At 36.8% G+C, this 116,436-nt stretch overlaps 6 protein-coding genes and 1 non-coding gene across 9 annotated transcripts; 5 read left to right on the forward strand and 2 right to left on the reverse strand.

Moving 5' to 3' along the window:
* The first annotated feature begins 8,491 nt into the window (after positions 1–8,491).
* Positions 8,492–16,313, forward strand: LOC140166078 (uncharacterized). Of its 2 annotated transcripts, none has more exons than XM_072189460.1 (4): positions 8,492–8,591; positions 12,069–12,191; positions 12,796–12,884; positions 13,735–16,313. In XM_072189460.1, the coding sequence occupies exons 3-4, from the start codon at positions 12,880–12,882 to the stop codon at positions 15,110–15,112; spliced, it is 1,383 nt and encodes a 460-aa protein (XP_072045561.1). In that variant the 5' UTR covers positions 8,492–8,591; positions 12,069–12,191; positions 12,796–12,879; the 3' UTR covers positions 15,113–16,313. The 2 variants fall into 2 exon arrangements, with proteins under 2 accessions (XP_072045561.1, XP_072045560.1); XM_072189459.1 differs by lacking the exon at positions 8,492–8,591 and adding an exon at positions 10,537–11,038.
* Positions 16,314–17,792: 1,479 nt separating this feature from the next.
* LOC140166077 (uncharacterized) lies at positions 17,793–25,957 on the forward strand. Its single transcript, XM_072189458.1, has 4 exons — positions 17,793–17,970; positions 18,520–18,712; positions 21,654–21,741; positions 22,587–25,957. Exons 2-4 carry the CDS (start codon positions 18,637–18,639, stop codon positions 24,550–24,552), a joined length of 2,130 nt encoding a protein of 709 aa, XP_072045559.1. The 5' UTR covers positions 17,793–17,970; positions 18,520–18,636; the 3' UTR covers positions 24,553–25,957.
* Trnas-aga (transfer RNA serine (anticodon AGA)) lies at positions 21,290–21,363 on the forward strand. Its single transcript has one exon. It is a non-coding gene; the product is annotated as a tRNA-Ser (tRNA).
* Positions 25,958–30,761: 4,804 nt separating the features above from the next.
* Positions 30,762–80,571, forward strand: LOC140166759 (uncharacterized). The gene is made up of 6 exons (XM_072190253.1): positions 30,762–30,935; positions 63,049–63,390; positions 68,042–68,404; positions 68,593–68,631; positions 77,194–77,301; positions 80,450–80,571. The coding sequence occupies exons 1-6, from the start codon at positions 30,869–30,871 to the stop codon at positions 80,569–80,571; spliced, it is 1,041 nt and encodes a 346-aa protein (XP_072046354.1). The 5' UTR covers positions 30,762–30,868.
* Positions 80,572–82,882: 2,311 nt separating this feature from the next.
* On the forward strand, positions 82,883–97,469 carry LOC140166087 (uncharacterized). Of its 2 annotated transcripts, XR_011860812.1 has the most exons (4): positions 82,883–83,023; positions 88,085–88,169; positions 91,479–91,529; positions 96,819–97,469. XR_011860812.1 is itself a non-coding variant. In XM_072189473.1 (3 exons), the coding sequence occupies exons 1-3, from the start codon at positions 82,933–82,935 to the stop codon at positions 97,018–97,020; spliced, it is 384 nt and encodes a 127-aa protein (XP_072045574.1). In that variant the 5' UTR covers positions 82,883–82,932; the 3' UTR covers positions 97,021–97,469. The 2 variants fall into 2 exon arrangements, 1 of the variants encoding a protein (XP_072045574.1); XM_072189473.1 differs by lacking the exon at positions 91,479–91,529 and having other exon boundaries at positions 88,079–88,169.
* Positions 97,470–99,339: 1,870 nt separating this feature from the next.
* LOC140166083 (uncharacterized) lies at positions 99,340–105,041 on the reverse strand. The gene is made up of 2 exons (XM_072189467.1): positions 101,882–105,041; positions 99,340–100,790 (listed from the first exon to the last, which is right to left on the reverse strand). The coding sequence occupies exons 1-2, from the start codon at positions 102,883–102,885 to the stop codon at positions 100,679–100,681; spliced, it is 1,116 nt and encodes a 371-aa protein (XP_072045568.1). The 5' UTR covers positions 102,886–105,041; the 3' UTR covers positions 99,340–100,678.
* Positions 105,042–107,911: 2,870 nt separating this feature from the next.
* LOC140166085 (uncharacterized) lies at positions 107,912–112,385 on the reverse strand. The gene is made up of 2 exons (XM_072189471.1): positions 111,100–112,385; positions 107,912–108,085 (listed from the first exon to the last, which is right to left on the reverse strand). The coding sequence occupies exons 1-2, from the start codon at positions 111,645–111,647 to the stop codon at positions 107,974–107,976; spliced, it is 660 nt and encodes a 219-aa protein (XP_072045572.1). The 5' UTR covers positions 111,648–112,385; the 3' UTR covers positions 107,912–107,973.
* Between the last annotated feature and the right edge of the window lie 4,051 nt (positions 112,386–116,436).

Raw genomic sequence — 116,436 nt, forward strand, 5'->3', positions numbered from 1 at the left:
ATAACCCGACATTTAAACGTTTTCTGTAAAAAAATTTGTGTTTGCTGGGCAGATTTTATCAAAAAATGTTATGAAAACATTTTATACCCTTAATACACCCTTTATACATGTATAACCCGACATTTAAACGTTTTCTGACAACCTTTTATAACCTTTTGCGAATGATGTCGAAAACGTTTTGTGTTTGCTGGGTTGTTAATGAATAATGCTAAAAGTGACGAAAATTGTATGTTTCCATAAGTTCACATACCGACAGTATTTGCCGAAATTTTTGCCCTCCCCGCGCGCTTACAGTCTTTAAAATTTGCCATACCAACACTCTACTTAAATGACTTACATGCCATAGTTGCTATTACATTATTTTTGCCTTAGAAAAGTATAATGAACCATTTGAATTGCCATGCTTACAAATTGTAATGTTTACATAATTACATTACAGGTGCTGATAAGAGCTAACATGTCGGAAAGAGCCGGTAACGAGTCAAAAATGGGAATAGGCGTTAACAACATAGCAGTCAGTGAGTAGCATACCATTTTCGATCAAGACTTAAAAGAATGCATGTGTATTCAAGTTTAAACATAAATTAATTGGCATATGCTCTCCGCACATCGTCATCATCCCTATATCTTCGTGTCAAAAATTGCAGGGATAGTACAGCGAATCCTCTCGTTTTTCAACAGCTACGCATGGCGATTTTGTTCGAGATAGGCCGAGCGACTCAGGCTAAGCATACAATTTACACCATATGACTATCATATGAGATACCACAGAGTTTCTATATTCTACACATTATTACGATTTGTGCATGCTCTAGTACCCCATATGATGTTGCTATTACAAGAAAAATCGATTTGTTTTCAGGTAAAACCCAGGTTTTGTTTCCAGTACATAACTTTAACTTACACTATAACTTGAAATGCAATACACTAATTAGCGGCGACTGCTGTTTGTTGTGTATATATTTTACTGCATTTTGTCTAGGTATAAAGGAATATAGGTATAAAGGAACACGTTTAGCCCATTCAGTTAAGATCCAGGTGCAAGTCCTATAACACAATTCATATGTAAACTTTCTTTATCTGTGTCAATAATAGAATATTGATTTCAACGGAGTATGGAGCTGTATGGAAAAATATTTATAATACAGGGTGTTGACACTGTGCTCCGTGGATTCAGGGGATGATGGGTTATCATTTATTACGTTTGTACATTTTCCATAAAGGTAATTAATATAATTATTTCTGACAGGTAATATTATTCCGTCGACGCAAATACCGCCCTCACCGATGACATCAAATCTAGCAAGCAGCCAATCACCCTCACCGATGATATCAAGTAGCCAATCACCAACATCAAAGAATCACTTGCCATCAACAGCACCAGTTACGCCAAGTCCAACAAACGTACTCGGTAAAATAATTTTTAAGTGTTTATATTTGGATATTTTGTGTAGGCCTATTGATAAATATGATGAGGATGATGATGATGTTGTTGATGATGGTGACGACGATGACGATGATAATAACGATCATTGGTTAATTTGCGTCACGAAAATTTAATTAATTATTGGGGCTTTTCTGTGTACCATCATATTAATCGTTTTCAAATGTACGATCCAACATGTCTGTAATAAAATATATAAAAAGTGATTTAACTTTCAGCATAAAATTGTAAAATATAGGCATACTATAATCTTTTATTTTCGACGAACGTATGCCTACACTTTTGCGACCTAAACTCCTCAAATCAAAAAAGTCCGCAGTTATGCAACCTGTTCTCCATCAAAATCTGATCTTGTTAAGGCATGGAGTATGGGCGAACTTGAAGTACAGGTATCTGGAGAGGGGAAGCAACTAGTTCACAGCGACATGTAATAACTGGGCCGCCAAGTGCGAATATGTATTTATTTTGGAAGGTTCGTGTTTGTTTTAAATTTTGGGGCGTTTTTCCAATGATATTTTTGGTGATATTTCAAAAAAGCGATATGCCAAAGACAACTCTTTGGGCACATACTTTGTTATTGCTATTGCACCTCTTTTCCACATACCTACACTACTCCAAGAAATTAGAGGAACAAACCTATATTTCATGTTTTCATCAAAGATAAAACTTAAATACATTGAAAAATTGGTTCAACTTCATTGCAGACAAATTCCATTGTTTGCTAGACATAATGACTAATGAAAAAATGTGTTTCTCCAATCAGCTGGCCCTCAGAGTATCTGAGTGTCCAATTGAATACATGAATACAAAACCCACCCAAGTCCATGGGAAGTGATTTTGAGAGAAAAACCTGTGTATCATTTTAATTCCTTAAGTTACATTTACCTGGTCAATATGGTAAGTTATACGTGCAAATGGGTGTGTTAAACTGTATAAAGTATGACGATTAGCATTTCAGGGACTTTGTAGGGTTCATTTTAAATTTTGGACTTGGGTGGTTTTTGAATCATATACAAAGACAACAACGTTGGAATGAGATTACCACTAGTAAGATAATACAAAATAAAGCACACAGGTATGTATAATGTTGATAAGCATTCTGCCATGTAATATAAATCACACACGTTCCTTTATTAAACCAATTTTTTTTTCAAAAGTCACTCTCCAGCAATGAATGTGTTACAAGTGGACTTTTATACATACTGGATTTCAATCAATGTGTTACAAGACTCAAATCACGGAATTGGGTGGTTCTTTCATACATGCTATTTCTCACATGCTCAATAGACACAGATGACGAATTTGAGTTGTTCATTCATACATATGACAGGCCTATGTATAGCAACAATTTCCCATGCTTAACTCCATTTGGCCAACGTATGGACTTGGGTGGGTTTTGTATTCATATATTCAATTGTCAAATTTTGGCATTATTTTTGCTTACAAAAGGTTCTCCTAACCTAAACAGTTTTGAAATCAAAATCTTCACAAATCATTCTTAAATGGTGCCTAGTAATGGGTATGACCTCCTCGGGCTGCTATACACTCTTCACAACGTCGAGGTATGCTCTGGATCAGGGTGCGGAGAGAGTCCTGAGGAATGTTCATCCACTCTTCAATCAGAGCATCTCTTAGTGACTGGACATTGTCTGGAACTTGTTGCCGTTGTCTTACCCGTCTACCAAGCATGTCACAAGCATGTTCTATTGGATTCAGGTCAGGTGACCTTGCAGGCCAGTCCAGAGTCTCAATTCCCTCATTGTCCAGGAAGTTCATCACAACACGAGCGATATGTGGACGGGCGTTATCCTGCATAATAATGAAATGTTGACCAATTGCACCAGCAATGGGGACAACAACAGGTCTCAGTACCTCATCTCTGTATCTTACACCCGTCAGTGAGCCTCGGTCTATCACAATAAGGTCCGTACGTCCGTTCAAACAGATCCCTGCCCAGACCATGACGGACCCACCTCCAAAATGATCAACTTCAACAATATTACAGTTAGCATATCGTTCTCCTTGACGTCTCCATACCCTCACACGCCTATCATTGGTGGAAACAGTGAATCTGCTCTCATTTGTGAACAGTACAGGGGTCCAATCACCATCTTGCCAATGTTGGTGATTTCTGGCAAAGTCAAATCTGGCTCTGCGGTGCCGTGGGATCAAAATGGGACCTGTTGCAGGTCTTCTAGCGTTCATTCCGTCTTCATACAAACGACTACTTTCCGTTTCATTGCTCATATACGCACACCAGCCCCTCTGCGGAAGTCCATATTTATGGATCTTGCTGTACTCTGGCGGTTCCGACGAGCAAGCAACTGGAGATAACGGTCTTGCCGGGGGTTGTGATACGTCTGCGGCCTTGGCCTGGTCTTCTGCCATACAGACCATCTTCCAGGTAGCGATGATATGCACGATTAATGACACTGGGGGATACCCCAAGCTGCTCAGCTGCATAACGCTGTGCGTGACCTGATGCAAGCATCTGTACAACCCTAGCAACCTCAACCTCGGTCAATTCGCCATTAACAACATCCCACATGCTCAGAAGACTGAGCGGTACCAGTAGAAATTGGATTAACATGTTGGAATGAAGAAATCTGAGAAAAGCTTATGGAGTCTGCTTTACATAAAATCAGTGCTTTGAGTGAACACATGGATGTCCAAGGCCGTAAGTCCTTGAAGACATGCATGATTTCACATTTGACTGTCCAGTATTGCTAAGATTACAATAGGCTACACCTGGTATACAAATGACATGTCCTTGATGCTTTCTGTTGATGCAATACCCAGTTAAAGTTATTACATAATCTTGTTCCTCTAATTTCTTGGAGTAGTTACCATTCGCTTTGGTGATTTACTAATATTATATATTTTGTGACTGCAATTTGGCGTTTTCAATGCATTTTAAGGGATCTGGAATGAGCGTTTTGAGCGTTTCGACAGTATTTTTTATGGAACATGAGAGCACCTCAGACGTATCGAATTGCATTTTGAATACGAAGCATGTCTTTCTGATATCAAATAATTTACATTTTTTGAAAATCACGATATAATACAAATTTTGACCTTTCATATTGAAGATATGGATTTTTTTTCCCAAAAAGACCTAATTTTTGTTGGTGTTTTGGGTACAAATCCATATCTTCAATACGAAAGGTCAAAATTTTCAATTGATCGTCGGCTTTTCATCCCACCTACATACACGTTAAGTATAAATCATCAGATTTATAAAGTTTACTTCGAGTACTGTTAAATATCAAAAATATCAATTTTTAATGATTTGCAAAAAATGTGTATTACATTGCGAATTTCAAAAATCAAAATTATTTGATATCAGAATGACATTCTTCGTATTCAGAATGCAATTCGATATGTCTGATGTGCTCTAATGTCCCACAATAAATACTGTCCAAACGTTCATACCCTTCCCTTAAGCTTATCATGAAATTAAGAAAAATATCTGGTCACGCTCCTTTTAGAATTTTTATTTACCTGATCGTCGGCTTTTGAAGGCAGCAGAATGCAGATTGGCTCACGATAGATGTCGTATTCTATTCAATTTAGAGTGTTTGGTAGCAAATTTGGTAGCAAATTAGAGCTAACAATTCTGCACACAACCCTGTCAATCAAATTGCCATAACAAGATCAGGTTTGGTGTAGGACGGGTTACAAAAATGCGGACTTTTTTATTTGAGGTGTTTATATGGGTGCATTATTAGGTATGTCCGTCACAACATCACAAGTACTAATAATATAATCAAATTAAGCCATAATGTACGATCTTATGATATCAAGTGTTTTTTTTTCAAACCTTACACCCAAATGGAATCAACCAAATGTGTTGTGTTTGTAGTTCAACAGACATTAAGTCCCCATAGAACTTGGAGTTAAACGGCCAAAATAGCCACTGAGGTTTCTTTCAATCTAACTTTTCCTGACAGTTTTTACTAAATATTATTTCAGTATTTTGGACAAAATCTATTAGGTGGTATAACCCCCCCCCCTGGTGCGACCATAATTAACTTACATTGTCTGTTCATCTTCCAAAAATATTTAAATTCAAGAATTGTTTGTATTAACGAGAATGTTTCGTTATGTAAGTAACATCCCGTAACAGGTCCAAGAAGTGCATTTTCAATTCTGTCGTTAAAGCTTGTTTAAATCACCTTCTGAATTATTATCATTATTAATATTATTATTATTTTTATTGTTATAGTAATTTCGCTACCATTAATAGGGGCAGTGATTCTTGCAGTTTTTATATTTGCATTAATCGGATACAACAACAGACGGTAAGTTGCAAAATGAGAGTGGATTTTGAACATCTATTTTTTTTACTCTAAAGTCCAGAGGTTTCGGTTAAGCAAGTTTATATGCGACACGACCTTGTACCAACTCGTCTGCTTTATCAATATTTTAGAACTTACCGTTTTCTTTACATAAATCTTTTACATGCATCGTTTTTCAGGAAAAACACCAATAGGGGCTACAAGAGAGAATCCGCCGCTGAGAAAAACGATCAAAAGAGAGATCCCGAAAAGACACTTTCGGTTATATATGCAATGCCAGAGAAGAATGAAGGGAATGGTACCGACAATCAGGCGTTTATTCATTCAGAAGAACCGACTAGCAAGATTGAAATGCAAAATGATAGCAAGCAGAAAAGGGACCCTGAAAAGACAATATCGGTCGTTTATGCAATGCCAGAGAAGACGAAAAGAGAAGAAAAGGATGGTGTTGACAACAAGGCCTTTGTTCATTCTGAGTCGACGGATAATGCCTCGGAAGAATACGAGAGCGTGCAAGCAAACGCTGCATCTTCTGTTTCACTCCATAAATCTCAAAAAAGTACCGATAATTTGTCAGAAAAAGAGATGGCTCCTGAATATGCCTACGCTTCAGTGTCCGAAGATTCTCGCGTCGATGAAGATGCCGCTGTTCTTTATGAAGATGTAAAACAAGCTTCTGCACAAAATGCTGATTCGCGAGTCACATCTCAACCACGACCGGCTGATGATGGCCAGTCGGGATGGGTTGAAAACTCAATTTATTCAAGCAAATGACAGATTCCTATACGTGCCAGTGCTACAAAACGGATTTTGCAAAACGTTTTACTACCGGGTTAAGACCCAGTATACAGTACAATTATTATAGTTTTGTTTTTCGTTGCCACAGAAGTTGCGTATTCGGAACTCCATAGCGAGTTTCTTATTTTCCCCAGCGATTTTCGGTCTTGTCTGCAGATTTCCCCTCAAATAATTAGGTCAATTTGTTACGGAGCTTTGTTCTGCTTCTCGGCGTTTGTCGCTGTGATAATTGCTGCGGCAACAATTACACAAAACATCACACTATATTTTGGCCTTTAATGACGGTAGTACATATCTTCTACACGTACGCCAATTGAATCAATTCAAAATCACTAAACTGTAACTGTCACAATTGACGTACTCTTTAGAAGTTAGTGTTGGCGTAAAAGTCGCAATTACTCAACAGTCACTGGTGTACCTTGGTTTGTGTTATGCTTTTAATGTAAAAAAAACCCTTAGTTGTATTATGTAATTATATGTTTGATATGTCGTTGAGGGGTTTTGTGGGGAGGGGTGTGCCATGTGTATTGGCTTTAGGTGATTTAAGTTTTGTGGGTATGGGGTGTGTATTTATAGGTAGGATTAGGGTGAGTGCATGGGATGTATGTAGGGGTGGTGTTGTGTGTGGGGTATATGTGTATCGTGTTTGTGTGGGGTGTTGACAGTTGGGTTTAGTGGGTATATATGTGCTATGTGTATGGTGTGGTGGGGTGTAGGTGTGTGGTATGTGGGGCGTTGAGGTGTTTGTGGGTATATGTGGTGTGTGTGTGCTGTTATGTGCGTTCTTACTTTCCTCCAGAGTGCGTAGTTATTAATATTATATAAATGTACTTGCTGCTACTTACTTAATTGTCTTTCTAAAACTTTGTTAATAATATACTCCTAATACAATCTGTATCAAAACGATCTGTATACATTTCCTGTGAATAATGGCACGACTAGACTGCCGTATCTTAATTTAATGTTAGATACACTTTAACAACTTATCACTTCTTCTTACCCTCTATGTATTTTACACGAAATTAGGGTTAGGTGTCAGGTTAGGATTAGGGTTAGTTTATGGTTAGGGTTAGGATTAGGGTTCGGATTAGATTATGGTTAGGGTTATGATTAGCTTACACGAAATAATTACATGAAGAATCCACCCGACTTCCAGACAACCGATCATGTTGATACATTTCGTATGCAATGTTCAGCTTTTTAATAATAATTAATGAAACAACTATAAAAAAAAAAACCCATTAGATTCAAACCTAATAATATCGGTTATCTGAGTATTGAAAGTATTTTAATACTTTCAATAGGCCTATATACTTTCAATACCCAGATAACCGATATTATTAGGTCGCACGTAATAAGATATCTTTTCTATTTATTTTTATATTGTGTTACATTATTTTGAGAAATTTTAGATTATAAGGAAAAATGTACATAATATTATTGGCTTTCTATACAAAGTACTGTTTTATTTTAATATCATTAATCATTAAATAAACATGTTAAAACGACCATTCTAAACATATTTATAAATCGAATCTATTGGAAATTGAAAAAGAAAACCTTTGAATTCTCACTTCCCTGGCTAACAAGCATAAGTGTTTCAATAATGTTAAGGGCTCGGTCACCCACCTTTGCACAGTAATTTTTTGTGGTACCTGAGAGCACATCAGACACACCAAAATGCATACGAGGAATACGAAGGTCACAGAGCGGGAGAGCCCTTAAACATAAAAGAAAAAGTATGTTTAAGGGAATTCCCCTTTTTCTTTATGTTACCAATATGAAACCAGGAAGTGACTCTATTAATTGCAATCAACCTTGTCATTAAAACTAGGCATCGGTTTCTATGATTGTTAGCGGTTATATCTTTAAGAATAAATAATTGTATCTAGGGTTATATTTTAAAACTAGTGTCTTATTTGTGTGATATAGACTGAAATGCGATAGCTTATTTACTGGAATAATATTATTTGCATTTGTATGCTGTACTCTTCTCAACTGGATTAATTTCGGTTTTTCAGGACAAATATTGCAACATTCACGGTGAGCTGGTAAGTATCATTCTGTTGTCAATGTATTGTGTTTGAAGTGTACTGTTGATTCTTTTTAAAGTGTGTGAGATGAAGAATCGTTTTCATTAAAGATTTTGTGATATTGTCAGGAATTGCAACTGTCAGTGTGTCTTTTATTATGAATCATTGTAAAATGACTCATAATCATCACTTCAAGATAAATATAATTTTTTGATCATCATCATCAAGATCACGACAAATCTCACCATACAAGATGGGTTGTCAAATCTTTGATTAGGTCTAAGAAAAAAATGATTTGTATTGCTCTTTTCGACCGACCCTAAATTCTGAAAAAATAGAGTCGCATTTTTTTGTATATTATTTGTTTGTTTGTTTTTTGGGTTTTTTTTTAGAATGTGAGAAGTGAGGGGGGGTATACTGTGTGGGCCGGGTAAAGGGGATGTGCGGCTCAGTAGGCATGGTAGGATAGAGATCATGTTCTCAAGTCCAGCAAAGGGTTGCAAACAGCGTTTAATTGTTTAAGAGCCCTAATGGGTTACATTATGATTTAGCTGGTATGTTTTGTACCTTTCTAGGGGCGTAAATCCTTCTTGAAAAGTGGGCGACACAGATTTGTTGAAAGTGGACTTTAGCGCATCATGCAACACGTCGCAGAGTGTGTGAGGAGCCTATCTAACAGTGGCGACGCCAGGAATTTTTCCGGGGGCATTGTGGGGCCAACGTGAATTTCAGGGGGGCAAAATCAACCAATTTTGCGCAAAATTACCGCAAAAAGGTGAAATTTTCGTAATGTTTGGTTTTTACTGGGGGGGGCATGAGTTCTGACTGGGGCATTTTCCCCTCATGCCCCCCCGTAGCGCCGCCACTGCTATCTAAGACTTTGGATTTTTTAAATGAAGCCCAAATTTAAAGCCATTTGGTGTACAAAGTACATTTAAACACTATTATTGGATAAAGTAGACACAAACCTCAAAACATGACAGTCTACTAGACTTGTGTATGGAGGGGTTCCTTATGTGGGATGGGGGGAGCTCCCCCTCAATTTTTTTGTTGAAAATGAAGCCATATGATATTTACACTATTATTTTATAGTACCACATACCTCAACAAACTTGTGTCGTGCCCCCTCAGTTTTTAGAACAAAATGAAGTTCCAATTGAAGCCACTTGGTGCATATTTTTACACATAAACCTTTAACCATGTTAACATATAAACGAACAGGGGTGTGCTTGTGACTATTAATAACCACCCCTGTCCCCAGGATTGACACCCTTTTACATAGGCGTAGATCCGGGGGATGGGGGATTTATCCCCCAATATTTTGCCAGGGGATGCTCCATACAATCATCCCCCCCAATGTTGATGCCTGAATATAAGTTTCTGACCAAATTAACCTCATATTTGCCCATTTTAGCCCCAAAAGTACAAATTTTCGCGCGCTTCGCGCACATTTATTCCACTTTTGCACCATATTTCATCAGTTTAGCTTAAAAATAGCAAAATTTTTCACGCGCTTCGCGCGCATTTGTACCATTAACTTATTCTGTCGTCAAAAGGTGCTGCTTTCACTATACTTCAAGAATTTTTTCCAACCCCATCCCCCCCCCCAATGTCAAAAAGAAATCTACGCCACTGCCCTTTTAACATATAAAACCCATTGTGGTTGTGATGTTTTGCGTATGCTCCGTTTTTACTTTGAGAAATTGAAACTCGTAATTATTTCCATACTTGGGGAGAGGATTGTTTTGGAAAGAGTATATAGCCTACCAATGTCATCACATGAGATGACAAGCTGTTAGCTTAGGACCGTTCAATATATACGCCAGAGGAGGGGAATTGGAATTTTAATGGGGGAATCCGAAATTTGTTTGGGGTCCTAAGGGAGAATCTGATTTTTTTATTTGAACCAAGAGCTTAGTTTTATCAGGAAAGTTGAGAAAGTTTATATTTTTCGTTTCTCTAAAACAAAATATCAAATGGTGAAATATTTGGAAATAATGAATACTTTTTTGACCGGCAATTATCCAGGACCAGGGCGGGTAACGGGAAACTGAGAATCGACTTTCATTAGCCTAACCGAGTTAAACAAATAAACAAACATAACATCCCATAAAAGTTAAAATCTCAGAATATGCGGGTACTACGTTTATATTTGGTAGGGCAGACGGTTGACCTTTGCCCTGTCACGCACCACTAAGCAAATAAATGTTGGTTCATATGACGCTCAGTAGGGTAACTGTACTGATCCCAATAAACTTCACAAATTTATGTATTGGGTGTTTTTATGTATACATATCACAAGGAAGTACAAAGTTTACTTCATGAAATTCATTATCACAACGGCTGTTTGTTTCCCAGGCAATTCAGTGTACTAAACTTCTGTACAACAATTAAAGGTCATAATATGTGTTGCAGTTCACCCAGTATGTAGCTGACAATTAATTCGTGGTATTTGTACCTCCAAGGTAGGTGGTTTGATATTTATATTTATTTAAATCTTACTGAGGTATTCAGAAGCAGAAAATCACCATGTAGAGTATTTTTGATCAAAATTGTTAGTGCTGCATCTTCATGTAAACATCGCTACTGCTTCATGTGCTAGGTTTAATAAATAATATAACAGACGAAGACGTCTTCATTACATCAATCTTAACACACCTGTCACGTCATGCTATTGGTTTTCACTTTTGGTCAATTATTATTTACGAAAGAATAACTATAAAACTATAGTGAGTGTTTACGAGGTGCAGAAATGTTTTTCACTCTCTAATCCAGGATGAAATCCGGGATGCAACCAAGGCAATGTCATCCGCTGATCCGAATTTCTCACTAATATAAACATAACATAGGTCCTGGATATTTAGACCAATTCGATCAAGACAGTAAACAGTTGCGGTGATATGATGTTGCCTTGTCTCACTCCTACGCTATTATAGTCGTAGTTCAGATATGTGCGCGATGACTTCTGAGATTGACTTGCACTAAACATTGCGAGGTTTTGAAAATGGATTTAAGGAGTCTGATTATCAGAGTTTCAGTGCAGTGCCAGAGCTCAGGTTCCAGCAATTATATTTGTTTTTCCAAAATCAAAACATGGATTATTTATCTATTACGTTGATTTTGGTAGGTAATCACTTTGCATTGGCTAACCGTTGCGTTTACGTTGGATTGTGAATTTGGTTAATTTCTCTCTTGATACTGTTTAGCTTCCCATTGTATTGAAAATTCTGAACACGTTGCAGGAATTGACACTGACACGATATTAATTATTTATTTTGCTGTCCATCTTGTAAATTTTGCGACCATGTGCAATTTCCTACGTCAATACTGCACAGATAGACCCGGGAAGCTCCGGGAGCTAGACGATTACCATGTTTTCACCATGTCAGATAATCCCATCCACACAAAACGTGTTGTGGACCCTTATTAATATTATTTTGTTATACTTTCTATCATTTTGTTATTATTTCTCGTTCTTACTTCTTTTGCATTTAGGTTCAGCACAAACTCAAAATAATTTAACACATTTAGCAGTTCAGCTAGTTGGACCAGTTTAAAGCAGAAACTTCAAATGGAATTCATACCACGAGCTGAATATCCAAGGTATACTAACGGACTGTAAGTTTTCATTTTTTGTCATACTGATCCTATACTCCTCCTTCTCTTGCTCCTCCTCCTCATCATTCATCATCATCATCATTATCGTCATCATCATCGTCGTCATCGTCCGATCATCATCATCGTCATCGTCATGCATCACAATTCATCATCATCATTTTTCCTACGGCATATAAACAATCAAACAAACGTGCGTATTACCCCCAAACGACTTAAGCTTATCGTAGAGCCATAATTTGCTTGTGTTAGTGACACAATTGGTATCCCAGCACCGTATGCCGCCCATCAAAATGACCACGGAGGTTGATTTTGCGAGGACACGCTCACATTATAACGTCATAGCGATATTATGTTCGGATGTTTGTTCTTTTTTTGGTATCACTGGATAGAGAAGACGCATAGCTATACATTAGGCGAAAATTGGCCGAATGTCCAACTTACAGTTTTCGTCTAATTCTTCGATGTTACAATACTTTTGTGTGTGCTTTACCATTGTTTGAGCTTCGTCACATCAGGACTCAAGCGTATCTCCCCACGTAGGCAGTAGCCATGGCTTAAACAAACGAACAAATAACAGTAGACTACTATTTTGTATTTTTCTCAGAACTTGAGGACGACTGTCCGATACTTCAATCTTGGAGTTCGCCAATGATCACAGTCCAGTCAAATTACTTCTCACATATTCAATATGGGGTAAGTACTTCAGCAATTACTTCTTCCAAGAAAATAACTTATTTCTGATATCTCAATAATTGTATGATAAAACATTATATCTAATTGATCCGTTTATCTGATGTTCAATGTATTTACCTTTAGGTTTTGTACTGTAATGTGATATGAAAGAAGATTGTATTCCTTTTGATTTATTGCTTTTGAAACGGTTTATACGACATTTTGATTTTTTGATATTCTAAAAGTAGCAACTTGATTTTAGGTCAATATTCAAGGGTGCCGTTTTTATCGTTTTATTATAAATATTATTTTATTATTATTCGGATTTTTTAAATTTCCACAGTTCTATTGCATTCTGCTCAGGGAAGGTCAATTGCAAGCTATTGCAAGTAGAATTGCATTATGCGTTTTGCTAGTTCTTCTCATACCGTACAAGTCCATCTACAAGCATTATACCTCTAAATAAGTGTCTTTTGTAACTAAAGAGACGAAAGGCAGACACCCTCCACAAAAACATTACAATAGATTGGTATTACCCAACATACATGTGTGTACAGCCATTTGCATCAGTGATATAGTTGCTCAAACTCCAAAAATGTTTTTGGAGCATGTCTGCCTTTTTGTCTCATTCGTCAATTTTTTTTAAATCATATAGAGGCATGTAATATTCTTGTAGATGAATACTGTATTCCAGGACAATTTAATCTTGTTGCAATACTGATCCGTGATGTGTTTTGTGTTAAACATTCGAACTGCATTGTTTTAATAGGAGTACATATATCCATTATAGCACCTTTTAAGGAGAATCATAGAGCTGTTAACAAAGTATTAAAACTGAATGGGTCTTTTTGCTTTGTAATTTAATTTTTAGGTGCCGACAGTCTAACACAAAAGAAGATGTAGATACTGAAAAAGGTGAAGAGAAAATCAACGAACACAATCATGGGCAAACTCCAGACGTCCCAACGGGAAACATGGAAAAAGACACCCAACGTGATGAAAACAAAAACCAGCCTAGTCCAGACGACAAAACTATTTCTGAAACGGACACAAAACATGAAAAAGACAATTCAACTAGCGAAACGGCAAAGCAGAATGGATATGTGCCACCAGAAAGCATGGAGATGACCATCGAACTTGAAGAAGAGAGATTATCGGCGCTTTACGCAAAGCCTGACAAGAAATTAAAAGCAAATCATAAACCAAACGCAGATGATAATGAAATGAACCTAAACGATCACAATTCATCTAAGAGATCACATATGAACGCAGATGACGCGGAGACAAACGCAGTTGACGCGGAGAGAATACCAATGACTGGCAATCAGTCCGAAGACGAAAGTTCCGATGCAGTGCCTGAAGGACTATATGCGAAACCAAATAAAAAAGCAGATAAGACAATTGAGGAATATGTGCCGAGTAGTCAAGCTGACGAACCTGAAGATGACTACGCTACAATTCGTGACACGCAAAAACCCAGTGAACAAAATGCAACAGATGAAAAGTTTGAAAGAGATGCAGATTACGAAGATGTCAATCTTCGGGATGTTGCTCCTCCTCCTGTATCAAACGATGCGCCTCCGCGTCTTCCAACTGATAGCCTCACTAGACCTCCACGTAAGCCGATTTCGGAAGACGATGATATGGAGCCACCTTATGCGGAGAGTACCGTATTTGACACGAGAGGTCTACCAGATGAGAAATCAGATGCCAGTAAATCTGCATCTATTGACGAGGACACCGCACCCTATGCGCAAACTCAAATTGTACCGCTATCGGGGTCTTCGAGAAAACGCTTTAATTCTCATGAAGACGAGGAACCAATAGTAGAGCTGGGAAGCCCTGGTGTAAAAAAACCATCCATCCGGATGGCCGGATCAAAGCCTACTGAAATTGATATACCTGATTCGGATTACGAAAAAGTAGTATTGAATACTGAAAATGGCAAAGGAGGCCCTGATCTGTCAAAGACTACCAAGAGTGGTGACACAAATGACCAGTCGGGATGGGCACAGAACCCTATGTATAGTAGCGTGGATGACCCGACAAGAGATTCAAATTTTTACATGTCACAGGAGTTGTCTCCAGAAAGAGTTGCTAAGGCAAATCAAGGTAGTGGTCTTGCGACTGAAGAAGACGATTATGAAGAAATACGACGATCACTATTTGCAAATACTGATACCATGAACATATCACAGACTGAAACGCATACTATTGACGGTAAAGAAGTACCGGTCACCGAACTTTGAGGATTTGTCAATTTGCTAGCATAATACTTTTCATTATTTGTTCTAATGGTAAAAAACTAAAATAGCTTTTATCTGTCTACGATGAATGATAATCACGTTGTAAACCTTTGGATAATACCAAATTTCAGTACAAAGTGCAATTATATGGCTCGATATATGTCCTAGTTACTGAGTTAGATGTATATCTAAGTATATAGCGACTGCTCAGTGCCAGAAGTGGGTAAGTGCAATAGCTACCCCGGGTAGCTACCCTAGTACCCTGTGAACATTGTACTCATCTACACAAGGCAGCTATTGCACTTACCCACTTCTGGCACTGAACAGTCGAGAGATAACATAAGTTCCATGACATAATATGGCGTAGGGCACGTATCGCGGATCGATACAATGAAAGTATACCACAATCAATTTTCCGTCAAGTGATATACCTGTAAATACGCGAAACTTAAAAGGAGGGGGTATCAAAGACAATAAGGGATGTCATTCATAAATAGCAGTCCGTTCTGCAAAAAAGAAGGGTCATTAAGTTACGAAAATCAAGATTATATTTTAGATTAGATTAGATTATAATTTCGCAGCAATTTGCGTCAAAAGGAGTGCGTATGGGAAAGATGATTAGAGGCCAATGTCGTTGTGAGATTTGTTTTTTAAAAGGGGGTTATTTATTTGGCATGCATATGACGTCTGCTTTAACATGAAGGGTGTTTGCTTTTGCGGGTTGGAGTGGGTATGACCTGTCAAATGGGACATTTTTCCCTTCCTACCCCAAGAGGGCGCAAATAACGTAAACATGTATTTAAAAGTAAGTTCTCCATCAAAACAAAATCCCAAAAACAAACCCAAAATACGTTTAAAATGGTGATTCCTCTATCGGCATAGAGTTAGTCCACGTTTGACTGGGCGTTAACTGATTTGGTCCACAGTTAATTTCGTGTCCTCGTTTTCGGTCCTCAGTCTGTCAGCATGTTTTACCAGAAAGTGTGTATTTTGGGGCGATGTGATTATGTGAAGGTGTGTGTGAGGAGGGACGGTGTCAAGGGGTGTGTGGAGTGGGGTGGGTGAGTTGTTTGGAGGGGGGTTGTGTTTGTTTTTCCTCCCGGTTTATCTGGATAAAGACAGCTCGAGCACGTATATAACTCAGTCGTATTCTGAAATAAAAGTGAAAGACTTTTTCAAATTAAACAAATTTGAAATAAAACAATTTAGTTGCGGCATGCAACTTTAAATATCACGTGCACTTCTTGTGTGTTATCTTAACTATGATCTATGGAAAGTGAAGGAATATTGAGATACCGGTATGGAGTAGTCAAATACAAACCGCAAAAGAATTAAGGTACCCGTTATTTTCACCTTGTATATCCTAAACAAAGACAGAGTATGTCATAATTAGAACCAGCAGCAAAAAGCTGCATGTTTTAGCTCGGATTTAAGGCCTTGTTCATTAAAATCGGTCAAGAAATAAAAACATGGTGATCCAGAATCCCAAAGAAGATGCAAATTCAAAAGTTGCCGCTTGCTCCACTACTTGCCCTATTGATTTATACACAAAGCGTTCTTGCTTTCCATAGATTAGAACATTAAAATGCATCTTTTGATTTCGTTCCTTAATTGGATTTTAGATCACCGTTTCTTGAATTCTCAACCGATTGCAAGAAATGGGTTCTTAAACTAAAAGAACTAAAAGGTACTTAATTTTGGCTTAATTTTGGCTTAATTGGCTTAATTTTGTCATATTTGTCGTTGTGTACACTCATAGAAATGACTTGTTCGCCTTGTTGGCGCAATTCAAAAGGAGTAAGTTTGGACAACTCAAAAATAGTGTAAAAGTTACCAAAACAAAATTCATTTTAGTTATCCGAACTTAAAAAATGCTGAAAAAGCTCAAAAAGTTCCGTCAACTAATCAACTTTGTTGGCATTACTTAAAAAGTTGATGTAAGTCGTTGCGTCAACTTTTTAAGTAATGCCAACTTCTGAATTCAAGTTCAGGGAACTTGAACAAGGTTCAAAGAACCAATTAGTTGAGTTATTGTAACTCAACATGTAAGTTGATGTAACTCGTTCATATTAAGTTACTGGTACTTATTGTTTTGCGTTATTCCAATTTGGTACTTTGTTACTTAATTCACGTAATTGGATCATTTTCTGCACAATTAGCAGTATTCAAATATTTATTTTTGTAATCAGTGCAAAATTTTGTATACTATAGCACACCTCTAGAAAATTATGCTAACCTAGTTTCATTTTCTTAGTTGTAACAATTCAATAAAGTAAGTGCAAATGAGTGCGACCATCATGATGATATCGAGTCAGCGTTACTCAAAATTGTACGCGTTGGCATTACTCGGAAAGTTGACGCAACGACTTACATCAACTTACTGAGTATAAATGCAAACGAACAATTTCTATGAGTGTAGGATAATACAGGGTGAATATAACTGGTACCTCAATTCTGTTGCGGTCGGTATTCATATCATTGAATACTTTCATTTCCTGATTGAAATTAATACTTTATAGAATAGATCACAAGATAATGTTTTAAAGGCATCAATAGTTTTGTGTGACAATAAAGTAAAAATAAAGATCAAACGATATAATAACGCACATTATAATAATCCTTTTTAGAAAGTAACAATCAAAACTTCAAATAGAAACAAGTTTTTATTTTGTCTTTATAGAACGTTAGAATTGGTTGTTCTTTGGCATTTGTGATCTAATACTTCTGATAATAGGTCGTTAATTGTGGTTACTGTCTTACGCTTTTGTAAGTTTTCAAATAAATTGGCGTGAAGCAGATAATCAAAGGACAATAGCTCATATTGGATTCGTCAAGAAGATCAAGGTCAAAGATCAAGAAAGGTTGGTATCTGACATGTTTAATATTTCAGTATTTATGTATTGCTATTACACAGTTCTATATTACAAAAAAAATTAATTTAATTTAAAAACCTGGGTTTTCTTTTTTAAGTAATTTGGTGTAATTTTGTTTATAGTTCACGTTCTTCTTTGACAAATTAAAAACAAAACAGTCATAATTTATCATCCTCGTTTATACGACAAACAACCATGTTGCATTGTTAAAAATGTCCGTTTTTTACATTTTCCGTTTTTTTCATGTAGCAGCTTGCCGTTTTTGAATTTTACAGATATTTGACAGGAATGCTCTAAACTAAAAAACAACAGAAACATTGTAAAAACAAAACAAGAAAAAAAAGAAATATTATAGGAAAAAACGCAATTGTTTTTTTGTTTTGTTTTTTGTTTGTTTACGGTTTGTTTTGGCGGGGTATAAAAAAATTAATTAATTAATTAATTAATTAATAATTAATTTTTTTAAAACAGTGTGTCCATTTTTTTAACGGAAATATTTGTAATAATGTACCTATTTTTGTTATTTTATATGAACAGAAGTGCTAGAAAATAAGACTGAATGATGAAGTTTGGATCAGACTGACGGATTTTTAAGAGTTCTCTTTACCCAGTTACGATAAAATCACACGTAATAAAGTTGTCAACATAGTCAATATGGCAGATAGCACCACGGCAACCATGTGTACCTGTAGCTGTCCAGTGCCACAATGTCCATCAATAGGCATGATAGGTAAATATCACAAGCATTATCTTTCTACGTATGATATCAGTTATCTATAGGCTATACTATACATACCAATATATTCCTGGAAGTAATGCGGAACGAAGGATTCTATAATTTAACAAAACGGTCCTGTTAGTGTTATTGTAGGATTACAAAGGATTTCTTTGAATAAGGCCTGGGATATTTTCTTTCGTTCCTACTTTATGTACTCCCCATAGTTCAGAACATCCCCGGAGAACATCGACATCCTGTTATTGTATAAAACATTATGAGTACGCGTTATTTCTTTAGGGTCTGGAATGTCCTCTTTCGTTCCTTTTATTTTATCATTTATCGTTATGTCAATACTCCATGTATTCCAGAAACTTAAACGGAATTAAGGATTGGCTCCATGTATTCCAGAAACTTAAACGGATCTAAAGATTAACTTGATGGTCCTTTTGTTTGTATTTTAGAAATCGTGCACGGTGGCCGGGCGCGGAAGGGGCTCCGACTCATAATCGGAAGATTGTGAGTTCGAGCCCCGGCGACGCCATTGTGTTGTCCCTTGAGTACTCGATTACTCCTCTCCACCTAGGTGTATAAATGGGTATCGGCTTTCTTAAATGCTGGCAAGGTAACAGGCTCGCTCTGAAGGAGGTGTGACGACCACCCCCACCCCACCCACCCAACAAGTCTAGGCTAATCGCTAACGAAAATGAGATTTTTTTAGCAAGCAATCGTTCCCCATTGTGTTTATTTGTTCTTGTGCAGGATGCGTATCCCCATTACCTACTCTACACCAGGCATAAAAGAAACTCGTCAGTTATAGTCATCTTTGCTGTTCAACAACCTGATAATTTTGGATTATTCTGAAATATACATTTTATTAATTGGACTTTGCTTTCTCATTTGACACCCTGTTCGCAACTTTTCATTTTGGGGTTTGAGTGTTTGGAGGCGCATATCTTGGTCAATTCTTGCTCGATTTTCACGAACAGGGTGTCACGAACAGGAAAGCAAAGTCGAATTAACAAAATGTATATTTCAGAATAATCCAAACTTACCAGGTTGTTGAACAGCAAGGATGACTATACCTGACGAGTTTCTTTTTGTGCCTGGTGTACTTATATTATACTGGGGAAACGAGTAAGCATCAGTAAGGATCTCCTTCACTTGTGTACCTGTGTAATATTTGTTTGTATGTATTTTGTATACCACGACTGCTAACATTAGACCCAGTTTTAACCACCGTTTATCAGTAGGAGCTGGTAGCCTAATGGATAAGGCGTCCGTCTAGAGATCGGAAGGTCGTGGGTTCGAGTCCCTTGCTTTTTTTATCAAGTTGGGTTGTGTGCCGGTCGGGATTTGTGTTTATTTGTTGTCATGTTTAATATTGTAACACTTTGGGCTGATAAACTGTTCATTCTTTCTTATATATTCTGTTTCGTCTTGTAGCGAGCAACCGTTCCCCATTGTGTTCATTTGTTCTTAGCAGGATGCGTATCCCCATTACCTACTCTACTTATAATACTGAAAAGAGTAAGCATCAGTAATGATCTCCTTCACTTGTGTACTTGCGTAATATTTGTTTGTGTGTATTGTATACCACGATTGCTAACATTAGACCCAGTTTTAACCACCGTTTATCAGTGCATGGAAGAAAGAGATAAGAAAGAACCACAACGAACGCATTCACTTTGTTCACTCCCTTTACCGACATTTAATTCACATTGTTATTCATGAGGATTTACTTTGATCAATATCCATTAGTTTGGTATTGTACTCCATGCATTTGCATGTCTCCTGGAGCGTGTCTAGATGATGATTTGAACTAATGACCTTCCGTTCAAGCACACTGCATGATTTTCTCTGGTGACATGATCATCGGTCATTTTCGGTAATTTCCGTGCGTGATCGAATCGATTCGGCGACACCGTAATTTTCCGAAAAAACACTCTTGTTGCATGCTGGGAAGGTTTGACTTGACAACAAGATGGCGCCCTTCATCTCTATCTTCCATTTTGCCCAATTTTCCCGAACTTTGATGACTTTTTTCTCAGAGTTGGCAGTCTTTGGCACTGAAACGAGTTAGCTAGTTACGATTATACACATGTAAGCTATTAAATTCATCAGGTTTCATGTACCGGACTCAACCAGAACATTTTGAATTATTTAAGAACATTACATATATTTTTTCATCGAAAATTTACGCAATGAAGTCACCAAAATCTTACCTTATTTGATCAAGATGAAACTCGGCAAAAAACGGCCGATTTTGATGAACTTTTCGATGTATTAAAGTACATTTTCTACACAACACGATCGAGAAAACAGTTTGACTGTAAACCCCGAAATAAAGCTACTATGCATGCTCAAAGCATCAGGGAAATTCCAGAATCTTACTTCCGGTAGCGTCTGTTGTTCGTGGATGGGTTTATTATATATTTTTTTTCAGTAATGATATCGCCAAGCAGCGATCGCGGTAAATGGACTATGCATGAAAGGAAGTACCATTGATAGCGTCAATAGATAAGCGGATTAAAACTTGGCCGATCGAAGTCGTTGTGGTTCCTTCTTATCTCTTTCTTCCATGATCAGTGGGAGCTGGTAGCCTAATGGATAAGGCGTCCGTCTAGAGATCGGAAGGTCGTGGGTTCGATTCCCATGCCAGCACATTCCCTTGCTTTTTTGTCAAGTTGGGTGGTACCGGTCGGGATTTGTATTTATATATTTGTTGTCATGTTTAAATGTAACACTTTAGGTTGGTAAACTGTTCGTTCTTTCTGATTATTACGTAGTCAATTCCCCGGGGTCAATTCACCACAAACAGGTGAATGGGAGATGTCCCCTAACTTTTTCTAATGGCCTTGTCCACTAAATATTGGTTATCCTTAATCTGTGGTCAGTGGTCTTTGTAGACTATCGTCCATTATTAATCATTATTTCATGATTTCTTCAAATATAGGACCTGGTGGAGCCGCAGCTCTTACGGCTGTCATTGTAATATTCATCTGGGTAGTGGTTTACGTAGCAAAACGCTTGCGCAAGAGAAGGTAAGAAAGCCTACACCATATGCACTCAATGCATTATACTTTTTGAATACTTAATGTTTGTAGCTTTTACCTCGACGCTAACATTCGAACAAGATTCGTCAAAAGACATAAGAACTCTCTTTGAAAAAGATTGTTCGTGGTATGTTACAAAGGACCTTGGCTATATATGGGTATATATGACCTTGACCAATACAAAAAAAATGTAGATATTTATATAGCGCTTTATGCCGTAAACGGCCTCAAAGCGCTTTACATTTATTCCCGCCGTCATTGGAATATGTCAAAACCACGCTTGCTGCCTGCAAATGGCGCAGAGTTCATCAGTACAACGACTGTGACTACCCCTAACAGCTTCCCATTGCACCTGGGCGAGCGAAGCAAAGCGACTTGCCCAAGTGCACAACACGGTGGTGAGACAGGGACTCGAACCCACGCACGTCGAACAAGCTCTTAGATTATGAGTCCAATGCCGTCATGATGCATGATTTAAATCATTTTACTTTAAAATGACCGTCAGAAACATGTTTTTGTCCTGTCATGTGTTAGTAATAATATGCCCCTGTTCTGTCTGTTTTGGATGGACGATTGGCATACAGGTATCCATATTGTCATTATTCAAAAAGAAAATCTCTCTCGTGTTTTATCTGGCTTGTAATTAAATGGTACAGTGATAAAAATTTTGAGACTTTACGTATAATAAATTAAGTGGCCATTTTGAGTGACGAGTCGGCCGGGCGAGTCGGCTGCGTAAATTGCGTCAAATATGCACCACGCGCGCGCAAAAGCACATCCCGTATCACTATAATATTACTTAACAGTCTCTGCTTTTTTGTAATTGTATACAGGCAGCATGATCATCATACTCGGCCTAATTATGAAACGGTTGTCGCGGAAATGGAACGACAGAGTAAGCGATTCACGACCAGTTTAAGCAACACACAATTAACACGTAACAGCAATTCCAGTACGGCGTTAAATTTCTTTGTTCAAGAACAGGGAAGTAATATGACCGAAACGCCCAACACTGAGATACCGAAACGAGCATCCAATAATACACGAAGGTCGACAGAAACGCAAGCTTGTGAAAGTGATAGACCCTCCCATTCTATGAATACGCGAGCTACATCAGAAACATCATCTGTAATATGTACACAACCGGAAAAGAAATCAAAGAGAAAGCATTCATATGAGAAATGTGAGCTTAACCCGATTATCGAAAAGGGAATATCGGTGGAAGTTACGTCAAATGCGCATGCGTCACCGGATTTAAGTTGCCAAACCAAAGAGGTAATATATGCGATGCCGGAGAAGAAACAAAGCGATTTTACAGGAAACGAGGAAGACAGTGATGAGCATCCGATTACCAGAAATGACAAGGTTGTATCTATTGAGATACAAAACTCCACAAATCCTAGAGCAAACTCCTTACATTATGCCAGTAGTAATGTTCATAAAAAGAAAGCGCCCTCTATTATAGAAAGCATTGAAAGAGGATTCGATAAAGTTCAAGCCGTTGTTTCCCCCCAGCCTCAAAAGAAGTCAACCAGTGTTAGAGATACTCGTGGTCATAGTGATTCTGCGAACAAAAGTCCCGACGTCAACAAGAGCCTATCATTGGATGGTTATGCATTACGTAATAATAGACCATCCTCAGACAACCAGAAATTCGCACGAGGGGCATCATCAGAATACGAAGATGTAGCAATAGGTGAACAGCAACACTTGGATACCAACGGACCCCGGTTTTCTCCTGAAGTAAGCAATCGTTCATCTTCACCATGCGACCACACTAAAGCTACCAGTGGCTTCAAACGATACCGCCCCGACCAAATCGATAACGACGAAGGCCCTCTTTACACTCAATCAATGAAGAAAGTATCTGGGTGTAAAACGCTCAATACGTTAAGCAGCGAGGAGCAAGAAAATGACAAAGCAGTGCAAGATGGCGGTTTTCTTATACCAGAAGGAGCCAAGTGTGAGGACAACAAGAGTACATCAGGCTATGAAGAAATCCAACTTGGTGGTATTTCTCCACCACAACGTGAGGAGAAGCCGCGAATGCCACCAGGCGCCTTTGACAACCCGTTACTTGTGGTAATCATGGAAAAGCGAGCACCTGATATGATGGAAAACTCGCTGCATGGAGAAAAGATTGACCATACACATGAAGACGTCACCGGAAGACAAGAAGATGAATTGCACTATGTAGCAGAGGATTGTTCGGTGTATGCAAGATCGACAAAAAGTATCAGCAAAGAAGCTGTGTCTTTTGGTGGTGCTCATGACTGCACAACGGCGATGGACACTGATCAGACATCGGGAACATCTGGATACGAAGACATTCGACTCGGCGAAATTAGTATGCCATCTCGACCTCAGAATGAAACACAGTCGAGTTCTACTGATACCAACCTTCCTAGTGACACTAGCGACATCTCACAACTAAAAGCAAGGACCACCGAATCGTCAAAGGGACGCAACCCAAGTTTATCACAATCCACAGGGATGAAGTCTGCAACGTGTGAAGATGAAAGCAGCGGACCAGCTTACGCTATTTCAGCCAAGTTTAGTTTACCTATCAAGTTACCTGAGCGTTCGCAATCGTTTACGAGACCAAAAAGTGGGCCATATGATAAGGAGCTACGACCCAAACGAAAGACTGTCCGCGATGTTGCACATCGCGACAAGAGCGGCAAAGAAGATGTAATTATGGTGACTCTTGGTACACCTGGAATTAAGAAACCATCAATCCAGAGGCCTGGAGAGTGTCCCACTTCCATTGATATCCCAACAAAATCGTTTAAGAAGTAGCTGGATCAATCATTATTGCATGCCATCATCATCGTCATCATCTTCCTTATCAACATCGTCTTCGTCAACATCGCCGTCCTGGTAATCTTCATCGTGAGCGTCTTCGCCGTCTTCTTATCAGCATCAATATTACTATAACAAGCCAACTAGAATCAGACAGGAAAGGTGTATCTGGTTTCTTTTTCATTTTTATTTCTTGTACTGTGCGAAGAAGGTACGGGGATATGATACATGATATATTTATGGTGGGCACAAAAACCATGGCGCTGCACAAAGTGGGCAAATTCTTTTGAATTTGCGAATTTGCCGGGTTTTTACCCAGATGGAATACTGCCCTCTATTCCATACTTCAAAAGGCTATTTTGAGATTCACCGGATACGAAGAAAAAACAGGCTCACCAGTACATTGTACAATAATATAACACGGGGGTGACGGTGGTGAAGATCTTGGAGGCTAGCTGGTGGTTTATTACACTAGTGAATGCGTTCCGAAGTCTTATTATTATCTTTATTAATCTTTGATGTAGTAGCCAAACCTCATCCGTGGACAGAGTGAAAAACGGGTACACTTCTTTAAAACGGCATATCTTCAAAAGTTGTGAGCCGATTGAAATAATTGTTTTGGTTTATTAAAGCTAAATAATAAAGGTTTCTTTTAATACAAATCAAAATATATTTGTTGAACTTTTCAAAAATAGGAGAAAAAGAAGGCGCAATACGGGTTCTGATTTTTTGGGGGGGACCATATCACATCGCGATTCGCACATCGTTACTGCTGCTGCTGGTTACTGCGCAGTTCATGTGCGCACTGACGATTTCGCATCGATTGCAATGCATTATGGGATACACCAAAAATCTCGAAAATCAGATCAGACCGTGTTCGAAAGAAAGAAAGAGACAAATTGACGACGGGGAAAGATATTAATCCTCCCAATTATGGACAATTATTTTCCCATTAAAGCTGTTCTGAAACAATGAGTAATTAGTGTTTAATCAAATAGCCTGAATAAATAGATAGTAATCTTCAACCAACACACCAGTATATCCTTGTTTGGTTTCTGGTTGAAGTTCGATGATTTAATCATTGTTTGTGCTATCAGTTGAAATTAAACTCTAGAAATGACATATCTGTCAAAAGGAACTATAACCGGATTGTATAATAATAGCACAGACATGAAGTTTTTTGCATACTTAGTATATACCTAATAAGGTAGGCCTAATTATACACAGCGCTGAGTAGAAAAAAAAAAAAGAATCATTATTCGATAATTCGAACATAATAATAATTTTGTTACTGCTTTAATTGAATTTTTATGGAAATTAAAGTCCAAAGCAGCGTTGTTTTTGTTATTGTTGTTATTATCAGAAATATTTTTAATACAAGCCTCCACATAAATGACAGCTATAGCTGGTGAAAAAAATCACTGACCTTCCAGGATTTGAACCTAGGACGCTAGGACGTTCGGATCACTGGACCAATGCTCTATACCCGGGCTCTATACAACTGAGCTGAATGAATCAGATGGAGTGATGTTATTATTTATCATGTCTGTAGGTCTTCAGTTCAAAATTGTTGTGTTGTTGTTTATGGCATGCTGTTGTTTATTGCTATTGCTGTTGTCATTAATTAGTATTATTATTCATCTTCTTTCCATAATTTACATCATATCATAAACATAACATGACAATAAAAACAAATATTGTAGAGGAAAGCCTAGATGACCGTGTGTATATTTGTATTTTTCGTACTATGTGACACGATCTGGTCCATGGGGGCCAAAGGAGGCATTTTTGAAAATTGAGTTACTGTAATTATTACATTATACATAGGCCTATATACAATATGCTATCATTTACTGAAAACACCAAAGGTCTAGCATGCTGTTTCTAAAGTTATGAAGTTATTTGATGTCGATTTTCTTATGTATTTTATTGTTTTTTACTCCATATTTTTACCTTTATCTCAGTTTCAAATTTGCCGCCTTTGGCCCCCATGAACCAGATCTTGTCAAATATATTTTTAGAGCATGAGGATACATTACAAATTGGAGTCTTACCAACCAAACGTGCAGTTTAACTGTCAAAAAACAACGCAATGGGAATCGTCAACTCAATAGAAATATCTCCGTGCATTCTTTTTAGCACCTGAAATGCTGAAATAATAAATGTAATAAAATTACAAAATTTCGGTCAGAATGTTACATAATTATCCCAAGAACCACAAACCAGCTGAACAAGGATGGAATATCAATACAAGTACCTCTCTGAATAATAACTTTCATGCACGGCACTAATATTATTTTGCAATTTTTTATACGTCTGACAATTTTATAAGAAGAAATGGTCTGACAAATTGTTCTGTATAAACCCTTCTGTGAACTATTCAAATTTCGAATCGTAATTATAAATTTGACAGGAGCCACCTACGACGTATACTCTGAATTGGAACTGAATAATTTTGCGAGGGCGTCCTGTGATATGAATTGTGGGCAACATTCCAAGCGGCTGCGGATCCGTTTCATTAGTTTATGTTTGCATGTTCTAAATAAAGATATCGATAATAATCATTTTTATACTAATCATCATCATCATCATCATCATCATCATCATCATCATGATCATCATCGTCGTCGTCGTCGTCGTCGTCATCATCGTCATCCTCCTCATCATCATTGTCATCGTCGTCATGATGATGATCCTACTCAGTTCCTCATCATCACTATCATCATCATCATCTTCGTCGTCGTCATCATCGTCATCATTGTCGTCATCGTCATCCTCCGCCTCCTCCTCCTCATCGTTATCATCATCAGCAGCATCGTCGTCGTCATCGTCATCATCGTCATATTCCTCTTCCTCATCATCACCATCATCATCATCGCCATCATCATCATCGTCATCAGCGTCCTCATCGTCATCCTCCTCCTCATCATTATCATCATCGTCTTCGTCGCCATCACCGTCCTCGTCATCCCCTTATCTTATTCATCACCAAACACCCACGCCACCCACCACCCTCTCCATTACACACCCACACCTCCACACACACCCCTGCTTGCCTGTAAAATTGCATTTTTATGTTTGAGACTGATTATTGATCATATGGATATTGTGTTACGAGTGTCCGTCCTATAACGTAGACTTTCCTTATCCCGGAACGCCATACAAAATCACTATAGCCTTACAAATTGTTCTGTATAAACCCTTCTGTGAACTATTCAAATTTCGAATCGTAATTATAAATTTGACAGGAGCCACCTACGACGTATACTCTGAATTGGAACTGAATAATTTTGCGAGGGCGTCCTGTGATATGAATTGTGGGCAACATTCCAAGCGGCTGCGGATCCGTTTCATTAGTTTATGTTTGCATGTTCTAAATAAAGATATCGATAATAATCATTTTTATACTAATCATCATCATCATCATCATCATCATCATCATCATCATCGTCGTCGTCGTCGTCGTCGTCGTCATCATCGTCATCCTCCTCATCATCATTGTCATCAAGCTTATTGTCATCGTCGTCATGATGATGATCCTACTCAGTTCCTCATCATCACTATCATCATCAGCATCTTCGTCGTCGTCATCATCGTCATCATTGTCGTCATCGTCATCCTCCGCCTCCTCCTCCTCATCGTTATCATCATCAGCAGCATCATCAGCATCGTCGTCGTCATCGTCATCATATTCCTCTTCCTCATCATCATCATCATCATCGCCATCATCATCATCGTCATCAGCGTCCTCATCGTCATCCTCCTCCTCATCATTATCATCATCGTCTTCGTCGCCATCATCGTCCTCGTCATCCCCTTATCTTATTCATCACCAAACACCCACGCCACCACCACCCTCTCCATTACACACCCACACCTCCACACACACCCCGCTTGCCTGTAAAATTGCATTTTCGCCAGCCCATTCGGGGCTGGTACCTGTTTCAGGTTTGGGGTCAGTTTACTCAAGAGATTATATTTTAGTGGTATTGGAATGATTTTTTTTTTTTACTTTTGTGGTTAAATTTTTTAAAATATTTTAATTCGATTTGTTAGGAAAAGTAAGTATGTTTTGCCGTTTCAACGAACGAAAACGAGTGAGTATTACCAAAGTTATGTTTGAACTAATTAATTATGACTTTAAAAGTTTAAAGGCCTAAATGTAACAATAATAGTTAATATATATAGCATCATATGGTCAGGAGAAAAAAAACTGACATCACCTATGATGTCATATCAGTGTCCTTGACCGGGGGTCCTTACTCCTTGACCACTGAACAGCGTGATATCATGTTGATAACAGATCTATAGAATCAAAATCTTCATCATATCCCCGGATCATATCACAGATTCTCAACAATCTGTGATCATATGGACCATATTGATGTGAAAGTAGTTATCTATCATATCCTGTGTCGTTTTATGGATAAAAATGACTCAAAATGTTATTGATGAAATGGTTGCTATCATAAACATCAGTTTTGTCTTTTCAACGGAAAAAAATCCGATGCAAAATAAAGTTTTTAGGGCCTAGCTATAATATGGGCATAATTTATGCATATAGTATTGAACAATGTACCCCATTTGACATGCACTTATAGATAAATAAATTGTCTTACTTTATTAATTTAATAACTTCTTTATTATAAATAAAATGACACATAACTATTTGATTCATAAAATTACATTCAACAAAATGATTGAAGAGAAAACACACAAGGCACTAGGCAGACTGTTATAGAATGGAGTATGTAAGATGCCATGTCCATAGCTTCGCAGGAGTTTCCGACTAGCAATCAACATGATCAGCACATTCAGAAAAACACAGTTTAAGAGTGAAGATTGTAGTGAGTAACCATCCTTTATAAATGTGCTGGCCACTATCTATTATAATATAGTAGGCTTAAACTATACATTGCGAATTAATTAAGTTATTTTAAAATAAAATGTACATGTAAGTTAACTCAAACCGGCAGTGTATATATCGAAAGCAGTGAAATCGGACATTCCTAAGCGAAGATATTGAGTTCGTAAGTTCTGGTATTACAAAATTGGAAATTGAGATATCGTGGGTAAAAAGCTGAAAAGACAAAAAACCAACGACAACAACAACAACAACAACAACAAAACAAACAGACCAGAACAATTTGGAGTACATGTAATGAATTAAAAGAGTTGACATGAGATTAGGAATTAATGTTTTCTGCTGTTTCAGTGTGCATGTTCTCATCGTTGATGGTTTGGTGGACTGTCATGTAGATGTAAGCGTGATCCTAAAATGCCTTTCACATTGACCAAAACTAATTACAAGACCTCTTCTACATTGAGGCTGGCTTTCCCTTTTAAAGGAATTTTTATTATGTTTGAGACTGATTAAAATGATCATATGGATATTGTGTTACGAGTGTCCGTCCTATAACGTAGACTTTCCTTATCCCGGAACGCCATACAAAATCACTATAGCCTTACACAATTTCGACCAAGAGAACATGGAAATGGGAAAAATCAAATGCTTTCTAAAACCTTATACACAAGCGGCTCACCAACCCCCACCCATACGTGTATGACCTGTCAACTGGGAACCAACAAAAGGGAAGACGGGGACAGAAAATATAAAACCATGGACACAATCAGTTTACCGTCAACAGTGGATTAACTCTATACCTACTAGTATAGAGGACTCACTTTTAAACGCATTTGAAGGCTTTTTGCAATTACAAGATAGGTAGTAGATCGTGGACGTCCACGGTTTATCAGCAGCAGCGTGTAACGGGAAAACTCCATGTGATTATATTAAATAGGCTTGTTCTATAGGCCTATGCATGGTAGAAATTAACAATTTTGATATAGGCATTCCCGGGAATTAATCATCCTCCTTCCAACGATAATTAATTATTATGTAAATACTACAGACTATGCCCACTTGTTTATATTATTGCTTAATTACGTTATTCATCAACAAGCAAATACGCATTTTGAATGTATTGTGGAATTTAGCTTTCATCTGTCAAAAACATTAACGAGGGCACGTGCCATGTACGTTACTAATTTCTAGAAACACCGTATTCCATTAATCAAATTGTCCATTTAAGCAGACGATTTTTCATTTTCGGCATCAGTAACCAATCCACGCGTATTCACAAAAAACGATACTTAATTTAACAACAGAGTATTTTTACTAATATTTATCTGTGATTATCATACGTCACTTTTTGTAAGAACAACATTTTTTGATAAGACCAGCAGTTGCAGGAGTACATTGACAGGGTTCTGACAAGTAAAATCTTCAAGTTTCAACTTTTGCTTCGTCCAAATGGCAAAAAGAATACTTCAATTGTTTATTATTGCAACTTTAATAAATGCAGTGTTCAATATACCGGGTGAGTAATGTTTATTATTTTCTTATCTTGATGATGTTTCTTTATATGTTTAAAAAAAAAAAAGAACTTTGAAAATCTGCAACATTTACCATTTGCGCGTGTGTCGGAGTGTTACTAATATCCAAGCACTATAAAGGTCAGTTTACCAAAGAGGATAAATTAATTGATACGTCAAACACATCTAATGTGCTTTTATTATTATCAATTTTATCATTTTCTTTCTAGCTTTACATTTTACTAAAATAAATGGATTGTAAATAGTTACACATGATTACATAATTATTTTTGTAATTGTATATAAATTTTGCCCGTTTTATATAAAGTACAACGACGGACTAGAATATGGACTAGAAAATGAACTTTTAATTTGTGTTACAATGGTTACTTCAACAAGTTTTTAATTCCATTTTGTGTATACTGTACTTATCCACTGTAAAATCAACTATTTTGTTTTCCATATCATTGATCTTTGACAGACCATATTCGAACTGATTTTCAGTATCTCCAATAGCACGTTTTTGACTGATTTTCAATATTTTTTAAATACACAATTATCAAAAATACCCCTTTGAGTCTTAAATAATCATGTTTGAGCAAATTGCCATATCTTCTTCTTTTTGGCAATTACAATTCATTGTGCGACATTTTTTTGTTACTGGCAGTTTTATAGTTATTTTCAATATCGTGTCTTTATAAATTTAGAAAAAATAAGTCCGATTTGTTTAGATTAATTATGTACAGCTCATACTGTTCATATGACGTCTTGAAGAACGGTTTGGTTTTTGCTAATCAATCAGATAACAAATTAATCATACATAATGATTTGTTTACATATATTATTGAACTTGACTGGTAATTGATATATGATACGGTGATACTTTGGTGATATATCGATAATCTCTTACACGCACATACCTTGGAACAATTTAATTAATATGAACGTAAAAACTTGGACTTCAAAATGTTAAATAAACATTATTTTTTACCAGGTTCGCCGTCGCAAATAATAAAGGAGACAAGCAGAAAAAGTGATCCCGCCTGGGAATCAAACCCAGGACCTCAGTTTTACGAGACCTGTGCCTTAACCACTCATACCACTGCTTTCCGTGTTCAAAAAGTTAGCTTCCCAATTTGGAGATTCATGTTGAACACATGTTGAAAGGACCAGTTAAAAATAATATTTCGAATTATTCAGATTATACCTAAATTTTGTTCAACACACATAATTCTGGTATCTTCATACATGTAAATTTTCCATTATTAACATGCGTGCTCTTTAATCGCTGACAATTCACTGAATACGGTCTCATATCTAATACCGAAAATGCGCAATGTGCAGATGTGCAAGAAAATGTCGGTCATCTTTGAACTAGGGTAAAACTAATAAATATGATCTTCAACTGATCAAGTTCAAGACTTACATCAAATGTCATTTGCAAAATCTAGTCACTTTTTTATTCAAGAAGCTACACTGTTAAAAATGCAAGATTTTTTTTTAATAAAACGCAGAAACATTCTGAACTCGCGTTCTGTAAAGAAAGAACAATTATTGCATGGCAACCCAGCTGTCACAGACGTTATTTCTCCGTTTTAAAACAGAAATGTTTACGGAACTATTTCTAACGAATTTGGTGAAAATACTTGTAATATACTTTTTAATATGAGCAAAATATTCTATATTTAGCTCCTTTCCTTTCAATTAATTTTGTTTCATTATAGTATTCATAGTCATTTTTGTTATCCCGCATCCCAAAAGGTCCTTGAAATGTTTGTACCGGCAGACATCTTCTTCAGGCATCCGACATCGGCTTTTATTTTCGTCATCATTATTGGTTACTATATTGTATTTTAATTTACTTGTCTATTAGCATTATATACCAAGCTCTTGCCTAAAATTGTCTCTGTTTTATGAGAATGAATCACGCTTTCTTTGCACCAACTTAAACATTATTGACATGCAAAGAGGAGTAGACGCAAAAGAAATTGTGACCAGCAAAATATCCCAAACCCTTTGTTCCTGCTACATGCGCTTATCAATATTTGATTTTGCGTACAAGACGCACATTACCCAGATGTTCCTGGTTTCCTAAATGTATTATTTCAACACCAATGGTCTTGCTTTTTCATTTATTATGCAAGAAAACCAAAAAAGACGCTTTTAAAGTATTAATGAGATCCTGTGTTAGCTTTCCACTTCATTACCTCCATAAATCTAATTCTTTTTGTGTCGCTTTGTTGACGCACAACAATAAAGTAAGTGAAATTGTACAAATTCGCCATATTATTCGCTCAAGTGAAACTACAACTGCCTCTTTACAAATGAATGCACTTTAGCAGTGACCTATCTTTTCATCAAATAAATTACTGTTATCGATATTGGGGAATGTAATATGGGAGATGGTGTTTGTTTTACATAAAATGGATAGATTTCAAGATTGCGAGTATTTATTTTCTATTTGGATAAAATACTGTTTGCATTATGTGTTCATCATGTTCACATCGTTTAATTTTTTTTTTTAATTTTCCAATCCTTTTCTGGTTACAATGTCACTTTACGATCGAAATCTCATGTACCGTGCTGACTCAAATCATCCCGCATGATCAACGAACCAATGTAACATTAGCTAATTAATATTTTTTCAATTATTATTCATATGCAATTAAAATAATTCAACAAAATTTTAACAAAGCAATTATACTTTCCGTTTACTAAGTTTTTAATTAAAAAAAAACATATTATTCAAAGTGTAACAATTGATAATCCAAATATTTTGGTATAAATGTAGATATTTTTCTTAGTGACTGAAAAATTAATGCGCTTCCCATTTAATAATCAAAGTTGTTGTTTTTGTAATTAAAAAATAGTATAATTCAAATTATAAACATTGTTGACATTACGTGAAAATTTTGGTATTATAAATGTCGATTTTTTTTTCTTAATAATTTACCCAGATACGATATACATTGTAAATACGCAACACTCTTGTATAGAGCGTGACATTATCCCCTATCTTTTACATTATCCTTTGCATGTTACGAATTTGCGTACGCTTGAAATAATCTGAATGGACAAATTCAAGCAGAAAATCATTACCGACTTTTTAGCTGATTTGAATTATTGGTATCCAGGTCAACGAAACGATTTGTTCTTGAACTTGATGTTTGGTTGGATTAGGTCAGAATACAGCACAATATTTTTAGGATTGTTATTATACCGTTTTGCCAAATGACACATGGCTCAATCCTAATCCTAACTGCCAATTCAAGTCATATTTGGTCAATTTTTGGAAATATGGGCCAAAAACATGTGTTTTAGGGTGTTTTTGTATGCTGTGACAATCAAGCCGTAAGACTTGTACAAAGGCTTTTTTCAAATTATTCATTCTAATTTTTGTAAAACACATTGTCTAATCTATTTTATCATCAATTATCAAAATTAACATAAGATCCTCATAATTTGAGTGCTTAGACTTGTTTCAAGTGTTTGAATTTTGTGACTGCAATATTGTAAGAAAACATGCACCATTGCATGTTTTTGGTGCAATTCAACTCAAATTGCAAAAATACTAACATTTTACATTTGGATTAAGATTTAGCTTATGTTTCATTTGACAATATTTTTTGAATCGTAAAACATTAATGTTGTATTTTTCAGGAGTCGGGAATAAATATATACCTTCCTTTACATGCATTATACATGTATTTTAAATTTGCAAAAAAATAATGTGACAAATATAATTTTACATACTGCCAATAATATATAGTGCGCCTGAAGTTGCAACCATGATACAGGCTTGCAGTTTATACTATAGTACGAATTTAGATTGTGTCTTGGAGATATACTAAAATAAAACAATCAAACAAACAAATAAATACAACAATTATTAGTAAAAGAACTTTTATAAATAGAATGTCCCACAAAATTAAAATAAAGCTAGTACGTATTCACATAGATTGACAGTAAAATGAACATGCAAAGTTAATTCTCTAACATTATTAAATATCAAGCAAGTGTTAATACGAGTTTCAATCTTGGCGTGCTAAATTGGTACGCCTTAGGGGCCGTCCATAATTTTCGCCAATTTCACTTACGTACAAAGCGTACGTAAGAGGGAGGGGGGGGGTAAAATCCTGGGCATGTGTACGTAAGAAAAATGGCGATTTGTTTTAGCAATAAAAAAATGAAAGTGAAAAATTATGGTATTTTCCATTATTTTATTCATAAGTTATAACCAATTGACCTAAAATTGTTCAATTCGTTCTATAACAATTTCTATAATATGCCATGCAAACAATGATTTTCTCTTTATTTTAGAGTCTATGCACAGTGGTCCTTTTTTACATTATGCTTAATTTTATTTCATACCAAAATACATTAAGAAAATATTTCTATCTGCGATAGGATCAATGGCAGCAGAGGCTCAAGTGTGGATTGTCACTGTTGCGACAAAAGACATGAAACGCATATAGTCTAAATTGCAAGAATATACACCAAATATGCCAAAAGGAAGTCCCCCTGGTTCCCCTATATATGATGTGATCCCGGGGGTTCTTAGTGGAAAAGAGAGTATTGGGGTGTTCGGTAGAGTTTGGGGTGCATTGGTCTTTTAGTTAAGATTCGGGCTGCATTTTAAGCTATATTTTAATTTATTGATGGCTCTCGTTTTCATGAAAATATGGTATAAAAGGAAGGGTTTTTTTTAGCATTTCTTAACTTATCTGTAAAAATATTAATCCAGAACCAACTGTTCTCCTGGAACACTAGCCCTAACCCTAATCAAACCGTAACCTAAACTCTAACCAAAACCCCAACCCAACATCTCAATTTTGCTATAAGTAGTACTCGAAACACTTCGCCATTTTATTTGTAGGCCCTACGTAACTCGAGGGAGGGAGGGGGGGGGGGTAAAAAAGTTACGTAAGTGAAAATGGCGAAAATTATGGACAGCCCCTTAAACATGATGAAGTGTTGCCAATTGATCATTAAAGTGTTGTAATCATGGTTGTGCAACTAAACACCAATCTTAAACGTTTTCAACTTTTAAATTTAAATTTAGCATACTAAGCGTGTGAATATACCCCAGCAAACACAGTACAATTTTTAAACGTTATAAACGTTTTATAAGCATTAAATATAAAGGTCATGAAAACATTTTTAAACGTTTTATATGAAAAAAAAAAAAAAAACAGCAACATTTGAAAAATGTCGTCAAAATGTTATTGTAAAATATTTTAAGCAAACATTTTTGCACAATAAATTGCCAACACTGAAAATAACATTGTATTTGTATGTTTTGTAGCAATTTTTCAAAAATGTTTTTTTCGGAATGTTATTAAAAAGTTTTACACCTTACCCTTTATATAACCCGACATTCAAACGTTTTCTGTCAGACATTTTGTGTTTGCTGGGGGTATATAGCTACAACAGAAATCACTATTGTATTTATGATATAAAAATACGTTTTCAAACATTTTCTTAATGCAAATGGCTCATCGCATCGATTTCATTAGTATGAACATATCAGAGTAGTGAAAGAACAAAACATTATTTTCAGTTGTATCATCTCTAATTGCTGGCATATTTGTGACAATACAATGTCATAATAGATATTCATCATCCTGTTTATTTCTATTTGCTGATCAGATTAATTATGATGCTGTCATTATTATACCACATTGCAATTTGAATACTCAAGCACAAATGACTCACGAATCATATTAAAATAAAAATGACATTTTATTATTATCTATAATTAAGCCGATTTAAAATGTCATGTTTATTTTGTTTATTACGGCTTGTTATTTAATCATAAGACATACACATTTTGGGCCAACAACATAAACTTTGTTCTTTGTTGCTTGATCTCGTTATTTAAATAAAAATTGATATTCTATGATTTGGGTTATTCCTTCGTGTAATTATACACGACATTAGGGTTAGGGTTAGTTTAGGGTTAGGATTAGGGTTAGGATTAGGGTTAGGGTTAGGGTTAGGGTTAGGATTAGCTTACACGAAATAATTACATGAAGGATCGACCATGATTTGGCTTACTTATACTGTTTGTTTATAGTTTTAAAATAGTGTGTCTCATTTTTACATAATACCTACATCAGTGACGTCATTTGGTATTTTTATCTGAGGGCGATAGGGAAATGGGGAGAAGAATCGAAACATTTGTTTAAAATTTGGCATCTTCTTCATCTTCTTTAGCCCACTTCGCTCCATGAGGGAAGCCTCCTCACCAACTTTCCAATCAAATTCTATCTTGAGGCCCGGCAGTATGCCGTTTTGTGCTGTTAACTCATCCCTCCATCTCGTGTTTTGTCATATTTTGCCCCAAATAGTGTGATTTTTGGTGATTTCTTGTTCTGACTGACTTGTAACATACACACTGACATACATTTTACTTAACGCATTTTGCTTCATTTCAACATTGAATAATTATGAATAATTAAGGTTTAGAAAAGAGCTGTTCCTGATAATTGTGCACAAATTGGTACAGGAAAGATTAGATTTGATTATGTCGATCACGTTTCATGGTTTTCTTTCATATAACCTTCGTCACATTTAAAGCATGAAATCGTAGCGCATATAGAATCAACATGTTAAATTATTTGGCTAGTATGCGTCCCAGGTATGCGGATCTACGGAAGCATATTAGTGCCAAAAAAAAAAAAAAAAAAAAAATTAGAAATATTATTGCGAATATTCGCAATAATTATTGCGAATATTCGCAATGTTATTGCGAATATTCGCAATAACATTGCGAATATTCGCAATAATTAGTGCAAATATTCGCAATAATTATTGCGAATATTCGCAATGTTATTGCGAATATTCGCAATGTTATTGCGAATATTCGCAATGTTATTGCGAATATTCGCAATAATTATTGCGAATATTCGCAATAATTATTGCGAATATTCGCAATAATTATTGCGAATATTCGCAATAATAATTGAGTATAAAACTATCGACAGTAGATAGCTGGTGCAAAGTGTGAACATAAGCCTATCTAGAGTAGATAGTGTGTGAGTAAAACCTTTCTAAAGTAGATAGCAAAGTGTGAATAAAACTATCAACAGTAGATATCAGGTTATGAGTATGACGGTAGGCCTATTTATAGCAGATATCAGTGTGTGGGAATAAAAGTATCTTCAGTAGATAGTAGGTGTGATTATAAAACTATCTAGAGTAGATAGCAAAGTGTGAGTATAAAAGTATATTCAGAAGATAGCAGGGTATGAGTGTAAAACGAGCTAAAGTAGATGGCAGGGTGTGCGTATAAAAGAATCTTAAGTAGATGACAAGGTGTCCGTGCAAATATATCTACAGTAGACAGCAAATCATGAGTATAAAAATATGTAGAGTAGATAGCAGGGTGTGAGTACAAAACGTTCTAAAGTAGATTTCAAAGGGTGAATAAAAAAAAAAACAAGTAAAAATCGGGGTGTGAGTATTTATAGTAGATATTAGAGTTTGAGAATAAAAGTATCTTCAGTAGTAGGCTGTGAGTATAAAAGTATCTTCAGTAGATTAGAGGGCGTAATTATAAAACTATCTAGAGTAGATAGCAAAGTTTGAGTATAAATGTATCTTCAGTAGATAGCAGGGTATGAGTGTAAAACGAGCTAAAGTATAGATGACAGGGTATGCGTATTAAAGAATCTGATGTAGATGACATATCTAGAGTAGATATCAGGGTTTGAGAATAAAAGTATCTTCAGTAGATTGCAACATGCAAGTATAAAACTATCTTCAGTAGGTAATAAAGTGTGAGTATCAAACTATCTATAAAGTTATAGAACCGTGACGCCGAAGCATGAAACACCGATTGCATTAATAAGTAGGCCTACATAATCAAACTGGTGGTGTGATTATTGCGAATATTCGCAATAATTATTGCGAATATTCGCAATGTTATTGCGAATATTCGCAATAATTATTGCGAATATTCGCAATATTATTGCGAATATTCGCAATGTTATTGCGAATATTCAACCAGCTATCTACTGTTGATAGTTTTATACTCAATTATTATTGCGAATATTCGCAATAATTATTGCGAATATTCGCAATAATTATTGCGAATATTCGCAATAACATTGCGAATATTCGCAATGTTATTGCGAATATTCGCAATGTTATTGCGAATATTCGCAATATTATTGCGAATATTCGCAATAATTATTGCGAATATTCGCAATGTTATTGCGAATATTCGCAATGTTATTGCGAATATTCGCAATAATTATTGCGAATATTCGCAATAATAATTGAGTATAAAACTATCAACAGTAGATAGCTGGTGCAAAGTGTGAACATAAGACTATCTAGAGTAGATAGTGTGTGAGTAAAAACCTTTCTAAAGTAATAATTATTGCGAATATTCGTATGTTATTGCGAATATTCGCAATGTTATTGCGAATATTCGCAATTATTGTGAATATTCGCAATAATTATTGCGAATATTCGCAATAATTATTGCGAATATTCGCAATAATAATTGAGTATAAAACTATCGACAGTAGATAGCTGGTGCAAAGTGTGAACATAAGACTATCTAGAGTAGATAGTGTGTGAGTAAAAACCTTTCTAAAGTAGATAGCAAAGTGTGAATAAAACTATCAACAGTAGATATCAGGTTATGAGTATGACGGTAGGCCTATTTATAGCAGATATCAGTGTGTGGGAATAAAAGTATCTTCAGTAGATAGTAGGTGTGATTATAAAACTATCTAGAGTAGATAGCAAAGTGTGAGTATAAAAGTATATTCAGAAGATAGCAGGGTATGAGTGTAAAACGAGCTAAAGTAGATGGCAGGGTGTGCGTATAAAAGAATCTTAAGTAGATGACAAGGTGTCCGTGCAAATATATCTACAGTAGACAGCAAATCATGAGTATAAAAATATGTAGAGTAGATAGCAGGGTGTGAGTACAAAACGTTCTAAAGTAGATTTCAAAGGGTGAATAAAACTCCCAACAAGTAAAAATCGGGGTGTGAGTATTTATAGTAGATATTAGAGTTTGAGAATAAAAGTATCTTCAGTAGTAGGCTGTGAGTATAAAAGTATCTTCAGTAGATTAGAGGGCGTAATTATAAAACTATCTAGAGTAGATAGCAAAGTTTGAGTATAAATGTATCTTCAGTAGATAGCAGGGTATGAGTGTAAAACGAGCTAAAGTATAGATGACAGGGTATGCGTATTAAAGAATCTGATGTAGATGACATATCTAGAGTAGATATCAGGGTTTGAGAATAAAAGTATCTTCAGTAGATTGCAACATGCAAGTATAAAACTATCTTCAGTAGGTAATAAAGTGTGAGTATCAAACTATCTATAAAGTTATAGAACCGTGACGCCGAAGCATGAAACACCGATTGCATTAATAAGTAGGCCTACATAATCAAACTGGTGGTGTGATTATTGCGAATATTCGCAATAATTATTGCGAATATTCGCAATGTTATTGCGAATATTCGCAATAATTATTGCGAATATTCGCAATATTATTGCGAATATTCGCAATGTTATTGCGAATATTCAACCAGCTATCTACTGTTGATAGTTTTATACTCAATTATTATTGCGAATATTCGCAATAATTATTGCGAATATTCGCAATAATTATTGCGAATATTCGCAATACATTGCGAATATTCGCAATAACATTGCGAATATTCGCAATAATTATTGCGAATATTCGCAATAATTATTGCGAATATTCGCAATGTTATTGCGAATATTCGCAATATTATTGCGAATATTCGCAATAATTATTGCGAATATTCGCAATGTTATTGCGAATATTCGCCATGTTATTGCGAATATTCGCAATAATTATTGCGAATATTCGCAATAATAATTGAGTATAAAACTATCAACAGTAGATAGCTGGTGCAAAGTGTGAACATAAGACTATCTAGAGTAGATAGTGTGTGAGTAAAAACCTTTCTAAAGTAGATAGCAAAGTGTGAATAAAACTATCAACAGTAGATATCAGGTTATGAGTATGACGGTAGGCCTATATATAGCAGATATCAGTGTGTGGGAATAAAAGTATCTTCAGTAGATAGTAGGTGTGATTATAAAACTATCTAGAGTAGATAGCAAAGTGTGAGTATAAAAGTATATTCAGAAGATAGCAGGGTATGAGTGTAAAACGAGCTAAAGTAGATGGCAGGGTGTGCGTATAAAAGAATCTTAAGTAGATGACAAGGTGTCCGTGTAAATATATCTACAGTAGACAGCAAATCATGAGTATAAAAATATGTAGAGTAGATAGCAGGGTGTGAGTACAAAACGTTCTAAAGTAGATTTCAAAGGGTGAATAAAACTCCCAACAAGTAAAAATCGGGGTGTGAGTATTTATAGTAGATATTAGAGTTTGAGAATAAAAGTATCTTCAGTAGTAGGCTGTGAGTATAAAAGTATCTTCAGTAGATTAGAGGGCGTAATTATAAAACTATCTAGAGTAGATAGCAAAGTTTGAGTATAAATGTATCTTCAGTAGATAGCAGGGTATGAGTGTAAAACGAGCTAAAGTATAGATGACAGGGTATGCGTATTAAAGAATCTGATGTAGATGACATATCTAGAGTAGATATCAGGGTTTGAGAATAAAAGTATCTTCAGTAGATTGCAACATGCAAGTATAAAACTATCTTCAGTAGGTAATAAAGTGTGAGTATCAAACTATCTATAAAGTTATAGAACCGTGACGCCGAAGCATGAAACACCGATTGCATTAATAAGTAGGCCTACATAATCAAACTGGTGGTGTGATTATTGCGAATATTCGCAATGTTATTGCGAATATTCGCAATAATTATTGCAAATATTCGCAATGTTATTGTGAATATTCGCAATGTTATTGCGAATATTCGCAATGTTATTTGCGAATATTCGCAATGTTATTGCGAATATTCGCAATAATTATTGCGAATATTCGCAATAATTATTGAGTATGAAACTATCGACAGTAGATAGCTGGTGCAAAAGTGTGAACATAAAACTATCTACAGTAGATAGTGTGTGAGTAAAAACCTTTCTAAAGTAGATAGCAAAGTGTGAATAAAACTATCAACAGTAGATATCAGGTTATGAGTATGACGGTAGGCCTATATATAGCAGATATCAGTGTGTGGGAATAAAAGTATCTTCAGTAGATTGCAACATGCAAGTATAAAACTATCTTCAGTAGGTAATAAAGTGTGAGTATCAAACTATCTATAAAGTTATAGAACCGTGACGCCGAAGCATGAAACACCGATTGCATTAATAAGTAGGCCTACATAATCAAACTGGTGGTGTGATTTTGCGAATATTCGCAATAATTATTGCGAATATTCGCAATGTTATTGCGAATATTCGCAACAATTATTGCGAATATTCGCAATAATAATTGAGTATAAAACTATCGACAGTAGATAGCTGGTGCAAAGTGTGAACATAAGACTATCTAGAGTAGATAGTGTGTGAGTAAAAACCTTTCTAAAGTAGATAGCAAAGTGTGAATAAAACTATCAACAGTAGATATCAGGTTATGAGTATGACGGTAGGCCTATATATAGCAGATATCAGTGTGTGGGAATAAAAGTATCTTCAGTAGATAGTAGGTGTGATTATAAAACTATCTAGAGTAGATAGCAAAGTGTGAGTATAAAAGTATATTCAGAAGATAGCAGGGTATGAGTGTAAAACGAGCTAAAGTAGATGGCAGGGTGTGCGTATAAAAGAATCTTAAGTAGATGACAAGGTGTCCGTGTAAATATATCTACAGTAGACAGCAAATCATGAGTATAAAAATATGTAGAGTAGATAGCAGGGTGTGAGTACAAAACGTTCTAAAGTAGATTTCAAAGGGTGAATAAAACTCCCAACAAGTAACAATCGGGGTGTGAGTATTTATAGTAGATATTAGAGTTTGAGAATAAAAGTATCTTCAGTAGTAGGCTGTGAGTATAAAAGTATCTTCAGTAGATTAGAGGGCGTAATTATAAAACTATCTAGAGTAGATAGCAAAGTTTGAGTATAAATGTATCTTCAGTAGATAGCAGGGTATGAGTGTAAAACGAGCTAAAGTATAGATGACAGGGTATGCGTATTAAAGAATCTGATGTAGATGACATATCTAGAGTAGATATCAGGGTTTGAGAATAAAAGTATCTTCAGTAGATTGCAACATGCAAGTATAAAACTATCTTCAGTAGGTAATAAAGTGTGAGTATCAAACTATCTATAAAGTTATAGAACCGTGACGCCGAAGCATGAAACACCGATTGCATTAATAAGTAGGCCTACATAATCAAACTGGTGGTGTGATTATTGCGAATATTCGCAATAATTATTGCGAATATTCACAATATTATTGCGAATATTCGCAATGTTATTGCGAATATTCGCAATATTATTGCGAATATTCGCAATGTTATTCCGAATATTCGCAATGTTATTGCGAATATTCGCAATGTTATTGCGAATATTCGCAATGTTATTGCGAATATTCGCAATAATTATTGCGAATATTCGCAATGTTATTGCGAATATTCGCAATATTATTGCGAATATTCGCAATAATTATTGCGAATATTCGCAATGTTATTGCGAATATTCGCAATAGTTATTGCGAATATTCGCAATAATTATTGCGAATATTCGCAATAATTATTGCGAATATTCGCAATAATAATTGAGTATAAAACTATCGACAGTAGATAGCTGGTGCAAAGTGTGAACATAAGACTATCTAGAGTAGATAGTGTGTGAGTAAAAACCTTTCTAAAGTAGATAGCAAAGTGTGAATAAAACTATCAACAGTAGATATCAGGTTATGAGTATGACGGTAGGCCTATATATAGCAGATATCAGTGTGGGAATAAAAGTATCTTCAGTAGATTGCAACATGCAAGTATAAAACTATCTTCAGTAGGTAATAAAGTGTGAGTATCAAACTATCTATAAAGTTATAGAACCGTGACGCCGAAGCATGAAACACCGATTGCATTAATAAGTAGGCCTACATAATCAAACTGGTGGTGTGATTATTGCGAATATTCGCAATAATTATTGCGAATATTCGCAATAATTATTGCGAATATTCGCAATATTATTGCGAATATTCGCAATGTTATTGCGAATATTCGCAATAATTATTGCGAATATTCGCAATGTTATTGCGAATATTCGCAATATTATTGCGAATATTCGCAATAATTATTGCGAATATTCGCAATGTTATTGCGATTATTCGCAATGTTATTGCGAATAGTCGCAATAATTATTGCGAATATTCGCAATATTATTGCGAATATTCGCAATAATTATTGCGAATATTCGCAATGTTATTGCGAATATTCGCAATGTTATTGCGAATATTCGCAATATTATTGCGAATATTCGCAATAATAATTGAGTATAAAACTATCGACAGTAGATAGCTGGTGCAAAGTGTGAACATAAGACTATCTAGAGTAGATATTGTGTGAGTAAAACCTTTCTAAAGTAGATAGCAAAGTGTGAATAAAACTATCAACAGTAGATATCAGGTTATGAGTATGACGGTAGGCCTATATATAGCAGATATCAGTGTGTGGGAATAAAAGTATCTTCAGTAGATAGTAGGTGTGATTATAAAACTATCTAGAGTAGATAGCAAAGTGTGAGTATAAAAGTATATTCAGAAGATAGCAGGGTATGAGTGTAAAACGAGCTAAAGTAGATGGCAGGGTGTGCGTATAAAAGAATCTTAAGTAGATGACAAGGTGTCCGTGTAAATATATCTACAGTAGACAGCAAATCATGAGTATAAAAATATGTAGAGTAGATAGCAGGGTGTGAGTACAAAACGTTCTAAAGTAGATTTCAAAGGGTGAATAAAACTCCCAACAAGTAACAATCGGGGTGTGAGTATTTATAGTAGATATTAGAGTTTGAGAATAAAAGTATCTTCAGTAGTAGGCTGTGAGTATAAAAGTATCTTCAGTAGATTAGAGGGCGTAATTATAAAACTATCTAGAGTAGATAGCAAAGTTTGAGTATAAATGTATCTTCAGTAGATAGCAGGGTATGAGTGTAAAACGAGCTAAAGTATAGATGACAGGGTATGCGTATTAAAGAATCTGATGTAGATGACATATATAGAGTAGATATCAGGGTTTGAGAATAAAAGTATCTTCAGTAGATTGCAACATGCAAGTATAAAACTATCTTCAGTAGGTAATAAAGTGTGAGTATCAAACTATCTATAAAGTTATAGAACCGTGACGCCGAAGCATGAAACACCGATTGCATTAATAAGTAGGCCTACATAATCAAACTGGTGGTGTGATTATTGCGAATATTCGCAATGTTATTGCGAATATTTCGCAATAATTATTGCAAATATTCGCAATGTTATTGCGAATATTCGCAATGTTATTGCGAATATTCGCAATGTTATTGCGAATATTCGCAATGTTATTGCGAATATTCGCAATACAATTATTGCGAATATTCGCAATAATTATTGAGTATAAAACTATCGACAGTAGATAGCTGGTGCAAAAGTGTGAACATAAAACTATCTACAGTAGATAGTGTGTGAGTAAAAACCTTTCTAAAGTAGATAGCAAAGTGTGAATAAAACTATCAACAGTAGATATCAGGTTATGAGTATGATAGTAGGCCTATATAGCAGATATCAGTGTGTGGGAATAAAAGTATCTTCAGTAGATAGGAGGGTGCGATTATAAAATTATCTAGAGTAGATAGCAAAGTGTGAGTATAAAAGTATATTCAGAAGATAGCAGGGTATGAGTGTAAAACGAGCTTAAGTAGATCAGGGATGAGTAGATGCATGGCAGGGTGTGCGTATATAAAAGAATCTTAAGTAGATGACAAGGTGTTAGTGTAAATATATCTACAGTAGACAGCAAAGCGTGCGTATAAAAATATGTAGAGTAGATAGCAGGGTATGAGTACAAAACGTTCTAAAGTAGATTTCAAAGGGCGAATAAAAACTACCAACAAGTAAAAATCGGGGTGTGAGTATTTATAGTAGATATTAGAGTTTGAAAATAAAAGTATCTTCAGTAGATAGCAGGCTGTGAGTATAAGCGAAGTTTGAATAAAACTATTTTCAAGTATCTATAGTAGGCCTAGATATCAGAGTGTGAGATTAAATTAGGCTATCTTCAGTAGATATCAGTGTATGATAATAAAATTATCTACAGTAGATAGCAAAGTGTGAGTATAAACTATCTCCAGTAGATAGCAGGCTTGTGAGAGTAAAACTTCCAAAGTAGATAGTAAAGAGTGAATAAAGACTATCAACAGCAGATATCAGGGTGTGAGTATGAAAACCATTTTCAGTAGATACCAGGGTGTAACTACAAAAATGTCTTCAGTAGATAGCAAAGTGAGAGTATAAAATTATAGATAGTGTGGTCTGAGTAAATCAGATAGCAGGATGTTAATAAAAATAATCTACAGTAGATATCAGGGCGAAGTATAAAAACTAATAACTATAAATTTATCTACATCAGATAGCAGGATGTGAAAGACAAAAAGAAAGATAACGAGAAAGCACTGTTGTGTTTAGGCAAACACGAATATAATATCCGTTATCCCCCCCCCCCTTGCCCTGCCTTCAAACAAAAACTTGATTACCACGATGTGGAAGCCCTTGTTATAAGCTTTCATTTCTTATAATTATCTCAAGGTCATAGCACCTCAAATAAAAAAGCGCCCAATTGGACGCCAAGAAAGAAAAGCAAAATGCGTACACATTCCCCTTTAAGGAATTTTATATAAGTTTTATATCAAGACGTACGTTCTAAGCCTTTATCTTTGCTAATATAGATAGCTACCAGTACTACACTGTGTCAATAGGTCTAACGTATTTGCTCTTGACGTACGTTCCAATCCGTTATCATTGCAAATAAAGGTAGCTACCAAAATGCCATCTTTTGCACTGCACTGTGTTAATAGGTCAGACGTATTTGCTATTGACGTACGTTCCAATCCGTTATCATTGCAAATACAGGTAGCTACCAAAATACCATCTTTTGCACTACACTGCGCCCGACACTGCGTTCATAGGTCGAACGTATTTACTAATGACGTACGTTCCAATCCGTTATCATTGCACATACAGGTAGCTAGCCAAATGCCACCTTTTGCACTACACTGTGTAAATAGGTCGAACGTTTTTGCCTTTTAAAGCCTGTGAACTTTGACCTCTGGGGTTGCGGCTACCATAGGATACATCTGGGGCCATGGGGCAACATTTTACCCAGTATGAACCCTGAGGGCGCTGTAGTTCTTGAGCTAGAGCTGTTTGAAATTTTACACATATTGGTCCCTGTAGCCCATGACCTTTAACCTCTGGGGTCGGGGCTACCCCAGGAAATTTCTAGGGGTCATGGGTCATCATTATACCACGTATGAACCCCAAGCCTACTTTAGATCTTGAGAAAAGCTATTGAAATATTTGCAAAATCATTGCGAATATTCGCAAAGTTATTGCGAATATTCGCAATAACATTGCGAATATTCGCAATAATTATTGCGAATATTCGCAATAATGTATGGGTGGCCGATAGTAACAAAACACGCCTAAAATTATACGCCTAACCATGTACGTCCAAGATTGCATCTTGGACGTCCAAAATTTCGCGGCAGACATAAATCGACGAATCACGGGTCAGAAATCTACTGTAGATTCTTTTATACTCACACCATGCAATCTACTGTAGCTCCCTTTATACTCACACCCCGCTATCTATAATGTTATACTCACACTTTCCGATCTACTGAAGTTACTTTTGTAGTAACACTCTGGTATCTACTGAAAATTGTTTTATACTCACACCTGATATCTACAGTAGATAGTTTTTATTCGCATCCTGCTATCTATTGTAGATAGTTTTATACTCACTTAAGCAGAGATTGAATAAAAACTTCATCAGTAGATATCAGGGTGTGAGTATGATAGTATCTATAGTTCTATAGTAGATATCAGAGTGCGAGAATAAAAGTATCTTCAGTTGAAAGCAGGGCGTAATTATAAAACTATCTACAGTAGATCAAAAAGTGTGAGTATCAAACTATTTGCTATTGACGTACGTTCAAATCCGTTATCATTGCAAATACAGGTAGCTACCAAAATACCATCTTTTGCACTACACTGCGTTAATAGGTTCAACGTATTTGTTATTGACGTACGTTCAAATCCGTTATCATTGCAAATAAGGGTAGCTACCAAAATGCCATCTTTTGCACTACACTGCGTTAATAGGTTGAACGTGTTTACTATTGGCGTACGTTCCAATCCGTTATCATTGCAAATACAGGTACTACCCAATTGCTATCTTTTGCACTACACTGTGTAAATAGGTCGAACGTTTTTTGCTTTTTAAGCCTGTGAACTTTTACCTCTGTGGTTGCGGCTACCGTAGGATACATCTAGGGCCATGGGCCAATATTTTATCAAGTATGAACCCTGAGGGCGCTGTAGTTCTTGAACTAGAGCTGTTTGAAATTTTACACATATTGCTCACTGTAGCCCATGACCTTTAACCTCTGGGGTCAGGACTACCCCAGGAAATTTCTAGGGGCATGGGTCATCATTATACCACGTATGGGCCCCTGAGCCTACTTTGATCTTGAGAAAAGCTATTGGAATATTTGCAAAGTTATTGCGAATATTCGCAATAACATTGCGAATATTCGCCATAATTAACGCGAATATTCGCAATAATGTGCGAATATTCGCAATAATTATTGCGAATATTCGCAATAATTATTGCGAATATTCGCAATAATGTATGGGTGGCCGATAGCGACAAAACACGCCTAAAATTCTACGCCTAACCATATACGTCCAAGATTGCATCTTGAACCTCCAATAATTTCGCGGCAGACATAAATCGACGAATCACATGGTCAGAAATCTACTGTAGATAGTTTTATACTCACACTTTGCTATCTACTGTAGATTCTTTTATACTCACACCATGCAATCTACTATAGCTCCTTTTATACTCACACCCCGCTATCTATAATCCTATACTCACACTTTCATATCTACTGAAGTTACTTTTGTAGTAACACTCTGGTATCTACTGAAAATTGTTTTATACTCACACCTGATATCTACAGTAGATAGTTTTTATTCGCATCCTGCTATCTATTGTAGATAGTTTTATACTCACTTAAGCAGAGATTTGTGTATAAAAACTACCATCGCATAAAGTTCTAGTTCGTCCAATCCCATTTGGTCCAATGCCACTTGATCCATTCCCACTTGGTCCAATCCTATTTGGTCCAATCCCACTTCGTCCAATCCAACTAGGGCCATGTCCCACTAGGGTCATGTCCCTCTTGGGTCATGTCCCACTAGGGCCATGTCCCACTTGGGTCATGTCCCACTAGGTCCATGTCCCGCTAGGGCCATGTTCCACTAGGGCCACGTCCCACTTAGGCCATGTCACACTTAGGCTATGTCCCATATGGACCAGTACATACTATTAGGCATATTTTTTTTTTTTTTGGGGGGGGAGGGCTTTGGGGGCGCCAGCCCCCCGGGGTAAAAAAAACGGAGCGGCAAAAAAAGAAGAGAAGAGAAGAGAAGAGAAGAGAAGAGAAGAGAAGAGAAGAAAGAGAAGAAGAGAAGAGAAGAAGAAGAGAAGAGAAGAGAAGAGAGAAGAAGAGAAGAGAAGAGAAGAAGAGAAGAAGAAGAGAAAGAAGAGAAGAAGAAGAGAAGAGAAGAGAAGAGAGAGAAGAGAAGAGAAGAGAAGAGAAGAGAAGAAGAAGAGAAGAAGAGAAGAGAAGAGAGAGAAGAGAAGAAGAGAAGAAGAGAAAGAAGAGAAGAGAAAGAAGAAGAGAAGAGAAGAGAAGAGAAGAGAAGAGAAAGAAGAGAAGAGAAGAGAAGAAAAGAGAAGAGAAGAGAAGAGAAGAGAAGAGAAGAGAAGAGAAGAGAAGAGAAGAGAAGAGAAGAGAAAAGAGAAGAGAAGAGAAGAGAAGAGAAGAGAAGAGAAGAGAAGAGAAGAGAAGAGAAGAGAAGAGAAGAGAAGAGAAGAGAAGAGAAGAGAAGAGAAGAGAAGAGAAGAGAAGAGAAGAGAAGAGAAGAGAAGAGAAGAGAAGAGAAGAGAAGAGAAGAGAAGAGAAGAGAAGAGAAGAGAAAAAAAAACAGAAGGAAAGAAAAAAGAAGAAAGAAAATTACGCATATCACCTATATTGGTGTCACATTTAAGTAGGGTGGTGTGTAATCAGGCAATAATAGGAGAGAGAGCACTATTGGGCCTACAGGGTGGCACATACAAGGAGGGCGGCTTATGGGGCGACATACAAGGGTGCACTGACTCCAGAGCGACTCAGTTCTTCAAAACTTACCCTTTCTGCAAGTTGAAGGTCAGATGAAGACATCCATTGTAGAAATTATATATGGAGTCCAGCATTTTTTCCCAGAAAAATGCCGACTAGATCACCCTATAGCCCATGCAGCCTACGCCACCTTACGAATAGCTTGGTGTTTCTGAAATGTAACACATTTTGAAAGTTTAGTCAAGGCCTAAATGAGGATTAAATATGAATCAGGGCCTAATAGTTGGGTTTTAAGCCTTTTCTAATGTATTTAATTTAGTCGTTTTGGCACGATTCCTCGTTTGAAACACTGATTTTTTCCTCCCAGGGTGTAGGAGACTTGTATTTACATGGTGTGCACTCACAAGAAGAGCGGTACAAGGAGGCTGGCTTGTGAAAAAACGCGTGTCAGTCACCCATAAAGGGCGGCACATGGTAAACTTATAACCAAGAGAAAAGAGGGGGATGGAAAAGTACAACAAGCGTTATAACTATACCGTAATATGCCTACAGGGTGACCTATAACAAGGAGGGCGGCTTGTGACGGGCGGCACATACAAGGAAGGAAAAGATATATCACACGTTTTAACTATGGGCCTGCACTACAAGGAGGGTGGCTTGTGGGGCAGCACACAGAAGTATGGGGGCTTTTGGGCGGCACATACATGTACAAGGAAGGCGGCTTGTAACAAGGAAAAAGTAAGAGGTGAAGAGAAAAAGCTTATCAGCCACCTATTTATAGGGCCGCACATGTTGGCTTGTAACCAAGAGAAAGGGGCGGTGGAAAAATACAACAGGCGTTATAAATATAGGTGAAAGCTGGTGAAGAAGGGCGGCCTGTGAGGCGGCACATACAAGGAGGGCGACTTGTAACCAGGACAAAAGTAGAGGGAGGGAGGAGAGAAAAACGCTTGTCAGTCGCATATCAATGGCGGCACGTTGTTTTTTAACCAGGAGAAAAGAGGGAGTGGAAAACGGTATATCACGCTGTGTTACTGTAATGGGCCTACGTCGTGAAACATAGAAGGAGGGTGGCTTGTGGGCGGCACTACATAAAAGGCCCTAAGGTGGCTTATGGGGCGGCACATACAAGGAAGATGGCTTATAACCAGGAATAAAGCAGATCATGAAGGAGAAAACCACATATTATATATGATGGCTTTCAACTACAGCGCAGGGTACCGACGGGCGGAGTGCGAGCATCGGCAAACATTGCAAACAGTGTGGTTAACCGTGCAGGTGCATCTCATCGGAGGCCTATTTTCCCCAATTTCAATACGGCACACGTACAGAAGCCATACAGTAGACGTATATTATCATAGTAGTTTCAAAGGTCAGGGTAGGTAGGCCTATATGGGTAACGGGTGTTGGGTAATTAGAGATAGTCCTGTCACGAGAACCACCCAACCCGAGAACCGCGAAATCTGGTTGTAGATAATTTTATACTCACAACCGTATATCTACTGTTAATAGTTTTTATTCACACTTTACTATCTACTTTAGAAGTTTGATACTCACATTCTGCTATCTACTGCAGATAGTTTTATAATCGCATCCTGCTTTCTACTGAAGATACTTTTATTTTCGCACTCTGATATCTACTATAGAACTATAGATACTTTCATACTCACACCCTGATATCTACTGATGAAGTTTTTATTCACACTTTAATCTCTACTTAAGTGAGTATAAAACTATCTACAATAGATAGCAGGATTAGAATAAAAACTATCTACTGTAGATATCAGGTGTGAGTATAAAAACAATTTTCAGTAGATACCAGGGTGTTACTTCAAACGTAACTTCAGTAGATAGGAAAGTGTGAGTATAACAATTAACATTATAGATAGCGGGGTGTGAGTATAAAAGGAGCTACAGTAGATTGCATGGTGGGAGTATAAAAGAATCTACAGTAGATAGCAAAGTGTGAGTATAAAACTATCTACAGTAGATTTCTGACACTGTGATTCGTCGATTTATGTCTGCCGCGAAATTTTGGACGTCCAAGATTGCATCTTGATCAGGCGTATAATTTTAGACGTGTTTTGTTGCTATCGGCCACCCATACATTATTGCGAATATTCGCAATAATTATTGCGAATATTCGCAATGTTATTGCGAATATTCGCAATGTTATTGCGAATATTCGCAATAATTATTGCGAATATTCGCAATAACTTTGCACAATATCTAAAGTAGGCTCGGGGCCCATACTTGGTATAATGATGACCCATGACCCCTAGAAATTTCCTGGGGTAGCCCCGTGGCCCCAGATGTATCCTATGGTAGCCGCAATCCCATAGGTCAAAGTTCACAGGCTTTAAACGGCAAAAAACGTTCGACCTATTTACACAGTGTAGTGCAAAAGGTGGCATTTGGCTAGCTACCTGTATGCATTTGCAATGATAACGGATTGGAACGTACGTCAATAGCAAATACGAGTCGTACGTTGAACCTATTAACGCTTTGTAGTGTAAAATATGGCATTTTGGTAGCTACCTGTATTTGCAATGATGACGGATTTGAACGTAAGTCAATAGCAAAGACGTTCGACCTATAAACACAGTATTGTGCAAAAAAGATGGCATTTTGTGTGAGTATAAAAGGAGCTACAGTAGATTGCATGGTGTGAGTATAAAAGAATCTACAGTAGATAGCAAAGTGTGAGTATAAAACTATCTACAGTAGATTTCCGACCCTGTCGCACTTTAATCTCTACTTAAGTGAGTATAAAATTACAATAGATAGCAGGATGCGAATAAAAACTATCTACTGTAGATATCAGGGGTGAGTATAAAAACAATTTTCAGTAGATACCAGGGTGTTACTTCAAAAGTAACTTCAGTAGATAGGAAAGTGTGAGTATAACAATTAACATTATAGATAGCGGGGTGTGAGTATAAAAGGAGCTACAGTAGATTGCATGGTGGGAGTATAAAAGAATCTACAGTAGATAGCAAAGTGTGAGCATAAAACTATCTACAGTAGATTGCGAATAAAAACTATCTACTGTAGATATCAGGTGTGAGTATAAAAACAATTTTCAGTAGATACCAGGGTGTTACTTCAAAAGTAACTTCAGTAGATAGGAAAGTGTGAGTATAACAATTAACATTATAGATAGCGGGGTGTGAGTATAAAAGGAGCTACAGTAGATTGCATGGTGGGAGTATAAAAGAATCTACAGTAGATAGCAAAGTGTGAGTATAAAACTATCTACAGTAGATTTCTGACACTGTGATTCGTCGATTTATGTCTGCCGCGAAATTTTTGGACGTCCAAAATTGCATCTTGATCAGGCGTATAATTTTAGACGTGTTTTGTTGCTATCGGCCACCCATACATTATTGCGAATATTCGCAATAATTATTGCGAATATTCGCAATGTTATTGCGAATATTCGCAATAATTATTGCGAATATTCGCAATGTTATTGCGAATATTCGCAATAACTTTGCACAATATCTAAAGTAGGCTCGGGGCCCATACTTGGTATAATGATGGCCCATGACCCTAGAAATTTCCTGGGGTAGCCCCGACGGCAGAGGTCAAAGGTCATGGGCTACAGGGACCAATATGTGTAAAATTTCAAACAGCTCTAGCTCAAGAACCACAGCGCCCTCAGGGTTCATACTTGGTAAAATGTTGGCCCATGGCCCCAGATGTATCCTATGGTAGCTGCAACCCCAGAGGTCAAAGTTCAAAGGCTTTAAAAGGCAAAAAACGTTCGACCTATTTACACAGTGTAGTGCAAAAGGTGGCATTTGGCTAGCTACCTGTATTTGCAATGATAACGGATTGGAACGTACGTCAATAGCAAATACGAGTCGTACGTTGAACCTATTAACGCACTGTAGTGTAAAAGATGGCATTTTGGTAGCTACCTGTATTTGCAATGATGACGGATTTGAACGTACGTCAATAGCAAAGACGTTCGACCTATTAACACAGTATAGTGCAAAAGATGGCATTTTGCGTGAGTATAAAAGGAGCTACAGTAGATTGCATGGTGTGAGTATAAAAGAATCTACAGTAGATAGCAAAGTGTGAGTATAAAACTATCTACAGTAGATTTCCGACCCTGTCGCACTTTAATCTCTACTTAAGTGAGTATAAATTACAATAGATAGCAGGATGCGAATAAAAACTATCTACTGTAGATATCAGGTGTGAGTATAAAACAATTTTCAGTAGATACCAGGGTGTTACTTCAAAAGTAACTTCAGTAGATAGGAAAGTGTGAGTATAACAATTAACATTATAGATAGCGGGGTGTGAGTATAAAAGGAGCTACAGTAGATTGCATGGTGGGAGTATAAAAGAATCTACAGTAGATAGCAAAGTGTGAGCATAAAACTATCTACAGTAGATTTCCGACCCTGTCGCACTTTAATCTCTACTTAAGTGAGTATAAATTACAATAGATAGCAGGATGCGAATAAAAACTATCTACTGTAGATATCAGGTGTGAGTAAAAAACAATTTTCAGTAGATACCAGGGTGTTACTTCAAAAGTAACTTCAGTAGATAGGAAAGTGTGAGTATAACAATTAACATTATAGATAGCGGGGTGTGAGTATAAAAGGAGCTACAGTAGATTGCATGGTGGGAGTATAAAAGAATCTACAGTAGATAGCAAAGTGTGAGTATAAAACTATCTACAGTAGATTTCTGACACTGTGATTCGTCGATTTATGTCTGCCGCGAAATTTTTGGACGTCCAAGATTGCATCTTGATCAGGCGTATAATTTTAAACGTGTTTTGTTGCTATCGGCCACCCATACATTATTGCGAATATTCGCAATAATTATTGCGAATATTCGCAATGTTCATGCGAATATTCGCAATAATTATTGCGAATATTCGCAATGTTATTGCGAATATTCGCAATAACTTTGCACAATATCTAAAGTAGGCTCGGGGCCCATACTTGGTATAATGATGGCCCATGATCCTAGAAATTTCCTGGGGTAGCCCCGACGGCAGAGGTCAAAGGTCATGGGCTACAGGGACCAATATGTGTAAAATTTCAAACAGCTCTAGCTCAAGAACCACAGCGCCCTCAGGGTTCATACTTGGTAAAATGTTGGCCCATGGCCCCAGATGTATCCTATGGTAGCTGCAACCCCAGAGGTCAAAGTTCACAGGCTTTAAAAGGCAAAAAACGTTCGACCTATTTACACAGTGTGTGCAAAAGGTGGCATTTGGCTAGCTACCTGTATTTGCAATGATAACGGATTGGAACGTACGTCAATATCAAATACGAGTCGTACGTTGAACCTATTAACGCATTGTAGTGTAAAAGATGGCATTTTGGTAGCTACCTGTATTTGCAATGATGACGGATTTGAACGTACGTCAATAGCAAAGACGTTCGACCTATTAACACAGTATAGTGCAAAAGATGGCATTTTGCGTGAGTATAAAAGGAGCTACAGTAGATTGCATGGTGTGAGTATAAAAGAATCTACAGTAGATAGCAAAGTGTGAGTATAAAACTATCTACAGTAGATTTCCGACCCTGTCGCACTTTAATCTCTACTTAAGTGAGTATAAAATTACAATAGATAGCAGGATGCGAATAAAAACTATCTACTGTAGTTATCAGGTGTGAGTATAAAAACAATTTTCAGTAGATACCAGAGTGTTACTACAAAAGTAACTTCAGTAGATCGGAAAGTGTGAGTATAACATTATAGATAGCGGGGTGTGAGTATAAAAGGAGCTACAGTAGATTGCATGGTGGGAGTATAAAAGAATTTACAGTAGATAGCAAAGTGTGAGTATAAAACTATCTACAGTATATTTCTGACACTGTGATTCGTCGATTTATGTCTGCCGCGAAATTTTTGGACGTCCAAGATTGCATCTTGATCAGGCGTATAATTTAGACGTGTTTTGTTGCTATCGGCCACCCATACATTATTGCGAATACATTATTGCGAATATTCGCAATAATTATTGCGAATATTCGCAATGTTATTGCGAATATTCGCAATAACTTTGCACAATATCTAAAGTAGGCTCGGGGCCCATACTTGGAATAATGATGGCCCATGACCCTAGCAATTTCCTTGGGGAGCCCCGACGCCAAAAGTAAACGTACATGGGCTACAGGGACCAATATGTGTAAAATTTCAAACAGCTCTAGCTCAAGAACCACAGCGCCCTCAGGGTTCATACTTGGTACAATGATGGCCCATGGCCCCAGATGTATCCTATGGTAGCTGCAACCCCAAAGGTCAAAGTTCAAAAGCTTTAAAAGGCAAAATAGGTACGACCTATTAACACAGTGTAACGCAATAGGTAGCATTTCGTTAGCTACATGGGTTTACAATGATAACGGCCTGAATCGTACGTCAAGGAAATTGATCACTTGACAAAAACTCCCTTAAAGGGAATGTGTAGGCATTTTGATATTGGTGCCTTGGACCACCTCAAAAGGTTGTCATTGTGGGACATGGGGTGTGGTTGGTTAATGGGTGTTAGGAGGGTAAAGGGTTGTCAAGGTTTGTAAGGGGGTGAGCAAGGGGGTGGTCACCAGTTTTTTAGATTTGGCGCCCAATTGGGCACTTTAAAAAAATTTTAAGTGCTATTAGGATGATACTTATATCAATTAAAGCTTATAAAAAGGGCTTCAACATGATGGTTACCAACTTTGGTTTTGGCGCCCAATTGGGCGCTTTTAAATTTTTTAGGTGCTATGAGGATGATACTTATATCAATTAAAGTTTATAACAAGGGCTTCCAAATGGTGGTCACCAATTGTTAGATTTGGTGCCCAATTGGGCGCCTTTTATTTTAGGTGCTATGAGGATGATACTTATATCAATTAAAGTTTATAACAAGGGCTTCCACATGGTGGTCACCAACTGTTGGATTTAACGCCCAATTGGGCGCTTTTTATTTTAGGTGCTATGAGGATGATTCTTATATCGATTAAAGTTTATAACAAGGGCTTTCACATGGTGGTCACTAACTGTTGGATTTTGCGCCCAATTGGGCGCTTTTTTATTTTAGGTGCTATGAGGATGATACTTATATCAATTAAAGTTTATAACAAGGGCTTCCACATGGTGGTCACTAGCCCTGGACCCAGTGCCGTGACCAGTACCCGCTGGAAGTAGTCCTCTGAAGTGGGGTTACCAATTTTTGGAATTGGCGCCCAATTTGGCGTTTTTTTTATTCTAAGAGCTATGAGGATGATTCTGATATCAATTAAAGCTTTTAACAAGGGCTTTTACATGATGGTCACCAAGTTTTCGTTTGTGAGCATAGGGGGGCCACGGGCATATATATTCGTGTTTGCTCAAACACAGCTGTGACATCTAGTTGCTTTTCTTTCCCTGGACAACATCCCGGGACAACATCAACGGGTTGCCATGGTGGGTCAAGGGGTGTGGTTGCTTTAAGGGTCTTAGGGTGGGTTAAGGGTTGTCACGGTGGGCAAGAGATGACATGATGGTCACCAATTTGTGACATAATCAAGGTGAATGAGTCGGATGTCATTAATATTGTTTTTGAGATATTGGCAAAAACAGTGTTCCAATTCATTTGTTTTATATTTTTTCAGCCATTGGTAAATTGTTCATAGCTCAGTAACCAGATGTCTGATTTTGATGGGGTTTGCACCAAAATGTAGCATTCATAAACTGCCAGAAAATGATGTAAAAATAAAACTTCTAATTGAAAATTGCCGACATGTGACTCATTCACCTTGATCATATCACATTTTTTGATTTGGCTCCCAATGGGGCGCTCTTTTATTGTAGTTGCTGTGAGGATGATACTTATATCAATAAAAGCTTATAACAAGGGATCTCACATGGTGGTCACCAACTTTTGGATTTGGCGCCCAATTATTTGGCGCTTTTTGTTCACGGAGTGAACATTTTCCCACTTGAACCCATATCTCATATGCACAGTTTATCCCTTTATATACACTGTGTGTTAAATAGCTATTGTAGCCCAACAACCCTGTGGTTAAGAGGCTAGGAAATAATTCCTAATGTCTCATACCCAGGTTTGTATCCGGCTTTATCTAATCCTGCCCCACATGATAAGGACTTTTTAGCACATCTTATCTTGTATTGAGACAATGGCAGCCAAGACTATTTTTTTGCTTTTTTCTAAGCATGTTCACTATTGGATTGAGCCATCACATGATTATAATAGGCTTTACTGATTGGTGGGTAAGGTCAATGCTATTGTTTATTTTGTGATAAGGCTGAGCATATTACTGCATGAAAAATACACTACTATTTTGATACAGGCGATTTACTCAATTCCTTCCAACTGACAAAATCTAGTTCCTGTTATCTACCCAGTGGTGTTTGCTTATCATAATTGGATCCCTAATAATTATTGGGCCAAGGTTATTATCTGTATGGTATATTTATTGAATTTCAATAGGCCTATGATAGTGTAAGTGATTTGAAAGTTTCTATTTCAATGAGTTTCTTGCTGGATGGAGAGTTATATAAGCTAGAGTCAGGATGTAGGTATCATTATGCGTCAAATCACTAATTTATTGTAAGATCAGTGCAGAGTAGGTTAGATATTAAAATGAAAAGTTAGAACAAATTACTATGACACCTGATCCGTGAACTGTGTCTTTTTGAAAGACTCTTCTTGTTTATTTTAGGTGCTATGGTCATGAGATATATATTGAAAAGACAGAAAGACAGAGCTTCTCATTGATACTTTGCAAATGTTTCTATAACTTCATAGATAGCTTTATACTCACACTTTGTTATCTACTGAAGATAGTTTTATACTTGCATGTTGCAATCTACTGAAGATACTTTTATTCTCAAACCCTGACATCTACTCTAGATATGTCATCTACATCAGATTCTTTGATACGCATACCCTGCCATCTACTTTAGCTCGTTTTACACTCATACCCTGCTATCTACTGAAGATACATTCATACTCAAACTTTGCTATCTACTCTAGATAGTTTTATAATTACGCCCTCCAATCTACTGAAGATACTTTTATACTCACAGCCTACTACTGAAGATACTTTTATTCTCAAACTCTAATATCTACTATAAATACTCACACCCCGATTTTTTCTTGGGAGTTTTTATTCACCCTTTGAAATCTACTTTGGAACGTTTTGTACTCACACCCTGCTATCTACTCTACATATTTTTATACTTACGCTTTCCTGTCTACTGTAGATATATATACACTGACACCTTATCATCTACTTAAGATTCTTTTATACGCACACCCTGCCATCTACTTTAGCTCGTTTTACACTCATACCCTACTATCTTCTGAATATACTTTTATACTCACACTTTGCTATCTACTGTAGATAGTTTTATATCACACTCTCCTATCTACTGAAGATACTTTTATTCCCACACACTGGTATCTGCTATATATAGGCCTACTGTCATACTCATAACCTGATATCTACTGTTGATAGTTTTATTCATACTTTGCTATCTACTTTAGAAAGGTTTTTACTCACACACTATCTACTGTAGATAGTTTTATGTTCACACTTTGCACCAGCTATCTACTGTCGATAGTTTTATACTCAATAATTATTGCGAATATTCGCAATATTATTGCGAATATTCGCAATAATATTGCGAATATTCGCAATAATTATTGCGAATATTCGCAATAACATTGCGAATATTCGCAATAACATTGCGAATATTCGCAATAACATTGCAATAACATTGCAATAACATTGCGAATTGCGAATATTCGCAATAATTATTGCGAATATTCGCAATAATCACACCACCAGTTTGATTATGTAGGCCTACTTATTAATGCAATCGGTGTTTCATGCTTCGGCGTCACGGTTCTATAACTTTATAGATAGTTTGATACTCACACTTTATTACCTACTGAAGATAGTTTTATACTTGCATGTTGCAATCTACTGAAGATACTTTTATTCTCATACCCTGATATCTACTCTAGATATGTCATCTACATCAGATTCTTTAATACGCATACCTGTCATCTACTTTAGCTCGTTTTACACTCATACCCTGCTATCTACTGAAGATACATTTATACTCAAACTTTGCTATCTACTCTAGATAGTTTTATAATTACGCCCTCTAATCTACTGAAGATACTTTTATACTCACAACCAACTACTGAAGATACTTTTATTCTGAAACTCTAATATCTACTATAAATACTCACACCCCGATTTTTACTTGTTGGGAGTTTTATTCACCCTTTGAAATCTACTTTAGAACGTTTTGTACTCACACCCTGCTATCTACTCTACATATTTTTATACTCATGCTTTGCTGTCTACTGTAGATATATTTACACAGACACCTTGTTATCTACTTAAGATTCTTTTATACGCACACCCTGCCATCTACTTTAGCTCGTTTTACACTCATACCCTGCTATCTTCTGAATATACTTTTATACTCACACTTTGCTATCTACTCTAGATAGTTTTATAATCACACCTACTATCTACTGAAGATACTTTTATTCCCACACACTGATATCTGCTATATATATGCCTACTGTCATACTTATAACCTGATATCTACTGTTGATAGTTTTATTCATACTTTGCTATCTACTTTAGAAAGGTTTTTACTCACACACTATCTACTCTAGATAGTGGTATGTTCACACTTTGCACCAGCTATCTACTGTCGATAGTTTTATACTCAATAATTATTGCGAATATTCGCAATAATTATTGCGAATATTCGCAATAACATTGCGAATATTCGCAATAACATTGCGAATATTCGCAATAATATTGCGAATATTCGCATAATTATTGCGAATATTCGCAATAATATTGCGAATATTCGCAATAATTATTGCGAATATTCGCAATAACATTGCGAATATTCACAATAACATTGCGAATATTCGCAATAATATTGCGAATATTCGCAATAATTATTGCGAATATTCGCAATAATTATTGCGAATATTCGCAATAATCACACCACCAGTTTGATTATGTAGGCCTACTTATTAATGCAATCGGTGTTTCATGCTTCGGCGTCACGGTTCTATAACTTTATAGATAGTTTGATACTCACACTTTATTACCTACTGGAGATAGTTTTATACTTGCATGTTGCAATCTACTGAAGATACTTTTATTCTCAAACCCTGATATCTACTCTAGATATGTCATCTACATCAGATTCTTTAATACGCATACCCTGTCATCTACTTTAGCTCGTTTTACACTCATACCCTGCTATCTACTGAAGATACATTTATACTCAAACTTTGCTATCTACTCTAGATAGTTTTATAATTACGCCCTCTAATCTACTGAAGATACTTTTATACTCACAGCCAACTACTGAAGATACTTTTATTCTCAAACTCTAATATCTACTATAAATACTCACACCCCGATTTTTACTTGTTGGGAGTTTTATTCACCCTTTGAAATCTACTTTAGAACGTTTTGTACTCACACCCTGCTATCTACTCTACATATTTTTATACTCATGCTTTGCTGTCTACTGTAGATATATTTACACAGACACCTTGTCATCTACTTAAGATTCTTTTATACGCACACCCTGCCATCTACTTTAGCTCGTTTTACACTCATACCCTGCTATCTTCTGAATATACTTTTATACTCACACTTTGCTATCTACTCTAGATAGTTTTATAATCACACCTACTATCTACTGAAGATACTTTTATTCCCACACACTGATATGTGCTATATATAGGCCTACTGTCATACTTATAACCTGATATCTACTGTTGATAGTTTTATTCATACTTTGCTATCTACTTTAGAAAGGTTTTTACTCACACACTATCTTGGGTGGCTTACGCTCCAGTAATTTCAGATGATTGAGCTCAGTAATACATCAAAGAATGTCTTCCAATTCATGAAAACAAATAGATAATCAGCTTATCGGATTAAAAGCTTATTGCGAATATTCGCAATAACATTGCGAATATTCGCAATAACATTGCGAATATTCGCAATAATATTGCGAATATTCGCAATAATTATTGCGAATATTCGCAATAACATTGCGAATATTCGCAATAACATTGCGAATATTCGCAATAATTATTGCGAATATTCGCAATAACATTGCGAATATTCGCAATAACATTGCGAATATTCGCAATAACATTGCGAATATTCGCAATAATTATTGCGAATATTCGCAATAATATTTGAATTTTTTTTTTTTTTTTTTTTTTGGCACTAATATGCTTCCGTACGGATCACTTTAGTCTCACTTTATACCTGTATAAGAGTTAACCTATGACGGATATTGCCTAAATTTCAAAGCAGCAATATTTAAGTATTTTTTAGACATTTGTCTTTGGGAGAATTATTGTTACCACACTCAATTTGTATTTTCTTATCTTGTTAGGTTCTCAAGAAGGTCTTCCCTCAGTTCCCGAATTGCTCTGCTTTATCGTTTAAGGTATCCTTGAACGTAATAGGTTTTTTTTTTCAGTATTCACTACAAAGACATCTATATAAGACATGATATACGGTAGGCCTATTTGTTGAATTGCTAGATACTGTACTGTGTACATTACTGATGGTTGGTCTCACTGCTGTATATCATTGGCCATACGAGTCATAACTGCCAGAATTTCACCTAGGAGACCTGCAGGGCAAACTGAAAAGCTCAATCTTTGCTGGGATGCTACTCCATGCACCATGTCCGCCACTCACTGAAAATAAATTGAGACTTGAGACTAACATTTGGTTCATATCTATATTATTTTCCTTTGACTTATAGATGGCCTATACATCGATTGTTATTTCGATGCAGCCTCGCAACGTGCTCTTCCAGACCTCATCGAATGCACAGGAGAAGGTTGCGACAATCCATACTGCGACGATACCTACAGTAGTTACTGCCAGGATAATGATGGGATGACGATACAACGATGTCTTGATTTGTGCGCTGAGAGAGAGTTGAAATATGCCGGCTTAGAGGCTGGAAACCAGTGTTTTTGCGGAGCAGACAACGCTGACTATGACAGGCATGGAAAAAATGTAGGAGATTGTGGATATAATTGTACTGGTGATGCAACGGAAGAGTGTGGAGGAACTTTTAGGATACGTGTTTACGAAATAGGTAAGCAGAGCTATGGTGTACTGTATTTATATTGTATTTATTTGAATCTTCAGTATTGCTTTCCATTGGCCTCGTTTTATGTGATCGGGACATATTGAGACATTCCGGGGTTCACCCTACTCTTTTCAAAACTAACTATATAGGGCCTACGATAGGCATGTTTTCATTACCCGATTCTAACTGGACCACGGGTAGAGCGGGAAGTCTGAATTTGATATACAAATGTTTGCCAATAAAGTCAGACGTGTTTCCAGTCAATACCACCATCAGCAAGTTTCCATTACCGGGAATTGAACCCGGGACCTCGATGCACCAAAAGCAAGGCAAAAACTCTAACCACTAGGCCACGCTTTATGCTCAAAGGTTTTTTTTCTGACAGAAAGTAGGCCTACAGCAAGATAATAAGAGTCAGTTTAAGGTTGAAATTCTTTATTACACTCCAAGCTCATCACTTCTTTTGTGAGTGGGTGGGGTGGGTGCATGATAGTGGGGCAGCCAAGTGGTTGCAGGGTTTTGAAAGGAGGGGCCACTCCTGAGAAAATTCCGGCGCGCAAATGACAAATGCGAATCTACACTCCAAGCTCGTTATGTCCTTTGAGAGTGGCTAGGGTGGGGTAGGTGCATGATGGTGGGGCGGATGCAGGATTTTGATTAGCCATTTTGGTGGACCACGAGGGGGTACAACCCCTCAGAGTCGGATTTTAGAGGAGAGGCGCGCTCCAGCCCTCCTGGATCCATCCTTGGGGCAATATGAGGTGCATGTGTGGGTGTATACGTAAATTATCATTTTTGCATGAATTACCCGATATTTGAGAGCCGCGAAGCCTTTTCAATTTACAAAGCTCTAGAATCCTGGTTTTTATTGCATTTGAGGTTAAGAACACACTGTCATTGATAGCTTTGACCCTTTTCTCAAGATTTCTTCAAAGAACACATATTGTATTTTTAGTTATTTTTTCTACCTTTGCCTGAAAACTTAAGCACTAAATCCACCTTAAATAATTATACTCTCTGACGCATTTCTCTAAACTGCTTATAGCCTCGTTTCTATTTGTATTGGACAAGAACAACTCCTTCATTTAAACAGCGCTTGTAGGCCTAACGTAATGTATAGTGATTTGATTAATATAATTTTAGTCACACTTTTTATACAATTTCATCACATACACTTAAAATATCAGACAAGAATAGCAATAATTATATTAACTTAGGGCGAAGCAAACCTTAACCGGACGCAATTGATTATACTGCAACATTTAAATTACATTTTGTCTGTTCCATCAATTCGATTAAAATTCTTTATTATATTTCAACAAATTTATGGAAACCGATATCGAAAGAGTTTTTCCCATATTCATATTTATCGTGTACTGATATACTCACATAATTCGTACATAGAAAGATTGGTGTTGTTTTGTAATTTTAACCTATACCATTAAAGCAATTATTTCCCACACAAAATATTAGATTTCTATAAAGAAAAAAGATATGCGGAAAACAAGTCACTATAAGATTGTAGTCACGTTCCATTTGGTTGTCATTTTGGTGGACCAAATTGGCAACCAAATTGCAAACCGGCAAATAAAAGTAAATCAATGAAAAATGCAACCAAATTCGTATGGTCGTCAACCATGTTATAACTAAAATAAGGCAGTTTTACCACATTTGGCAACATCGTTCCATTGCAGTTTTTTTTTTTCTCTCATGACGTTTCGTATACGGAAGCGTCTAAGTGCCACGACTTGGCAAGATAATTATCTTGCCATGTCGATATATTATCAGCATTATGTCAACATGACGATATAAATTATATCACCAAGACAACTTACCAATAGGCCTATGTGGAACTTTACATGGTTGTACAAAGAGAAAAAGAACCATTTCAGACGGACCTGAAAGGGTTCTGGAAAAGTCAGAAAGAACCATTTTATACCTGAAGAGGATTCTGGAAAGGCCAGAAAGAACCATTTTTGGTTTTAAAAATTTTTTAAGAACCCTTTTCTCTTGAGGTTTACATACAAAACAGCCAAGAACCCTTTCTTCTAAGAGTGCGCGGCTTTCTCTTCTTTACCAGGTTATTGCACACAACGTAAACATGGGTCAATGGTTTGGCGCTTAGCTTCAGGTGTGCAATGTCCTCGGTTAGATAGGAACAAGTCATGATAGGTCCACGGTTGTCAAAAGCGAAGTCCTCGGTTGCTGGTCTTATATACAAGTAGGGGTGTATGTGTACACATCCACACACTCACCCCACCCCACACCCACAGGCGATTACACGCAATCCCGAACAAAAATACACCCATATTTTATACTTTGTGTTGAACACCAATAATCACCGCACATAAATCCAAAACATTCACATTAGAGAATGAATTTGGAGAAAACCTTCAAATAATTACAAACACTCGCTGAGCAGCAAGACCTTCCCTCTAAGCTTTTAATCCGATAAGCTGATTATCTATTTGTTTTCATGAATTGGAAGACATTCTTTGATGTATTACTGAGCTCAATCATCTGAAATTACTGGAGCGTAAGCCACCCAAGCTGGTGGCTCAGCATAGTATTTTATTAACAGAAGGTTTTTTCCAAATTCATTCCCTAATGGAAAAGGAAAACGATCACACTACATGTAGGGTCATCAATCTGATACATGATAACAAAGTATGATGATATTATTATCATTAAATCGCATGAACTGTCAAGAGCATTACATCCAGAATTAGATTCCACTTAATATTGCACATTCATAACATTCAGTTTAATTTAGATACCGTTAATAAAAGCTTTCACTTTTAAGAGTGTTTGTAAAGTGGGTGGGTGGGTTCAGTTCTTTGCACATTGCATTTATGTAAGTAAATGTCATCGGAACACTTCTGTGGCTGATTTTCTTCATTATTATGTTTTGATGAATCCAAGTGTGTGAAAATATTAGATCCAAAACATAATAATGATAAAATTGGATGCTTTACGCCCAATATTTATTGGTCTCGCTACGAGTTTTAAAATATTGGACTCGACTACGTCTCGTCCAATATTTTTAAACTCATAGCTCGACCAATAAATATGGGCTCAATCGCTCCAATTTTATACCAAACCTGGTCTCAGTTAGTTACCTAAAACATGTACTTTTTCATGAAAAAACAAGGCTTTATAAAGGTTGCGCCAATTATAAAAGAACTAGGAATGTAAGAAATGAACTCGTAGAACGATAAAAAGGTTATTTGGAACCCGTTATTGTTAATAAAATCAAAATCAAAATCTTATGAGTGTTTTTTTTGTATTTGTGTATGTAGGGGGTGTGTGATAGGGTGTAGGGTGTAGGGGGTGAGTCTGTGGGGTGTGTGTATCTTTATATCTGTTTGCCTGGAGATCTTTGTGTACTGCATGTGTCTGTGCTATTACTTGGTTATCTTCATAATAGAAAATACAATGGTATTCCCACAAGCGGTTAAACTACATTATCCCATAGATTGATTGTCCTTATACACGAGTGCAATCTGCATGCTTGTGTTCAATGAGACAAGATGTTACCTTAATGTTACGTAACCGTGTTTGTGTTGTCTAAATTAAGGTGATGACCTTAAATCTGATATGAAAGATAGGCTTTGTAAGGGTTAATTAAGCTTATCGAAGGATTAGAAATAATTATAGAAATGCTATAGTATTAGGATGAAAATTGTACGATACCGTTATAGGGTCAATGCAATATTTCTTAAAATTCTGAGGGTTTATTTTTGTTTACTGGTGTAGTGGGTGTGTAGGGTGTGTTCGTGGAGGTGTGTAAGGCATATGTCGATCTCTTCTCTCTGTCTGTGTTTCTGTCAGTGTATATCTGTCGAGTGTGTTGTTCTATTTAACGGCATTCCCGCACTACCTTATACATGAGTTCCCATCTGTTTTGATATTTCACTCAGACAATGTTTCTTTTCATGTTACGTGCCGTAAACGTGTCTGTGGTTTTAATACCTATATGACCTGAAGTTTGATATTATGAATCTACATTATAGAAGACGATACAATACAACACTATACTCGTCCCAGTTGAATGTTCTCTCACATGGAAACATAAATATTAATTATTAATAGCAATGGCTGAAAATAGACATTTTTATATAAAAGTGTGCATCTTTTCAGTCAATGAACCTTTCTTGTCGATATGTCTAGTGGTTAAAGAACTCCCCCATTCAACTACATTAGTTGCAAATCTTCACTATGGGAGTTTCCAGCCTCAGCCCTGCCGGGCTTGTGGCCTTGATGTTTTTTCAATATATAATGGCCCCGCAGGGCAAGAAAATAAAGTGTAACCTTAATGTAACGTTGACCAACAGAGGGCGATAATATCTAGAGGGAACTAGAGTCCCTATAGAGGGAACGAGATATTATCTCGAGGGAACGACATAATTATCTCGAGAGAACGAGATAAAAAAATTTCCATGTCAACTCAGGGCTCCGTATACTTGAGCAAAATACGGAATCCAACATGAGAAAAATCCAAATTATGCCTGTTTTTTGCTCTTTCGCATTTCTCATTAGCGCTGCATGGAGTATGGGACATGTTACTGAAGGTTCTGGATTTGCATCTTGAAAGTTCACGCTTAATAGAAAACTCATTTTGTTTTACATTCGTAACGTTTTCATTTTTTATTTCAAGGTTGCCACCCTCCAATTCCTTCCAACAACACCATAGTAACACCCAGCGACCAAGAGTTCTTCTATTTCAATAGCACCGCAACTTTTTCGTGTCCGACCGGTTACCAATTAGTCGGCAGTTCATCTATACTGCAGTGTCTCAAGACAGGTGAATGGGACCTGCCGCAACCAGGATGCGAACAGATAACCTGCGACCCACCGACACTACCACCTCGTTCTACTACAGTAGAAGATATTGAAGATACGGATATGTTTTATATCAATGCTACAGTGGATATTATATGTGCTTTTGATGATACTTTGACGTATGTTTTGACGTGTAATGCAACGGGCGAATGGGACATTCCACCGACTAATTGTCCAGGTAAAGTGTAAAATAGAAAATGCTATTCAGAACTGCATCTACGTGCAGAATAAATAGCCTCGGGACACAAGGGAATGTGTTTTTGAAAATTAGATTAGAGAAAAAATATACAAACAAAGTAATGTAAAATATCTTGAATCGAATTTATCCAAACTATCAAAACTAATTTTCTTATTTATTTTTTACAGCCCAATCGACGCCAAAAGGTTCAACAACGTCTTCATCAAGTAAGTATTGATATCAAAAATAAATCTGTCATTTTTAACAATTTATCGTTTTCACTTTACATTCTCTATAAACCATGATAAAAGCTTTAAACGAATAAAAATACCCAGATGTAATTTGTAAAGAATAGTCTGACCCCAAATTCAATAATATACAAGTTAAGTTCGGTTTTTTGGTTGCAAGGAGCTATAGCGACTATACTCTGAACAATTGACCAAAAAAACAACATTTTGTTCGTCGCTTGCCATTGAACTTAATATTCAACTGGAAGTGAATGACATGACACCTTTATTAGCCAATGATGAAATAATAATAATAATAATAATAATAATAACAATAACAATAATAATAATAATAATAATAATAATAATAATAATAATAATAATAATAATAATAATAATAATAATAAATCAATATTTCTACAGCGCAATTTGCATCGCAGATGCCCGTTGCGCTTTACAACTAAAAAAAGGAAATGTACACATGTGCACATAAAAAAATATAATATGAAATTTACCCATACAACGGATTAAAATTAAAGATTGATGACACTGGATATTAAAAACTACACCTTAAAAGTAATCTAAAAACAAGAAATGTCTTTAAAAAAGACAATGCCTCCAAGATACCAATGGGCACCTTTTGTTATTAGTTAAGGAGACACTTATAATGCTAGCTTTAAGGTAACGCTATTGGATATAGATTTTTGTCTGATTGAAATATGTGAGCCCATTCTCTCCTGATTACAAGACTGAAAATTTTATTTTAATCGGATATTCGGTTACCAAAATATGGCCTGTCAAAATGGCTTTCTTTTATTTTTGTTATGCAATGTTGTCAGGTAGGCCTTATTTTCTAATTATATATGCAAGAGTTATACAAAGTAAAATGTTCAGATCGGCTACAAAATAAGATATAAAACCCATGGATGCCTTTGGCAAATTTCCATTTGCATAATTAATTTGGGCCCTTATCAACTTTTCTAATAAGTGGCCCTGATTAATTATGCAAATTGAAATTTGCCAAAACGCAACCGTAATTTTGTAGTATAGTGTGTGTTCTACCCATGTAGGCCTACCATGCCTCAGTGCCATAGCTCTTTTAATTGTATCTGATTATCTGAAATCTTTACTTTGCATAATTCATGCATGTAATTAGAAAATCATCTGGCAACTGGACTTGTCAAAAATATAGAAAATAAAAAGAAAGTTGTTGCCAATTTTTTGTTTTGGTTTCGCGCCATTTTGACAGGCCATATCTCAAGAACCGAATGTAATCTACAGGGCATAAGCTTTAACATACTATAGTATTATTTAAATAGAAAGAAAATCTAAATTTGTGCATTAGCCAATAGGGCCACGGTCACCTAAAGCCATCTTGCAGATAATTCTGATGTATGAAATAAGACCTTCAAACTTTCAGATATGAAGAGTTCCAGATGCAGGCAGCCGTTTCTGCTTTTTAAAAATAATATAGGCCTAAGTTGTATCAAGAGTCATTTCTTGTGGATTTTTTGACTGAAAATTACAATTGTAACGTTTCAGAGTAACAAATTTTCGTATCAGATTCTTTTATGCTTGTTTATTACATTTTGTATTCAGGACTAAAATAATATTAATATTATTATATTTAGGGGGGGGTCTTTTCATAGGCCATTACTTTTTTGTATGTGTAATTGAATAAAAATCAAAAACATTATTGTTTTGTTTTCTTTCCTTCATTTGTGCTTTGTTTTTGCATCGAAAGGGCCAATATCAACACCTTGTTTGTAAGAAGTATTGTGTGGGGAAAGATGATTCTTGCATTTTATTTTTATTTTTATCTTAACAAACAAAAAGCAAATTTCTCAGTCATAGTCTTGAAACGGTCATGGGTATGCATACAAAAATATTGCAACAGTACTCAGTAGAATGTAAAAAACTGACATACATACCACGAACATGACCAACCACGCATGGGAAGCAAATACTTTAAAACGAATTATTCCGAATTATATCAACGCAATAAAATTGCAATACTTTAGTACATGTATTTGAACAGCAATGAAGCCGGCCATAGGCGCGGCTAGGCGCATCATAGTTGAACACGGCACAGCACATACATCTCGTATGCAGAGAAATCAAATAGCTAGCCGGTCTTTTCAATCCCATCATTTCAACCTATTATTATGATGTAGACACGCATGCACGATGATTGCGGCCTAGTCGAGCCTAGCATGCATGCCAGTCGGCCTGCTGACTCACCGCGTATTAAATGACACAAAAATACCTCAAATTTTGCACAAAACAATCCATGATGTCAAATTATCACATCCAAAGTGTCGCCATGAACGTCAGCTTCAACTTCTCCAGCCAAAGTTTTTGCATTGATAATCAGGTTCCATGTAATCATGAAATAAACCTTGTTTAATGTGTTTTCCCATTGCCACACACAGCATAACGGTTGTCCGACTTGATTTCTACGGTATTGCTGATGTGATGAGGCTACAACCCATAATTAAATACCGAATTAAAAATACTAATTGCGTCTGACGTCATGACAAAGGCGCACCGTGATTGGTTGCTGACCTGCGCAGTATGGCATTTTTGGTCTGGTTGACAGGACGGCATACGCAAGCTAGTCTTTTTAATTCGGTCTTCAATTATACAACATATGAGTTTGAAAAAATTCTAATGCATAATTCATGAGCTTGATAGACTCGCACCATTGGCGCCACGTGCTAGGTGTTTCTAGAATCCCTATAGAATAAGATTGATTTTAATGCTAATTTATTGCACATGCTGAGGAAGCGTGATTACCTTTTTGAACATTCGGAAATGGCGATAGGCGAATTTATGTATGGCGCAAAGTGGTGGGGGATATATATTGGGCTCTCGATATTGGGCGGAAATTAGAGTACTTGTCAGAATATAAATTTGTACAATCGGCCTACATGCCGCGCAATGTGCGGCATTTTAGGTGTAAATTTCAAATCATACTACCTCCTGGCGGAGGCAGAACAAACAAAATATTGCAGCAATGAGATACACTAAGAATTGAAAAGATGCGTCTTGAGCATTGCCTTAAAACTATCAACAGAGGGGGCTGATTTCAGAGAAAAAGGAATGTATACTGTTCCATACTCAGCAACTGCGAAAGACTTTCGTCCGTATGATTTGGATGACTTGGGCTACTTCATCAGCAGTCGCATGGAAGCTGATCTCAACGAGCGTGATGGCACATATTTCTCATGTTCCTCGAGCAGTTCTGTTATGAACGCGGGGCAAGCCCGTGCAATGCCTTGTAAGTGAGAAGTAATACCTTGAAGGTGATTCCACTTCTACTGTTCACTGGTGGCCAATGCAATTAGCAAAGTACTGGCGTTTCTTGACTAGAGCATCTAACGGCCGCGTTCTGTACCTGCTGAATCTTGCGGTGCTCACATTCAGGAAGTCCAAACAGAACACTATTGCAGCAGTCCAGCCTGTAACTAACAAAGGCGTGAACCAATTTCTCTGCTGTAGCGAGATTGAGAAATTTGCGATTTTTTCCGGAGAGCCAGATTTGCCGACAGGCGATTGGCACACAGAGTTTACATGAGAGGACAAAGTCAATTGATGGTCAAGAATGACAGCTAGATTGCGTGCTTTGGAAACAGGGCTAACAACACAATAACCTATTTGAAAAGAATCCAATGGCGTGATGTTCTTGACAAATTTTGATGTAACATGAAGGATTTCCGTCTTCCCATCATTCAACATTAGTCTGTTAGAAATCATCCATCTCTTCAAATCACTGACACAATTCTCCAAGCGAGAAATAGCTTGATCTCTGTTAGCTAAATTCATGATCATATACAGTTGTGTGTCATCTGCATACACCATTGTACACCATATAAGCTGCACTCCGTCATGAGATCTTATAATATCTTCCAGGGGAGCAGTGTACATTGAAAAGCCAATGGGTCCTAGTATTGAACCCTGAGGCACACCGTCAGCTAGCACAAAAGGCTCAGATTGGATACCGTCGATGACCACTGACTGAACTCTACCGAAGAGGTACGATCTGAACCAATCGAGGACAGAGTTTATTTGGCGACACCAGATCATCACAGTCCCGGTCCCTGATGGTAATAATATGGTAACTCATAACCAAGCAGTGTGTTCCTGATGTTGGCAAGTGCGCGGTATGAACGTTCATCATTCGTTAACCACGTCTCGGAAATGGCCATTATATCAATGATATGTGTGATTATAAAGTCACATAGAGAGACTATTTTCGTTGAACTTCACTGTTCGAGCATTCCATGCCCCAAACTTAACTTGAGGGGCATGACCATTGGTAGCTGGCTGCAATGGGACTTGAATCAGGTTGTCACTTCACTTACGTGAAGTAGAATAAGAGCTGATGTGGGTAGGGGTGTTTCTTTGCTTCAACCTTCCAGCTCTACATCCCCCCGCCCGACGTGTTTTACTTGTACATATATTGAGTTCATTTAGTCTCCCGGTTTAGTCTACTCCGTGATTGTTTATCAATTCTAAGTTCAGATGAAGACAAGTTCTCTCTGATTGGCAGAAGTGTTTGACGATCATAGATTAAGGGGGGAATTGCTAGAACACTCCTACAAGGACGCACAATAGCACTACAATATAGCATTAATACAAATAAGTGTAACTTGAAGTGGCATGAGTCAATGATCAATAGAAACCTTGAGTCATGAAAGCTTACATGTAAGTAAGCTTAAGCAGAATTCAGCAGCCCGGTATCATACGGTGATTATACAGAGTTTCAAAATCATCCAAAACTGCTGTGGGAGATGTAGGCCTAATGTATCATTCACAGGAGATAAAATAAGTACTCACAGTTCACTATATATTCGTATGAGTATAACAGCTTTTAAGCACTTTAAAAACACTTAGGCCTATAATGAAAAAAAATAATATCCGAGCAGATGTGTGGTGCAGTCAGCTACTTCAGGCGCCATTAACTTTTTTATGCCGATGCAAAACAACTGAAAAGGCGGTAAATTACAACAAACAAGCAAATACACATATCATTAGTGGCAGTATGTTTTTGTTTCTCATTATTCATTTCAACGGTGTCATAATGGGTTAAAGGGCTGTAACGGATGAACAATAGCGTGTTATGTTTGCCCTTTTAACATAGTTGTAGTGTCATAAGTATGAAGCAAAAATAACAGTATTATTTTAGAAATTGAATTTAGCATATAGACAATTAGACACAAAACCTCGTTTACATCAATAAATGGAAACAACCGTTGCCATTTGTGTGCAATTTGGAATATTTCAAATATTATTAATGCACATATTTGCACATAATATAATTGCAAACCAATATAATTACATTAGGGGGAGGAGCGTGTACACTGGTTAAGGACTTTGCCTTTGGTGTGAGAGGTCCCGAGTTCAATTCCCCGCAGGACAAAAAAAATCTAATTCCGCTCTCCCTGTGGCTCAACTGATAAAGACGGGCAGATGACCCATGGTAATAAGACCTCGTTACAGTCGGTTCCGATCAGGGTAATAAGCCCGATTGTTGGCTACTCTTGTCCTGTAAACATTTATGCCAGGTCACTTGTGCCTGACCATGGAAATAGTAGATGAGAAGGAATCACAACGAAATCGATCGCCTGTGACTAATCCCGCTTATCTATTCTTCATTACAAAGGAAGAGGACTCAACAAATTCCCTTGAGGACACTCATATTGCCGCCATCAGCGTGATTTGGTAGCATAACTGGAAATTCATAGCGATAAATCTTTGCGCACAAACAAATTTTGAACCGGTTGTTGTGACCTTAGTTGATGAAGCGCACTTTTAACGTTCATTTAGACTGGATTTTATAAACATTTGCAACAGATTTCGGGATTTTCAGATGCAGAGAAGTCAAAACAATACAAATATTGGGAAATTTAATCAAAATACGTTGTATTTTCGACTAAAGGCAAAGTTTTACATTTTGTAAGGATAATCGTATTTTCGCTGACCCCAAATTTAATTAAAATGTAAAGGTATAAAACAAGTTGTTCCGATTGTTTCCGAAAAATGGGAACAGATTCTATCATAAGACAAACGAAAAATCAATTCTATCAAATTGCCTTCACATGTGCCCCAGACCGCCCACATAGGTAAATTTACCCCTAAATGTTTCAAATATATGACTTTCTACTTCCGATTTTGGTAATACATCCTTCCCACAAGGCATTATTTTTGGCTATGTTATCCCATCTGTCCCATAATGCATTCATATTTCCCGCCCTTTCCTGCTCACAAGGCCGCATTTAGTCCATAAGCATTGGTCGCTTGACTGCAGCTTTAGAATTTGAAAATGTCATGTCATAGAAATGTTACGTCACCGATGACCATCGTGTTGGGATATAATCCCGAGGATTATGATATAACTATAGCGGTTGACGTGTATAGAAACGTCAATGTACATGTCGGCAATGTGATTGGAACTTTGATGATGGTTAGTTGTGATTCCTTCTCATCTACTATTTCCATGGCCTGACCGAAGTTCCGTTGCATTCACTCCTGTAGCTGTTAATCCCTAGATTATGATTGACATAAAAAGAAAAAGAAACGAGAGACAACAATTTCTATGGGCCAAAATGATATCTCAATTGTAGGGCCACGCAGTCGGGTCAAAAATGTTAAATAAAATCTAAAATGAAGCAAGTAATAGTAGAACCTAGATATAGATATCACATTTGCATATTTATTGACGGGTGTGACCTCCAAATCTATCGATTCCAATTCGTCTCGTCGTTAAACAAAGGGTGTGGAACAGATAGAGTTAATTAAAGATGCATTCAAGATCAGTTGTTATAAATACTATATGCACGTAATATTTACTTATTTACATCACTGTATCATCGCTCATCTTCCCTCTTCATGTGAATAAATTGACGTATTTAATGAGTGAGTGCATTGGGCAGGGATTCCGTTTGTTTAATGACAAATAATGAGTTAGATTTAACCTTGATGACAAATGACATAATTTTCGCAACACAGGTATGATATAAAATTGGATTGATTGAGCCCATATTCATGATATTTATTGCTCGAGCTATATGAGTTTTAAAATATTGGACGAGACGTACATTTTACAACTCATAGTGAAACCAATAAATATTGGGCGAAAAGCATCCAATTTTATCGTTATTATGTTTTGGATCCAATACTTTCCCATACTTGGATCCATCAAAACATAATAATGCCTATACCTATTCCTATGCTACATTATATCGGATCCAAACAATAAATGAGAATGGTTATAAAATAATTGATGCATGCATATTCCGACTGCTAAAGTTGTGTTAATTTGTTAGAGCTCCTGAAAAGAGCACATTTAGTTGAGTTTCAAGATAAAATGTATCCGGAACATTTGATCTCAATCATATAACATGATTATCTGTTAGTTACTGAAGAATACATAGAACCCGTATCAGGCAAAAAAGTAATGGATTAGTTTGATGCACATGTACGTATGCTTGATAGGGGTTTTATGTTTTAAGGGGGTACTACACTCATGACCAATTTTGTGCCTATTTTTGCATTTTTCTCAAAAATTACAGCGCATTGGTGACAAGTAAGATATGTATATTATAGGGGCAAGGACTACAACTACTGCACTGGAAATTTTATTTCAATACAGACAACAGTTGCGGAGTTACAGTCAAAAATGAGGGAAAACCAGTATTTGATCAATAAATCAAAAACTACTTGCCTTGAGTTGCTGAATTTTCAGTGCAGTAGTTGTAGTCCTTGCCCCTATAATATACATATCTTACTTGTCACCAATGTGCTATAATTTTTGAGAAAAATGCAAAATAGGCACAAAATTGGCTAGGGGTGTAGTACCCCCTTAAAACATCGGAAACATAAAAACGTGAGCTTAAACGCTTCTTTGGAATTAAGATATTTCTTCAGAATTGAGATATGTTTTTAGCCCACTTATAGTCAAAGATGTATTAAAATGTACCAGAATCAAATGAAACATCTGTCCAGTACTAACGCGTACATATCAATTTTCTATATCAAAAACTGCGTCACAGTGTGACAATACAATAATATATTCCATAATTGTTCATAGGGATGTTCTTCACAATTCTAATGTGTACACAAATATAAAATTATCTAAAATGATACCGTAATTAATTTTACCAAAATTGAAACCTTGAAAACGTTCTCAAGTATCTTTTACATATAACTTAATCTAGAATATTAATTTAATTCAAGCCGTGAATGATAATCAAATTAGGCTTTTGTGATCTGTCATACCATCAAAGATGCATTGTTTGAGGTAAAACGTTGTTTGGTAAGAATAGAACTGTTTTAAAATGGCCCGTTATTAAAATAATACAGCGCCGATTCGGATACGTCTTAAAATGGCTCGGCACATTGCATATAAAATTATGTGCCATGCACAAATCAAAACATTCTCACAAAAATATATTGAAATGTACTATAGTAAAAGCGACCATTACATCATGCCAACAATGTCATGTTAATTTCATTTCCTTTTTATATGACCTATTTTCTTTGTAAACTAACTTGACAAAGCAATGCCGACAACTTATCAAACAACCACTGGTATGACTACGTTTGATATTACATCGTCGGATGCTTTATTGAGTACTGAATCTGGATCTGTCACAACTATGAAAGATTGTAAGTTTTACCAGTTACTGGTATATATGGTCTTTAGAACAAAAGCTTGCAGTAAATGTCTTAGATTATGTTTATTAAAGCATGATTTGCTTTCCGCATAGTTTCCTTCCACCTTTTGTGCTTTTATTGTCTTCTGGTTGCTTGGTCTGTAGTTGGTAATATCATTACATCTTTCTCCAATAGTGCCCTGGGTAGGAAACTGGTATCTTTGTCCGGTTTTACTTTGTACACCTTTAGTTAGAACAGTGTATTCTTGCCTGTTGATTTTCTTTGACCTTACTTGCATAATATTGCTGGTGACAGATGCACAATTTAAGCTATCTATTCTAACACTGTTACCGTTCATTATTGATATCTTATATCAGCTTATAGATCAGAGATAACTGTATTGTTTCTCTTATTTGATATCAACGCACAATGGGAATTGACTTGACATCCTTGCACACCGCACAATATTTGGTGTTTTGTTTTACACATGTGCTCACGTAAATAATAATGTTATACTTTACAACTGGCTGTTTCCGGCTTTGGAATAACCAGATTGTTGATACTCAGTTTTGTAAGCATTATATAGAAAAGAAACTTAAAAACAAAATATTCATGTGGGCTTGACGTAATTGCAATCACCTATTTTCATTTTATGTAAAACATTGCTAATAATTGCATTCAGTAACTCCAACACCAATCCATGTAGCCTTCATTTTCAAAACATTTCTTCGACTATTCAAACATCAAACATGAAACATTTCTTTCATCTTTCATATCGTGCTACTATTTGGGGACTACTAATATACATTACATTTAATATCATAAAGCAATCACAACAACCGGACCAATTTCATCTCATAATATCAATACCATTACCATGGTTACCGATAGACGCATTCTGGTACTGAGGATGAGGTGCTAGCTACTTCCAAGCAAGATTGATATGGTCCAATATTACAACACGTGTTGCTCATTGAAAAAGTGTTACCACTTATTTCTTAACACGTTATTGAAGTTAAATTAAAATTGCTTTTGCATGTTACAAACGTTAAATTAAACCATGTTGTAAAATATTTTAAGGTTGGCAATGGTTGGTGTGAATTGATTTTGTCATGTGATTTGATTCGTCAATAACCTTAAAATGATATAACAATTGTGTACTCAAGACGTTGTTTCTTTCGCAAAATTGAGCTTTTTTGATATTTGTTACTTTGTTATGTTTTTTATAAATACAAGGAAAGAAAATCCAGATTTATAAACCCCAACTGCGCTATTTTATGGATTTTATTTCACTATTTCATTCGTGTTTGCAATTTTAACAGAGAGAAAACCTTTGTTGTATCAGCGGGGTGACACGCGCGCAACAACGCATCGCGCTGCGTATCGCGCAATTTGTTAACGCACAGATACGCTACGCATACGCGACGCTTATCTGCATGCGTGGCGCATCCTTTGGAAACACTTATTTCAAGTGGTCAAATGGCTCCGTTTTAGCTGATAAAATGTGGGTTTGTTCAAGTTCTTTTCCTCGATTTGAATATCAAGTTATGAATGAATTTCGCTCAAACTTCTCAACGGGCTGTGGATTTACCCGATGTTCACATAATATAAGGTAGAAAAACGAAAACTGCCGCATTCTCCTGTGAGATTCGATGAAAGGGCAAAATGTGACCACTTTAAACTTTAACGGCCATTATTTCAATGTTCATTTTCTCGGTAAAATGACGATTTAGGTACACGATAACTCAATAAATACAGCATCTATAGGTAAGCAAATATGATCATCGTAAAAAGCATGATCGACTCAAGAAACGGTTTTCTCATTTTTTTATATTTTGGTCTATTTCCGATTTTAGGCATCATTTTGTGCAAATAGGCGTTTGTGAATTTTAAAAAGTTCAATTTGATGCCTTATATGGTCAATATCTCAAAAACTAAGGCCAATATCAAAAAATAAAAAACCGTTTTTGGAATGGAGCCTCAAGATTGAGCTAAAAACAAAATAAAATATTTTGGAAAGAGTGTTTTTTTGTTATGATGTACCTAACAAATATTGCCAAAACTCACTTTTTGTGATTTTCTTCAAAATTGTTGTTTTTACCCCAAATCTGTATTTATATTAAGATTTATTGATGTCTTGCCTTCATAAAAATGTATACTTTTATATGTTTTGCACGAATAATTACAAAGTTATTGCACTTTTACTACATGCATGTCTGAGAGTACACAGCCACCTTAAGTTGATAACGTTTGTGACAACCAAAAATAATAGCACATTAAATATTATTATATTCTACTCCTATTATACTAAAAGAGATAAATCACATCAGTTTACTTATTATGTTTTTCAATGTTTTTATAAGGAGCCTTCACCATTAAAATTCACTGCAAATCACACAGCGATTTTACAATTTTAAGTTTTAAGATTAGACTTGTGTAATGTTCGTTGAGTCTCTGAAATACATTAAGGTAAAACAATCCACAAATGAGGTGATATACTAAAAAACTCGACTGCTCAGTGCTAGTATATTGTACTCATCCACACCTGACAGATACACATGGCAGCTATTGCACTTACCCACTTCTGGCACTGACCAGTCAATCTGCTTTATTGTCGTCTTGGAATGTTGTGTTAGTCATGCTACAGATTGATCAGATAAAAAACGCATGTTGATGTCATGTCTTGGCATGTTGATGTGTTTGGTGATAAAAGAATACTTTCAAAATTAATACTGAAGTTTATAAACAAGAAGATCAGAGAAAGAATACAGATACATTGATGGACTATAATATTGTGGCAGCCATTTTGGCAAGCAATCCTGATGTTGAATGCCTTTTCTGCGGGATCTACTACCAAAAATCTCGCATAAACCTAATGCATTGAAAGCCATTCGTGTGAGAAATATTCACCTTCACCATAGTAGATGAAAACCTTTAATACTATTTTAAATTTTACTGAATTATGCGTGTAGTTTGTTTATATGTTGAGCTTTGAAGATTTTAATTTAAAGATCATATGATAATAAGATTCACTAGAATAATATATAATATAAGCTTTGAAATTTTAATCATCCAATGTGTTTTCACATCATTTAACCCACTTTGTTCATCCACCATAATTTCATTTCATAAGATACCACACCATATCTCACATCAACAGTTATTGTTACCACTGGTGGCAAAGATGTAGTTAGTACTTCGACGATGACACCAAAAACACGACCTCCAGATGATTCAACAACAAGTGACTGTAAGTTTGGTACAAGGACTGTTACTGATTGAATGTGTGTGTATCTGCACCCCTTGCTGCATTGATAAATGATATCTATACATCTCCCTCCTCTCTCCCACTCTCTCTCTCTCTCTCTCGATCTCGATCTCGATCTCGATCTCCCCCTCTTCTACTTCTCGCATAGCATTTGTTTATTTCCGCATCTCAGCATTGATTTCTCTTTCTTTTGTTCTTCGCGTTGCTCGAGTATATTTCTTCTCTAATGATTGCAGTTTTGTCTTTTATTTGTGGCTCTGAAGGTGCTCATGTGTTACCTTTTCATAATGCCGTGATTTTTTACGCGATAATTGATTTTGCTTCGGTTTTTTTACCTAACTTTAAAGAAATAAAATATAAGCACAGAGATTTAGAGTGCGCTATAACCACAGTCCCAAGACACCATGTTATACGCCATTTACCATTTAGGGATGCATCTCTATATTGGCGCAGTACATTAGTCAGCCTACATCTAGAATAACCATCGCATTACGGTAGACGAGGCCATAAGCAGCAAATGCCTCAAACATGGGAATTTTCAAGTTAACTCGATTATGTATAGGATAATGACCAAGGATTAGAACGTTCGTGGATAAGAATGGCCGCGGGCCGAAGGCCCAAGGCCATTCTTATCCCGAACGTTCTAATCCGTGGCCATTAACCGACTTAATACACCTATGACGTCGCGCTATTGTTTTATCGCTCCATTATTTTCCACGAATGGAGTGTTATAGAAATAGGTTGCTCATTTACAAATTGATCAATTGCTGATTGATACCGTAATAATAACAATGGTTGTGCAGGTGCGATTGAAAAATACATTGACTCAGCTTTATGAAAAATTTCTATAGAATTACCCATCACGATCCAGGTGTTTAGTTCAAATCATCCGTAACCCCCTTCTTGAATTATAAAGATTTAAAATGTTTGTTACATGAATTGAATAAACCATGGAAGAAAGAGATGAGAAGGAACCACAACGACTTCGATCGGCCAAGTTTTAATCCGCTTATCTATTGACGCATGAAAAGAAAAGCTATCAATGGTACTTACTTTCATGTATGATCCATTTACCGCGATCGATGCTTGGCGAAATCATTACTGGAAAAAACTATAACAAACCCATCCAAGAACAAACAAACGCTACCCAGAAGTAAGATTATGGAATTTCACTGATGCTCTGAACATGTATAGTAGCTTTGTTTTAGGATCTACAGTCAAACTGTTTTCTTGATCGTGTTGTGTAGAAACTGTCCTTTAAAATATCGAAAAGGTCATCAAAATCGGCCGTTTTTTTGCTGAGTTTCATCTTTAGCAAATAAGGTAAGATTTTGGTGACTTTTTTGTTGAAATATAGATGCAAAATGTTCTTAAATAATATACAATGTTCCGGTTGAGTCCGGTACATGAAACCTGTTTAATTTAATAGTTTATATGTGTATAATCGTAACTAGCTAACTCGTTTCAGTGCCAAAGACTGCCAACTCTGAGAAAAAAGTCATCAAAGTTCGGGAAAATTGGGCGAAATGGAAGAAAAGATGTAGGCCATCAATGACCGATGATCACGTCACCAGAGAAAATCCTATAGAGTGCTTGCACGGAAGGTCATTAGTTCAAATCATCCTTCAGACACGCTCCAGAAGACATGCAAATACATGGAGTACAATACCAATCACCTATTTAACGCGGGGTATTGATCAAAGTAAATCCTCATGAATAACAATGTCAATTAAATGTCGGTAAAGGGAGTGGACAAAGTGAATGCGTTCGTTGTGGTTCCTTCTTATCTCTTTCTTCCATGAATAAACGTAGATTCGTAAAACCATTCAAGTGATTAGAACGTTCGTGGATAATAATGGAGCGTTAAAACAATAGCGCGACGTCATAGGTGTGTATTAATTCACGAGAACAAACAGAGGCTTGAACTCGCATCACCACCCACCAATGCGCTGCAGTCTAACGCCTTACCGATTACTAACTTATTTCGACGGTCCTAGCGTTCTATGTGGCGTTGGGATTTAGATATTATACCAGCTTGCAATTAGGTCTTACAACTTGTCACGTATGTGTCACTTACTGTTTCCTCTTTCGTATAATTTGCATGTCTTTTGTGTCACTTTGAGGCAATACATGTATCTTACGTGTATGCATTGCTATTCTTCTGTACAAGCTTAATTTAAAAACTTCCTACCAAACTCAGTGGACACGTTATGTGTCGCTGTTTCCCCTTTCATATTTGCATGTCTTTTGTGTCACTTTGAGACAATACATGTACTATTATGTATCTTACGTGTATGCATTAATATTCTCCTATACAAGCTTCATTTACAACATCCTACCAAACTTCAACAAAAGTACCTGCTAAAACAACTCAGATGGTAACAACGAAAAAGACAATAGATAAAATGGAAACTGAGAGTACAAAAGGATCAACACCAGATACTGGATCTGTTAGATCACAGAATTGTAAGTTATTAGCCTATAATTGGTGGTTTTATGTGCACTGTTATGATCCAGTCACAAGACCGCAGCACACCTCTCACAAGCTGTAATATTGGCAATCTTATTGAAGCACTACTCACTGTGACTAAGCACTTGCATGATTTGTCATGTTTGTTGAACGCTGCATTGCATTTTAGAACAGCACGATCGCGATGCGACTAACTTGCATGTTTTAGTGATAAACTGTCTTTGTAGTTTATTAAACTATCAATATTATAATTATGAAAGTCATTGATGTTAATTTGTTAAAATATGAAAATATAGTCCTTCTCATGTGATTTCAGTTTATTATGTTAATCGAGCTTTTTCTTCATTTGAATGTAACAAGAAAGCACCAAACTAACAACGTATTATAACAGTCTGCCCCGCACATGCACCCGCACCCATTCATTAACATTTTTGTACTGTATAGGCAGCTAACGTATTCAATGTTGTTAGAAAATTAGTTTTCCTCTGTACTGTTTGTAGGTGTTAGTTCATACTGCAGTTACTGTCCGTTTTCCTATACATAATACACAGTACTCTCACCATTGACGCGTGACCTCTACAAACAGTGTATGTTATATTATATGGGCATTGCCTAGTTAACGTCACTGTGTGAAAAATAACCGGCCAATATTTAAAGTACTCTCTGAAATTCTAGAAAACATAGTTTTGTAACATGTCCTAAATTTTTAGCTAATTTAGATGGTGTTTTATGTAGGAAGGATATGTAAACGACAGATAACACCAAAAAATATGAAGACATTATTTCCAAACCGTGTTAAGTCTACAACCATTATGTTTCTCATTTTCAAGAATGCTGGTTAACAATAAGCAGACTATTGTCTCATTTCGGAAACAAAGGCCCACACAGTATTGTTACCTTGCGTTTGCTATAATAGTTCACCCAACTGAAACTATAATACCAGCTCATTACAATATTGCACAGTTAAAACAGAAACATGTGTAGTGTGGATTTAACAGAGAAGATCTGAGCTGTTTTCAATGAGTGTTATCTTGGTTTAATAGCTTTTAATGGTGTTTAAGTCCTGCAAAGGTCGTGGTGAATTCTACTGTAGACATGACTGCATCATGTTGGGTGGGAGTTTATCTAGACAGGAGGGAAGGACTTGTGGGGTGGGATGTGTTTGGAGGTGCTATTGGTTGTGGGGTGTGTTTTGAAGCGGAGTTTTCGTGGCGCGATGGGGTGTGTGCCAAATGTATCGAAGGATTTGGCCCCGAGATTTGGCAGAACGTGATTTTAAATAATCACGTTGCGGGAAAATGAAACGAGTGGATGGGGTGATTGAGGGATGTGGGTGGGTTATGCGTTCGCGGAGGTTTGTACAAGAGTGCGCATGCGTATGAGTTGGGTGATTGCACGCATGTGCGTTTAGAGCTTCGATGGATTTGGCAGGATGTCAGATTTTCATCAACGATACTGCAGGAAACGGAAAAACTACACTGTTCGGTGGGTTGTCATGGTAGACAGTATTGGGGGAGTATGTAAAAAAGTTTTTGATAATTGGCATTCCTGGAAATGGAAAAGGTTGGCTACAAGTGTAGCCAGAAAGTATACAAAATGGTAGAAGTCAAAAATTCCGTTTGCTCTTTAATGTAACATCGGGGGAGGGTTCTATAGGTGTATGTTTCAAAGGTGTGAATATTGAATATGGGTATAGGGGGGGTGTATAGTGATGATGGCGATGTATATATAAGTCTGTTGGCCGTGTATTTGTGTGTGCAGGGAAGAGTGTAGGGGTGTTTATGTATGGGGTGGGGTGAGTTTGCGCGTGTTATATTCGTGCCGATATTTGGATTGGAAAATCTATAATAGTTGGATCACGATTGGGTTTATGTTCATGTCGCGTCAGGTTGGGCATTTTCCATGGAGTTAGAAATATGGTGCCAATTAGCGAGTATTATGATATGTCTGCGTCAGGTTGGGCACTTTGGATTGAGATACATATAATTATGTAAGAATCAAATATTCTAAATATTAATGATAACTCCATAAGAAATCTTATGCCCTTAAAATGAGCGGGATAATGTTCATGTCCCGTCAGGGGGAATTTTACCATGGAGTCAAATATATTCAAAATATTAATGATAATAACGTCATAAGAAATGTGCCTTTAAATACGCGCAGATTATGTTTATGTCTGGTGTCAGAGGCATTTTTCTTTGGTATGAGATACTTAAGAAATCCCGTAGAGGATATTCTTTATAAATAAACCAAATGATCACTCGGTTGGTATAGAACATGACCACCACAAAAATTAGTCTCCCATGTTTGTTTTTGAGTTCAATGACAATGGGTTGGTGGGTAACATCTTGGACCGATTTTTTGTCTTATTAGTCCTAGATAAAGATTATAATGACCTTTCTTAATTTTGATTTTGTTGTAGGTAATATTGCAGTAGTTTACATAGTGATATAGTTGTAAGCCATCATGGTGCAGTTACTAAAACTGCTTGCTTGCCTTTGAAATGCCGTACAGATTCGCTAATGGCGCTACGAGCTCCCTTGACATAACAGAAAATTTAGGGGCAAACTAAGAATGCCCTCCCACAAACATCCCACCAGCAAATAAGGACACGGACCCTTAATTCTTGATGGGATTGTCAGAGAAGGGAACTCTCTATTTGTACAAGAAATTTGTACACAGCGAAGTAGCCCATGTGCGCCATTAGGCGAATATTTACGGTATAAAGACATTTGCACAATTCTGCATGAGAATACGATGGATATGCTTAGACCTATATACTCCATTAGCATTAGTGTTCTATTGTGACAACGTAAACTGGGGTCAATCAGAAACTTTTTCACAGTGTTAAATCTTGCAAATCTGTCCATCAAATGAACCAAAATTACACACAGGGATTATTTCAGTGCTCTACCATGTCTACTCTATAGTGACACGTCAATATCCAAACGTTTCCTACAACTGAAGAATGCACTGGCATGGAACCGCTTGCTGTATCACAGCCTGGAAATTTCGGCAACATAGAGTGGTACGCGAGGAAGTCAAAACAAATGAAGGTATTCGTGAGAGAGCGTTGGGGAAGTGCTTATGTTCGTGGGGTGCGAGTGTTATTTTTGTGAGGCAATCCTGAGACAGGAAAGTCCACTTTGCTGTTACACACATCAAAATGGGCTGTGACATGCTGTCCAGGAAGTTGTTCCATGCATGTTATTCAATTAGGCAACTGCTTGGTAACTGACATGTGTTTAGAATATTGAAGTAATCCTGTGTGTAATTTTGGTTCATTTTGATGGACATAATCTTAAGATATGACCTTGTGAAAATTATCAGTTTCTTTTTGAGCCCAATTTATTTGTATAATAAAAATGAATTTTAAATATCGAAGAAAGTGTACGCGTGAATAGAGAACATATAATAGACCTATATTTCAATGGTTTGATTATTATACTTATCGCATTCTCTCTTCTCTTTCTTACGCATGTCTATGCGGGTGAGTATTATTCCTCCTTCAAAATTAAATATAAGGAAGAGAAACTGACATAAGCAATGATAACATGCAATAACAAGAATGTTTCATCTAAATCATATTTGAAATGGTGCTTTGTGTTAACTTACCAATGAAATCGGTCTCTATTTTGCTATAATTTATAACTACTAATTAATAATAATTATTATAATCACTTCATCGCTAATCACTGGTGACCTTTCAGCAACGTATAAAGCGCTGTATTGTTTGTTCGATTTGTTTGTTTATTTATCTGTTTGTTTGTTTGTTTGTTTTATATATTGCCACAAATGTACACATTCTCAATACATAATCGCATTAATCTTTACGTCCTCGTATCAAGCACGTCGGATTTGTTTCGTTGCTGCATGGGAATAACATTGATATATTAATGCACATATTGAAATATATATCCATACTACAAACAAAACAATACAGAAATTATATGAAGTTAATGATATTTTGTGCTTCTAAGCTTAAACTGCACTATATAAGAAAGAACATCTCCATGTTTCATGCTAAATGAGTCATTAATTGTCATTTTTAAGCATTTTAAAAATAGCACACACGGTCTCTTTTCACTTGCATGTATATTGTTATTTTTTCGACATTAATTTTATTTTCCTAATGTGAAGTACTGCAATTATTGCATGGTTTAAATACACGTATCGTGTATGGATAGATACAAATAGACATACAGACGGATTATACCCCCCCCCCCAAGACAGACATGGAAATATGGAAAATATGATTTGAAGTTATCGTTTTTTATCAAGTAAAACAACAATAACTGCATGTATATTGTAAAAATGTTTAGGGCTGTGCAAAATAATTCCAAACGAGGTGCCAAAAATTGTTGTTTGTTCCCCGCCCCTCTGCCTACCAAAAATTGCTTGACCCCTTTCCCCCCATGCCAAATTTTCAAACCTTAAATGGGCTAGATTATAATTATAATGCGATTCTTTTCAACGTTTCTGTTCTGTTTTCGAAGCCATTTAGAGTGTGTTATTTAAACGATACCCCGTAAATTAAGTGTGCCAAAAATCGCTCAGAAAAGGGCTCAGAATTATTGCACGACCTCTTGTTACCAGTAGTGCAAATGCATATATTTTAAAATGTTCACGAGAAAAAATTAACAGATGTAGACTACTTAATTCTCAATGTATTTCTTTTATCACAATATTCAAAATGCAGTTTAATTTGTTCGTCAAATAAAACACCAAATTATCCCCGCGTGATGGCGTCATTGGTTACCGGTTCAAGGGGGCCAATCACGGGCGTGCGTGCCCAGGACCATCATCGGCGCCATTTTGCTGCTGGGATCATTTGCAATCATGTTTTCATTGAGGACGGACGTAAATCTTTTTTGCGTTCTTTCTGAATGCATGACAAGAGATCCCAAAAATTTTTGTGTGGGCTTGTTTCCTTATTTCAGTGTCTGGGATAATTTTATTTTCTCAGTTTATCACTCACATCGTGAGTTGTTAGTTTACGCATTGTCGTATTTTTTTTATTTGCCCATTTATTCTGACTCTTCCAATCACAGGTCCAGATATGGTACTATACATTACTGTCATCAGTGCTGCAGTGGTGTTTGTTCTAATTATTGTAGTGGCAGTGATCATCGGATGCAGAAGGTAAGAAGACCAATCGCCAGCGCAAGCGATTGAAATCTGGCCAATGAGGTGGATCGTTTCATAATGCTTTGAAAAGAACAGACAAGTTCATTGGTTTAGATCAATCACAAGTAGCTAACGACCAGTGTTTATTAATTAACTTATTAATATGTTCAATTTTTTTATTAACTTAATCTCTCAAGTATCTAGAAGTATAAGTTCAGCCATATTTTTTTTTCATTATCCCTATCATATCATCAGTGCAGTAGATAGCATCAACATTAACCATTACATATTATACTTAACCATTTCGCTATTGTTACGCTATCATTTTGTAGAAACCATTATAATAATAGCTAGAAGATGAAAATGATACTAACATTCCCTAGATACTGATAATGCGATTGACAGTAGCCTACACTCTTAAAACGATCTACTCATTTTTGAATAGAAACTTGACAAGGGAAACCATTCGGATGGGAAATAACAGATAATTTAACAGAATTCTCTTCAAAATGAATCGGATATTCTCATCAGAATGACAAGAAACTCATCAAATTTGATAAGATTGCCTTCTCATTTTAAAAGATGAATAGGTTCTTGTCAGAAATGACCAACTTATCAAATTTAATTTCACTGATATTTAGCCTCTGCTAGTTGTTAGCACGTTTTATTTTAAAGTTCTTGGCTTGGTTCATTCCCTCTATCTAACATTCATTTCATTTGCTTAGCAAACTACCATTACAAGTATAGATTGGTAGTTTAAAATCGCCACCATAATCATTTCGATTACTGATGCACTGATCAGTGATCAGCGCATATATAAGCAAAGCACGGTGCACTTCTTTGCCCATGAGAAGTCGTGCAATTATCATGAAGGAGAAACAGATATTTATTTCCCATTAATTCATTAACAAACCCGTCATTATGCACCTGATATTCTAAATAAATCTAAATAAATCAAGGCATCCATCTTATTAAGTAGTGGTTCCAAAATACTAACAATGTTATTATGGTAAAAATGTTTTTGTTTATGTAAGATAATTATTTGGTTTACAATCTGTACACTACCTATTATGACCCAAACACCACCACAAAGAGCCCCATTGATTGCAAGCAACCTTACTTTGAAAGTAAAACAAATGATTGACTCCGAACATTTCAAAGGCATTGTAAACAAACATTCTGAAAAGTTTATGGTGCTTTTAGTTCAATACCACTAATTGCTTACACAGTTTTTAATGGAAAAATGGCTAATTTCTGGCTGAATTTCTCATATTCAGAACTCTCAGTCTCATAGTTAAACGCCAACAATACCAGATGAAACTAGGTGATTTAGATGCCAAATGATCAAAAACTCAACATAGATTGGCCTGAGACTTTTCTTGTTTTAACGCACTGAATCGTAAATACCTCAAATGGCAGTGCGCCCGCGAAGCTGAAAGTTACAATTAGGTAGGGCGAATATTAATTAAATCCCGATGCCGTGCGGATGAATTTTGGTAATATTTCAACAAAAATTGCATAAAATGAGAGAAAGTATACCATTTCGAAGCATCTAACCCCAAAATGTATTTTTGTGCCATATAACTTGGTCAATTTAAGTGATTTTTAAAGCAACCTTTTCAGATGGCCCACAAACAAATAGTTCCTCTTCGTAAAATGGTTAATTATGTTAGCCAAATCCAATAAATATTACTCACGGAACTGAGCTTTCGCCATCTTGGCTGATGGCTTGATCACAGATGAACTGGTCCACTGCTTTTCCCGCGAAACTTGGTTGCTATAGACGCATCCTCGTTACCCGGAAGTGATGTTGATAAAAGCAGTGGGTCATATACATGATCTAGAAAGTACGCACCCTCGTCGCGGTTAAGTGAGTTCTTCCCCTTTTTTCTGATTTGGATGGCCTCCCTGACTCTTCTTGAGAAGGCGTTGGAGTCTCTATCCAGTAATTTGGCCCCCTCCCAGTCGATGACGTGATTTTCTTGTGCTACGTGGTCGGTTATTGCGGACTTGTGCTGTTCAGTGGTAGAGAGCTTTCTGCTGGCTCTGGTGAAATTTTTGGTGGCGATCTTTTCAGTGTCTTTCTGATGCTCCTTCTTCCTTACCCCAAATGGTCTACCAGTCTCACCTATGTATGATTTATTACACCCTTTGCACGGGATGTCATAAACAACTTCACTGGTCTGATCGATGTCTTTTTTGTCTTTCGGGTGGACAAGGACACTTTTTAGAGTGTTGGTTGGCTTCATGGCTGTTGTAAAACCATGCTTGCGGAAAACTCTTTGCAATTTTTCAGAGGTACCCTCCACATATGGTATAACCACCATGCCTTTGATTGGAGTCTCCGCTGTCTTCTTCTGAGGTTTTGCTGTTGTTTTGTCCTTCATTTGTTGTTTCACCTTGTCCATCGCCCACTTGGGGTATTCACAAACCGCCAATGCCTTTCTGATTCTTTGTTCCTCGTCTTTCTTGTCGTCTTCCTCCGTAACAATCTTGTCTTTTCTGTCCATTAATGTCCGGATCACCCCTAATTTCTGGTGAAGGGGGTGTTGAGATTTGAAGCTTAAATATTGGTCGGTGTGGGTTTTTTTGCGATACACAAGAAGTTTGACAGTACCATCTTGTTTACGGATGAGTAATGTGTCCAAGAATGGTATTTTGCCCTCTTTCTCTTCTTCATACGTAAACTTAATGTTCCCAGATTGATCAGAAAAAAGGGGAAGAACTCACTTAACCGCGACGAGGGTGCGTACTTTCTAGATCATGTATATGACCCACTGCTTTTATCAACATCACTTCCGGGTAACGAGGATGCGTCTATAGCAACCAAGTTTCGCGGGAAAAGCAGTGGACCAGTTCATCTGTGATCAAGCCATCAGCCAAGATGGCGAAAGCTCAGTTCCGTGAGTAATATTTATTGGATTTGGCTAACATAATTAACCATTTTATGATCTCAACAATCCTACCAAATGAATCTCTTTGCTGAAGTTCCTCTTCGTATTTTCACGCATCGCCCAGGCCTATTAGTGGTTTATAACCTTTTAGTAAATACGGCGTGCTCACAAATCAATGAGACATTTAGGACCTAGCAATCTAATACTGACAATGCTAACACATTTCAAACCCATTAACTACCTGACTATAACACACCAGCAGCATTATTGGATCAATGTGTGGCTTTGTTTTGTCGAATTACAAGGGGAATCCAAAAGAATTGTACTTCTTGGAGAGCAATTTAGATTGGACTACCTTAAAAATCAATTCGTTAATGTTAAAGCTTTTGACGTTTAAGAAGATTTCAAATTTACTACAATTTGATAACAGAAAAATAAATCAACGAACTACCAGTCAAGATCAGTTGCATAAACCATAAGAGTAAGTATCATGCTATCACCAAAGTAGATTTATAGGTAGAAATCATTTTAGTTCACTTTCTTTGCATGTACATTGTTAGAACACTGGGAAAAACAAGTTGGGTAAGGTTTTTATCCAACATTTGGTAAATTTTACCCAAGTTGGGTAAAATTACCATACCAAGTTGGGTAACTTTACCCAACCGCTGAGTACGTATGAATAACCCTCATTGGTTGTGTAAGGTTTTATTAACCGATATTAGGTAAAATTTACCCAACATTGGGTAAATTACTGAAAATAACCCGATGTTGGGTAAACTTTACCCAATGTTGGGTAAAAACCTTACCTAACCGGTTTTTGCCCATTGTTCTAAAAGTGTAGCATTATAGAAATATCAACGTCGACATTATCTGAGTGATTAAATGGTTATTCAGTAATTAAAGCACCTTTGAGCACTTTTAGAGGCATGCGTACACACATTACAAACTCACTTGTAAGTCAATATATTGTGTGTGCGTCTTTTTGAAATTCGGTTATCATGGTTATTGGCTTACTTAAATACTTCAATGTGTTCGTGTCCAATACGCTGGCGAAGTTACGTAATAATCGGATTAACTACCATAGCAATAGGTCAAAACAATTTTTGAATATACCGCGCTGCACTGATACGTTCACGCGGTACCTCTGCATTGAACCATATCATGCTGATCACTTGCACCTGTAAGATTAGTATCTTTGAAGAGACCAGTATTGTATTCAATCTATGATTGCAGACATACACAGGTGATTAGTTCAACCTGCTCGTAGTGCAGCGCGATATGTTCAAAATTTATTGTTTTGACCTATTGCTATGGTAGTTAATCCGATTAATTACGTAACTTCGCCAGCGTACCCAGGGCCGGATTTACCATTGGGCCAGATGGGCCCGGGCCCAGGGCCCCTAACATTCGGGGGCCCCCAAGATTGCCATGTGCATGTTCCTTTTTAGCTCGAAAACAACGTGTTTTGGACCAAAATATAGTAATATTGCAACAATTTTCCGCGCTTCGCGCACAGTAGCCCATTACACACTAACAATCACATTCATCTTGGGCTAAAATAATCTGAAATTGAAATTTTTCGCGCGCTTCGCGCGCAAACATTATATTAAAAACGAAACAAAATATGCTCGTCACCCTCTAAACCAAAATGTGGCCACTTCAATGCACATGCCTTCCTCACGGTGAGTTTGAGGGCCTCCAAAGTCTGACCTGGCCCAGGGCCCCCAAAAAGGTAAATCCGGCCCTGCCAATAACACAGAATTGCTCCTTTCATAAAGTAGGCTCATGTTATATAAATTACTATTTTGTTTCAAAATAACTTATTTCGCAAATCGCTTCATAATCATTTGCACAAAAATCATGAAAATCGGCTTTTACCCAATAAATTAGATTCCGTAAAATAAAATTATCTCGTAAACTCGTGAATTAAGATCATGGGTTTGAATCCCAGGCGGTATACGATGCACCATTAACTCATGTATGAAGAGCCGTTCAAACTTGTATTTTGATTATTAATTTTAATAATACTATCAATTTCTTCTAAAACTTTAAAGACGAAACGGGAAGAACTACGTACAGCGTGGCCGAAAGAGATACTCTATTCCAAATGCCTCTAGTACAAATTTGTTAAATGATTACGTGGATTTGCAAGTAAGCCAGCCATTCACAGCCATTCAGTTTATTATCATAAAGTCTGCACAAAAAGTAACTCAGCTGTTATAAATACGCCTATAGATTCAGAACTAATAATTGTTTTCACAATATTTCAACATAGAGAGAAGAATGATTTATTTACACGTATACCCCATTCGTCAAATGTCGTTCAATATTAACAACACAGTAGTTCTTTTACAGAAAAATACCCGAATTTAAAAGTTGCAGTTTACAGCGATCAATGGTTATAATGCCAGCACTGTAAACACGTAAAGCCCGCCATTATCTTCGCGCTTACTTCAAATCAATACAAATAACTGCAACTTTTAAATTGGGGTATTTTTTCTTTCAAAACACTGCTGTATTGTAAATCATATCCTTCTTTTATGTTGAAATATTGTGAAACAATTATTAGTTCTGAATCTATAGGCGTATTCATAACAGCTGAGTTACTTTTTGTGCAGACTTTAGTTATTCAATCATAGAGTCTTTATCCAAAACTTTCATTTTCACTTAGGGTAACATTTTGGTGTAACTTAAAGGGGGTATTTCGTGATTTTAGCATCCATTTTTTAGAATATAGTTCTGTTCAGTTTGATTCGGACATTGAATTTGCGAGTTACGTATAAGGTCGTATAAATTTTGGTTCTCGTCCCTCCCTCCTCAATTTCTGGGATTTGTCAGATTTCTTTCTTTTTTAGATCTTTCATTTTTTAGACTTTGGAATATTTTAGGAAAACTTTATACATATAAATCAATTTATGGACATGGATCACTTCCAAGACTTTTTGTGGTACTCTAGGGGTTTAGCCTATCCTTCAGAATCTCGCCTGAATAAAAGAGCATCCTCCTTTTCTCGAGCACTGTTGGAAAAAACAAACTGCTTCTCTCATCTGGACCGACTGGACGAGAACCAAAACATCAATTTTATACGGCCTAATCACGATAATAATACATTAGCATTGCTGTCATGTTTTGGAATTTTTGTGTCGGCAGACAGATTTTCAAATTGGGCGATGTATAACAACCGAATCTGCAAGAAAGTTTTATGCACACGAACATTATGCCGTCTTATGAATTTCTGGCGGTATAAAAATCTCATCTCAGTTCTTCTGAGTTGGGGACTGAGGTTGTGAATCACGAAGTGCTCATTCAATTTGAATTTGAATAATTTCAATAATACAACACAGCAATTAAACTCTTCCGCTTTATTTTATAGGCGCTTCTTCGTGTTTTGCCATATAGAATAATATTGTATCACTGACAATATTGGGAAATGCTCATTGAAAAGGGATTCTTTCTAGAACTTTGCATGGATCTCAATAACGTTAATGTTGCATATTAATTTCTGTATTTCTTACTATGTTGTGTTTTACGCGGTGTTTTTACAGGAAATCAACATTTCACAGGTCTCAAACTTTGAATGTCCAGTGTATAATATAACAACGACTGAGGATGTCAAGCACTAATAGTAACGGTTACTAAAGCACTCGATGTATAGTCTGTATTCATGGTTATAGATTTGCACTGATTTGCACTTCAACCAAGTTTCTCGTCTTTGCACATTTGTTTCATGTTTTACGACGCATCCTTATATTTCTTATACAATCTTACGACCTGCTAAATTTATAAAAATACATGGTCCAGAAGTCATTTCCATCTTTATCTCTGACGGAAACACCGTGAACACTATTTTTTTTAAATCAAGATTGAAAACAGGCTACACATTATTTATATATCATTTTGGTTTACTTGCATTTCCTATTCTACTACCACTACTACGCGGATTTCTATAGTACGGTTTGTAGCAGAAGCAATAAGATGAGGACAAAACATCAGACAAAAACGTACCCCGACGCTTAATTGGACCACAATGCCACCAACCCTTAGGGTTAGGGTTTAGATTTAGGGTTAGGTTTTGCAGATGGTTACAGAAAATAAACACGCTACCCGGATGAGTCTTCAGATTCTTTTGGAAGCTCTGGACATTGGATATAATCCCGGGGGGCACTCCAACTTTGGAGGTGACGCTTATGTAGGGCTGTTAAGACCCCCTTTTTCAGCATCGCTGTCACCCAAAGACCCCATATTTTTTACGAACACATGCTCTGTAATTTTTCCATTTGATCTGTCACCCAAAGACCCTTACAAGTTCAATTTGAACAGCAACTTTCATTTATCACTGATTTTATTACTTATTTTGAAAAAACAATGAAATTTGAAGCCATTTAGAACTAGAAATTCGACTTTCGAGGTTTTTGCGACGCTGTTTCGGCTCTCACCCAAAGATTCCATTTAAAAAAAAGGTCATGTTCTCACCCAATGACCCCATATTTTTTACATTTGCTCTCACCGAATGCCAAAAATCATGCTCTCACCCAATGACCCCATATTTTTTACATTTTGCTCTCACCGAATTCCAAAAACCATGCTCTCACCCAATGACCCCATATTTTTTACATTTTGCTCTCACCGAATGCCCCTTAGTGCGAAGGTGCCAGCCCTACACCTATATCCATTTCATATTGAAGTGCCCCCCGGATATATAATGAGAGCCCTGAGTTGAGAGCCAGTAGCTCTATTGCAATAATTCAACTTTCCCCGCAAATTTCTCTGTACGGCCTAACCAATCTTATTTGTTTATCAGTAATTTGTTGCATTTTATTCACGTCTGATTATAATGATCTAAAATTATTTTAGTAATCTTCATAATTTTGGTATTTTCCCAATTTAAAACTCAATTCGAGACGGGTCACCCACTCTGACTCGTTCACAGACTGTCATAGCGCCATCTTGTTTTTTTCCTATGTAGCTAGCACGGCCTGTTTTGAGGAGGGCGTCAATTGATTTTCTTCGAATAGCTCTTTGGCATCATTTGACTATAACTTCATTCGTTTCACTTCATATTAACCAAATCACGAATGTCGCCATGTGTATAATGGAAAAAATGCTACATGAATAACACCACTCGAAATCAAACTCAACTTCAATTATTATTAATAGTAATAACGTTCATAATGCTGGTTAATGTCCATTTGAAGTTCGAATTTTTTCTCTTACTTGTTAATTTGGTTTTACAATCAGCATTATGTAAAGGTACAGAACCTTTCGACTGTGCTGATATGGTCTTTGTTTTTGTGAGTCAATAAATCACTGATATTAGAAATAAAAGATAATTTCTGAAGAAAAAGCGATCTTTTGTGATGCACATTTCATTCATATTCAAAAAGAATTTATAATCAATGCTTCCAATTTTGATGTTTTCATAACGTTACACAATGCGGGTTTTTAGTAACCAGAGATGCCACTTATCAGGAAAGTTCCTGATTTCAGGAAATTTTAAAGAAAATTGAACGATTCTGGAAATTTTTACTCTCCGCCCTGTGCAAAAGAATACCGGTAGTGCATTTTCAAGGTTTTCCACGTTTTTCATGAAATTTGGAACAACTCCAAGTGGCACCTCTGTGTAAGGTGCACTATCTCTGCTTTGTTCGTCAACTCTGTACTGCATCGATAGCAATTAATTGTGGGGAAGGGGCTTCGATTCAAACAATCTAACCATTTAATCATAATTAAAAAAATCGTAACATTTCTTCGCTTACATATCTCTTTCCAGATCTAGTACAACTCGCTCCGTAGAACTTACCAAATCAGTTTCCCCATCAGTCTCACATCAAAATGGAGGAGTGTTAGCTTCGAAAACCATGGCTACGCACCGCATAACGAGCCTCTCCCTCCCATCCCGCCACCAAAACCAACACGCAGCACGCCAAATCCGTCACCTACGCAACTCACACCGCCTGATGATACGTACTTGATTCCTTCAAATAGATCTCTAACACCAACGTCAACGGATAGCCGTCTGTCAGAAATGTCAGACAGTAACGGACATAACACCCGTAACGGACTTCACGATAACGTATATGACGGTGACACCATTCATTTGTATCTGGAAGACGAATCGAGTGGCGTGTCATCAATGTCACCTTCGCATCATGATCACGAGCACAGAATGAGGAGTTTATTTGATGACATAGACCATGAGGAGAGCACTAGGGAGCAGTTTTCGCAAACACACTTGATTTCGACAAAATTATAGTGATTGTTTTAAGAGAACTTATTATTTTTTATGTATTTTTATAGTTAGATTGTAAATGGGCTATTCCAGTTGAAATGCATACACCCCTATGGAAGACTTGAAATCGATCTGAAATTTTTAAAAATCCCATAGGAAAAGTGCCGAAAAACAGCTTGTGCCCCCCATCAGACCCGGTGCCCCCCAATCATGGTCGGTGACCCCCCCCCCCCACTATGTGATGACACACGCTACGCCACTAGCCACACCTTTCAGCAAAATGACCCATTTTTTGTCTTTTCAGCCACTTTTTGAAAATTCAGGCCATTTGCCCCACCCATTTCAAGCCAGATTGGCGCTAGAGTGTGAATTTCAAATGGGATTATCTGAATGGGTGACTCCATTTGAAATCTACACCCCCTGTGTGGGAGATTAAGGTCATGTTTTCCATAGGGAGTGTATGGATGTCAACAGGAATAGCCAATGTATTTATTTATTATTGAATTATACCAATATCTTTAATTGATAATTAATGCGACATTTATTTTATTCATAAATTTTGGATGCAAAAATTAAAGAAAATACACTTCACTTTTCCGTGATAAGTTATGTTGAAGTTTTGAGGAAAATTTTATTTGGTGTAAAGCTATAATGATGAGTACAAGATGACTGATCTAAACGTTTTGTGCCAATTTCAAAGACACACATCACTCTGATGTAAGTAGTCCAAGTAAAGATTAGATGGATCTCATAATTTACACCCAACAAAATTCTCCTCAAAAACCACCTTTATGAAATGAGCGAGATTGGTGACAATGTTCATGCTGTTAGGTTTTTAATGGGATATAGCCTACTATATAACTATTTAACTTATTTCAAAATTAAATAAGTTATAACAGGTAATAAGTTGTAATATCATAAACACAATCTCTAGTCATAATTGTAAATTATTGTAAAGCCTGTTAAAATGTTGACACATGCCTATAATCGGATAATAACGCTTGCACAGTATTTTGGGGGGACCTGAGAGTACATCAGATAGGGCCTATATCGAATTGCATTTTAAATACGAGGAATGTCCTTCTGATATCAAATAATTTTGATTTTTTTTAATTATTTGAATTTGATATTCCCTAGGGTGCAACTTGCTAGACTTGAGTCCAGTCCTCGTTTACGGAGTTTAGGGTTGGGGTAGGGCAGTCTTGTAATAAGACTATTAGAGTTGCACCCTATTCGGCAATCGCTCCTTTTGATATGTTAATGTTAATAATTTGCCATAAAATTGGTATTAGGGGCCTACACCGCGAATTACAAAAAAATCAAAACATGCTGTGCAAAAGTTGCTATCCGAGCCTTTAGCATATGTTCAAAAAGTTTATGCAAACTATATAAATAATGTATAAAAAAATCTATGCACTTTAGTCATGTTAGAGTAGCATGATACATAACAGCTTTGTATTTTTCTTAATTTCCATATTAATGTACTCTAAGCAACAAATTTATTATTTTGTAAACAAAAACACACACAAATCGAGGACAATGTAAACCTAAAGCATACATTAATAATCAAAAAGTTGATACCATACCAGTGTATGTTTCAACCCTAGATTTAAACTCCAATTGCCTCACATACATGATCGCTATAGAAGTGTAGGCTTTCCACACCTTGGATTACCATGCATGGTCGTCATCAGTGTGTGCTTTCCATATCCTGGATTACCACGAATGGTCGCTAGCGCTAACAACATTGTTAAGTCAACTCGCCCTGGATTTATACATCGAATTGTCGCTATACAGTGTCACTATCTGTATCTGATACAGTGTATAGGGGCTCCAATAACCATGAAACATCTTGACAAAACCATGCTTTACATAATTATTTTCAGTTTTAAATGTTTGTGCGTGAGTTTTTCAGTGTGCTATATAGCAGTGGCGTAGCGTGGGTCATCCGATTGGGGGGCACCGGGTTGGGGGGCACCGGGTCTGATTGGGGGCACAAGCCGTTTTTCGGCCATTTTCCTATGGGATTTTTAAAATTTCAGATCGATTGGGGGCACCCCCGTGCCCCTATGACGCTACGCCACTGTGCTATAGCAATAACTGGATTTATTTATTTTAGGCTATGGCAGGTTTGAGTTGAATGTCATGGTGACAGGTAAAAACACGCTTTTACCCGGCACCTTTTTAACTGATTTTCGCTTTCTTTTTGTCTCTCCTAGGCCTACGGTTTCGCGGGCTGCACAAAATTTACCAGCGGGCTGGAGGTTGCCTATCCCTGCTCATTTTAATTAAATAGTAAACATGGTAAAGCAGTATGATAAACCAAAAGTGTGTTTGTTCCAGTAATAGATAATCTAGTCATCATTTTGTAGGCGATGCAATAAAACATCTTCTTTTTAGCCAAAATATGTTTTGGATGTTTAAAAGGTTTAGGTTTGTAATTATACCTTGGCTATAGACATTTTTGAAAATACACACAGATTCCCTTCTCCAATGATAATATCGCAAAACCCATTTTGAATAGGGGGCTTTTCTTTTATAGTAATAAATATCTTACACCCTAGTTTCACACCACGTCAATTACGATATTATCATTCTAATACCACATAGTGACGAACAACACACAACTATAAACCGACCACATCCGCACTCCCCTGTATTTGACTACAGTGGGCGACATTATCGATTTTTTTGCCCAGCAAAGTCGTTTGTGCCTTGGTCGCTATTCGCGCTCGGCGAATCGCGTAAGGCGCTTCATGGGTTAGACAGGGACGGTTTATACTGTATAGTAATCTAGGATACGTATTATACACACTGTTCTTTGATTGTCAAATACATTATTAAATTCATACTTTTATTGTATATTCTTGTATCTATAATGTTAGAAAATGAAAATAATTTTGATATTATACAATTGAAAGAACACACTTGTCTGTCTGAGTATTTATTGTTTCTTTTTGTAATGAGCATTTATCGTGTTTTACTGGTAACACGTGTTGAATTCTTATACATTTTATAATTATAGCGTCCGTTAGCTTGAAATTTGATTATAATTTATAACTTTCACTAACTTGTTTATCTTATTTCGTGTTCTTTAGCACTCAACGAGAAATCATTTAGATTGTTTAGGGAGTGTTCACCTTGGTGGCAGTTGTAAAAAGTAAGGGGCACAAAAGTGTGGAATCTCTAAAAAGAAGGTAAAAAGTTTAGGTCATCTGAAGAGGAAACCGTGGTACTTAAGATATATATCCTTTCCACTTTGAACGTCATTGCTATCAGTTTTGCTTCCATTAGGCCATATTATCATACAGATGTCTTGCTTTGTTTTGATCTTTTATTACTTGTATGCGCTTTTAGTGTACAGCTTTCAAATGTTATATAATTATTTAGGATGTTGATATTTATTTCCTTAGGCCCTGATATCTACTCGGATCTTGCACCCTGTACTCAGTATAGCCATCTTCAGATACATTGACGGATCCGTGGTTTTCATCCATCCTTGCGCCGTTGGTTCTAAAACGTACAAAGGAAGTATAATAAATAAAGAAAATAGATATTGGTAAATAAATAATACGATAAATAATCATTTAAAAATAAGTACAGTAAATAACTAAATTGTTACCCGAATAAGGTCATGGCATAGCTTCCTTTTTAGCCAATTTTATTTTTTGGCCACCGCCTCCTCAAACTCCATCGCCTTGTATCACTGCAAAAGTCATTGACCAATCGGGTTATGAATTGCGAGTACAAAAAAGTTATACAATTATCTAATTATCTAATAATCAGGGTATACGGTAACGATGGAAATCCTACGTACTTTGGTCACCACACCGAAAATCACTCATTTGTTGGCAAAACCCTTATACTTGCAGACAGTAAAGTTCACTTAGCCATCTTCCAGTAAGTATTTTGATCGTAATCTGGAGATTAGTTGGAACAATATATTTGGTGGCACCCGTCACTCAGAAGACCCGTTACTCAGAAGGCCCGCTATTCAGAAAATCCGTCAAATTCTGAATCGAGGACTTGTTTTCATTTAAAATGACAAGCTAACCAGAAGACCCACTAAATCAGAAATCCCGTTAAACAGGATCCCGTTAAAATACTTCTGAGTAGCGGGCCTTCTGATTAACGGACCCTTTGCAGGGTTAGTGTTAGGGTCAGGTTAGGGGTTAGGTTAGGGGTTAGGGTTGGAAACAGCCCGCTTGTCAGAAATAAAATTCTGAGTAGCGAGACTTTTACATAAAATTCAATAAAAAGCCCACTATTCAGAAAGTCCGTTATTCAGAAGGCCCGCTACTCAGAAAATTCTGACTAGCGGGCCTTCTGAATAATGTGTTTTCTGAATAGCGGGTCTTCTAACTACCGGGTCTTCTGAGTGACGGGCTGCACCCATATATTCAAGGAAGATAAAAAAGAGTTTTTGTACCCGTCGAGTATCAGGAGAAATTAGTCAAGAGCAAGTTTTACGACAAGCAATAATTTCATCAATATGAAATGCAACAAGACCATATCCCTAGTGTGGTTTGACCCAAATTTGTTCTAAAGTTATATTTAAAAAAATACACATAACAATGCAATATTTATATATTTATAAAACTTACTGTCGAATGCCTTCATTCCGAAGATCTGGAAGCGCCTGTGTGTATCCGTAGTCGTCAACGTCACCTTCCTGATCATGCTGTCCGCCAGTTGCTTGTTGCATCTGTCTTGATCTGTGGTTGATGGGGACCCGATCAGGAAGCGGTACAATATACCCATTGTCATAATCATCATCAGTTAGCGTGCTGTTGTTAGTGAAAGCGTTGTTTGGTCTTTCTCCTGGATTGTTGGTCTGATGGTCCTGCGCGGACATATGAGGCAATGAATGTTGTGCCTGCTGGTGTGACTGAATAATCCTAGTATTGGCATTTGCTTGTGATTTGCGGCGTTGAAAACTAATGCCCTGTGTGTAAGCGAAATACATCAAACCTTCTACAACGAGAACGACGATGACAGTTACGGCAGCAGTAATTCCCACTACCTTGGCTGTGAAGCTTTGGCTTTGACATGCACATGATGAACCAACAGTGGTCAGGATATCAGTATTACCTGATATCGCGGATTGCACTGTGGTCATAAACTGCATGTTGGAATTTGGAGCTACAAATAAGTTTGTCTGCCCTGGAAGTAAGACTTGCCGCAGGCTCGTGACTTCGGAATCGAAGTACGAGCACCAGTATTTGCCAGCATCATTTAGTGTGGTTCCACTTATATGTAATAAGCAAATATGTATGGCATCCGACTCATTTACCCCATTTTGAATCCGTTCATACTCAAACGTATATACGCCATGACTACCTTTAGGGCTCATGACATGTTCTGTCATATTCTCTTCTGCGAAGAAAAACCTGGAGTCATCAATGTTATTTGCTGTCCAATCTACAATCCACGAAATACGGTCTCTCGTAGTCTGTCTACCTGTCAATGTGCAGTTTAATGTCAACGAGTCACCTTCTACAACCAGTTTATCAGAAAGTTCTTTTGACAGAAGCTTAATTTGACCGAGTACATTCCTTATACTGAAGACACACATAAAAATTGTAACTTTCATTCTGAATTCAATCATTTTTTGTAACAATTGTCAGATTTAATATACCACACACAAAATAAAAGAGAGCTTAGAATAAATGTCCAAGTATCTCTGCTTCGAAAACAACAACTATATATATACAACAGCAATGACAACAGAAAATAAACTTGATGACAGCGAATAAACACGAACATATATACCCAGCTGCGCAACGATTTACCTGAATGAATAATTTACATGAACTTGATTATTCAAAATTATTGACCCAAAAAACAAAACAAAGATCTATCACAGGACGTATAGCAAGTAATATGCCCAATAAAAGAGACAAACCTGGTTCCTCGATCAAAAAAACAGGTTATTCACCGAGAAACCTGGTTTCTCGATTGAGAAACCAGGTTATTCAAAAACCTCGTCAAGTTTTTGTAAAAAAACTTGGTTTCTTTTTCGAAAAAAAAACAGGTTTATCGAAAAAGTAGCTTTTTCAATGGAGAAACAAAGTTCATAAAATCGAGAAACCAGGTTTATCGAATTTGAAACGCCAAAATACCCCTCTTTCGGTGAAAAACTTGGCTTCTTGATCGAGAAAGCATGTTTTTGGACCAAGAAACTAGGTTTTCAAAACTTGGCTTCTCAAATCGATAAACATTTTTTGAGTTTCAAAAGCACATGCTGTATTTGAAAAGTCCGGTTTTAAAAAAACCTGGTTTTCGTTTTTCGATCAAGAAACAATATTTCTCATTGTGGATAATACGGGCCATACACAGACGTGTAATCCGACAGGTTGTTCCGAGACGTGGGAAGCCCGATCATCAGTGCTGGCCCTTTTAACATCTCATTTATGTCCTTTATTTCATTTTCGCTTTTGCTAGGGATCCTGAACCCGCAGGGCCCACGGACTTAAGCCCGATCCTGACTCCACTTCGTAGCGCGATGCGATGCTTTTCAAACATCGCAGCATCGCGCGATGCAATTAAAATGTACATTTTAATTTCGTCTCACGATGTTGCGATGTTTTAAAAGCATTTGGGGTCTGCATCTCCTTTTAAGGTCATTCTACCGAATTTGATTTCCAGCGTGTACGGCTGCGATATCGCAGCGCGATGCGAAAAAGTTGAACATTGTTCAACTTTTTCGAGGACCAAAATTTCCACCACGCGATGAGAATTTTCACCGCTGACCTCGTAAAAACCTGGCTCAGATTACAGTTTTTATAGCATCGCAGCCATAGACATACCACCTAGTTTGTCTGGGATCGCAGCATCGCATCGCGCTGCGATTTGGAGTCAGGATCGGGCTTTAGTCCACCCTGTCCACTCGCTTGCTACGCCCCTCATCGATCACCGTAATTTTATCAGTTGTGGAGGCTTTCTTCTGCTCGAGTATAAAAACAGCAAAACTGGTTTTTGTATAGTCTTATTCGTCAAGAAGAATTATTAAGGAGAAGGTCTCTCCCAACCAAGTGGGAAAAGGGACAGCTGCCGAGGAACAATTCTAGGTGGAACTATTGATTAATGATTCCACTAAAATGGCCTTCCCAAGTTTGTTTTCTGAAAACAGCTGGGGTTCTAGTTGAAAATGTCCAAAATGAGCTTTCAAATTGAGGATATCCGATTTCGAACTATATTCTGCTGGATTATTTCGCCTTTGGATACTTTAAAAATCTGGATTTCCAACAATCACTACTGGACAATGAACCCGGGAACCGAACCCCTCTATATATAGTGTATGCAATAAACCAACCGGAATGGTATAACAATTGAAATGGCAGCCATGCTGGAGGACAGTTCTAAGATAACTTAAGATGACAGAGGGACATGTCTCTAGATCGATTCCACAACCATTCATATACCTATCACACGTTTTATTGTATTATCATGCGAATTTTCCCGTGGTACCTTTAATATGGAGGACAGAATTTTATTTAAATGAGGATGACTCTGTTATGAGTGACGTTGTATTGCATACCCTCTATGAGGGATGTGCATCTCTTTTACCCCTTTCCTAACAGTAAATTGAGAATGCATACTGCAGTTACTGTCCGTTTTCCTATACACAATACACAGTGCTCTTTCCCATTGACGCGTGACCTCTACAAATAGCCCTACGTTAAAAGTATGGGGATATGACTAGTTAACGTCGCTGTGTGAAAAATAACCGGCCAATATTAAAAGTACTCTTCTAAAGTTCTAGAAAATATAGTTTTTAACATGTCCTAAATTTGTAGCTAATTTAGATGTTTGGAAATATTCGTACTTTGGTGTTTTAGTTAATGTTATAGGTAATAGTACATTGCCTAGTTAACGTCGCTGTGTGAAAAATAACCGGCCAATATTAAAAGTACTCTTCTAAAATTCTAGACAATATAGTTTTGTAACATGTCCTAAATTTTTAGCTAATTTAGGTGTTTGGAGAGGGTCGCACTTTTTTGTTTTAGGAAGGATATGTAAACGACAGATAACACCAAAAATATGAAGAAATTATTTCCAAACCGTGTTAAGTCAACAATCATTATGTTGCTCATTTTCAAGAATGCTGGTTTACAAAAGCACGCCATTGTCTCATTTCGTGAACAAAGGTACACATACCATTGTTTCCTTTCGTTTCCTTTATAATCGGTTACCCAACTGAAGCTATAATACCAGCTTTATTGCGATATCGCACATGAAAACAGACACTTGTGCACAACCAGAGAAGATCCGATTTAATCAGTTGAGCTGTTTCAATGAGTGTTATCTTGGTTTAATAGCGTTTAATGGGGTTAAGTCCTGCAAAGGTCGAGATGAATTCTACTGTAGACATGACTGCATCATGGTTGCTACAATTGCGTAAAGCGTGGTCCTGGTTCTCATATCTGCAGACCTTCGGCGAACTTACGACAATGCTCCTTCCTCTTTCCAAGCAGAGAGTCAAGTTTGCAGATACCAAGAGCATCTGAGTATGATTCAATCCAGGATTATTCTACATGTACAAGCTCTTTCTTGAATTGCTTCAATGTCCTTAGACTGTTCGGCAGAAATGATTGGCTGCCACACAACACTCTTCTTCTGCACTTTTCTCTATTAAAACCAAATCTTTTGAGAGTTCGAATCAGAGCATAGTGCAGTTATGTCCACGGCAAATTCACCGTGACCGTTCCAGCCATAAACCCGCTTAGTGAAGATTAAACCGAGATATGCAGTACTAAGCCATTATAGTAATCGATTGTCCAATGCAAATTTATTACCACGTGATAATATTAACCAAATGAGCGATCGAATTGTCCGCTACGGTCGACTAATCCAATCGATAATGACGCTATTGACATGTACAGGCGGAGCTCCACTGACCGAGTTTTGGGGTATTTTTCAATGGTTTGTTGTCATTTACTCATCAAGGCGGTCCCCCGTTATTATAAGGATTATGCTAATGATTTAAAGATTGACATGTAGAGAATAAAACATACTTGATTGACAGAAAGTACTAAATTTCGTGACACCCCTCTTCCAAATGCAACCAAGCCAGGGCGGCCCGGTGAAGCAAAATGTGCATTGGAATAACACGGGAGTTTGGATATAGATGGTAGGATTTTTTTCTCATACAAATGTATGTATGGTCCCCCGTTATTAAAGCTTGTACCGGGTTGAAAATTCAGATATTTTGAAAAGCATAAGTAATTGAAACATAGAGCAAGTACTAAAATCATAGCTTTTTATGAGATTTGATACGGCGCTGAAGTCTATAGCTATTCCAAAATCAGTTCCAGACCCGGTTTCCAGACGCAAATTTGTATGTTGTTACAAGGAATTCAAAGTAATTTTATCATCAAGTGACCCCATATTGCAAATATAATGCCTTTTTTTCTCATTGGTACGTCGTAGAACTTACCACAGTCTATGCATGCAAGAGTCAAATTACACGCACAGTGAGTGGAAAGTGACCAAGCACACAGGCAACGCACACTGGAATACCAAAGTCGATCTAATTCAGAAATTTAACTTTTGCTTCTCCAAAATGATGATTGATCACCAAAGTTCTGTGTTATTCCCAAAGCCAACATCTTATATCTGTAAATACAAACCGAACCAGGTCAATACCCCATTTCTTTGCCAAGTTCTGACCTTGTAAAGAGTGAAAAATGAGACAAATTATGACTTTTGACTCCTTCCTCCATAGAAAGTATTTCACACATGTTGTGTTTAAATCCAAATTTGCTACTCTTGAACTTTTGAGTATTTTTATCTAGCTAAAAGTACTGAATGTAAACATAACAAATTATCATTTATCGAGCAAACCAGATTGTTACCTCAAGATTTAAGAAAGATACGGCAGTTTTGGCACAGTATGAACGCGTTTTGGAGTGTCTGGTACCGTGCTAAGTAGGCGCTGGAAAAAGTCTAAGAGGCAAATGAGAAGGTATTTGCAATATGCATAGAGGAATACGACATCTATCGTGAGCCAATCTGCATTATGCTGCCTGCAAAAGCCGACGATCAGGTAAAAATTCTAGAAGTAGCGTGACTAAATATTCGCGTTAATTTCATGATAAGCTTAAAACGCACTGAAAACGCCAAATTGTAGTCACAAAATATATAATATTAGTAAATCACCAAAGCAAATGGTAACGTAGGTATGTGGAAAAGAACTGCAATAACAATAACAAACTATGTGCCCATGCAAAGAGTTGTCTTTTTTGAAATATCACCAAAAATATCAAATTTTGGAAAAACGTCCCAAAATTTAAAACAAACACGAACCTTCCAAAATAAATACATATTCGCACTCGGCGGCCCAGTGACTACTTGCCGCTGTGATTTGGGGTAACTCGTTGCTTCCCCTCTCCAGCTCTGTACTTCAAGCTCGCCCATACCCCACGCCTTAATAAAAGCATAAATAGATGTGACTTCGGATATTTCTATTTCTCTACTGTATCATTCAGTTCATTCATGTTTTAAAACCGTTTAGAAATGTCAATCTGTTTAAAAAATCATTTCAGAATCCCAACAATACCGAAATAATTAAAACTTTTTTCTGGAATATTCAAAAATAGTGTCGGTATTCTTTTGTCGGGCTTACATTACAAACTTTTTTCCATACATTCAAGATTAGAGTCTATCGGACAAGGACAAGCATACATTGCTTGGACTATTTCCGTAAATTTTGATAGTCACTTGGAGCCTGTACTCTATACTGAGTATATCCATCATCTCTCGAGCCATTGGCGACGCATTGGTCCTCAGTCAACGTAGGGTTACCCCTGTGAAAATGAAAAATGAAATTACTTTTTATTATATCAGTGGTCCAAAATCGACTGGATTGCACGATAAATAACAAATTAAAAAAAACAAAAACAACATCATCTAACTGGGAAGCAATTTAAGAATTCTACGGTACTCAAATTTCACTCACCGGAGCGCTTTCACCGGGTCAACCGGCGTCTGCAGCAGATGTCATTGCTCTGAAGATTTCCCAGCTAAAGCCCGATCCTGACTCCACATCGCAGCGCGATGCGATGCTGCGATGCTATAAAAACTGTAATCTGAGCCAGGTTTTTACGAGCTCAGCGTTGAAAATTCTCATTTTAGGTCCGCGAAAAAGTTAAACAATGTTCAACTTTTTCGCATCGCGCTGCGATATCGCAGCCGTACACGCTTCTGATTGGCTGCTGGAAAATCAAGGTCGGTAGAATGACCTTAAAAGGAGATGCAGACCCCACATGCTCTTAAAACATCGCAACATCGTGCGATGAAATTAAAATGTACACTTTAATTTCATCGCGCGATGCTGCGATGTTTGAAAAGCATCGCAGCATCGCATCGCGCTGCGAAGTGGAGTCAGGATCGGGCTTAACACACTACGTAATTCACGACGTTCGCTTACGTTGGACTTAGGTTGTCATTTACGTTGTAAACACGTAAATCTGTGAACTCGTATTCGTGTAGTGACAACGTTATTTTCGACGTTGATTTTGGACGTTGATATAACATCATTATGACGTTGTAATGACGTTGTTTCGACGTTGATGCAATGTTTGATCAGACCTGGTGACAACGTTTGAATAATACGTTCAGAAAACGTTACACAAATACGTATCTGAAAAAAAAATGTAAATTCTTCCATTCCAAGGAGATTGTTGTCCATGCAGCCAAAATGTCTCCATCGTGTCGTTTGACGATCGCCTATAGGCGTGAAACTCAAAGTATTCCTGAAGATCTAAACTTTGAATTTTTATACGCTCTCCCTTTTTGGGATTGAGCATCATTGTTGCCGGATGTTAATATAATGTCATAATATAATGTCATAATCACGTTGTCTCGACGTGATAATATAATGTCATAATCACGTTGTCTCGACGTGGTTAAAACGTGGCTTAAAAGTCATGAACTGACCCAGATACAACGTCATCTACGGACGTCGTTAGCACGCAAATTTATGACGTTGTTTCGACGTATAAAGCACGTTAAATAACGCCGTATAAATGTCATGGTCTGACCCCGATGCAACGTAATATACGGACGTCGTAATTACGTTAATTTGTGAACTCGTATTCGTGTTATGATTTTCGGACGTTGATATAACGTCATAGTGACGTTATTTCGACGTTCACAACTTGACGTCGAAACAACGTTATAATGATGTTACATTAACGTTCGGGAATAACGTTGTCACAACACGAATACGAGTTCACAGATTTACGTACTTACAACGTCCATATATTACGTTTGTACGACTTTATATTACTTTTAGACAACGTTGTAACAACGAAAAATTGTTAGCTGGGTTGTTGTTGCTAGTAATGTTATTGGAACACCTCCGATGACGTCACAGATGTAGATGAAGTCAAACTGGAAGATGTGGTGGCGCCCCTTGGTTCCGGGGGGTCAGGAGGTTGTCCCAAACAGGGTCGATGTCTATTACCCTTTGTCACGGTTCAGTCTGGGTCTTATAGTTCTGATATCAATAAAATCCGCTGAAGACGCAGGTTGACCCGGTGAAAGCGCTCCGGTGAGTGAAATTTGAGTAGCGTAGAAGTCTTAAATTGCTTCCTATTTTCGTTTACCGCTACGTATGAATATAATTATATCATCTAAATGTTTTAATAAAACATTAATATAATTATGTGTAAAAGCACTGTAAATAAGTTACCCAAAAGTGAGCTATTTTAGCTCTTTTGAGAAATAAGATTCGTTAATTATCTAATCATGTTTACAATCATAAAAAAGATAAAGAATGAACTTGTCAGTTGTTGGCTGCTTAGCAGGGCAAGCAGTGAGTAAAGAAAATATTCAAACAAAATATATTATGGACCATTTTGGAAACGAGAAATTCTGATAAACATGATAAAAGACAGGACAATTTGTCGTCAACGCAGGCGGCTGCGAACGCAACACTGTCAGCATGGTGGTCAGTCGGTGGCACTGGCCGGATAGTCATATTTGACGCTATATTTGAGAAGTCCTATGTGCCCCTTCTGCAGCCTAATTATTTGTTCTACGGTCATAGAAAAGATTAACTCAAGCTTGCAAACCTGAAGTCATCAGGACAAGATGTCAAATTCCTGGCCAGGACGATCCAGCATGTGCGTTTGTCGTCATGGTCGTGTTACACGGTTATTATGTAAACCATCGACATTCAAGGAAAATAATCTTGACACATTCTGGCATACTAAATGTACAGTAAATCGGCACCCTATCCCACATATTCAATGTTGATGAAAGCACTTTTGACATTATGCTCTCCATGCACCATGCAACACTGATCGAGAGGAATGGGGAAGGGAAGTTTTTATAATCTCACTGAACTGGCATAGGGGGAATGAACAACATATTGTCAAAGTGTGCGAACTATTTTTCCTTGCTTGTAGGTATCGACAGTACGTGTGTGTTTATATGAGATCACATTCACAGAATAATATAATATGTTTTCAAAACGTTATAAACGTATAAATGCGTGTTGGTCAAAACGTTTAATGTCGGGTTATATAAAGCTCATGAAAACATCTTGAAACGTTTTATATGAAAAAACACTACAACAACATTTTAAAAATGTCGTCAAAATGTTATTGCAAAATATTTGTTGGTGAACATTTTTGCAACATATTTTTGCAACATATTTTGTCAACACTATAATAAATTATGTTTTGCATCAGAAAAAAATCTGGATGTTATTAAAACGTTTTTATACCATTTATATAACCCGACGTTCAAACCTTTTCTGTAAAACGTTTTACGTTTGATGGGTTTTATCATATCATTTAAATTTGACACTTACTGTAAATCCTGCATATTCTGATCTGGGATATGCACAACATATTCATCATCGTCATCAACTTCAACCACATCTTGCTGTCGTTCTGTTCCGCCAGGTTCACCTCTGAACTGATCCGGACCAGGCTGCACTCGATCTGGATACACCTCTATGTATTCGTCATCAGTCTGCAGTTCTGCTGATGGTTGTTGCTGCTCAATTGTACTTCTTCTGTTTGTCTGGACCTGTCCTGGATGCATCTCAGTGTACCCAATATTATGTTCTCCCCCTAGCTCTTCATTATGTGGTCCTGGATTTCTGAGTCCAGTTGGTTGTGGTTGATCTGGAGAGTGAACTGAAGCTTTTCCTGATTTACTTCTGAAAAAGCTTGCGGCTTTTTCTGACTGACTTTGGAAAAAGCGTGCGACTTTTCCTGACTTACTTCTGAAAAAGCGTACGTAAATGAAGTACAAGAATGCTTCAAATACGAGTAGGACGATGATGGTGATAAGAGCAACAATGCCAGGTGCCAAGCTTTCGCGGCATTGTGGGGTATTTGCTTCAGTTGGCATATTGGTATTGGCCTGGTGTATCAAATGTACTGACGGATATTGCCTGATGTCTCAAACGTTACTTGGCGGATAGTGCCTGATGTCGATCTCAGATGCTATAGGCCTACCTGGTAGATAAAATCATTCCCTATAATACAAGTGTCTGTCCTGTAAACATCAGAGTAAACACATGTATATTGACCAATGTTGTGAATGAAACGCGTAACTCGTCCTTTACATCAGCACCATTCTGAATCTTTTGGTAATTATCTGAGGTGATGCAGGCCATTTAATTCAGGACCATTATACTGTGTCATCTGTCTCTGCTGGTTAATATGGTGACTTCAAATTGTCGTAGCTATTAGTATTTACCACGCTAAACACTGATTCTACTGGGGTTGCTTGATACATGTACCAATTTACCGTGTAGTAAATATCGTGTAACGTGTCACTCGGTTCCACTTGGTTCCTCAAACTGAATATAACTTAAGAAAAATGTATGTTGCAGACTTAAGTTCAAAGCCACCGTTTCAGCTGGCTGCACTCTTTGTTCCCTCAAACTGCATATAGAAGTTGTATGTTGCATTGCAGGTTGCAATGAACATTGCCAATGCCAATTCCAACATTACCAATGCTCATCAAGTTCAGATTTGGCTATTCCAGATGAAATCCATACCCCTATGGAAGACGTGACCGTAATCTTCAACACAGGGGTGTAGATTTCAAACGGAGTCACCCACTCAGGTAAACCCATTTGAAATGCACACTCCCTGTATGATATTAAAGTCGCGATAGGGGGTGTATGGATTTCAACTGGAATAGTCCGTGCAACTGTATGCTATGCCAATAATTGGTACGTTGCCTGGTCTGCTCATGCAATGCAATAATTGTTAACTTTTGTTTACTTTTGTCGACTATCCCTGTGGTTTTGGATACTGTATTTACTAATGTCAGTGTACACCACCATAGACTACTCCGTAGTCCACTTGCCCATTGTGCATATACTCTGGATATTGTATTTAAGCTTAAAACTCTGATTTAATTAATGTGTGCACAATTGATAGATTTTCACAACTGATCTTTTCAGTCACCGTACTCCCTCTTGCCCCCCCCAATTTTACCCTCCCCACAGGGCTTATAATTATTGCACAGCCCCTAACACCACCATGGTTTAGTACATACTGCATTGGTTTTCATCTTGTCTCGGTCCCAGCCGGTTTGTGTCCTCCGCCCGTTTGTGTTCCTCCGTAACGAAGGAGCACAAATCAGCTGGGACCGAGACTAGTTTTCATCTTGTCTTTGACTTGTTCCTCACATCAAGTTAGTGTACCTCGGGGGGGCACATCAAAATGTTTAGTGGGTATGTTCCTCGGAATTTTGAGGTGGTGGGTCTTTATTAGCTGACGGCATTTCGGTAAAAGGGGGTCTTTTGGAGCTGCGAACAAGTAAAATGGGGATGAGAAATGAACAATTTTGGGGTCTTATAGAGCTGAAATCATCAAATCTATTTTGGTCAAATATAGAAATATAGGGGGTCTTTCGGAGCTACGAAATCCAAAAAGGGGGGTCTTTCCGGAGGAGCATACCCGTATGGTCATTTGTGTTAAGTGCCCCCCCCCCCCCGGAGTATACGGTACCTGGCTCGAATCTTTCTATTTTTATATGGAGCGATTACCGAATAGGGTGCAACTCTATACTACTAGTCTAGGGTGTCATGGTGTCGCAAAAACATAATACTAGTGATTACCGGTAATAACGGTTGGTTAACGGGCAATCATACATTGTAACCGGTTACCGGTATTATATTTTTACAATTTAGAGGACGAGCGCCAGCGTTGCCTGCATGCTATCTAGGAGCTGACACAGGTCGGTATAATAGATTTTCCTGTCAGGGGTGGCGCCAGAGTATTTTGATAGGGGGGATACATGCAACTTCAAATTTTGTATCGGCTGTTAAGCGGTGTGGCAGCACGTAGGGATGTCTGGGGTGGATATGCCCCTTTAGAAACAATTTCAAAATGAAAGCTCAAACGAAGCCATTTGATGCTCCATTTTCACCCTTTTATTGGTTATTTATTTATTTTCCAACTGCATATGCATATTCCGGGGCGCAAATTTTATAGCATGGACCTATATATTCAATGTCGTTCAATTTTACTTTTCTTACCTTTTCCCCGTGCATTTCCTGTGCAATTTTACCTTTTTTTAAATAAAAGTAATTCTTTCTCTTTACCATGTTTACCCCCATTCCCAGTAGCGTAGCCAGGGGGGGCAGAGTTCCCCTGACAAAAATTGAAAGAAAAAGTGCCCCTCGGACAAAAAATGAAAGAGAAAATCAGGAGGGTAAAGAAAAAGAAAATGGGCAAGGAGCCCCTTTTCTACCAAAATTCAGCCTAATCATGGGCCAAAATAGTGTAAAATACAATTTTTTTTGCTCGCTACGCGCGCACATTGCAAAGATAAAGCACTTACCATCCTGATAATAGGCGAAAATAGTGTAAAATACCAAATGTTTACGCATCGTCCCAAAAGCCTTTTTTTGGAAGCTCGAAGACATATGATGCAACTTTTTTTTCACAGATTTTCACCAAAGTCCGCCCCAATGTCAACAACAAATCTATGCCACACTGATGGTGGGAGCCATACTGTGGATGTGGGGATGTTTTTACCTTAGGCCCTTCACAGTTGATTCTTAGTTTCCTGTTGGTTGAAAACAAGGGATGAGGCGACTTTTAATTATTAATTATCTATTATTTTCTTTATTTTAAAACAAGTGGTCGCAACCTACATCAACCCGTTTGACAAGGAACAATGCATTTAATTATTTTACAAATATGTTTGATTTTATACATAAGTAATGGTACAGTTACGTTCTTTGTTTATTCATCATTATAGTTGATATGAACAAAGTCAGAAAGTAGCAAATGGGAGTCATTAAAAGTTATTTTAAAAGAAAAAATCCAAAATATAAATAAAATAATTAAATATTTTGCAGTTCTCTACTTTTGACGCGGGCGGGAAACAGGAAAGTAAGGATCAATTGTAAAGGGCCTTATACAATGAGTCTTAAGTCTATTGCCGTGAAGAAAATAATCCTTAGACAATGTCTAATAGACACGGGTCTCCTTTGAAAATGTCAAGTTACCGCTTCTCACTTAACTCATTTTAACCTACGCGAAATTTATGTGCTACAAAATGTTACAATTATGGACTTACAGGGTGTTTCAAAATGATTGGTACCCATCAATTCTGATGTTTATTGGAAAGCCTGCCTCTCCCAAATGCAACATTGGATACTCTTGAAATGCCCATAATATATAGTTTTTGACTTGTTTTACAATTAATCAACAGATTATTTGGATCTTGTGTTGAATTTTGATGTTACAGGCTCATCCATTTTCAATGAAAACTGATGGGTACCAATCATTTTGATACAGCTTGTATGTTAAAACAAAATGCGTTTCATAAACTCAGTGGAGCCTAGTAGGCTCTCCTCTGATTATTTCTGGGGATTTTATCAACTTTAAATTTACTAGATCAACCAACTGTTGTTAAGGGGTGGGGTATGAACGTTTGGACAGTATTTATTGTGGGACATTAGAGCACATCAGACATATCGAATTGCATTCTGAATACAAAGAATGTCCTTCTGATATCAAAGAATTTTGATTTTTTGAAATTCGCAATGTAATACACATTTTATGGCAAATGATTAAAAATTGATTTTGATATATAACAGTACTCGAAGTAAACTTTATAAATCTGATGACTTTATCCCAAAACACCAATACAAATTAGGTCTTTTTGGGAAAAAATCTATATCTTCAATATGAAAGGTCAAAATGTTCAATTGATCGTCGGCTTTTCCTCCCAGCTACATACACTTTAAGAATATGTCAGTAGATTTATAAAATTTACTTCGAGGACTGTTATATATCACAAATGTGAAAAATATCAAATTTTAATAATTTGTCATAAAATTTGTATTATATCGTGAATTTCAAAAAATGAAAATTATTTGATTTCAGAAAAACATTCTTCGTATTCCGAATGCAATTCGATATGTCTGATGTGCTCTCATGTCCCACAAAAAGCAGGCCTACTGTCGAAACGCTCAAAACGCTCATTCCAGATCCCTTAATCAAATAGTTATTTCACCTACTACAATACCTAATGACCCCCTTCTTGTAATCTTATAGCTAGCCTACTTTCTAAATTCCTTAGATTAAAAATCAATCTAAGCGATTGCGATCAGAAAAAATCCAAAATTGGATCAAAGGAGTGATTCTAGCATGCTATTGTTAAGGTTTGTTGCAGTAGATATCCACGAAAAAGCGTATCCCGTAATATCAGTTGTGTTTGTGAGATATGCATGATTATGTGTATTAGGCCTATACATAGGTCTACAAACTTGACAAATATAAAAATAAATCTTAACTTTTTTGGAGAAAAGTAGGGATGAGGGCATCATGAGGCTGTGGATCACAAAACGCCCCTTTTAAACATTTAAATCGAATTAGATTGTGTTCTAATCTGTTCGATTGAATATTTCAATCTTAAATGACCCCTTTTTCAAAACGTATGTTTTACCCAAAAGGCTCTATACTTTTGGTATGAACATACTCGTCACTTGCACATAGAAGATCCGTCCAACCCTACAAACTAAATTACTCAATAATTCCTTTTGGGCTTATTCGGTAAAAAATATCCTGTTCCTGCGCTACCAAGAATTAAAACCTGGAGAAAGGCATCCTCACACAAATAGATGAGGTCAATAAAAAGCAATAAAACTGCACATCCAAATCCATCA

The sequence above is a fragment of the Amphiura filiformis genome, chromosome 12, assembly GCF_039555335.1.
Source record: "Amphiura filiformis chromosome 12, Afil_fr2py, whole genome shotgun sequence".
Lineage (NCBI taxonomy): Eukaryota > Metazoa > Echinodermata > Ophiuroidea > Amphilepidida > Amphiuridae > Amphiura > Amphiura filiformis.

Coding starts and splice junctions, on each gene's coding strand:
- LOC140166087 (XM_072189473.1), top strand. CDS start 82,933: ATGGTAACAACGAAAAAGACAATAGATAAAATGGAAACTGAGAGTACA. Junction 83,024..88,078: donor ATCTGTTAGATCACAGAATT/GTAAGTTATTAG, acceptor TTCCAATCACAG/GTCCAGATATGGTACTATAC. Junction 88,170..96,818: donor GTGATCATCGGATGCAGAAG/GTAAGAAGACCA, acceptor ATCTCTTTCCAG/ATCTAGTACAACTCGCTCCG.
- LOC140166077 (XM_072189458.1), top strand. CDS start 18,637: ATGGCAGATAGCACCACGGCAACCATGTGTACCTGTAGCTGTCCAGTG. Junction 18,713..21,653: donor TCCATCAATAGGCATGATAG/GTAAATATCACA, acceptor CTTCAAATATAG/GACCTGGTGGAGCCGCAGCT. Junction 21,742..22,586: donor AAACGCTTGCGCAAGAGAAG/GTAAGAAAGCCT, acceptor AATTGTATACAG/GCAGCATGATCATCATACTC.
- LOC140166083 (XM_072189467.1), bottom strand. CDS start 102,885: ATGATTGAATTCAGAATGAAAGTTACAATTTTTATGTGTGTCTTCAGT. Junction 100,791..101,881: donor CGGAATGAAGGCATTCGACA/GTAAGTTTTATA, acceptor TGTACGTTTTAG/AACCAACGGCGCAAGGATGG.
- LOC140166085 (XM_072189471.1), bottom strand. CDS start 111,647: ATGCCAACTGAAGCAAATACCCCACAATGCCGCGAAAGCTTGGCACCT. Junction 108,086..111,099: donor CAGAATATGCAGGATTTACA/GTAAGTGTCAAA, acceptor TCATTTTCACAG/GGGTAACCCTACGTTGACTG.
- LOC140166759 (XM_072190253.1), top strand. CDS start 30,869: ATGGCAAAAAGAATACTTCAATTGTTTATTATTGCAACTTTAATAAAT. Junction 30,936..63,048: donor TGCAGTGTTCAATATACCGG/GTGAGTAATGTT, acceptor TTTGACTTATAG/ATGGCCTATACATCGATTGT. Junction 68,632..77,193: donor TTCAACAACGTCTTCATCAA/GTAAGTATTGAT, acceptor AACTTGACAAAG/CAATGCCGACAACTTATCAA.